The 144,179-nt window shown below is 40.1% G+C and overlaps 1 protein-coding gene and 1 non-coding gene across 2 annotated transcripts; one reads left to right on the top strand and one right to left on the bottom strand.

Annotated features, from left to right (window-relative positions):
- Positions 1–32,786: 32,786 nt before the first annotated feature.
- Adamts3 (ADAM metallopeptidase with thrombospondin type 1 motif 3) lies at positions 32,787–143,250 on the top strand. Its single transcript, XM_028888092.2, has 19 exons — positions 32,787–32,968; positions 93,134–93,333; positions 105,672–105,755; positions 107,631–107,787; positions 108,459–108,564; positions 108,954–109,097; positions 109,643–109,775; positions 111,091–111,204; positions 113,503–113,648; positions 114,788–114,963; positions 116,060–116,193; positions 118,535–118,658; positions 122,206–122,286; positions 123,518–123,681; positions 129,373–129,538; positions 133,259–133,391; positions 135,406–135,613; positions 137,009–137,126; positions 140,194–143,250. The coding sequence occupies exons 1-19, from the start codon at positions 32,818–32,820 to the stop codon at positions 140,751–140,753; spliced, it is 3,099 nt and encodes a 1,032-aa protein (XP_028743925.1). The 5' UTR covers positions 32,787–32,817; the 3' UTR covers positions 140,754–143,250.
- Positions 127,319–127,391, bottom strand: Trnav-uac. Its single transcript has one exon. It is a non-coding gene; the product is annotated as a tRNA-Val (tRNA).
- Positions 143,251–144,179: the final 929 nt, after the last annotated feature.

Raw genomic sequence — 144,179 nt, 5'->3', positions numbered from 1 at the left:
AAAAAAAAAAAAAACAGCTAATATTTACTGAAAATTGACTGTGTAATGCTCACTTTTAAAGCATCCAGGGTGCCTTATTTATTATCCCATTCAGCAGATGAGGAAGCCGAGGCAAAAAAAAAAAAACAAAAACAAAAACAATTTATTCTGCATAACACAGGTAACATGAGATGGAGCTGAAATTTGAATCCAGGGAACCTGGTGCCAGAATCCCTATTTATCACTGTTTCTAACAAAAGATTTTAAAATTAATTTACTTGATAGGACGATCATCTTTTAGAGACTAGTCAAAATATAAAGTGTCACGGTACCCGGTGAACCTCAGGATTGGCAATTGTTGATCATCTTTCCCTTTCACTGTGACAAAGTTGTTTTGCAGCAGGGACAAGAGAGAAGGTCTAGAGAGGGCACACCTAGGAAAAATGATTAAGTCCTATTAGATAAGCTTTAAGCATTAAAGCAGGGATGAGCAGGCTGCCTGGATTGAAACCTCAGCTCCATCCCGTGCCAGGCTCAGATCTTCAGATCTGACCCTAAGAAGCACTGAATGCTATTCATTCAGCAACCTAATTGTGAGGGCTAGTTTGCTGAGGCAGTTTCCAAAGGCTGGTCCACCTTGCCAATGCAATCAAGTCACCCAGCCAGGCAGTGGTAGCTTAAGCAGATGGGTGCATCTAGAAGCAAAACAGGTTGTTTATCGCCTAAGTATCTAGTTAACACTTGTCTGGAATACTGGGAACACTTTTCTTTATGAAAAAGAATAATAGTTTTATGAAACACTACCCTATGTTTTTTGACCGTCTCGCATATAATAGTGGTGACTGTTAAAATGCATTGCTGTATTTATTGTATTAATAAAGAATAAACATACATACTATATTGCACAATTCTGCTGTGATGTAGGTGGCAGACTGTAAAACTTGTACCTGGCTAATGCTTTTTAAGCTTTCAGTGTAATGCAATTCTTGTTCTTGTTATCACTTTCCATAATTATGCTTAAAAGATGCTGTTTAATTGTCTAGAATCTCCCACCATGCCTCATTTACACATGAGCACAATGGGTAAATTATATTTCCTTCATCTGCATACTTCATAGTTGACTTTTGAAAAGCCTTATTAAAAACATACTGGGACTTGGCTTTGGTTTTGTTCCTTCAAATTTTAGAAAAAGCTTTTGGACCACTTACTATAACAAACTCTTTTTTTCCTTCTAGTGTCCTTCTACTTCTGTGTCTGCAGTTACAAAGTTCTGGGTCTGAAACTGTTCTATTTACGTCACGAAGTCATGCTGGCCCTCTTTCTAAGTGTGCTGGCATCAGACCAGTGCTAGCTTTTCCACTCTGCTTCCACGCCTATCTTTTGAAATTTAGCTTTCACATATTTTCTTTGATTGCTAATCTATTACACTCAGGGTTTGCTACCATTTTGGAGTCTGCTAGTAATAAATGGCCTCAGATGTTACTGAGAAATCTGTCATTTTTTTTTTCTTTTTTTTCATGACCCCCTCCCACCCTGCCCCATCTGCTCTGAGTAGCTTGGACTCACTCTGGCCAGGCATTCACTTTGCACTAGGTATTTCTTGACTTCAGGAATTTGTAATTCCAGCCAGGATTGGGTCAGACTTGATCCTTTCCAGTTGTGGACACCTGGCCAACTTCTCTGGCTAGCAAGAAGCTTTGACCCTCCTAAAGGGTTGGAGATGATTCCAGGGCAGAGAATGTGATCCTTTCTTTTGCCTGTGTCCCACCTCTACAGGCAAGTAAGTGAGGCCCTGTGTGAGCCTGAGGATTTCTCTTGAGCACCTTGTCTGATTCATTCTCTTTCTCCCATTTATGCTATCCTTCCAGCTTTCACCTCCTCATTCACACCCTTATTTCCTTCTTTTTCTTTATCCCCTTCCTCCCATTTCTCCTCTTCCTCTCCCCTCTTTCTCTGGGGTAGCAATGGGTAGGACCACTTACAGACTGGTGCTAATCTATCTGCTTTCTCTGTTGGAACCATCACCAAGGGTTTTCCAGCCAGGAAGATGAGAGGGTGTGTTGGATGGCAGAGCCTGCCCCGCCTGGAGGGACCTGTCATGTCCACTGGAAGAAGCCTCATCGATTCTACATTTGCAACAGTAGATTATTTATCATGGATTATAGTTAACCATAGACATTCTTAAGTGGTATCATCACAGCAAGCCTTGTGAGTGTTTATGGTATTGGTACTAGTAAAAGCCCAGGGAATCATTCTCTGAGACCATCCATCGCTGCCTTTACAGGAGCATGGTAACATACTCGATGGATACTCATGTAGTGACTTCACTAAGGTTGTTGGTATCATTTTTCAGAAAAAATTTCCAAGGACCAGGGAAAGAATTCCAGGATGCTTTTCTGGGTAGACAGACTCCCATGGTAAAGATAACAGATGAGGTTTTGGGGGAGAGATAGATAGTAAAGCAACAAACAGCCAAGAACACCATACCATTGACAGAGGGCTAAGCAATGTCCACAAACCAGGCTGATTTGATAAGGAATGACTGAGTCCTATTTAGGATGTCTAGCAAGGAAGAGATGACACAGAGTTCAAGGGCTGAGGGTAAAGTGGCAGATGTGTGGAAAATCAGGAGAATTGGGAAGCAAAGTATTTCAGCTAGAGGAAACTACTGAGAAGACCAGTGAGTGTTGGAGGAAGTGTTAGAATATAAAATCAAATGCTAGACCTGGATTGGAAGGCAAGGAAGAATCTTTAACATAGTGGGGCCCTGGAGGATTTTCAAAAGATGTGTGGGATTGCATGACCTGCTTTGTAAGTAGAACCCACTTTGATCATAGAGACAAGAGGAGGGGGACACTCTAAGGAGGTCCTGGACTCCTAGGTGTGATGTGATAAGGCTTGATCTGTGGTAGGACTGAGGGAGATGGAAACAGAGTGTTTAGAATGTTCTAGAGTAGATTGGCAGGACTTGCTGATGAGCTCCACACTCCATGGAGTGACTGAAGGTAAGGAAACAGACCTTGTATCAACTCAGTTCTTCAAGAGATGCATCATACTCAACTTTAAGCTAAATGTATTCCAAGCTTAGTTCCTATGGGTGCAGATGTCGAAACTGCTTGCTTGTGCTCCCTGCCTGCTTGTGCTCCCTGCCTGCTGGTGCTCCCTGCCTGCTGGTGCTCCTCCAACCCAGGGCAAATGTGATACAAGTAAAGCAAGAGTAAAAACTATGGCTGTCTTAAGCAACTGATATGATCTTATCTTTGCAAACTTAAGCCTAAAATATACATCATGACATAAGGACAATGGCATCCCTTCCCTGAAGCTTAGAAAAAGCCTTGATGACCTTATATTCTGGAGCTTCCTCTAGGAGGCGGGGGTACAATCTCCCCTTTTCCTTCATGATTCCTACTCTTAGTTATTGATTGAATGTGGTGAAAATACTAAATGAGAAGTTCCAGATGTAATTAATAAATGGTCCATAATATTGACTGCAGTGTACTGTTAAAACCATTCTATTTTATTATTTGCCTTACTGTATCTAATTTACACATTAAACTTTATTTGTGAGTGTGTGTGTATTAGGACTCACACATGCTTATACAGTTAAGTACTTTCTGTAGTTTCATAGCATACCCTTGTGGGTAAATGATGGCCACAGTAAAGTGGATACAGGGCAGGTGAAAAAGGGAGAGAGACAAGAACAGAGGGGGCTCTACTGAAGTTTTCATATAATTATTTAGTATTAAAAAATAGGTCCGGAGTCTTTGGTGAAGAGTTGTGTCTAAGGAGCAATGTGATGTGTTTGGCAGACACTAAGGTCGGCTCTCCTAGTCCCCAGAGATAAGTGGGTACATTTTTCAGGTATGATCTGCATGGAGCGTTTTCTCTACCTCCCATCTAGAAGCAAAGGTAATTACAAGATTTGACACCTGCTGCTCTGGGTCACCAGTTTTGCCTTTCAACCCAATTATGCTTCATTATGATAAACAAGTTGCTGCAAAACATGTAGATGAAAAAGGAAGAGATGGTTCAGATGTGGTGGAGCCATCATGGACTCCTTAGGTTCTTATGTTTTCACCCTTACTTAGTTCTGAGCTCAAGAAAAACCTGAGAGCTATCACATACACATCATTAAAGTAACATTCTAATGTGCATAGAGAGAATGCCCCGAATCACATGTTGCTGTCATCACGTTAAAGCTTTCTAACCACACTTGCAGCTGGCTGAAGTTCTGTTCAGAGAGTCAAGTAAATTTAGATTGTGATTGTATCCAGCTGGGTAATCGATACTAAACCGCATAAAAATAGGTCAGAAGGGAGATGAGAGGAAGAACTGGGCTGTGATCGGACATAACAGGCTCCCCCCAGTTCCCTATAGCACCGTTTTCAGCCTGCTCCATTGTGTTCATGTTGCCCTTAGAAAAACAGCAAAGAAGAGTACTAGGAATTCTCAGATACTAGTATTCATTTGGTAGAGTCTGGCTGGGTCAAGAGCCCGAGTCTGAACTGCAGTCTGTTCTTGTGCTTAGACCCAGAACATTTGCATGTGTTGAGGAGAGCAGAGCTGGGAGTCAAGACTATGAGAGAAACAGAAGCTAACACTCGTGTTTGGAATGATTTTAGACGGAATTTACCTTCTTCACTATATTGTGTGAGCCATGCAAGGGCTCTTTCACTCATGAAAATGACTGTTTCTTTTCTTGGTATTTCAAAACATCAATTGTAGGTTTTAAGTTCGAGTTGGCAAATTTGCTAGGGAGAAGGGAGGAGGGTAAGGAGGGTATGGGCAAGTTTTCTACGTGTGTGATTCAGGCAAACTTGAAAAGGAATATACGGAATTTTAGATTAGCTAGTCCAGTCTAACCAAAAAACATAGCCTCAACCATAGATGTTTCAACCTTTACCTAGACGTGTAGTGACTTACTGAGTAGCATCGTGACGGCTGTCTTGTGAGTTTGTCTGGAACATACTATCTGAGAAACTACAGTTTTTTTGGCTTCACAGTCAATAATTAAGTGAAGGTACCATATCAGAGCCTCCTCCAGTACAAATTGCTCACTCCTTTATTGTTGTCCTGTGCGAGAGTTAGTACTTCTACCTCACACCAGTGTGACCACCCTGAATTAGGGGAGGGGTTCGACCCTTTTTTTCCTTCCTTCCTTGTTTTGTTCACTGTTCTACTCTGCAGTCAAAAAGGGACATGACATGCCTTGCCCAGCTCTATTGGCAAATCGGAAGCAGCATTGGATGCTCATGAAGATCTCACACCCTTTACCAGAGGTTGCTTGAAGGATGGAGAGGCAATGGAATTCTGGCAGTAGCTCTACAGCAGTGGTTCTCAACCTTCCTAATGCTGCAGCCCTTTAATACAGGTGGTCCCCAACCATAAAATTATTTCATTGTTACTTCATAACTATAATTTTGCTACTGTTAAGAATCATAACTATCTGATATGCAGGATATGTGATATTCAACCCCCAAAGGGGTTGCAGCTGCTGCTCTGCAGTGAACTTGGGTAGAGGACATTTTCAGAGGCTTTTCTTTGATTACAAAGATAAATGGGGAAATGTCCCTTCTGTCCCCTCCCATCCTTTGTTTTATCCCTCAGTGGGGTGGGGGGCATTCTGCTAGTAGCTGGCACCCAGACCAGCTATTGCTAGCTTAGAAACATTATGAGAGGCACAACTGGAATTCAGAGATTCAAGGTAGAAGAATTGAAAATCCTGGGGTCCTTGAGGTCAAGTTGAACTGCTGAATCAACCAAGTAGCTTCTACCACATCACTTCCCGGTTTAACATGACAAATCCTTTTCAGGTTCAAGTTCTTTTACTTTGCTCTTCTGTTACATGAGGCTCAAAGCTCTATGGTACATACATTTATGTATTTAATTTACCTGATTCTTCTGTCAATTGGTGATAGACTCCCAAAGCATTGCTCCTGGTGTCTTGCTGATAAAAGTGACGTTTCAATCTTGTTGGATCTTTTTTTACATTTCAATCTTTGAAAACAAATGCATTGAAAACTGTTGTTTTCTTTGTGTATTTGTTACTGAGCATGGTATACTTAAACAATGGTATAAAGCAGGTAGAGAAACTGCCACAGATTTTAACAACATTTTGTTGGCTGCACTGGTTTGCTGAGATACACTGCACTTAGTCTATGGTGCTGAACTCAGGAGAAGAATTTTTTTCTTCTGGGTCACCTCCCTTTATAATCTCCCAGATGTACAGTTCACAAATAAGAGAAATGCCCATTCCATGCTCACTGTCTGTACCCTGGTGGGGAGTCATTTGCTTCAGTCGAACAATGTCTTAGTTAGGGTTACTATTCCTGGGATGAAACACCATGGCCAAAAGCAACTTGGGAAAGAAAGGGTTGATTTCACTCACAGTTCCTTATAAAAGTTCAACATCAAAGGCAGTGAGGGCAGGAACTCAAGCAGAGCAGGAACCTGGAGGTAGGAGCTGGCACAGAGGCCAAAGAGGGGTGCTGCTAACTGGCTTGTTCCTCATGGTTTTCTCAGCCTGCTTTAATATAAAATCCAGGATCACCAGCCCAGGGATGGCACCACCCACAATGGCCTGAGCCATCCCACATCAATCACAAATTAAGAAAATGCTTTACAGGCTTGCCTACAGCCTGATCTTATGGAGACATTTTCTTAGTCGCGGCTTCCTTGTCTCAGATGACTCTAGTCTGTGTCAAGTTGACATAAAACTATCCAGCACAGGCAGTATTTGTTTTGAGTGCTTTATATATAATACAGATACTCTCCAGTTCATCTCCTTGAAATCTAGTAGTTTTTAGTATCTTCCCTAAGTGTTCAGCCACCACCCAAATCGACTTTGGAAGAGTTTCATCATTTCAGCAACCCTGTGCCCAGCAACATCACTTTCTTTTTTCTCTATCTTGTCCTGTTTCTTCTGTTGTAGGAAACCATCCAGCTGTTTTTGGTCTCTTGATTTGTTAAGTCTAGATGTTTTATAGAAATAGAATCACAAGGTGTGTGGCTGTTTGTGATGAGCTGCTTTCACTTAACCTGTTCTCAAGGTTGTTCTGTGTTGCATATGCAACAAATAGGTCTCCATTTCTTTTTATTCCAGGGTGTAACTGTATCCAGTCCTATCTATCAATCTATCTATCTATCTCTGTCTATCTATCTATCTATCTATCTATCTATCTATCTATCTATCTATCTGTCTGTCTGTCTGTCTATCCCTTCTTCATTGCTCTGTTGCTTGCTCAATGTTATGTGGAATTGTGTCCCTGAGCTTCCTTCTGTCTCAGTAACTTGTGGAGTCAGACTAGGTTCTCCTTTCATTGGATCTAACATTCAGGAATGTAAGACTGTTAGCTGACCGCTAAGTTCTTTAAAATGTACTTGTGCAGCACACACATGCACACATACACACACACACACACACACACACACACACACACACACACACGAAAAAAAGAAACCCAGCAATATGTCAGTGCAGATAAATCTTTCAATTTCAAAAGTTTGAGAAATACACATGTGAATACATTGCCTTTTAAACAGATGGTAATTATAAATCCAGTTTCAGATTTAAGTTGGAAAAAGTCCTTGAGGTGTTTGATGATTATCTTTAGACATCCTGAAAACCACTATGACAGCTGCCAACTTAGTGTTTATGATTTTACAAGTAGAGAGGAATACATTTTTATAATACTTAATTTACTATGACCTTTATACCTCCTTTGTTCACCATTGAGACTTCCAAGGTAGCTGCAAATAATTTAAATTTCTTTAGAAATCAGAGAGGGAACTGAGTGTGTGTGTGTGTGTGTGTGTGTGTGTGTGTGTGTGTGTAACTTACAAGTGAAGGGATAGGTAATGGGGTCTGGGAAAGGTGTAGTGCAGTCCGGTGGTGTTCTCTGGAGAACTCTGCTTGGTCTACCTCCAGCGTCCAGGAGCCAGGAACCAAGAGAGTTCCCCCATCCAGATCTTGGGTCTTCAGGGGTCCTCTCTGGGCTCTGCTTTGTAGGCATGACAGTTACTGAAGCCTCAAAGGGGGTGGAATTTCCAGGTCAAAGCTGGAACAGCTACCTACTACATGTGTGTGCATGCGCGTGTGCGCTTTTTAGAAAAGGAGTCAGCATTTGTTCCGGTTTTGCTCAGACACACACATAGGAACTTACACAGGGCACACTTTCTGTCACCGACTTCCACTGTCCCTAGTACCGAGCTGGAATTTACTCTTACTAGAAGATATGGTTAAATACAAGCACAATCCATGAGGTTGATGTTTGTTCTGATTCCATATATAGCTGCTGCTGTTCAAAGAAAGACTGTGAGGGTCATGGGTCCCCATTCTGCAACTCATTAGGCTTCAGCCTCTGTGTCAACTTGTGGCCCACAGGTCATTCTTGTATCATCACAAATGATCACAAATGACTGGTATCATTGTTCTCTGTTGTCATGATGTTGAGGAACTATTGGTGGAATAAGCAGTATTGGTTTAATGATGAATATGCATGAATGAGTTTCTTAGATTCTCATTCTTATTCATATTTATGTTTTCTGTGGATGTGTGTGTTTTCTTATTTCCTTCTCTTCTCTATCCCTCCCCTTCTCTCCCTCCCTCCCTCCTTTCCAATCCTTCCCTTCCACCCTTTCCCTTCTTCCTTCCTTCCCTCTTTTACTTTATTTAGTGCTTTTGGGATTCACATTCCCACAAATGAAAATGGTATCTGTGAAAATTATGTTAATTTATTTAAAGCATTTGTGCATGAGTGTCTAACCATGAAGAAGCTATGAACAAAGATTTAAATACTCTATCTTTTATGAAATATTGATTGAAAATAATTAGGAAATTTTGGAAATTATTTACAGTGGTGCCAAGTAAGATAAAAGTTACAGTCAATTGGATCACTGTTCAGCTGCTTAGACATTTTTATCATTAGGAAGGAAGCTTGATATTGAAGGAAGCATAATATTAGGAACTTACCTCCTAGCAGAGCAGTTGGTACATGATAGCTATGCAACAAGGTGGGGTTTTTGTTTGTTTGTTTTGAAGAGTGAATGAAGACACAATAATACAATGGCATTGAAAGGCAGTGAGGGATACAGAGGAACTGGCTGCTAGAGAGGGGACAGTCTTGGTGTGTTGACCTTTTATGACTGGGTTGTGGTGACTGAGGAGAATCAGTAGGCAGCGATATGTGGGGAAGCAAGTGATGGAGTGACTTCCCGTGGTTCCTGCTATCAAGACGAGTGAGTTACTTGGTATAGGAACTAAACAAGGGATGGTATCACTCCATTGGATAATTTCAGAAAAGGATGCATCTGAGTGCTGGTGCATCCCTCCCTTCACTCTCCTGCTCTTCTTCCTGCCCTCCCTTATTTTCTTTCTCTAACAAATAAATTTTGTATCGATTATTTAAAGAAATTCTATAAGTCATAAATGAAAGCATGAAAGGTCTAATTTTATAAATGGACAAAATATTGAAACTACTATTTCATAAAATAGATATACAAAATGTCAGTATAATCATGAAACATGTTCCAGTTATAAGATGGGATGCTGTTCATCAATGAGAAGTCACTCCTGATCTATAACACAGGGTGGGAGACTATCAAAACAAGGCCAGATAAAAAGTCTGCCTATGCTATGGTTTGATTTATATGAAGTATAAAATAGACTAAATAATCTATGATATCAGAAACTCAGGAAATAGTTGCCTGGTCAAGGAAGAAAGAAATTGATTTGGAGATGCTAAAAATACTTGTGTGTTCTCACACTGTCTTAAGTGTTGGCCACCCAAATATTTACAATTATGAAAATTCTCTTTTTTGAACATCTAAGATCTATGCATCCTTTTATTGAATGCTAATTTTATTTCAGTTAAAAGCACAAATGTCATTTTCTTAGAATCCTGGTTAAGGTTGAAATCTGAATTGGAAAATTTTCCTTCTTTTTGAGACTTCATGAAATTATTTTGTTCTTGATTGTTGATGAAGACTATGCTCGTGTTCTACTGATTTGCATCTATTCACCTTGTGTAACTTTTTGGCTGCGCTGTGCTGTATCTCATCTGTACTGTGAGAAGCAGACATATGTCCAAAAGGACATGTTTTAGTGTGCTCTCCTGGGGAGGTTGCTTGGGCTGATGCAGAAGGTGGGATTGGGCATCTGCTGGAGGCAGGTGCAGAAAGACGTGCCAAGCCAACTTGTTGGAAAAGTGACTTGGCAGGAACTCGGGGGTTTGGGACTTAGGGAACATCATCTGTAGAGCTAAAATGCTCAGATTGCATCTTTCACGAAACAAATCTATGGCATTTTCAAAGAGTGAAGTGACGTCCTTGAAGAATTTGACTGCCTTGGTGAAGAGTAAGCTAAAATTTTGAGAAACTGGTGTTATGTGGGTGTGGTGTCTCTGCTATAAATCAGCTACCCAAACTACCATTTAGGACTGAGACTTTATCAGACATTGCTGCATAATTATGAGATGCAGAACATTCTTTCTCATTTGCAATATGTTTGAAAAACTCCATGAAACTCAGCTTTTATCTGCTTGTTTGGGTTCCCTTTGCATTATTGTCCCATAAAGTAGCCTTTATCAATCAAAATTGAGAAGCTTGTAATATTTATAAAACTATTGCATTGAACAACATTTTGTACTGTTTGAACTAGAGAAAAGTGTTTCATATTAGTCTGTGTTCTGAAATTGCATTGGTATTACTTGACCTATTCCTTTCAAATTCACAAATGCCTTCTTTAGTGAGCTTGTAGACAATTGCGGAGTCAAAACAAGAACTGGGGAGATGGCTTAGTGGGTCAATCACCTCCTGTGCCAGTCTGAGCACTTGAGATTGATCTCAGCACTCACAAAAGAACCTAGATGGTGCATCACATGCCTGTCATCACAGAGCTGAAGAGATGGAAGCAGGAGACCCCATGGGGCTTGTCAATCAGACAGTCTAGCCAACAACACCTGACAGGGACAGTGGCCTACACAACACACACACACACACACACACACACACACACACACACACACACGTAAAAATATGACCAAAACAGGAAAACTGCAATATGAATGCCACATTTTTTTTCCTTGTAGGGAGTATTGCTTTTGGAAATATATTTTAAGGTTTCGGCAAACATCTTTGCAGAAAGTGATTTATTTAAACAATATTACTATGCCAAGGTAAAGATCATGCTGGTAACATAGCAACTGTAGGTACACATTTAATTTTGTGAGAAGGATGGTAAGAAAAATGTTTTGAACTTAAAATGTATGTCTGTTGCCAACTTAATAGTGTTGAGTATATTACACAAAAGAAGACCATTGGTTACAAGGGTGACTTCTTAATACATTTTAATCTAAATATGATATTTTTGATTCTAGAAATTATTAAAAGATCAGACCAGTCATTGTTGTTACACACAGATAGATTCACACGTATACACACACGCACCATTTAAGAAATAGTTCATCTCAAAGAAGGGGAAATTGTGGAAACAGATGACTGCGTTACTGGACTAATGACTTAGTCATACCTAGTTTCATTTGAAAGGAACTAAAGTGATGGGGAAACATGTGGTTTGGCATTTGCGTACCAGAAAGCAGAGTTAATATACTTTATTCAGTAAAGTTTTTGAATAATGTGTTATTTTGCAGGAAACTAAATAGTGTTAGTTGTTGCACAAGACAATGAATTACTGTAAGAGTAAGCCTTTGATTGTACTTTGTGAAAAAATACTTTATGAAGTTCTGTGTATTACTTTTCTTTTAAAAATAATATGCTTCAACAGCTACTTATTAAGTTACATTGGCTTAACCCCAAGGTCCCAAACCACAAAACATTAAATATAGCTTAATTTTGACTTTGCCCAATATAACATCAAGTCTTTACTTTGGGTGCTTAGATGTGTGCTGCTGAGGTCCTGTTGATTTCAAACCAGTCTGCTTCTGCTGAATATTCTGCAAGTGGAACACAGGCAAGAGTTAGGGCACCTTGAGCTTTTTGAAGGCATGATAATTATTAGTTGACATTTGGGCTTTTAATCAGCTGATCTTTTAAACATGATTCTAGCACTGTGATTCTTAAAGTGCAATGCAGAGAGGATGATGGGTTCTAGCGTTTTCCTGGAACTTTTGGCGTTCACAGCAGGATAGTCCCAGGCCAACCTGAGAGGTGGGCTATCCTGTGTCGCCAGGAAACCTTCAAATCTGTTTCCCTGAACAGTGTTTTTTCTCTTTCTACTGTTAGCATACCACAATTGTTAATATTGAGCTGTTACATATCACCACCTGTGGTTGGGAGACTAGAAAGGATTCTGACTTTCTTCACCTCTAGGTTGTTGTTAATGATGTTAATAGAGAAGCCACAGGTCTTTACAGAGTTGACCTCATACTGGTATTGTTCTTTTGTCATGGCCAGGAGGATTGGTTCATAGTGGGCCAGTGTGGATTCCTTTTGTGACCTTTGGAACTGGTGATATGGTTGAGCACACAGCCCCTGCACAGAATTTTCTGCATTAGCCTCTCAACGTGCACATTTATTTGAGAGTAAAATGTAATGCAAATTACAAAAAATCCTTTTCAATTAAGGGTGAAAAACAATCAAATGTATTCAACCTACAGCCCATGGGCCACATGCATCCTAGGGTAGCTAAGAATTGCAGCCCAACATACTTTTACATGATGACATGTCCATGTCACAATGTCTAAAGTTTGGATGCCACTGTATGATATAAAGCCCACGGATAGAAACTTGCTTTCTGGTCATTTTTGTGTTTCCTTAAATTGATGCAGAGTTTCTTTAAGAATATTTTAGGCAGTTGGTTGGCAACTCTTTGATGTGATGGTGGACTTGGCATAGATATTATTCATGCTGATTCTTAACCAAGAGATTGATTTTCTTTCTTTCTTTTCTTTCTTTCCTTCTTTCTTTCTTTCTTTCTTTCTTTCTTTCTGTCTTTCTTTTTTTTTTTTTTTTTTTTTTTTGGTTTTTCGAGACAGGGTTTCTCTGTATAGTTTTGCTCCTTTCCTGGAACTCACTCTGTAGCCCATGCTCAAACTCACAAACATCCACCTGCCTCTGCTTCCTGAGTGCTGGGATTAAAGGTGTGCGCCACCATTGCCTGGCTGAGACTGATTTTCTTTTCTGAAGGCTTGCCTTTCCTGATGAGATTTAGTGAAAAGTTTTAGCATCGCTTTATGAAGTTTTACAAAACACTTATGTTAGCATTTCAGATCTACTTTATGCCTATATTGGAGACTGTTTCATAATGTGAATAGTCCTGGAAAACTTAATATTAGATGAAGTTCATACATTTATTCTACATACTCTAGCATCTCTTTAGTATCATGTACTGTCTGGAAGAACTGCCAATTATAAGCTACTTTCTTCTGAGAAAGTATAACAACTTAGTGTAGTGTTTATATAAATACCTGTAGGACAAACAGAAAGCATAGAATATTCTGTCTGAATTGGCAAATGTGCCGTGTGTGTGTGTGTGTGTGTGTGTGTGTGTGTGTGTATTCAAAATGCAGTTGTTTTATAAGCACATGTTTGGCATAAAAAAATCTGTGGTTGGTATTTAAAATCAATAGAAAATATTTTAACAAAAATTTTTTTATTTAAAAAAAATCAAGAATACAATAAATATAACAGTCATTTTGAAATACAGTGATCCTCACTGTTAGTGGGTTCCACATTTTAAATTTGTTTGCTTGAGAAACTTTATCTGTAATCCCCATGATGAATAAATGCTCATGGACCTTTAATAGTCACACTAAGCCACAAAAATTTTAATTCACTTAATTATATATTTCCTATATCAGATTAAACAAAGTGATGACCTGCCTTTTTCTTTGCACTCTCCAGTGGGTAACAACTATCCTTCTAAAGCCCATTCAGTGAAAGCCACATTTTTTTTTTTCAGGTTTTTGGATTTTGTTGGTGATTGGCCTGTTTAAAAGGCCACTGTGTGTGGTGCTCAAGTGTTCTCTAGTGTCCTTAACTGAGAAAATAGGCACATTATAGAAGCTCCACCCAGGCTTAACTTACAGGATTAGGCATGGTCTTTAAAATACACAGCCTTTAAATTTGCAGACTTAAACCAAGGTCAGATATTGATGCACTGAAGCTGTTGTGACCTGAGTCTTGAGGAACCAAACCCTGTATTTCCTCCCAGGAGCAATGGTTCGACCTTTGCTTGTGTAGTTTTTGTGGCAACTTATAGGACAAAATTGCTACAAATAATAAATATTAGCAATAGATTTCTTTTAAACAAGTTTGCTTATCTGTATTCACATGAGGTTTCAAGCTAAAATAAAATAGAATACAAGGTGTTTTTCTCTTTGTTAGACATGAGAGCTCAGTATCTTTGTGTGGTAATCAATATGTATCAAGGACTATATTTAATGATTGATTTATTCTATCCCTACTTATTATAGCCCCATTTACCCAAGTTTGAGGAATATTATAGTAAATGGTCATCTTTAAGACATTAGTTTAAATCCCTAGAAGAAACCTACTGTTTGACCCACATCTTGATACCAAGAGGCGTATTTTGATACAAGTGTACAATAGTAACAGACTTTTGTTATGGAACAATCCCACATCCATGTAACATTTCATCTCCCTACAGCAAAGATACAGAAAAATGATTTGGGAAAAATAAAGGGTGTGGAACACACTCTACTCTGACAGTTGGTAATCAACAGATGTAGCTATTTCAAATAGCAGGTACTTCTGGTACATTTGATGTGCCAGGGCTAAGGCTTGCTTTGTAACGAAGTATAATTGTTTTGATAAATGTGAACTTTTTCTTTTGATAAATGTGAGCTTTTTACTCAGACTACTAGAATATTAGGCAAAGGAACAGAACCAGTACGAATGAACATATCACAACAGCAGATGTATTAAACTGGCCTACATGAGAGGGGCTGGGTAGTCCAACAGTGACTGTCTATACACCTGGCTGAGAAGCTGGTAGCTGCTCAGTCTATGAGGCTGGATTGCTTAATAGTCTTAGCAGGGTCTGGAAAGCTTGGAGGTTTCTTGGAGAGTCTTCAGTCCACATTGGAAGGCTGAAGAAGCTGGTTTCTGGTGGCAGTGGCGGATGGTGCATCAACAATGGTATAGATACACCCAAGCAGCAAGAAACAACGATGGGCAAGCAAACAGATTTTCCCTTAGTTGATTCTTAGTTGATTTCAGACCCAAACAAGTTAACTAACCGTCACAAATGCTCATCACAGTGGTTACAAATGTTTTATCTCAAAACAAGAATGTTAGCAGAAACTCAGTATATGAGATGGTGCTGCAGAGCAAGGGTGACCTAAGAAACAAACGGGAAGAGTGTTTAAAGGGTAATCCCAGCACTCAGGAGGCAGAGGCAGTCAGATCTCTGAGTTCGAGGTCAGCCTGGACTACAGAGTGAGTTGCAGGACAGCAAGGGCTACGCAGAGAAACCCCATCTTGAACACCCCCCCCCACACACACACAAATAAAAATAAAAATAAAAAACTTAAATCATTTATCCCAAGTGCTTGATAATGGAAAATAGCCTCTGCTGCTGAGTCCTGGCTGGAGAGAAGCTTGGTCTCTCTTGCATGCAGGGTGTGGCTCTTGATCAGGAGTTGATAGTAATGCTCAGGGTCAGCTTTGGTTAAAGCTTGACTGTTTCTTTCATAAGAAGATCTTCAGGAATCAGAGGCAGCATATTTGAGTACTGTAAACTGGGCCTGGAGTAGCCATTTGGCAGTCTTATAAACAGATATGAGTTTCATTGAAAGAACAAGAACTGAGAGCCTTCCAGCTTAGGTACATGCTGATCCAAAGGAGAACTGGTGTCTGAGGACTAATCTTAAGAATTCTTCTTCTTTTCTCTTAAAATATTCTGATTATTACAAAAGATTTTCTGAAGTACATGGGGGAGTTCTTCATACAGTGCACCACTTTTTTTGGTATGATTTCAATACTCTGGTTATGTAAAAAATATAAAAGGAAAAAACCTCAACCATTCCATCATTGATCAGCAGTACCTTTAGTAAAAGATGAGAAAAATGGGCTAACAAGATGTTCAAGATCACTTCTAGTCCTGAAGTTCTGTCATCTTTATTAGTTGCTTTTAGTACTTAAGTATTATCATTGCTTAAATTTTTAAAATCAGTTAGTTAATTTTCTTTTTATCTTTTCAAGTGCATGCATGCATAAAGTGTGTGTGTGTGTGTGTGTGTGTGTGTGTGTGTGTGTGTGTGTGTGTATACATACCATAGTGCACATGTGGAGGTCAGATGCCAACCTCATATAACATCTCTTTATTGTTTGATGTGTACATTAAGAGCTTCTGGGATTCTCTTGTTCAGCCACACACCTCCTTATAAGAGTGCTGGGATTACAGATGTAGCTACCATGCCTGGGAATTCAAATGCAGATATCGACACATGTGTGTAATGTTTTCTAGACAAACAGAACTGATAGAATGAATATGCATATTAAAAGAAGATTCATTAGATTAACTTAGATGGAATGATCTAAGTAGCCCAGACAATGGCTGTCTCACATGGGAGAGGTCAAGAACCTGGTAGCTGTTCATTCCAGCAGCTGTCTCAGTGGTCTCAGATGGAAATGCCTGAGGCTGTGCTTAACTCAGTGTGCTGTCCTAGGATGAAAAGCAACTGCATCCCTTTGGAATTTGTTAGAAATATTTAATCTCAGAGCTGGGGAGATAGCTCAATAGATAAGAACACTTGTTGTGAAAGCAAGAGAACCCAAGTTCAAGTCCCCAGTTTGTAGTCGGAAGTTTTCCTGATGTCCCACATGGTCTGCAGTCGGGACAAATCTCTCAACCACAATCCCGCACGCAGCCTTTTATAAAATAATCACACAGAGGCTTAATATTATTTATAACTGCTTGGCCATTAGCTCAGGCTTATTACTGACTAGCTCTTACACTTAAACTAACCCATAATTCTTATTTATGTTTAGCCACGTGGCTTGGTACCTTTTTTCAGTTCTGCCTTCACATCTGGCTTCCTCTGTGTCTGGCTGGCGACTCCTCACTCAGCCCTTCCTTTTCCCAGAGTTCTTGTCTACCTATACTTCCTGCCTGGCTACTGGACAATCATCATTTTATTAAACCAGTGTATAAAAGCATTACCCCCCAACACCAGTTCCCTTGGGAAAGCCAAGTCTGGCCTAGTGTGCCTTTGGGTAGATAGAGTGCTGGGGAGCAGAGACAGGTGGGTCCTAGATGTTCACTGCGTAGTCAGAGTAGCCAAAACAAAGAGTTGACTATTTAGTGAGCATTTGTCTCAAAAGATAATGTGGAGAGTGAGAGGGAAAGGTATAGATGTCACTGTTAGACTTCTCTGTGTGTGTGCCCAGCACATATACCACACACCCAATTGCTTAATTAAGAATAAATATGGAAACTTAGGCTATGAATCAGAATCAGTACCCAGACAAGAGCTCTGAGTGATTAATTTATATTTGAACACATAAGAAGAGCACTCACTGAGACAATATTGACCCTGTGTTGTGGGATTTCCCTGAACTGTGCAACAGCAGAAGGAAAAATAGCAAGCTGCATGAGAAGTTAGTTCATCGAATCTAGAATGGTTTCTTGTTTACAAATGGAATGTCCATGCTGTCACATATTTTACTTCTGATGTTGACTGTCATCCAGCTTATCTATCTAGGAGCAGTGACTACGGCCATGATATGTCTCCACAAGGACTATAGAGTTCAACCTTAGGCATAATAGTTACTCACCACAAATATCCACGATTCATGAAGGTTTGGAATGGGTAACAAGAGTGGCCATAGTACATATAGACATGTATAAAAATGTCATAATGAAGCTCACTTGATATATTCAATATATGCTAATCAAGTTTTACAATGGTTGTGTGCTTTGATACTCGCATGAATGTTATTCTAAATAGTTTCTGAAATAAAACCCTAGGTTATTTTTGAGTCTTCTTTATATTATTTTAATAGTTAGAATGTGTAAAGCTTTGTGTCTACTATGACAGTTGCTGATAGACGTCTTCCCACTACATAAAAATAGGATTATTAGCCCATCAGTGGTGGTGTACGCCATTAATCCCTGCACTCAGGACGCAGAGGCAGGCAGATCCCTGTGAGTTCTAGGCCAGCCTGGCTTACAAAGTGAGTTCCAGGACAGCCAGGGCAAACTTGTCTTGAAAAAAATATATGATTATTGATTTTTGAAACTATTAATTAAGACACCTTGACTCATTCTATAAACTTAAATCCCACAGAAATCAATGGGGTGTTTATTATGTATTTACCAGGTAGTTATTGCATATTTAAATATTACCTTCACTACAATTCATAGATTCCATTTATTCATGTTTCCTTTAAGTAGTCACCTTCAAATTTGTTTTTACATTTTTGGGGGTGGCAAGAATGCCACACGAGAGGCAGTCACTCTAACACTGAGTTATACCCTGGCCCCAAACTTAGGAGAATATACATCTAAAATTCATTTTGATTGGCATATGATTTTTAAGCCATTTTTCTCAAGCTGTAATTTTCAGACCACTGCTGCTTGCAGCATGTGAAGTGCTGGTTAAAATTGCAGATGTCTGATGCCCAGCCCAGCCCTTCTGAATCAGACTCTGGAGTTTGGAACATGGAAATGTCTCTGAGGTTGGAACCTAAATTCTTTGGCATGCTAACATTTGTGACCTACTTTAGGAGTTAATTATATTAGTCTTATAGTCATATTTCAGTTATTTATTATGGGAATAAGTGGATCTTAGGGTATTGGCAGGGGGCAGTTTTTCAAATGCATGCCTTTCCTAGGATCTTTAATACTGGAATATAATTTAAATAGCAGAGTAATTGAATTGGAAGGTATTTTTGCGATTACCTAGTCAAATCCTCATGATTTTTTTTCAGATTATGAAACAGCCAAAAGGGGTTTAAATGACTTTGGAAGTCATATTTTTGTAGAAAAGCTGTGTCCAGAACCCAGTTCCTTGGTCCACTGAGCTAAGGCTCCTGCACCCTCTCCAAATACACACATTGGGACACAGCCTCACTGTGGAGCCCTGGCTTATCTGGAACCCGTTATGTAGACCAAACTGATCTCAAACTCAGAGATCTACCTGCCTCTGCCTTCTAACTGCTAGGATTAACTTGTGTGCCACCACATCTGGCTTCTAAAACCTGGCAATTAGATATGCTTGTTGCAAGATATTAGGAAATGTTGATCATTCAATCACAATGGGCCTTGATGGCTTGTTGGATTGGCTATATTAATAATATATATATCACTTTAATAATCCAAATTAAGGCCTATTTTGGAGACTTTTATTTTTTTATGTCCTTAAAAACTGAGAGTTGAGGAAACTAGCTTTCATAAAAAACACATACCTTCTCCATGTGAAAGAGGTCATAATTTTCTTTGAGTATCTTGTATCCTAAATTTTGTCAGTGTTAAATACTTAGGAAAACCAGTTTACTAAAAATTTTCCATACTTTCAGAAATGAATATAAGATGAATCTGCTGCAGCCCTCTTCTTAATTCAGTTCCCTTCACACCCTTCTTCTGTCTCATGTCCCTCTGGAACCATACAGTCATGACAGGTGCTAGCGTGCCCCAGTGAGTGTAGTTTATTGGGACACTTAGTCACAAGACTGACTTTTAAAGGTCAAAATCTACTAAAAGATACTGCAGGACTTGCTTTTAAACTTCATTTCCTTCCACCAAAATTAAAAGCGATTTTCTGTGCTTCAACACCTTGAGGTTTTACTTTTCTTTATTATGTGTATTTCTTATATAACCTTAGATGAGGGGGGAGTATGGAGTTTTTCTGTGCAACAGAAGCAGGAAGCTCTCTTGAGTAGGTCATGTCTCTCCCTCCTGTGCTCATGCCTCTCTTTGTATGTATGATGACCTGAATTCTGAACATAGAGTTTAGTTGGCTGCCACCCCTACAACCACCATCACCTCCTCTTCCTCCCCCTCTTCTCTTTCCTATCTTAACTGTATTTTACAGCTTTAAGCTGTGGGTTGTTTCCCGTGACACATCTTACTGTGTGTAAGATGCTATGGTAGAGTCCTGGCTAATGTTCCTTAGGATCTCATTGGGCATGGGCTAGAGAAGGGCTTCTCAGCTGTAATGGCTGTCTGTGTTTGCCAGCAGCAGAGGCTTGGCGAGAGTGTCTGACAGAGAAGGTGGGACGGTAGCAGTCTTTCTCACTCTCTGCTCTCACCAAATAAGTTCTTTGTCTATTTTCCGTTCTGTTAGAATGGGAAGTGGTGGTAACACCTAGGGAGTGGCGCGTGTGAGGACAGAGTGGGAAAACACAACCGGCCGATCTAGGGCTCTTGGACTTGCCTCGGCTCACACCACACTGCCGGCCAGGATTCTGACCCACAGATCTCACACAGGACACAGTTGCACTGTTTTCAGCCCTTGCATTTGGGGCGATTTGTTACAGCAGCAGCCTGTTCTCGCACACCTAAATTAATGCTCAGGAAGGATCAAACGAGAAGGAAGCAGAGAGGACAACGGATTCAAAGCTGTGGTTTATATGCCTCTCTTTGTGCTTTCCAAAGAGGGAAGAGGCCTGCTTGATTAGCATTGGCTCCTTGCCATGACTAGTGAAGTTGTAGTTGGGTGTGTGCTTTCTTAACATAGGTGAAGCCTCCCTTGTCATAGAATCAAGCACTCAGCAACATCTTATATATTTTACAATTATTGGCCAATGTACATTAAGAAGTAAGAAAAAAACAACAACAGTATTTGTGGTTACAGACTCACTTTTCTGACCATTATAAGCTGATAATTTGTATCATCAACTTTTCAGGAACACTTACGTATCTTTGAAATGTTGGATGATGCTAAATATTGTTATGATATTTAATCTTCTACTTTATACATTTTTAGAAAATTAGCTTTCTCCTTTAAGGTAAACTAGTGACGTCTGATTTCCAGCTTGAGATACCAGCTATATATTTCAATTAATAAGTAACCACCCTACCAAGTAAGAGAGAACGTGCCGTTTACATACAGTCACATAACAAGACAATGAGAACAGGATGGGGGACTATCTGGTATAAAGATTAGAACCAACTAGAAGGGGTCAAGGAACCACAGAAGAGAGAGCAGAAGAGGGGGGAGGATTAGAAGAAAGGAAAGTGGTACATGTGTGCACAAAATGCCATAATGAAACCCATGCTAACAAATAATTAAAAAAAAAAGAGAGAGAGAAAGTCAAGAGGAAGGAAGAGAAGGGAATTGATATCTAAGAACAAGTCCTTCCCATGGGATTCATGTTACAAAGTAGGACTGCAAGGGGGATACAGATTTGCCTCTGAGTTTTCTCAGAGGTGATGTTAGTTACATAAAATACAGTGTTTACGAGGGAAAAGACAGTCAGTTTGTCAAGAGAAGAAAATTTCGTGTTACCAACATCTGGATGACCCTCCCGCTTCCTGTTCTCACATAGCAAACAGTAATGGGAGAGACTTGAGTACCCAACACATTGTTATTACAGTGACTGGCTTCCCAGGACTTTTAAAATGTAATATCCTTTCTCGTTGTTAGTGTGTGAATTCTGTGGCTGAGTGGAAACAGGCTAAGTGGGACTCAGTGTAACTATGGTGGGCAAGGTCGGTGGTGGAGAGGAGGGAAACTGAGCAATTAAACTGGCCATACAGACGGCCCTTCATTGCTTCAGAACTCTCCACAGACTTTCATTTCCAATGGCGTATATTTTGATGAGAATCAGTCGGAGGTTGTGCTCTCTAATTAAGAAACTGAAATGGTGATCTCTCATGTCACTGATCATTAGACACCTTCGTTTTAGCAATTAATTGCATCGTGGGTTGAGATGGAATCTTTTTTTTATTTTCTTAAGCCCTGTTCTTTCCCTTTGTAGAAGGGATTTGGCAAGTATACTTTCAATCTTGTAAATTTGAAAGGGACTTTCAAGATTTTTAGATGCTGCTAAATTAAGAACATCATCCTGAGATATTCTCTCTCTCTCTCTCTCTCTCTCTCTCTCTCTCTCTCTCTCTCTCTCTCTCTCTCTCTCTCTCAGTGTGTGTGTGTGTGTGTGTGTGTGTGTGTGTGTGTGTGTGTGTAGGTTAGGTGGGTGTGTGTATGTCAGTGCACACACGAGTGCCAGTGGAGCCCAGAAGAAATGTCAGGTCCCTTGGAGCTAGAGTTATAGGCATTGGGAACTGCTCAACATGGGTGCTGGAAAATGAACTTGGTTCTCTAGAAGAACAGCAAAAACTCTTAACTGTGGAGCCATCTCTTCGGTCTCTCAGGGCCCAAGAGAGCGTCTAGAAACATCACCTTTGGATGAAACACCCATGGAGTCCAGATAGAAACCTGCCACTGCATCAGATTTATAATTGTGCTCAGGTGACATTTTATCCTCTATTTCTTAGTGTCTAGGCATAAGTGACTGCCAGGCAGGGTGATGATGAGTTCCACAGAAACACACAGGAAAGGCTGAGACATCAAGATGAGTCCACAGCACCTCTATCTCTGGCAGGAAGGAAGGTTTTTCAGTGCCACAACCCAGGAGATATGTCAACTCCTCTAGTATCTGCTTACCAATCTGAGAGTGCCTACAAAGCCAACCCTCCTTAAGTGGGGACCCCCCCCCCCCCGCTCTGGGTTTACAGACAGCCTTCTAAGCAAGGCTACTCTCTACTTTCTATCCAGCTCAATTGCTGTCTGCATTGCATCTTTTTTTTTTAAAGGTTTACTTTATAAAGTTTTTTTTTTTCATTTTACACAACACCCACTTGTCCCCCCTCCCTCCCTTTCTCCCACTCTCCTCTTCCCCATCCAAACCCTACTCACTCTTCATAGGGGGTAAGTCCTCCCTTGGGTATTCAACACAGGCTGGCATACTAAGTTTGGGGCAGGCCCAAGCCCCTCCCCCCTGCATCAAGGCTGAGTAAGGCATGGCACTATAGGGAATGGGCTCTACAAAATGTCGGTTCATGTAACTCAGGATGAATCCTGGTCCAATTGCCAGGGGACTCACAAACAGATCTGTCACCCTCATTTCAAGGGGCCCACTGTGATCCCATGCAGGCTCCCCATCTTCTGTATGGATTGGGGGATGTCATTGAAATGTCTCTTGCATTCAGGAGACCTTTAGAAGTTTATCATCATACAATAATTTCTGTCCATTGTGCTGATAAAATGGGAACCAAATAAAGTGTTTGATTGTGCATTGCAATACCTGAAGAAGGAACCCAGGGAAAGAGTTAATCCCATGCTGTATCTTCATGTGGTTTTAGTGTGCTAAAATGCTGCTGTTGTACTCTAGTTCCAATGACAGCCGTGACAGGACATTGTATACGCCTTACCCTCCCCCCACCCCCCATACATCGTTAGCACACCTTCCCATAATCCATTTTAGGCATTCAGCTCCTATCTCTCTTTGTGTTACTGTACCCTAGTAGTTTACCACTGTATGCAATTTGGCACAAATGGTATTTAGTTTCAACTGCAGCCATATTGTATTTGGAACATACTTCATGAACTGCCTGGATGACCTCCATAATTCCACTCTCCTGCTTTAACAGAACAACAACAAAAAAAAAATGGCATTCATATGTCACAATTAAAACAGGAATTTCCCCTATGACAAGAGGATTTTAGAATTATCTGACACAGAATTTCTGAGGAGAGATTAGTACTTTTTGATAGAACTTTAATCACGGTCTTTTAGACTGATTTCCATCATAAATCAAACTAAGTACAAATTAATATTTCTTTGGTGACTAGCATTTATTATTGTGACCTATAAAGAATAGTGTGTTACATTTCTTGTATAACTTTATAGTTTATAAAATGCATTCATAGACATTATCTCATCTGAAACTCCCTGTACTCCACACCCTCCATTCACATTATAATTGGATGAGGAAACTATCTAATCTAGTATATTAGAGCTGGGTGTCAGGTATGGCTGCAAGGACTCCGCCTAGTGAGGAAGGCGTGCAGCCCTGGTGATGGCTGTTTCTATTCGAGGAGGCTCTCTGACTCAACTCTGGGTTCTTGGCAGCATGTGAAGTGAGTGATACATCTGGAAGAGTTGACCAGATGTGAAGGCGATAGCAGGCTTTTTAGCATCAATGATTGTGTTATAAATATTCCCCCCAAAGTGCTGGTGAGGTACCTATGTGAGAATTAAAACAAAATGAAACCTTTATTTAAAGCTAGATTAAATATAATACTATTTAAAAAAACTGATTTTTAAAACTACCTTGATAAACATGTCAAATATTTTCTGTTTTGCTGCATGGGACTGAGATGGCAAATATGGAGTTCTTTGGAAAAGAAGAACAATTTCTAAAACATTTTAGTATATAAGTAGAATTAATGGTGAATTAAAATGATTGTTTAAGTAGAATCCCCCAGGAGCATATATAATCTTATGCGTGGCATCTCAAAAATATCTAGGCTATAATCTGCATGTTTCTGTCAGAATTATCAGTATTATTAGTAATTAGAGTGTCATTCATGGTCTAGACTTTCAAAATGTTATCCACATTGGATTTTACTCTTGGATGTCTTAAGTATATCCTGTGCAAATGAAACCAGGGGGTTGAGGACAAGAGTATGAGTTAATTAATGTTAAGTTTTGACAACACACGGCCTTTGAGTTTCAAAAAATGTTTTTGAGTGCATGACTATGTAAATAAGTATGTTAGTGTGTAAATATAGCTTCAGTGCTTAATTATCAGCACTGATGATTTTTCCACTGTTAAGTATGCATGGGCAAGGTTTTTTTTTTTTTTCTTCTTCTGAAAATACAGGCACTTTTTAAATAGTCCCTCTAGTTTGGGTCACCACTGAAGGAGAAAAATCAATATCGTGTGGTGGGAAGATGTGCATCAGAACCCACCTACAATAGCTAAGAATATTCTAGACCTTAAAATACATGCAGTTTTATGACCCCCTGTCTCTGTAGCTCTTTGTAATGTCTTTCCAGCCCCTACCTCTCTAGTTAAACAGTCCATTTTGTCTAGTTCGGTTCTCAACAGGCTTCATTCTTTCCACACTGTAGCTACTTCTTTAGGGCTGGGACCCTATTTTCAGTTTTTCCTCCCCTCTGTTGCTAATCCTTTTTACCTTTCTTCCAAGATGGTTGGTTCTATTTGTGTTAATGTTTTCTCCCTCCACCCCCAAATATTAGTCACCTACTTTAAGTCAGGCTTTGTTCTGTACCCTGGGATGTGATAAACAGTAAATGTGGCAAAGTCTGTGTCCACTTGGAACTTGGTGTTTCAGACTTCCAAAGTTTGACAGTCATCTAGAAATCCTCTGGTGGGGAAAGGGGCTGGAGAGCCAATGGGGGCTAATTTAGCTCTGCTGAGGGTACTGCCGATGAGTTGAGAGCTCTTTTAGCTGGGCCAGGCAAAATAGTGGACAAAGAGAGAAATCCAGAAAGCCAGTCCATGCAGGGCCTGTGAGCCATTTCCAGAGTTTAGGCTTTAGGGATTTTTCTACAAGGTTCTATGGAAATTTTCTAACTTTTTTTTTTTTTGCCTTAAATGCATTTTCAAACTTTCCCTGTTTAGTTTTTCATCAGATTTAATTACTATGTGTGAGAAGATAGATCTGAAATGCAGTGTATCTGTGGTTATGGTTATATGTCTGAAAAACAGTCATGAATTCCTCCACTAAATGTTAGTAAGTACCACCAGTACCTCAGTGAACACAGTTAAAGCAAATTTTCCTACCTTTCAGTTAGCCCTACCAAATCCTCCTGCCTCCAGCATCCATGTGTTGGGATTTCAGGTCTGTATTGCAGTTCCCAGCTTGCTTTTTTGTTTCTGGGAATGAAAACATTAATTTCACAATCACTCAATTTCAAGATTTAGGAGTAATCTTAGATTATACCTTATTCTCATTTTTGTTTCTTCTCAACTTTTTGTCATTCAAAAAAAAAAAAAAAGGCTTATAGATGATTGAGTTAGAGCAAAGCACTGTGTGGGGTATGCGGGAATACATAGTGAATAAAAAACCTGAGGGTAACTAATGCCTGGTTAGTGAGAGATGGGAATAGATAGTGGTAAGTAGGACCAAGACGATCCACAAGGACTTAGACTGTATAGAATGTTCAAAGCGAACAGTAGAGCAGGGAAGGACATGCTGGCTGCCGGGTGGAAGAGCAGGTGGGTAGCTAGAACATGCTGCCTTGAGAGGTCACACTCAAGGACTTAAAAGCCGGAGCACATGTGGAATTCTCGGGGGGGGGGGGATTCAAAGTAAAGAACTAATAGCACGGCCCTAAAGAGAGATCATGCCCACCTGTGTGTTCAGGGATTGGCGGGGAGTCTTTGAGGTTGGAGTGGAGACCCTAAGGCAGAGTTAGAAGATAGGGCCTGTGAAAAGACAGTCATGAGAGTGGAAGGGCCAAGATCAAAGAAAGAACTGAAGGAGCTGTGGTTATTAATCTGAGAAGAAGAGACGTGCCGCCTCCAATACCCTTTCCTGTGCCTCTAGGTATACCAGTTCTCCCATCTTTTGAAAATTACCATGAACCTCTAAAACTTCTACAGCCCCTATAGTGGTTAGTTTTGCTTGTCTGAATGCTTGGATTGATACATGCTCAAGAGACTGGTGAGGAACACCTCTGGGTGTCTGTGAGGACAGTTTCAGTAGCTGTTGGATCATGAAGGTTTTTAACTTAATGAGTACTTTAATCCATTGGTGGTTTCAAAGTCTGACTAGACCACTGGCAGAGGGCAGAACTGTGGCAGGTGGGGTGTCCTTGGAAGAAGAAGGTAGAAGGCCATGTCCTTGGAGCTGTGTCTTGTTCTACCCACTTCCTGTTGCTTATTCTCTTCTGTGAGGCAAAGAGTCTCCTTCACCACATGCTCCCACCACCATGATGTCCCACCAAGCACAAAGGGATAGCAATTATGGACTGAATCCTCCAAAACTATCAGTCAAGACAAATATTCTCCTTTTAAGTTATTCTTGTGGGCATTTGATTATAGTACGTAAGTATAACTATGACATACACCTTCATTTCTACAGTTCATTCATAGAGTTGTTCATTACAAAACTGAATACGAAATTTTGTGTCAGGGCTTCAGAATAAGCATTCTTCATAATAGCCAGAACTTGGAAACAACCTAGATGCTTCTCAACTGAAGAATGAATAAAAAAAAATGTACATTTACACAATGGAGTATTACTCAGCTATTAAAAAAAAACAATGATATCATGAAATTTGTAGGCAAATGGATGGAACTAGGAAAATATCATTCTGAGTGAAGTAACCCAAATCCAGAAAGACAAACATAGTATGTACTCACTCATATGTGAATATTAGGTGTAAAGTAAAGGATAATCAGACTACAACCCACAACTCCAGAGAAGCTAGGAAACAAGGAGGACCCTAGGAGGGATGAATGGATTCCCCTGGGAAGGGGAAATGGAAGAGATCTCCTAGGTAAATTGGGAGTGGGTGGGAGGGAGAAAAAACATGAGGGATTGGGTGGGGTAGGTTGGGGACAGGACATAATGGGAGAGTAATGAAAGAGATGTCTTGTTGAGGGTGCATTTTAGGGTTAGGGAGAAAGCTGGTGCCAGGGAAATTCCCAGAAATCCATAGGGATGACCCCAGGTAAGGCTTCTAGCAATACTGGAGAGGGTGCCCAAACTGGCAATCTACTGTAATCAGGTTGGTGACTACCCTAACTGTCATCATGGAGCCTTCATCCAGTAACTGATGGAAGCAGATGCAGAGATCCACAACCAAGCACTGGGTCAAGCTCCAGGAGTCCTGTTGAAGAGAGGGATGGAGGGATTGTAAGAACAAGGGGGAGTCAAGATCATGATGGGGAAACCCATAGAGACAACTGACCTGGGCTCATGGACTCTGGACCAACAGCTAGAAAACCTGTATGGGACTGACCTAGGCCCTCTGCATGTGTGTGACAGTTGTGTGGCTTGGTCTATTTGTGGGGCTCCTCGCAGTGGGATCAGGACCTGTCCTGGTGCTTGAGCTGGCTTTGGGGAACCTATTCCCCATGTTGGGTTACCTTGTCCAGTCTTGATGCTTGGTCCTGCCTCAACTTGATGTGCCTTGCTTTGTTGACACCCATGGGAGACCCGCCCCTTTCAGGTGGAGAGAGACAGGAGGAGTGAATGAGGAGGAGGGTAGATGGGAGATGGGTGGTGGGGAAGGAGGGAACAGGAAGAGAGGAAGGAGGGGAAACTGTGGTCAGTATATAAAATAAATGAAAAAAAATAATTAATAATTTTAAAAAAGCCAACCTCATCCAACAACAACAAAAAAGGCTAAATAAGTAATTAAGATAGATGTGTCTGCGCTGGGAGCTGGCAACTTGTGGAGGAGGAAGAATAACAAATACTCACCTGCAGGTAAGCACAACCCTGATCATTTGTGATAAGAGCTGTCCGAGAGAAACACAGCAGAAGGACACGTTGCTGAGTCTGAGTGGTCAGCTTGAATGGGTCCCAAATTTCTGTGGGATGAAGGGATAAGAACATCACTTTTAAGAAGGTAGCATTTTTTTTTTTGATGAGACACAGAGAATATAAAATGGCAATGTATGCTTTCCAAGCATAACAGCATTTCCCCTGTGACTGGGTCCTGAAGAGTGTGGTTAAAAGTGGTTCCTTGAGGGAAGTATACCGGAAGTGTCCATGTGAAGCAGGACCCTGGGGCTGCGGCAGTGAGTGTCGTTTATGTGTAAGGGGAAGCAGTGGAAATGTAAGCTAAGGAGTGACATGAGTTCCTTTGAGGTTGCCACTTCTATCTGCTCATCAAAATCTGTCTCAGCTCTCTGGGCATGCAGCCAAGTTATGTTTTCTGAGCCTCTTTACAGTTGGCTGTGATCCATGTAACTCTATGCTTCCTGTCTGTGGAAGTAGAGAAACGGTAAATAGCGAGACCAGGGACAGGCTCCTGATGGTCTCTGATGTGGGGCTCCTTAGAGTTTTCCACTGCTGAGTGGGCAGACTTACAAAGTGTCAGAGCTACCATCAATCTAGACCCCAGTGTGACTCTGTGGTGTACACAGCCCTTCTAGAAGGCATGAACTGCCATAAGGAAAACCTGGTCTTTTGAGCCTTTCCATGGTTAGGCCATTCAGCATTTGTCCAAATGAACATGATTATTTTAGAAAGCACTTTTGCCTGCTGTGCTATGTGAAACTGAGATGCTGTAAATAATAGTAGTGGCTAAGATGAAAGATTATTGTGAGTGAGGTGTGCTGGGGTGATTTCCATAGAAATAGATAAAGATAATTTGGATGAAGAAGTCATTAGTCTCTGACACTACCTGGTGAGACAATCTCGCAGCAAACTCCATGATCCTCTAACTCTTGGAGTCATTTGTCCCCTCTTCAATTGAACCTTAGGTGCAGGAGTGTTTTGTAGATGTTTCCATTGGGATTGGGCTCCACAACTCTGCGTTTTGGTTGGCTGTGGCTTTGTATAATTGTTTCAGTGTGTTGTAAAGAGAAATCTCCTTAATGAAGGATGAGGTCTATATAATGTGTGTATGTGTATGCATATAACAAGTAATTAAAAAAATCATCCATGAATTTGAAAGTGAATTTCCCCTTTAAAGAAAAATTTAACTTTAGCATAGTAAAACTCAATATATAACAAAAAGAGTTGTCAAGTAAGAATTACAGTTACAATATCCAGTCCACTTGTATCTGACAAATTTAGAGAAAATATTCTATTATCTATCTTATCTTTGTGAGTCTACAGTTTTATATCTAATCTACTTTTTATCATAACTAAGGAAATCTCTAAGTCTAATTATTTAGTCTTTAACTCCATCACTTCTGACACAGGGGTCTATGGAGAGCACATCCAGACCACACCTAAACCTCAGATCCTGCCTCTTGCCTCACCACTGATACTGCCCCAACCTCACCTCAATGCACTTTGCTTTCTAAGGGAAATGTTCAGTTTGAAGTGTGGTTTTACCTGCGCTCTGCTGGGAACAAGTAGTATCATGGCACCTGGTATGTGAATGTTTGCCTACAATACTACAATACGTAGAGAAATGTTTTCAAAAATCCCATGAGCTAATTCTCATCATTGCCGTCCTTCTTGCTTTCAAGGGGCTCGAGTCACTGCCCAGTGCTTAGAGTCTTTATCTGCTTCCTTGCGTCTGTCACAGACTCATCTGGGAGAATCATTAGGATCTGTGAAAAGTCTCAAGAGAAGTAATTTCTGTGACTTAAATGAACTACAGAAGTGACAGTGAAGGTAGAATCTTTCTCTCTCCAATGAACTGTGTGAAGATAGAGATTCTTGACTTTTTTTTTTTTTTTTTTTTTTTTTTTTGGCTTTTCGAGACAGGGTTTCTCTGTGTAGCTTTGCGCCTTTCTTCGAACTCACTCTGTAGCCCAGGCTGGCTTTGAACTCACAGAGATCTGCCTGCCTCTGCCTCCCAAGTGCTGGGATTAAAGGCATGTGCCACCACTGCCCGGCTGAGATTCTTGACTCTTGAAGGTGCTGAGAATAAGTGCTCAGTGTTAAACAGGATGTTTGCACTACCCATTCTCAGACTCAGGGATCATCATAAAAGAAAGCACCAAAAGGAATATATGAACTAGAAAACAGGGAGATTGTATTTTTTTTTAGCTCTTTGGGGACCCGCCACCCAGTCCCAAGTAAATATACCAAGACTTACTCTTACTTATAAATGCCTGGCTTTAGCTTGGCTTTTTTGTAGCCAGCTTTCTTAACTTGAAATTATCCTATCTACCTTTTGCCTCTGAGCTTTTACCTTTATCTATTCTATATACCTTTCCTTCCTTCTTACTCCATGGTTGACTGTGTGGCTGGGTGGCTGGCCCCTGGTGTCCTCCTCTCCTCCTTTTCTCACTCATTTCTCTCATCTCATTCTCCAGATTTCTTCCATTTATTCTGTCTGCCTGCCAGCCCTGCCCATTTCTCTATTCTGCCTAGCTATTGGCCATTGAGCTTTTTATTGGAACAATCAGGTGTTTTAGACGGGCAAAGTAACACAGCTTTACAGAGTTAAGCAAATGCAACATAATAGAATGGATCATTAAAACAAATGTTCCACAGCATACACAAATGTAACACATCGTTAACCAACACATATTCCACAACAGGAGATGGGTTGTAAAATGTCTTCAAGGCATGTGCAGCCAAGGCTGTCTTGACCTCATAGCAGCTATGGCTACTTGGAGTGGGCCTGCACAACACTGAGGCTATCGACCTTTAGTCATCAACTGGGAGGGGCCCCCTCATCCCCACTTTTCCCTTCTGAATTGTTGGTTACTGATGGGTTCTGGAGGAAGTGTAGTCATTGTTTTCCATTGTGTGTTCACTAAAGAGCCCACAGTCTTCAATGGATGCATAGATGATAACTGGGCCTAGAAAGAAGGAAAAGAAAAAGAGACAAAAGAATGTGGGACTTATGGGGACGCAATACAGGAAGGAGAGAGACTAGAGAAAGTGATATTTTGTTGTTGTTTTGAAACAGGTTCTCTCTATGTAGCCCTCACTGTCCTAGAACTCACTGTGTAGACCAAGGTGGTCCCAAACTCACAAAGGTCTATCTGTCTATGCCTCCCCTGTGCTGGAATTAAAGACATACACCACCATGCCTAGCTAGGTGAGGAATTTTGTAATCAGAAGGTACTTTGAAATTGTCAAAAATGCAAATAAAAGTTGTAAAAAAAAAAAACCCTACAAAACTTGGTGACTTAATGGATTGGAGACAAATCAAAGACTAAGAAAAAGATGAACAATGGAACTTGAAATCACAAATTAAAATGCGTTTTTTATAGTTTAATGTGTGGAATTAATGCAGTTAACAATGCTTTCTGCCAACAGTAGATGGTGTTAATGACAAAATTGGACATTTTAGCCATGGATGTGTGTTCGTTCTCCAGATTAGCAAATATTAGAAGTATGGGATTTCTATCAAAGCTAGTTAAGAATAAAGATGGAGTATAGTATGGAACTCACATCTCTCATACTTTAATGTCCATGTGGGAGATGAAAATGGGTGGCCTAAGTAATATAGTATACTTCATAACAGATCCATAATAGTTGTTATAGGAAATCAGGGATTTTATTTTGAGTTCCTGTCTCATAAAATTCTTTTGCTGAGAAGATACCATATAGATATACAGTTTTATACCCTGATGAAATGGGTGTGTGATGTGATTTTATTCTTATGCTGCATAAACTTGGCATTTTCTACCTTATATGAATTTTTCATTCCTACTTTATGATATTTTTATTGTTTGTTTGTTTATTTGTTTGAGACAGGGTTTCTCTGTGAGTTTTGGTGCCTATCCTGGATCTCGCTCTGTAGACCAGGCTGGCCTCAAACTCACAGAGATCTGTCTGGCTTTGCCTCCCAAGTGCTGGGATTAAAGGTGTGTGCCACCACCGCCCAGCTGTATGATATTTTTAAAAGTTTTAGAGAGTGCGTGTGTGTGTGTGTGTGTGTGTGTGTGTGTGTGTGTGTGTGTGTGTGTGATCCTGAAGATCAGAAAAGGGCATTTGACCCCCTGGAACTGGAATTTCAAGGGGATGTGAACCACCATGTAGGGGTTGAGACCAACGTGAATGCTCTTAATTGCTGAGCCATTTTTCCAGACCTCATATGAATTTCTTACATTATATATGGATTACTGATATACAAGAATGACTAGTATGACTTAACTGCTTTAAATTTATAATCAGATGAAGAAAAAAAAGTAGCAAGATTTACATTCTTGCCATTTAAAAGGGTGTACTTGTGAGTTGAAAATGATACTTCTTTTTAAAATGAACACATTTATGCTTTCTTTAGGCTGGGATGATAAAAAGTGATACTGAAGAGTATTTCATTGAGCCCTTGGAAAGAGGTAAGCAGATGGAGGAAGCGAAAGGAAGAATTCACGTTGTCTACAAGAGATCAGCCCTGGAGCAGGCTCCCAGAGATGTGTCTGAAGACTCCTACTACAGGGGTAGGCATCTTAACAAGGTTTAATAATTAAACACAAATGTAAGGGATGATGAAAACAACCCTTACATCAGTCAAGAGAATTTGATTGGCATGTGCTCTTGCAAGATGTGGAAACTGAACAGAAATTTGTGTTATAATCATCACGTTTAGCTTTTCTTTTCTCATGTTGAGGCGTTCTATGCCAGTGAGTGATTACATGTCAGTACACTTTTCATGATTTATTTTAAAAGGTGTCCACTAAAATTATGGTCTTTTAGCCTATCTTAAAGTTTGCAATTATTTATTTTTTCCAGAAATATTTAAACTATGCACTATTTGTGTCATTGTAGAAGTTCATAAGTGAGATGTATTAATACAACAAAGTTATGTTTTAACACCAATCCGATAGCTGCTTCACTTTGAAGTCTATTTGGTACAACATAAATAAATAAATAAAAAAACCAACCAAATAAATAACTTTTCTTGTTTGGTGGGGAAATAAGTTAAATATTTCTATAGAATTTTATTTTTAAATAGATTGGAAATGTAAACGTTATGGTCCCTGAAGTTTTTCTGATTTTGTTGGTGTAATGAAACCTGAGCATAGCTACAGAAGACTTTAGCTCACATCTGCAAAGGGGAACAGACACTCCAAGCTGGACCTGACCACTCCCTTCCAAGCGGAATCCCATCACTCCTGCCCAAGATGAACCCCATTAATTCTTTTCAAGCTGAAATCCATCACTTCCTTCCAAGATGAGCCTGATCACTCCCTTCCAAGCTCTACCCCATCACTCCCTTCCAAGCTCTACCCCATCCCTTCAAGTTCCTTATGGATTTCTATAAATGTTAGTCCCTATGACTTTCACAGGAGTGAAATCGTACTTTATTTTTGAAATAAGAAAATTTCAAGAGCTGTTGTGGTTTATAGAATGGGAATGGGTTGGGTGTGGCTCTGACATGGGATACTTGCCTAAGCATTCACAAGGCCCTGAGTTTGTTTCCCAGCAAACACACAGACAGACAGACAGACAGACAGACACACACACACACACACACACACACACAGAGGAAAACAATATATTAATGACAATGGATAGATTATTTCTGGCAGTTGTTGAAAATATTAGTTTTGGCAGCGCCAGCACACCCAGTTTATGATAAAGGTGGTTTATACCAATGTACACAGTGGAGACTGACTTCCTTAATCATGACAAGAAGCTGGCCTTATAGTGAAAATAGACCATGGGCTAAAGTCACCCACTTAGGAGCGGCTTGCCGTGGCCACCGGAGGAGGTGAAGCAGTTTGTTTCCTCACTCTTAGTTAACTCAGAACGTGTACCAGGATACCTTAAGATAAACCTGAACATGAAATGAATGGGTTTTATTTTCATGTTTATGGTACTCTGATTTAGCTACTGGTGATTTCAGCTAATCTCATCTTAAGCATATCTAGTTGTTTACATCAGGAATTTAACTTTCTTCCCTAGGGCAAGAAGAGTTCAGATTCATAAATTTGAACACCACACTACAGATTTTCAATTCTCTTCTTGTCAAAGGACTAGAGGGGTCAATATTTTTATAGATGAAATATAGTCCACATATACATTAGGAATGTATTTTTATAAAATATTTCATCATATAGAACTGTACTGAGTTAAAAAGGTGTATTGATTTATAAATGAACACTAAAATGCTGTATAAAGTAGTACTTTTTCTGGATCAAGCTGAGGTTCCATCTTATGCGATGCATCAGTCTATAAGCGGCTACTTGTGACCTGCAAAGCTTCCCCATGGGGCCTGTAGAAACAGTTCATCATATTTTCTCCTGTCTCAGTGATTGCCTAGCTACTTCTTGAAGCCTTTTGTAGTTCAGCTGCTCAGACGTGCTATATGTCTGGCTTAGAATTGGTTGTAACTGTTCTAAACTAAAACAGATCAGAGCCCTGAACAGGAGTGATGGGTAACAGGAGAACAAATAATGAGACAGAGCCCTGGTGCCAAAGGAAAACAGAGATTGAAGTAAAATGGATAGAGTTTTGTGATAGAGTGGATCTTGGGGCTGGGAGAGGGAAGAGAGGCAAGAATCTAACATATCTCAGAGTTCTAATTTGAGACCAGAGAAATCTCTCTCCAGAATTAGAGCATATAAAATGTGAACAGAAAGAGGCTCCGTGTGGTTGACACATGGGGATGATATGAATGTAACTTTGGGGATCCACTGGAAACAGTGAGGACATTTTACAGTTTCCTTTGTGGGTGACTGTTGCGGGAGAAGCCAGCAGCTGTGTGTTCGTGTGTGCTGTCCTTTTCCTAAGCAACTCCCTCTCACTCCCTCATTGCCCATGTTTAAATCTGTATTGGGACAGTTTCTATTAAACTCCAACTTTGCTCTAAACATGCAATATATGTTCTTATAATTGCTTGATGGGGCAGTGTGGGAAGGATGAATAGAAATGACCAAGAGAGGCGAGGGTGTGGGTTGGCTTATGATGCTTAGGGCTGTCCCTGCTTGCCTTCTCCTCTTATTATCACTTTATCACTGAGCATCCGAAGGACACAATGTTGAGAATTGGGAACCCTTAAATGATATTGTCTGTCTACAACTTTAGATGAGGAGGGCATTGTGTTCTCAAAACAAAAACAAAATTAAAACTAGAATTGGAATGAAATAAAAATGTTACTATTTCTCTCAAAACCCCAAGGTTTCCTGTTTGAGAAGATGCAAACATGTATTTCCATTTCCTGTTTCCGAGAACATTTGTCTGAGTCATCAGAAGAAGCCATAGCTTTGAATCCATTGGTATATGGTACAACTCACCAACAACAAGACTCTCAGTTAACTCAGTCATCTTTTGTCTCGACTCTTAAGTTGGGGAAGTTCTGTTGTTTTTGAAATGCAAAAAACTGGAAGACTTATCCAGAAATACCATGAATTTGGTACACAAATCACAACCATGAAGCTTGACTTTTTTTTTTTTACTTTCTTTTTTATTTATTCTATGTGTCTTTTACATCATGTATCTTGGTCACATTCATTTCCCCATTCCTTTGCATCCACCTTCCATCCCTGCACACACACACACCCAAATAAAACCAAATTTAAGAGAAAAAATTAAAAATATCATCATGGGAGCTGCAGTGTGACTCATGCAGTAGACCCCTTTGTCCTTATACCTTTACTTGCAAAGTTCATTGCAAAGAGTCATTGGTCTGGTTCGAAGCCTCTGGTTTCTACTACACTATCAATGGTGGGCCTTGACTAGTACTCTTCTTGGGTATTGTTGCCGCGTGTTGTGGAGATCTGGCAGCTTAAGGTTTGTGGTTAGGTCCCTTCATGTGCTCTAGCAGATCATAGATGGGTAGATGTTGGGGCAGGCCAAGTCTTTTAACCCTGGTTCTGGGCCTGGGTAGCTGCAGGGTTGTTCTACCAGCCAGTTCTCCCCTGACCTCGCCACCAAGGTGAGCTCTCCACCATTGCCCTGGTATAATCCAACATTTCCCCTGCTAGGAGCTCTGCTTTTAAATAACTGCTTACAAAAGAGACCTCCAGGTCTGTGGAGCTGTCTCATGAAGGGCCAAATTCAGATTTCCACCACCCAAATGAAAACCAGGCATGGTGGTATGTGTCTATAACCCAATGCTGGTGAAGTGGAGACAGGCGGATCTTGAGCACTACCAACCAGCCTGCCCAGCCAAAATGGCCAGCTCCAGGTTTAGCGAAAAACCCTGTGTCAAAAATTAAGGTGGAGAGTAATAGAGGAAGATACCCAAAGTTGAGCTCTGGTACCACATGCACCGGTAGGTATCCCCCATCACAACCCTTAAACAAGCACCATTTGAGACCCCCCAGGACTTTAACATTGTCACTTTGAGTTTTGGTCAGTGCAGAGTTGGCGGTTTGGGCAAAGTATAAATCTTCCTGTCCCTGTTGGGGGGTGCGCCATCCTTCAGGTTAGCAATAAACAAGAGCTTGGCACACTTGTGATAGAGATGCTTTTCCATCTCATCATGACCTCTACGTCATCATGATGGGAGAGTTTGATTTGCTTCTCTCTGATCATTGCTACAGGAGTGGAGGATTGTCCATTTTTTTTTTTTGACATCTGTAGACTTTCTGTCTGAATCTGTTTATGACATTGCAATTAATAATGATATCGGAATTCAAAATTAACCTCCACTATTCAGTCATTTGTCTAAACTCAGATTTAAAATCCTCTCTCTCTCTCTCTCTCTCTCTCTCTCTCTCTCTCTCTCTCTCTCTCTCTCTCTCTCTCACCAGCCCTAAAGACTGCTCACACTGTCCTCATCAGAGATTTGCTCCAGGCAGTCTATGGGGAGTGGGGGGGATGCGTGCATGGCATCATTCAGCTTTTCATATTTTGTATTGAGTCTCTAGGCCCCTAGGCTTCTCTCCTCACATTACAAGCTATTCATTCACCAGTAGCTCTATGTTAAAGTAATTTTTGTAATTACTTCCTACCAGTGGGAAGCAAGGACTCGTAAGCCTTTATCTCCTAGCTTCCTTTCAGAGTTTTTCATTTTTCTACAGGAACCCAAGTGCTTGTGTCGCTGATGTGGTTGTCATGGTGCCCTGAAGGAGTGTCTTTGTCGCAGGTGGGAAACATGGAGTAGTCCGAAATGATTTAGGAGTTGCTCCTGGTTACTGGGGAGGGGAACTGCAGAACAAGCAGGAGTAATGGGAAGACTTAGCCTTGGTGATGCTAGGGACTGGGTAGATGCCGAGTCTTCTTTGAATTTAGACATGTGAATAGGTGCCCTAACCCTCTGCTTTGGGAGATCCTCATGATCTATGTGTGGATTAAAGAGAATCCTTGATGGGCTTTGTAAAAGGAAAATATGAAATGATAGAAATTAATTTTAGCAGATAATTTTATTAGTAAATGATGCATGGAAGGTGTTACTATATTATGAAGATACATCATTGAGCAAATATTCCTTTAGTGTTCGATTATAAATTTTCTCAGCTAGTGGTTTATAATCTAATCTGAGATCATTTGTTGAGCTACTTCTCTTGAACTCATATGGAAATACTAAGTATACATGTGGGATTTCTTTAGTGTATTTTAGTCTGTGTTCATAATAATTATAGAGAAAATGAATTCAGTATGGAGATTATCTTATTCCATGAAGTAATCAGAAAGTAGAGTCACTAGGGAAGAAATTTTAACATGCAAAACATAAACAATAATAATTGGTTTAAAATATTTAACTGCTCATCTGTGTGTATTAGCAATATACAGCATCTACAAACTTACATAGGAACTTATTCTGATGTCTGGTGTTCAGGAACTTAATCTATGTAGTCCTTGAAATGTTTTCCAAGTTTGGTCCCCACTTTCAAACTCCTGTTAAGTTTTTTCCCCATGTATCATGCTTTTATGTCTTTGTGCTGACTAATCCCCTTATGAGATAAGTGGCTGCTAAAACATATTTATTTATTTATTTATTTATTTATTTATTTATTTATTTATTTTTGAAATCTATTGTTTTCTTGGTGTCTCATACTGTCCGATATCTGTACTAATATATAATGCCATCAAACAGGCTTCTAGTAATAAGAAATTGGGATATTAGATTTAACATTAATCTCTTAAACTCTTAGGCTCTTGATTCCAGTTTTGAATGACATGTAGGCAAAACAAGCTTGGGGTTTTGATGGTGGTGTCTGTTGTCTTTCCTTACTGTGTGAGCTTGGCTGCAACTTCTCATCTAGTGGGCAGTCTTCATGGAAGTCACTGTCAGTATTAAAGGTTAGCTTCTCTATTATTGTCTAAGAGGTGTAGTGTTCAGTTAAGCAGGCTGGGAAAAAATATGTTAACATTCCTTTTTCTTTTGCAACTACCTAGCATTTGAAAAAGCATCGAGTGTAGCTCAAGTCGTGTTGCCACGATCTCTGTTCCCTGGACCACTTTCCATATCTTTAAAAAAAAGCATCTTTCCTTATATTCATAAAGAAGCATTCCAAAAGGCTGTTGTCAGTTCAGATGTAGACCAATAGGCATGTCTGGCACATATGAAGATTATTTTTATATATTTGCAATTTGAATCATGGATATTACACAAAATATAACAGTGACCATTTGGATCCTTATTTTTGATTAAAATTTCCATCTTTCATGAATTTTAAAAATCTTTCTTAGTTATTGTTCAGTTCACCTTGGTGTGCACACTTCTCTGAACTCCATTTCTTCCTGTTATAATTTTGTGATAGTTATGATAAAAAAAAATAGCTCAGGTAACTAAAGTTAACTTCATGTTTCACATCTGGGGAATTAAGTAAATAGGAAGTGAAGAAGTTAAGCAGTAACAATTATAAAATGGATGTTCTTTTTAATTAATAGAGTGATTACATTGGACATAATGTAACTGAGGGCTTCAAATTCCTGCTGCTTCGACTCCTGCCGTGATGCCTCTAAACTGTGAGCTGAAATAAACCCTTTCTCCCCTCAGTTGCTTTTGTTAGGAGACATTTTATCACCGTTTTGTCAGGAGAAGAAACCAAGACCGTCCCACATCCCTATATTTGCTTTTACTGTCTCTCCCTCTTGGGGCCCATCTAAGAAATCTTGCAAGACCATGAAGCCTTTCCCCTATACGTCCTCCTGTCAGTTACAGATTCGTGTCTGATGGTCATGTCTTTGGTCCTTTCTGTCAACCATGTAGGTCCTCTGTGGCTCATAGAAATTTTAGGATTGCCTTTATTATTTCTATTCTAAAATGCCACGTGGGCTTTGATAGGGATTGTATGAGGATCTGGTAGATTGTTTTCTGAGTGTGGATATTCTCACAGTATTTACTCTCTGAGTGAGTGAACGCAGATGGCTTTCCATTTGTTTCTGGTCTCTCTGATGCAACAGTTTATTACGTCATGGTTTTCTTTCTTTCCCCCTTTCCGTTTTCACTCAAGGCTTCTCAGCTACCACTCTGGGATGACTGGTAAGCAGGTCATCTTTGCACAAAGACGGGGAGAAATGATATTATATTTTCCAAGCTGTTCTCGTTGTACAAGCAGTGTACTTCTTAGCTCAGTACAGTAGCTCCATGCTTGCATAGTTGTAGAAAATATGTCTATCTAAGGGTTGTTGGGAGGGAATGTAGGGAGAGGACTGATTGGGTTAAAGTAAATGTTCACCCCCAAAGCTTAAGCACCTTTTAGCCTATGATTTTACTTATAGGGATCACAGATCCTATCTGATGTCTTTAGTCATTAAGAAACCCTTAGATGGTTCAGTTTCCCAATGTCTTTATGTTGGCGTTAAAAATTTAATCCTGCATAACTATTATTTTCTTTTCTAATTAACATATGGAAACACAGTTTTATTCCAAGCTCCATAGAATTTTACCACTTGAGAATTTCATCCAATTTGATCATATTTACCCTCCCCCAACTTTTCCCAGATCTGCATTTGTGGTTGAGCACACCACTGATATTTATTATCTATAGTTTGATCAGTTGTGAGTTTCTGCATTAATGAACATTCACTGCACAAAGAAAGTTCTCTGATGGCCGGGCAGTGGTGGTGCACACCTTTAATCTCAGCACTTGGGAAGCAGAGCCAGGAGGATCTTTGTGAGCTTGAGGCCAGCCTGATTTACAGATTGAGATCCAGGACAGGCACCAAAACTACACAGAGAAACCCTGTCTCGAAAAACAAACAAACAAAGAAAAAAGAAAGTTCTCTGATAAGGTCTGAGAGCTTTCCTCACAAATGTAGAGGGCTGTTTGATAGTAGGTCTATTTAACAGAATAATAGTAAGAGCCATAGAACTTTACAAGTAAGAGTTACTAAATTCATTTTCCTTATGATTCTAGAAGCATGATTTTTTATCAGTGATAGAAAAATGACTGAGTGATTTTATGCAAATCACAGAGCATATAGTAATATATCATTATGAGGTCATACACTTCAGAAGATTTTCTTTCTGTCTAGATGTATTTAAAGTGAGGGAAGTACCATGTCCAGGTTTCCTTTAGTATAAAGGAAGGTCATCTATTTTAGTATTCTTTGATTATTTGCAAAAACAGAGGAGAAATTAAGACCACTCATGGTGGCAGTTCTAACCTTAGGAACCCAGATCTAGTGACTAAAACTCATAGAGCATTTGGAATGTGAGCTATAGCAGAAAAGTTAATAAACTAATGGGGACTTGATACCACAGTGCTTAGTCCCTCGGAACTACCTTCATATTTCTAGTCATAAGTCCCTAAAATATGACCTAGATATAGAGTTATTTCAGAAACTTGCTTAATATAATACCATATTGTGTAATAACAGGATCACACACATTTTCTGATTAGTCCCTTTTCATACCACCCTCTGGACATTACTAGACATTTTTATGAAGGCTGTTTCATGGAGTCAGTTTGACTGTGTTAAACGTCTTGGCATGTGATTATCTGGGAATAGTCTCTTAAAACAGACTGAGGCATTTGAATCTTCTCTCTTGATTTAGTTTTAAACTTGTATTTTGTAGTGTAGTGTACTAAATAGCCTCAGGACCTTGGTAAAGTTACTTAACCTTCCAAAGTCCCAGGTTCCTCATTTGTAAGGCAGGAAAAAATAATAGTGCATATTTCAAAGCTTTTAAAAAAACACTGGAATAAAGAACTTTGGAATAAAGTACCAAACATGAAGCCACTTAAAGGAGGAACCATTTATTTTGGCTCATAGTATAAGAGGATGCTGTCTATCGCTGTCTATGTGACTGACTCCATGATGTAGGGGACTCTGGCAGAAGGATTGTGTGGCAACTGCTTTCTCTTATCTCAAGCAGACACAAGATAAGAAAGGGATTGGGCTATATAGACCTCAAAGCCAGTCACCCAAATAGTCACCTTCTCCAGCCAAGTGCTACCTCTCAATGGTTCCACAACTTAATGAAAAAGGGCCACTAGCTTGGGACCAAGTGTCCAAGCACATGAACTTGTGGGACATTTCACTTCCTCTCCTTTGTACTACGGTGGGCCCCTAGCTATCCTCCTATCCCTGAGCCTGTTTGTCTTGGCCCTATTTGAGGTGGGAAGTTGTTGTTTATTCATACCATGTGTGTATGAACACACACCAATGAATGCTATCATTTCTCCACTGCATGTAGAACATGCAAATTACATATTACATAACATACCCAAGTATAGGAATTGCGAAGAATAAAGGGAATTATATAAAGTCACATAGTTTCTCTGTATTCTGGTGAATGTTTTTATGCATGCTTATAGTGTAAGTAGTCTGCTTCGGAGACTGCTCCATAGGGATCATTGTGAACTATAATACTGTATGCCATCATCTAGACTAAAATTCCCTGTTGGATAAAATATAAGTGGTTTTTTTTTTTAATTCATGTCCCAAATGTTTCCTCCCTTAGTATTCTTTAGTGACTCTCATTTTCTACTTGCTATTCTTTGTTTGAGGTCTGCTAAACTGTCTCCTAATCATTCTTTTTACCAAGACTTATGTTCTCTCACTGTATCCATTAGGCTGCATATCTGTTCCTTTCAGAACAATAGAATGTATCCTTGTATTCCCTGGAAAACACTAGGCACTCTCTATGAAAAAGGAGCAACTATCTGCCTTAGATTTTATAGGATCTCACAAAGATGAAGACAGTGTCTCACAGCCAAGGACCTAAATTATATACCTGAATCTCTGGTTATGATATGAATTGTTCATTTTAATTTGTGGTCACCTTTTATTTTTCTTTTAAGATTTACTTATTTTTATGTGAATGGGTGATGTTGCCTGCATGTATGTCTGTGCACTATGTGTGTACAGTGCCTGAGGAGGCCAGAAGAGGGCGTCAGATATTCTGAAACTAGAGTTATAGATGATTTATAGATGCTCTGTGGGTGCTGGGAATGGAACCTGGGTTCTCTGCAAGAACAATAGATGCCCTTAACTGCTGAACTATCTCTTCAGGCCCTCACCTTTTATTTTACCTAACCATAATAGTCTTTGAAAACAATACTTTCCCTCAAGTTGCTTATTTAGAATAGTTTAAAGAAGGTCACTTTTTCATATGAAACATTGTATATAATTGAAGAATATACTATAAATCAGGTTATGAGAGAAAATTGTAATGTTTGGAGACAGTCAGATCTCTTAAGGAAAATCATGGCCCTACATAAACACTTTCCAACAGGGTTTGGACAGAAGTTTGCTTTTGTACTGAATTGTGTTCTATGAAGCAAGCTTTCATAGTGTCAGGAGGACTCTATCGTGTGTACATAGTTTCCTAAGATGTGCATAATCGAGTCCATCAACTCTTTTCTCAGAAAGTTTCCATAACTTCAAAAATATTTTCAGACTAGTCCAGGGTATAAAAATCATTGGAAACTAGCTGCCTTCAAATTATTGATGTTCTTGAATAATTCATTTTGCTTCTAAAAGCCATGTTTATACATATATTCAGGATTATGGGGTGGGAAGTTGCTGCTGTTCATATAATGACATATTTCCTACTAAATTCTTGAAATTTAAATAACAAGAATATTCATTGAATAGTGTACCTGTTCCTCATTAAAAAAAAAAAAGTACGATCTTTTGTTCCCACTTCAAGTTACTGATTCCCTAAACTCAGAGGCTATGTTTTAGTGAGAGTGAAACTTGTTCTGAGAGGATTCTTTTTAACACTTTAGAAGATAAAGAAAAACACACTGCCCCTTGCAATGAATAGGAGCCTGAGGTGTTTGAAAGTTTAGGAAGTTTGCACCAAAGCAATGGTAATGCCTGCGGCGGAGAGGTCTTCATTATCTCAGCTCACAGAGCTCTTCAGCAGCGATGACATCATTGTGGCTTCTCTCACCTCAGAATCCAGGCAGGAGACACTTAGCGTCTTTGTCAGACATGTGTAGAAAAGAAGGCACAAAGAAAGAGCTTCCCGCAGAGTCGGGGGAGGCTTCGCGACTCCTTCTTGGTCCTTTGTGAAAGCACATGACTGGACTTGTACAAGATTAACCCCCTCCACGTTTCTGCGAAAACATTAAATGGATGCAAAGCAGCTCCGCCACTTTCTTCCTCTCTGTGAACTCAGTATTCTGGTGGGCAGTGAATTATTTTGAATTCCCTCAGAGAGGCCATGGCAGTCAATGGGAGCTGTGAATGAGGGCCCTCTGAAGGGCTCGGTTGTGGGTTTTCACCGTTCTTTATAGCATTATTCCTCTGAAAGAGTCCCCTCTAAGAGTGGGGTCAGCCTAGAGACCTTTAGAGCTCGTGAAGTAATCCATCCTTTAATCTCTTCCTTCCTGTGGGAAAATCAGCACAGATAGAAAAGGTGGGAGGGGGTGAGCTCATATTTACACCCATATATTCTGCTTGACCATTTGTTTTCCAGTTTCTCCTCTTCTCTATATGATTGTGGTGTGCTTTCAACTTTGGTTTCTTCATAAAGAAACTCTGAAAAACAGTATTTTGTGGTGATACTTTTGTCCAGTTTCTGAAGACTTTTATCTGCTCTCTGGACTAGCATTTCATCAACCTTGCAGATGTTACATATGCAAGAAAATGGTACAGAGCAGTTTATTATTGCAGTGTGGTATCTCCTGTGCCAATTCCATTGCTTTCTTCTGACTTCATTTAGATATTCTCTGTGTGTGCAATGATTATGTGTTTTTCCATATAGTTCAAGATACTATATTGGAGGGCAACAAGATTTACTTAATGACAAAACCAATACTGAGCAGACTTTGGGGTTATTATAGTAATTAGGAGATGAGGTGGCGAGGGAAAGTTTGTTTGTTTGTTTGTTTGTTTACTATTTTTGAAACAGGGTCTCCCATTGCAGCTGAGGCTGGTCTTAACTCTCTTCCATCCTCTTGCCTCTGCTTCCTGAGTGCTATATTACAGGTGTGCACCACCACACCTGCCTGAGAAGACTTTCGTTTACTTTTTATTGTATGGTTTTCAAAATCCACACTTGCATTCACACATCACATTTATTTTTTTTAAAAAAACTTTAAAAACATATTAGTCTAAGAAAAGTAGTGGATGTTTTACTTCAGGTTCTTATGTGTTTTCAGTTTTGGACTGGCATCTGTAAAGATACATTCTCATAGCAGGTTCCAGGTGTAGTTTAAAAACTTGAGTTCACAGCCAGGCTGTAGCAGTGCACACCTTTAATCCCTGTACTCAGGAGGCAGAGGCAGGTGGAGCTCTGAAACCAGCCTGGTCTACAAAGCAAGTTCCAGGACAGCCAGGGCTGTCACACAGAGAAACCCTGTCTCGAAAAACACAAAAGAAAAACAAACAAATAAACAAACAAAAACCTTGAGTTCACAAAGGGGAAAAGGGAGGAAATACCAACTAATATTTTACTGGAAAATATGTGAATGACAGAACTAAAAGTTAGTTGCCTCTGGTTGCCTTTGAAACAGTATAAGGTATAAAGTAGACAGACAGACAGAAAGAGAGAAAAAAAGAAAGAAAGAAAGAAAGAAGAAAGAAAGAGAGAGGGAGAGAGAGAGAAAGAAAGAAAGAAAGAAGGAAAGAAAGAAAAGAAAGAAAGAGAAAGAAAAGAAAAGAAAGAGAGAGAGAAAAAAAGAGAGAGAAAGAAAGAAAGAAAAGAAAAAAGGAAGGAAGAAAAGAAAGGAAGGCAGGAAGGCAGGAAATTGGACAAAGAAATATGGTGGTCTTAGGAAAAGAGACCAGTGAAAGAATTGGATCCCTTTATCACTATGACCTCTTTTCTGTTCTTTCCCCATTTAGAACTAAACTACGTGATAGGAAGTAGTTCCTTCAACCTCCCCAGAACCTTACCACAGGACCTGCGTTAGGGGCAGGTAGACAAGGGAAACTATCAACAGACAGTGGAACTATGAATTTTTAGAGAAAATAATGCCAAGTGCAGTGCATTCTCTACTTTGGATTAAGGATGGACTTTTCTTTTAATACATAAAGCATAAGAAGCAGTCTGTGGTATGATAGAGTAGAAGTAGATGAGGCTCTACTTGGAGAAAATAGAAGTAGGCATGTGAGTGTCCCTTCATGGATCCCCTGGGCCACCCCACTGAGAAAGGTGTAAGGATGCTTGCTGTCATCTGTCAGTGTGCTGTGATATGGATGGAACATGGGATGCAGATGCCTGGAGACACAGCTGAAGCTTCCTGTCTCTCCTGTGACTTAGGAAATCTTGAGCCTAGCAGTTCAGAGGACCCAGTGCTGGCCTCTAGAAGTTCATGAGTAACAGTTTGGATTCATTTGCACTCAGCTAATAACTCTGAGAACCCAGAGCACACTTCTCTTTTGTGCTTGTAGCCACTAATCAGATGGAGATGTTAGGGCTGGGGATTTTTGTTTTCTTCTAGAGATGGAGTCTCATGTAACCTAGGCTGCCCCACCCCCCCATGCAGCTGAGGATGACCTTGAAGCTCTGATACTCTAGATTCTAGGTTCTAAGTGCTGGGATGACAGGCATTCACTACCCCAGCTGGTGAATATGGTGCTGGGAAGCTAGCTCAGGGCTCCATGCGCTCTACCAGCTGACCTACTCCCCCTGCCCAGCTCTGAAAGTTTTTGAAGCTTCTTTATATTCGTTATATTCTAGATAATGTATTTTCAAAGTGGAAGCATGAAGATACATTTGTGTGTGTGTGTGTGTGTGTGTGTGTGTGTGTGTGTGTGTGTGTGTGTGTGTGTGTGGTGGCCAGAGTTGGTTGTCATGTTTTAAAAGGCTCCTTCAAGTCATGAAGACTAGTACTGACATCATCTTGTTTGCCCCCATGAGCACATTATCTCAAACTGTTCCTCCCTTTCTCTGATTTAGTAAGGAAGGGCATGCTCAGCTGTCCTTTTCCCTCCAGCTGTGCACACGGCTTGTTGCTTTGCTGGTCTCCTTTGTAGGTCCCGATGTGATTTCCAATGGTGCAGCATGAGTTCCCTGTCCAAACTGCATCTGCAGAGCGCTGGTCCCTGATTTAAACATCCATTTCCCTCCGACCTCCCTGCCCAGTGTCTTCTTGTCCTGGTTCCGGGTGTGATCTGGAACCCTCCCAGCTGGCAGTCTTCCATCTCCTTCACCGTCTACACTGACATTTCATTCTCTGGAAGTTAAGCTTTCCTTTTAGTGCACACTCTGTGGAATGAAATGCTTTTCCCTCCATTCAGCCTTCCCTGCCCTGGTGCTGGGCTTCACTCTGGCCATCCTGCAGTGGGAAAGACAGTGCTAACACCTGACCAAAAGCCACTTGACATCTGAGAAGGGAGCAGTGTCGTGGGGTAGATTTTCATTCACTGATGGTACCATGACTGGACGCAGTATCGTAGATGTCTGACGAGCAGAGTCCACTGTGGGAAGAGTCTCCTGGCTTGGACTGGAACACCTGATGGCACAATTTTCTAAGTCAGGTGGCTCCTGGGGAGCGCATAGTGACTTTCTGTTGCCCAGGACATAAAAGGAGCTTTAGACATTTAGCCAGAGTTTATCACCCCCCACCCCCCCACCCCCCCACCCCCCCACCCCCCCACCCCCCCACCCCGTGTGTGTGTGTGTGTGTGTGTGTGTGTGTGTGTGTGTGTGTGTGTGTGTAAGAGAAAGAGAGAGAGAGAGAGAGATCACGACTGACTGTGCTATGCTTGCATGTGTGCCCGTTGTATGAGCACATGTGCCACAGCCTGTGTGTGAAAGTCGGAGGTCAACCTTGGGTGTTGATTGATCCTTATGTTCCATCTTGTTTGAGACAGGGTCTCTTGCTCATGTGTGAAGCTAGCTGGCCTGTGAGCTTCTGGAAATTCTCCCATCTCCACCTTCCATCTCACCATGGGTACAGAGGGATGACAGAGGTGCACTACAGCACTGATCTTTACACTTCTGAGGACTTGAACTAAGATCTTCACACAGACACTGATTTTTTGTTTTAATGATGAACTAAAATTCTGGAAAAGAAACCACACGATGCATTGAACTTTCTGCAAAACGTTAGAATTTCAGCAATTCCGGAAAGGTTGAAATGTTGCAAGTCCAAAACCTGACTGCAAGGTATCTTGGGCTAGCTTCCTCCCTTCCCTTGAGTAGTCACTAGCTGCTCATCTCCATGTGTGACCCAACCCTCTTTGTAGCTAGTAGGCAAGTCTTCTAGGAATGTATGAGCAGGCCCTTACCTTCCACCATCACGGAAGTAAGAATGTCGTTGGATAGCATCTGAGGCTATAGCAGAGATTTCCACACATTGTGATGCCTGCACCAATGCATTTCAAAGCCTGTTGATTTACGACTTTCTTTTTCAGTAGGTGGAGGTGCTGTGCACATGCCTGACCACCTGAGTTCAATTTCTGGATCCCAGATGGTAGCAGGAAAGAACCAGTAGCTAAGAGACGTCCTCTGATCCCCACAGACATACCACGGCATGTGCATCTGCAGACACAGGCTCATGCACACACACACGTACCAAAATCAAGTAAATAAGCAAATCAACAAATGTATATAGTGAAAATGCAGCAATATCGGAACATAGAATTTGGGGTGACCCAAATCTGTACACCTAAGCCATGAACGCTCATAGTTGGCTCCCTCACGAGCTATCTATGACCCACTTTGAGGTGAGGGCTATGCTTTTTGTTTTGCTGATGTTGTTTTACATTGTCATTGCCTACTAAGCCATGCCAAGGCTCTTTTTTTCTAACAACTGAGGAAAAAGGGTCACCATTGTGAAGTTAAGGAGGCTATGCAAAGTTTAAGAAGATTAAAAAAAACCCAACAATTGTTTTAATAGATTTCAGGTATCTCCCAGGCAGGTGTTTTTGAGACAGATTGGGAAGCTGGTGTGGGAGAAGCTCTCTTAGCCTGCTCTCCATCCACAGCAGAAGCATACCCCTTGCTCTGTAGAATAGCCTCTGCTTTGCCAACACATCATCAGAACAGGAAATTATTTTTAGGTAATGTTATATTCTCACAAAGTATAAGCTAATGGGACATAAAATGTGCAAAATAAGTAAAGTTCCAAATGCAAAATTTGGATAGAGTTTGCCTGAGTAAGTTTGTGTTCCACCTGAGTCAGCTTATATAATGTTCCTGGGCCTCGGTTTCTGTCCATTTTTCTGCTTTTCTTTCTTTTTTGTAGTACTAACGAGTGAACCCAGGGACTCAAAGATGCTACATGGGGCTCTGTACCACTGAGATACACCCTTGGCGCTCCAAATTAAGTGCGCAGCAACCATCTTTCTCCCTAGAGTCTGAGAATTAAATGAGATGAAATACTGAGAATAGCATTCACATTACTACCACCATAGGCACAAATAAATGCATCTACCAGCATTTTAAATACCAGCAGCTGTTTAGATCCTAGGAAACTTTCAAAGTTGGTTAGTATAGTTAATAAATTATAAATAAATAAATTTGCTGAATCCTATGCAGCTGAGACTTAACCTGACTGGGGCTATGAGTGAATTATGAAAGGACACACACAGAGAAACATGTATGGAAAAGCGAGGTCTGACAGCTGTGGAACCTGCATGGGACAGGACTAGGCCCTCTGCATATGGGAGACAGCTATGTAGCTGTCTGTTTGAGGGGCCCCTGGCGGTGGGACCAGGATCTATCCCTGGTGCATGAGCTGGCTTTCTGGAGCCCATTACCTATGGTGGGATGCGTTGCTTAACCTTGATGCAGTGGGGAGGGACTTGGTCTGGCCTCAGCTGAATGTACCAGGCTTGGCTGACTTCCCATGGGAACTCTTACCCTTTTGAAGGAGGGGATGGGGGGATGGGTCAGGGGAGGGCAGAAGGCTGTGGGTGAGCAGGAGGAGGGATGAGAGGGAGATTTATGGTTGGTATGTAAAATGAATAAAAATTTTCTTAAATTAAAAAAAAAAGAAAAGCTGAGGTCTGTTCGGTCATGCATACTCTGATAGAGTGACACCAACTATCAGACTATGGGGAACTTCAGTGTGTTTATTTTGTACAGCATGGGGGAGGAGTAGCTGATCTCTCTAGGAGGTCTCTGTATTTGAGCAGTCTTGGGCTGTGACATCTGGGAGGAGGATGCTGTAGTTGCGAGTGTTTGCACGTGCCATTTAATCATCCGTAAACACTTGCACATGTATACACTGTTAACATTCACACTCACACTATAGGAAAGCTTTGCCATCTCTATGAGCCTCACCCCAGGGGAAGGCCTTGCCAAGTTCTCCCAACAGAGGGAAAAACCTTGAATCTGGTTGTCTACAGGCTTTTTTTTTTTTAATAGGATTTATGACTGAAACTGGACAAAAACTGAATTAGTTTCTGTTGAGATTGGTTAGTCCTCTGGCCCTATCATGGCCCAAGTCAGTTGAGGGGCAGGGAGAGCACACTCTGCCTTTCAGGCTCACCTAAAGTGGTGGTCACAAGCTACTCATGTTCCTCATCCAAATGGAGGGCCATGCATTGAAGCCCCCTCTATCCATCGCTGACTGCTGTCAGTTGCTGAGCTTGGCTTATGTGTTTGCCACTTACCCTGGCTGCCATTGTTAGTCACTTACCTTGTGGGTGTTGCTGGCTCTGACCTTGGCCGGTGTCTTGCTGGCTCTTCAACTATGCTCTTCTTGTTCTGACATTTAGAAATTACTAGTTTGTGGTTTTATCAAGACTGCCCCCCCCCCACACACACACACTCCAATGGAGAGTAACTTGCTAGAGTTTTCCTGGTCTTGCCTGGCCCAGTCAGGACAAATCTCTCTCACCCACCAGTCCCACAGTCATTCAGACCCAACCAAGTAAACACAGAGACTTATATTGCTTACAAACTGTATAGCCACAGCAGGCTTCTTACTATCTAGTTCTTATATCTTAAATTAACCCATTTCTATTAATCTATAAGTTGCCACATGGCTCATGGCTTTCTGGTAACTTACATCTCGCTTGTCATGGCGGCGGCTGGCAGCATCTCTCTGCCTCAGCCTTCCACTTCCCAGAATTCTCTCTTCTTGTCCCACCTATCCTTCCTGTCTGGCTAGTGGCCAATCAGTGTTTTATTTATTAACCAATCAGAGCAACACATTTAACATACAGAACATCCCACAGCAGTAACTTCTGCCTCATAAGATTCTTACCCAAACCTCAAAACTAAAACTATGTAGTTGTGATAATTCTGTATAGCTCCTAGGACTTTCTACTTATTTAGACATCCTCTTAATTGTTTGTGTGAAGGCAGGATTGCTCTAGACCATTCTTTTGTAGGCTCGATTTTGTGAAACACCCTGAAAAGTATGAACATCAAAGATGTTTACGTGCGTGTGATGGACCAGAAGCACACGCCATCTTGTTCACCTTCATTCCTCCCCTTCCTCTGTCCCCTCCCCTTCTGCCCCTTCTGCCCCTTCTGCGTCCCACTTTCCATGATACACATACATTCACAGGTGCAGTTACAAAGGCATTCTCTTCTCTTCCTCTTCCACCTGTTTCTCTGAGGCAGAGAGTCTCCTCTTGAACATGGGGCTCATGACTTGGCTACCCTGGAATCCAGCAAGCCTCAATGACCACCCTACTACTACCCCATGAGCTGGGGTTGCAAATGGTGGTAGGGGATGCTGGTTGTTGGATGGGTGCTAGAATCTGAACTCCAGTCATCATGATTGTGGAACATGGATTCTTAACTACAGGGCCTTCTTTCCAGCCCCTCTTTCAGGATTAGATGACAGACCTTGGAAGAGTGGACCTCAAGATTTAGGTCTATGGTGCCCTTGAGCTTCATGATTGAGGAAGTCCTTCTTGCTTACCTGGCATGATCACAGCCCTAAGCACATGAGTGGGATAACCTGATGGAGCTTTGGCTACAGCCCTGCATGCCAGAGGAAGTCTTGACACTGTGGGGTCACCAGCTGTCACCTGGCATGATCAGTAGGCTGGGGACTATTGTGGCTGTGGGTAGTTAGTGTTTGCCACTTCACAAGTTAGTGTTTGCCACTTCAGCATTTGACAGAAAAAAATAATTCCTGTTTTTATCCCTATGCTAAGGAACAGGTTTTCTCATTCTTATTACAGGGAAGTCAGCCCTTCAGGGACCCCGATTTTATTTTTATTTTTGAGACAATATTGGATGTGACCCAGGCTGGCCTCAAACTTGCTATGTGATATAGGCTTTCCTTGAATTTCTGACCTTCCGGCTTCCACCTTACAAGTGGTGGGATTAGATTACAGGCTTGTGCCACCACGCCCAGCTCCAATAATCCTGATTTTCATTTAGGGTTTCTGTGACCCAGTCACCTTACATATCAGGCCTGGGTAACAGAGAAAGCTTCCTCCCTGCCACAGCTCCACAGGTTCCCTCCCCAGATCTGCTGTCTGGCCTGGAAGTAGTGCAGCTCACAGTCCAAGGCCCATTTCCAGGTCCTTCTTTATTCCCCGTACTGATTGCTTCTCATTTATTGTAACCTTGGATAAGAGCATGTTGGTTGTTGGTCCTTTGTACTTATCTCTGTCTCTTTCTCTCCCTCCCTCCCTCCCTCCTTTTGCTGATATTTACTGACAGACCTAGAACTCTCTCTGGTTTTGTTGTTCAAGAGGCTAAAGCTGAAGTAGTCATTGATGAACCAGGAAATAGATTTAGGGGAACTTTACAAACAAAACAAAATGCAGTTCTTCCCTCTTAGCACGTCACTTCTTTCCAGGAGTGTTTATAAAGTTGCATGGAAGAGTGCCACATGTAGGAGCATGTTGTTAGTCCCCATTGCATACAATGCTTTTAGAAAAATCCGTCTTATGTGGTCTAGCACATAAAAGTTAACAAAATTCCCTAGCTCTTTTCTTTTAAGAATGAACTCTCCTCTCTCTTTCCATCCACCCGTCCCTTTCTCACTCCCCTTTTTCCTCCTTATTCCTCTCATTTAAAACACAATTTGGAGTTCCATAACACCAGCTTCAAATGAGATCATCTTACTGGATGAAAGAGTTACTTAGAGTCTTGCCCCTAAGTGCCACTTGAACAGTGACTTGCCTGGGTGCCTTGTGCATTATCTCCATTTATTTCTGAGGTAGGAGTGAAAGTGTTTGGATGGATTAGAACTCTATCTTCTACTGCAGAAATACCAAATACTTCCCAGAGTGTGCATGGTGTTTTTTTCTTCTTTTCATTTAAAAGAATTGCCCACTTACTCAGTAGTGAACTATGTTTTTATTTATTTTCTCTCTCATTGACAAGACAGACAGGGATTGGCTACTATTAATCACATGGTAATTACCCAGATTCATGTTTTTGTACTTTGATGTTAGAAAATTACTTCTCTGGTGTCTGATGTTGCCAAATAACATTCCTTAGGAACTTGCAAAAATCCCACCTTTTTCATCTTTTGTTAATTATATACTGTAAGACAGAAAAAAGCAGCGTTTTTAAAGTCGATGCCTTTTAATCAACTAGGAAGTGACTGACCCTTTGTGTTTTGACTAACACCATTTATATTCCCTGAGGCAAGGATTCACATTGATGTGGATGGGGAATTCTGATAACACAGTATTTATATAGCAAGCTTGCCCAGAATTATAGCTGTTTTTTTCTTGCTAATTGGCCTTGTGTTTGTACACCCTGAGTGACGGGGGTTGGGGGTGTGTGTGAACACATGACTTGTTTGTGATAAGCCCAGTGTATAGCTCCCATCAGATGATCATCAAAGCCACAGCCTGTAGGTGGTGTAGTACTTGATGAAGGAAGTACATTCAGGGTGCAAAGCAAAGTTCTAATTAGTAATTGGTAATGTCAACTACCCTCGTATATTAGGGCTTTCCTTTGCCAAATGCTTTTAACAGCCAGAGATTAGTAGCTCTTGGGGACTGGGGTCATAATTCTTTTCCATAAAGACTGGGAAACAGAATTTTGTTTTCATTTCTTTTAATGCTTTTAAAAAAAAAAACAAAAAACAAAACAAAACCCTAACCAACCAAATTATAAACTACTGATAGGTTAGAGGTAAGAATGTGAAAAAAGATTAGCACACTTAAGGTAAGCATATGATATTATCTGTATAAATATCAAATAAGATAGAAGTAAAGAAAATCATTCAGTTTGAAATTTCTTAGTTAAAATGCATAAATTAAAAAAAAAGATCTATTTGTTTATGTATGTGTACGGTGTTTTTTTTTTTTTTTTTTGGGTTTTTCGAGACAGGGTTTCTCTTGTGTAGCTTTGCGCCTTTCCTGGAGCTCACTTGGTAGCCCAGGCTGGCCTCGAACTCACAGAGATCCGCCTGCCTCTGTCTCCCAAGTGCTGGGATTAAAAGCGTGGGCCACCACCACCCGGCCGGTTTTTTTTTTTTTTTTTTTTTTTACAGGTGTCTCTCTGTGTACTGTGTGTATGCCCGATACCTTTGGAGGCCAGAAAAGAGAATTGGATCCCCTGGAACTGGAGTTTCAGATCATTGTGAGCCAACCCTTGGGTGCTGGGAACTGAGCCCAGGACCTCTACAAGCACAGCTTGCTTTTAACTGCTAAGCAATCTCTCCAGCCCTCATTAAAAAATAAATAAATAAAAATAAAATGTAAAAATACAACCAAAAGCTCTTGAAAAGTAAGGAGCGGATTTTAAAAAGAGCCTTTATTTTTGGAAATTAAGTCCATGCTGGAGTTTTAGTCTAAACTTGCTTTTAAATCGGAGGCTCAGCAGGGAAGAGCTCTGTAAAGCTTCTCTAATCCACTATAGTGAACAGCTGCTTTCTGCTGCCCTTGAAAATCAGGTTTGTGAAGACCTTGCCTTGGATTCAGTGGTTCGGTGCATCTGCGGGGCAGGCTTTCAAGCACAACAGCTTGCAGGCACCCTGGCTGCTTCCTGAGAACATTGCTGGGGTGTCCTGGGTGTTCTTCCATCGCTCTCTTCTACATCATGGTCTTTTTCTGAGCCCCTTCCTTCCTGATCCCTTCCTCCTTGCCCACTTCCTCTTTCTTCTTCCAAGTCGTATTTTAGTTATGACATTGGAAGGACATCACACTGTACTAATCGTAGAATTAATCATTTTAAGAGTGTTGAAGAAGCTTGCAGTTCTTGCAAGCTTTTTGTCGCTTGCTTTGTCTTTGCAAAATGCTAATACGTTTCATGATTGGCATTTTAACTCTAGTATTGTTAGAGTGGCACAGATGGCCGGAATGTGCTTTAAAAAAATACAAATGTAAATATATAAACACATGCCCACACAGATGTATCCATACACATACACAAAAAATAAATTTAGATGGAAAAATAATTTTGGAGAAAAATGAAACATTACTTTGATTACTAATTTTAGGAAATAATTCATTTTGTTCAATGTTGCATCTTTGGAAGATTACCAAGGATAATATATATTGGTAATTGATCATATATATTAGGAATGCAGACTTGGTAGGAAGAGGAGGCAATACTAGCATGGAAATTTGTGAACTTGGTAGTATACCTTCCTAGTCAGTGCGGAACCATCTTGCTGCTGGCTAGAAATCAGAAATGGTACATCAAAAACATGAATCCCATGGAAGCAGACAATGAATAGAAAGGCATATTTATTCTATCTGTTGGGTACTAGAATTCTTAACAAGTTGTTTTTTTTTAAGTACATAAAAATTGCTTTACTGAATGAGGTTTAAGTGTAGGCAAAGTAAAATGACAGATTTTCATGGGCTGTTTGTCTTCCTGATAAATTTAAAATGCCTCGTTTTTTAAAATTTTGTAATTAAACATATTTTAATTATAAAGCTTCCGAATACAATTGGTTCTCTTGAGATGACTCTATCCAATATTTACTAGCCATGTACTCTTCTGCCATGTACTCTTTCTTTAAGCCATTTATTTCCATATTTTACTTTAAATTTATGTGTGTGTTTGCATGAGGTTTGACCTGAAGTGTTTAGATCTAATCTATTTATTTATTTTTATCTGTTTGCAAAAGTAGCCAGGTAATTTTATTCAAAGCCAAGCCTTAGTATAAGTTAGAAATATGCTTTGTAATTTTCTTTTTCTTTTTTGAAATTGAAATATGATTACATAATTTCTCCCTTCCCTTTCTCTCCCCCAAGCCTTGTCATGCATTCCTCCTACTTCCTCAAATTTATGGCTGCTGTTTCTTTAATCCACACAGAGAAACACACACACACACACACACACACACACACACACACACACACACACACACATATCCCGCTCAGTCCATATACTATTACTTGAATGTCTGTTTTCAGGGTTGACCATTTGTTACTCAATAGTCAAATGCTGTGCTCCTCCCTGGGGAAGAATATTTTTTCACACTCTTTGCATTCCTTAGTTGCCTATAGTTCTTTGTGTAGGGTTGAGGCCTTGCTCTATATTCCTCATCAGAATCCAGATATATTGACATTATATTTTGTGGTATGGTTCCATAGATCACTGGAAGTCCATTCATTTATTTATTTTGCTTCATTCACCTTCAGGTTCACTAGTTTTCTAAATGTCATTTCTATGTATTTATTTATTTATTTATTTATCTATCTATTTACATATTTATTTTTGAGGCAGGATTTCACTGTGTAGCCATGGCTGTCCTGAAACTCACTCCATTTAGTAGGCTGGCCTTGAACTTTAAGAAATCCAACTACCTCTGCCTCCTGAGTGCTGGGATTAAAGGCAAGTGCCACCACCACCCAGCCTAAATGTCATTTATAATCTATGCCCAATCTAGCCACTTGATTTTTGTAAAAAAAAAAAAAAAAAAAAAAAAAAAAATGACTCATTATACTTTAGGGATTTGTATTTTCTTTAATTTCCCTTTGTTTATTCATTATGAACAAATCCTTCACATCACTGAGCAATTGTGTAACTATAGGATTTTATTTCTAATATTGGGATCATCTCAAACTCAACTTTTGTTTCAATAGTGGATTATACCTTCCTATTTCCATTTATCTCTAATAGTTATGGATGACATCTTCAGTATTCTGAATGAAACTATAGAGACTTTTCAGTTTGGGGGAGTCCTGGGTAGTGTTAATTCTTCACCATTTTGCTTGTTGGTTTCAGGCTGAGAACTTGGCTGGAGTCAAGTCCTAAGCTGCAGCCTGTTCTTCTCTGACTTCTAGCTGGTCTGCTTTGAGCAGCACCTGAGGCACACAGCCAGAGATTCTCCAGGGATTTGGCTGACCTGCCATGACTTTGTGTACCGGGATCCCTGTATCTCCTGATGCACACTTGATCTATTCACTGCATCTCCTTCTGGCACACCACCTCTTTAAAAGTGCCAACATGCCCAAACTCAGTCCTTTGGTTCTTCTGACCAGTGCAAGTAAAGGTTCCTATTTGCATCTCAGCTACTCATGTAGACTGACCTCAGGGAGGAGAGCATGTAATCAGAAGACCACCTCGGGTACCACTCCTTTCTTCTGAGTGTTTAGGTCCTCCAGTTCCTCCTGAGTTGTTTGGTGCCTCCAGGAGGTAGTGGTTTTGACTGTTTTATGTCATGGTTAGTTGTGATCTATAACAGGGTTGGTTGGGTAGAAACTGCCCGGTGATACCAGAAGTGGACTGACTTATTGTTATTTGGGATTTGGCAGGTGCCACCTGCAATAAATAAAAGTAGCAGGGCAAACCTTGCATCTTGAACTGAAATGTCAATAAGGTCCTTGTTCACAAAATCCTCTGTAAAGCCATGAAATTTGGTCCAGGGGAGGAACTGTCTAGCAGGGGACCACTGAAATGAAAGTAAGACTACACTAAATTCTACTGTGAACCTCAGGGGTACAGTAAAGTGACCGCCTAGAAAGAAATATGGTACTTGGTAGTCATCTTCCTTGGAGGTTTTTTTGTATTCAAACCTATAAATCACACAGAATTTCCATTTCTGTTATTTGCTAGTGTAGATGTTCCAGTTCTTCTCGCCCTCATGCATTTAGTACTGGGATTAGTGGAAGTGAAATGAGAGATAAAAATGTGCGTGGGTAGACACAAATTATGAAACTGGAAAGTCTTTATACTTGAGTGGTGTGTGTGTGTGTGTGTGTGTGTGTGTGTGTGTGTGTGTGTGTGTGTATAACAAAGGGAAACTGGGGAGAGAAACTGTATTAGAGATAGAGCATGAATGAAATCAGTCAGTTGGTGAATTGTGGTGATATTGTGTTCCCCCAAATATTGTGCACCTTAATAAACTTATCTGGGGTCAGAGAACAGAACAGCCACTAGATACAGAGGCCAGAAAATGATGGCACACACACCTTTAATCCTAGCATTCCAAAGGCAGAGATCCATCTGGATCTCTGTGAGTTCAAAGCCACACTGCAAACATCCAGACATGGTGACTCATGCCTTTAATCCCAGGAAGTGATGGCAGGAAGCAGAAAGGTATATAAGGTGTGAAAACCAGGAACTAGAGCCTGGTTAAGCTTTTAGGCTTTTGAGCAGCAGTTCAGCTGAGATCCGTTAGGAGGACTCAGAAGCTTCCAGTCTGAGGAAACAGGATCAGCTGAGGAATTGGCGAGGTGAGGTGGCTGTGGCTTGTTCTGCTTCTCTGATCTTCCAGCATTCACCCCAATACCTGGCTTCAGGTTTGATTTTATGAATAAGACCTTTTAAGATTCGTGCTACATTGAATAACAGTCATGTAAAATACTACATTAGTTTGAACTTATTTTGTATTACTGTTCCTTTCTTTAATTGTGAAAGAACATTTTAGTTGTAAACCTCAAGAGATCTCTTACCCTCACCTTCTGCATTTACCAGGTCTTTATAAAATTATTGTTAATGAATTTAAAGAGTCTGTATAAGAAATTATGCATATAATACAAAAAAAAAAACCTTATAAGAACATTTAACAACTCCAAGGGTAGAGACAGCTTCCTGAGACACACATAGTAGAATGAGAGAAATGATCCTACAAATAGTGTTCTTACCTTTACAAGTTGTCATGGCACACATCTGCCCTTCTTCTCCCCTCCCCTCTCTCCTCCATGTGTCTCTGTCTGTCTGTCTTTCTCTGCCACACACACAAACATGCACACACAACACACAACACACACACACACACACACCATACACCCACAGTAAATTTAATTTTAAGTTAAGAAACAAAATGAATAAAGAAAAAGAAAGCCCATTTTATTTTCAAAGGAAAACTGTGTGTTAGATGAAACAAGAGGCACTGACTGATGTAGAAAACAACTGTACCTAGAAGTGCCAATCGTGATAACCAATCGTGATCACTGCCTTCCTTACACTCTTAGAAAACCTGCTGTCTGTTTGCAAAACCCATCTGCCTTTTAGAGTAGCCCCAGGTGGAGAGTGAGAAGGGGGATCCGAACCTCGAGTCCTTTGGGTGCTGCAAGTCTGTTCTCTACGTGATTCCACATGAGTGCAAGCATTCAGAAAGTTCCCTGTTAAGTGGGGGATGCTCTAGTAGCTTCCACTTCCTCTTTTCTCCCACAATGGCTCTTATGCCACCGTCAGGAAAAGTAAATCAGATAACTGTTTACATTCTAAACATTCAGGTTAGAATTCCATTCATAACCCTTGACTGGTAGAAAGACTAGAAGTCCTCGTGAATTATTTCTATACAGTTGCAAAATTCTCTGGACTTTATTTTCATCATCCTCCTTGGTACGGAATACATGTGAAAACCTGAGAGGTATCAGGCAGGGGAAATTAATGGTTATCCATTAAGTAAATGAAGCTGGTGAAGGTGGTGTTTCTAGTAATACTAATAAGGTAATATAGTTATGTTTAGAACTACATCATTGTGTTCATTAACTCCTTTGATATTTTCAATAATTTGTATTTTTGTTATAATTATCATCATCATTTTATATCTGGAAATTGAGCTGGATATATAACAGATTTTCCCAAATTCCAGAATAATTAATTGGTATATGAAGACTTGCATCTAATATTTATGTTTGGAAATTAATTGCTCATAAATCATTTCCCCAAGCTCTGTGATTGACTTGACCTCATTTTTTTTTATAAACTCATAAATGATGAGTGCTTCAAGAGACTTTGATGACTGATTTCCAAGTGACACTGATTTTCAAGCACAGATCTGCTCTATATAACATTAATTGAACTATTTCATTTACCTATGTATTTATCAAAGAGAATTTCTGTGCTTGAAAGTCTATTCCATAAAGTGGATGGAATTAGGACATTCCAGGCTCAGCTACTGGCGATACCTTGCTCTTATGGCCTCTGGCTAAGTGTTTTATTCAAATCCACCGAGTATTCATGGTACACAGTTTTATGACAGCTAGTATAATAATCTGGAGTCTAAACTGGCACCAGATTTGTCAACCTTTGTTTACATACCCTATATAACCAGTAAATGTGATGGGATATAGGAGATATTATCTTGAGTGGGTTTGACCTAAGTAAGAGCCTCATTGATAAGATGATAATTAAAGAGGTGTGCTTCTGTTAGCATAGAAGGAAGCAATCCGCATGTTGTGAACTGCTTGTGGGGACTTCATGGCAAGGAACCATGGAGAAGCTGCAGTAGCTGAGGGTCCTTGTCTGACAATTGTCAAGGAAATTGAGGCCTGAGTCATATACAGCCATAGGGGATGAATCCTGTCGGCAGCTGTGGATTTGGAAGAGGAGCTCAAGTTCATTTGGGAACTTATTTCTGAAAACTTGGGAAAAGCAATAATAGCAAATAGTCGACCTTGGTCAGATCCTGACCTTCAGAACTATGCATGAGCAAATGAGAGTTTCTACAATAAGGCCCCTAACTTGTCGTGGTTCTCAACAGATGCCTAAGACAGATGCCCCCATGCTGCTTCTTATAATTATTTTGACTGCAAATAGAATTTTAAGTCAAATGGATGTTGATGTCTGTGATCTGTGCTGCAGTTTGAAACCATGGGGAAGTCCATGATCTATGCTGCTGCCAGCTGCTATGGGCAGAGAAACTTCTTTTGCAGTGCCATTGATGACTGCGGACTCATAATTGAAAATGCAAGATATTAAAGGTTTCTGTGACACAACTCCCCCTCCCCTCAAAAAAACACAAACAGTCCAGACAGAAAGCCATTGAAGAGAGTCCTTAAAATTTGTGATAAAGATGCTGAAGTGTAGCTCTTCACAATTCGTGCCTTCTGGTGAGGGGGAAGGAGGGGACTCAAACTTGGTGGGGCTTTTTTTTTGTTTTTTTTTTGTTGTTGTTTTTTGTTTTTTGTCTGGGGAGAGGGCTCAATGGTGAGCAGTAGACCTGGGAGCAAGTCTGATCAGGGTACATTGCACGAAATTCCCAAGTAATTAATAAAAATATTATGTTGAGGAAAAAAAGAATTTCAAGTCAGGAGGATGATGGATTGGAAACATCATTCTCAGCTGTGTGGATGGAAGCCATTGCATTTTAGTGTTCTCTGTGTACAGAAGAACCTGGCTCCTCTGTGGAATTCTAGACTTACTACTTGGCACCACCAAGAATTAGAAATCTAAGTTTCTACTAATAAGAATTAAGAATAACATAAAAATAGTTAGTAGTACAGTAGATAGCGTGCTAACATTGGCTCATTGTATGATTGTAAAGACTCTTTAGGGAAGGACCAGCCTGGTGTGAGGAAACCAAGCAAACAGCTCCCCTTAAGCCTTCTTTAGTCAGAAGGTATGACCGTCTGTACTGGACTTCAGTAAAAATGTGATTGAAACATTATTGGCTTACTTGAGAAAAGAGGATGAATTTACTTAAAGGACCAATCAAGAAAGAGCTTGATGGAGGACAATAGGGTTGGATGCACTAAAATGTACAAAATACAGAGGGTGAGTCACCTTTCCCTACCGGACTTCAAGAAAGTACCCGAACTCATCAGACCTTAGCTCCAGGAGAATCTTCCTTGGATGCCAAGGGAATTGTGAAGTCTGTGTCCTGGCCAGCAGAGACATAATGGAAACATTGCTGTAGAACTAGAAGTGGGGCAGGAAGATGTCCCCAGCTTTCAGGAGTTGGCTGACATCATGGACTAGGTGCCAGGCATCAGTTTTCTTAGATTGGAGAGGCAGTGCTCGAAGGACAGCTAGAAGCAGTTGTCTGCTATATGCCAGACCCAGAGACAAACCCCTTTCTTGTGTGACTTTTTTTTCCCCTGGGAATAGAGCCTCTCCATTCTCTGTGGTCCTCAGATGCACACTGTGGCACCCAGCCCATGAGATCACTGATGTTTATTTACCTCATAAAACAGTGCCCTGTGTCTATGATGTGCTGCTTCGTGAAAACTTGATTTCAGCCTTTACAGAGCTTATTACAATCTATAGACTAACAGCTGAATAAAGGGATGATAGACGCAAAATGGACTCTGATAATACGCTTGTTTTACTAATACAATTTTAGCAAAATTAAATTATTTGGAAAATAAGTGGTCTGGGGTTAGTTGCTGTCAATTTAAGACAACAAGCATTACCTGAGAAGAGAGACTCACCTCAGTTAAGGAATTACCTCCATCAGACTGGCCTGGGGACATGCCTTTGAGGCATTTTCTTGATGAATGATGTGCATTGGGAGGGACTGGCCCACTGTGGGTGGTCCTGGGTTATATAAAGAAGCAGGTTGAGCAAGCCATGGAGAGCAAGCAGTGTTCCTCATGGGCTCTGTCTGCTTCAATTCCTGCCTTGAGTGTCTGTCCTGAGCCCCCTTGAAGATGCACTGTGACCTGTAAGTTGAAGTAAATTCTTTCTTCCCAGAAGTCATTTTTGGTCAGTGTTTTGTCACAGCAAGAGGGAAACAAACTAGAACAAGAGTCAGGTGTGGTGTCTATTTCTTTTGTCTAATTCTCAATACAGGGAACTTAGTCAGTGTTTCCCTTCTCCTTCCAACAGTTTCAATGAAGTATGTGTGGGTGGGTGGGTGGGTGGGTGGGCATCGTTTGTGTATGTGTATTCAAAATTGAACTTAGGGCCTTATGCATACAAGTCAAGCACTCAATCACGGAATCATAATTCCCTGCCTTTAATAATGTTGTATTGGTGAAATTATTAAGGCCACTCCGTGTAATTAAAAGGGAGGTTTATTTTGTGGGGTAACTTTCAAGTGAAGGGATAGGTAACAGGGTCTAGGAAAGATGTGGCACATTCCAGTGGTGTTCTCTGGAGAACTCTGCTTGGTCTAGCTCCAGTGTCCAGGGTCCAGGAACCAAGAGATCTGGCGCATCCAGATCTCAGGTCTTCAGCATCCTCTCTCAGCCCTGTCTTGTAGGCGTGACAGTTATCTAAGCCTCATTGGGGGTTGGAACTTCCAGGTCAAAGCTGGAACGGCTACCCACTACAATGTTTGTTGGTTTTTTTTTCCCTTCCTTCTCTTTAACCCAAGAACTTAAATGAGAAGTCACGGTCATAAAATCTATAATTGCAGGTATACGTCTGTCTTAGTTACTGCTCTACTGTTGTGAAGAGACACTGTAACCAAGGCAACTCTTAGAAAACAAAACATTTAATGGGGGCTGGCTTACTGTTTCAGAGGTTTAGTTTATTATCATTATGGCAGAAAGCATGGTAGCAGGCATGGTGCTGGAGACGTAGTTGAGAGCTACATCCTGATCCACAGGCAAAGAGAGTGACTCTGGGCATGGGCATGGGCTTTTGAAATCCCAAAGCAGTCCCCCAATGATACATACATACATCTTAATCCTTATAATCCTTTCAAATACTGCCACTCCCTGGTGATTAAGCATTCAAGTATATGAGCCTCTGGGGGCCCTTCTTATTCAAACCATCGCAACCTTTTATAAAAAGGAGTAGAATTCTATGTAATGGATAAAGTTTAAGTGTTCGTTATACAAGAAATCTTGTAATTATGATAAATAAGCCTTGCTCTTGGCTCAGTTCCTTTCAAATGGGTCATCTTGTGGAAATCCAAACTTCATTCCAGATAAAAGTAAAAGAACGGTACTCACACTCTGTACTCCCCCTTCTCCTGTTTACCATTTGTTTGTTGGGCTGGCTCCTTTTCCAAAAGGGCCTTCCATTACTTGATGGGTCGAAATGTTTGCTGATGTCATTGACTATTTATTCTTCTTACATTCACTCTTTGTGAAGGTACAAAAAACACTGTCAATTTAGGAACCAAAGATATCCAACAAATTCTGATTAAAAGTAAATTTGTGCACAATGTCAACATATACCTTATTTTGTATTCTCCCACTTAGTCTGTCCCACATAGCATATGTCATAATTCTATGTTCTTTTTCAGTATCTTATTTTACTTCCTAGTATTATGCACTGCTTTTGCCTTAGCAGTGAATCTCTCTGTTTTCTGTTGCCATCAAAAATCTGTAAAGTGGTGACCAAGCCTTCACCAAATTTAAGTGGGCCATGATTTGCTCAGTGCTTTTCCTATAGGTGGCTTGTCTCTGTACTTTATGGCTTTCCCGAGGCTGGTTAGTTTGTGTTCTTCAGTTTGTTTCCCTATCCAGGGAAGGTATTTCCTCAAACACTGTGCCTTTTTGTTCTGACCTTATTGGTTGACCTTTATATATATATATTCGTACTTCAAACAGAGAACCCACAAGTCTCCCTAGCACATTTTCTAATGAATGCGGGGTGGGGGAGCTAGCCATTTGATTGTACACTGAATTGAAACTATTCAACTTAACGGTACTGGGTTTGCTAAATACTTCATTCATTATGCCCAGTGTTCTGTGCTTGCTGTTGGGGGACATCACTATTTCCTATGGAAATGATGGGTTACTTTAGTAAGAACACTATTTATTCATGAGGGTTTCATGTGGGCTTTTATGGGTTTCATGTAGACTTTTCATAGAGATTTTTATGAATGAGATGGTCTTTGGACAGCAATTAGATCAAGAACTCTCCGCCGTCATGAATGAAATTAGTGCTCTTTACGTACAAGGACCAAAGCATACACACTCCCTTCACATAAGGACACTAGGTGCCATTCATGAGGAATGAGCCCTCAGTAGTCACAGCCTGCTAGAACTTGGATCTTATGTGGCCTTCAGTAGTATGAGCAAGGCATTTTTATATTTTATAAGTTGCTCTGAACATGGCATTTCATGTAACAGTACAAACAGTCCAGGGTGGTTATTTCTGACACTTGATTTCTGGGACAGTGCACACGTGCTCACACACATCATATGTTAGAACCTGGGGACTAGAAAGTCAAGTTGAGATTGCCAGGTTGTCTTCAGTGTTTGTCTTCATGCTTCTCTTTTTTTTTTTTCTGTATTGTATCTGTTTTTATAATGTTGTAGCTTGTCCTCCCCCCCATATAAACTGTGTGTTTTTCCTTTGTATAATCTGTATTTTCTTATATAAACTTAAGCCACACAATCTTATAATCAGAATTCTGGGTCCTCTTTCCTTTTTGGAGACACAAGATTGGGGTGATATTTTTTCTTCTTTGAAGGGAGAGAATTCTTGCACTCGAGTAAATTTTAATTTTCTTCTCACTATCAAAAGTTCAAAGTTTTCTCCATACCTTTTTCTTGCCTAATGATCTGATAGTCCTGCAGTGTGAGGGACATTTCTCATGTGGACACAAAACTTAACCCTGATTTTCATGTCCCAGACTGATGGGCCCACTGCTTGGTGTCTGTTCATTAGATGCTGGAAGAACACCCCTTCTTTGGGAACCTTTCCTGACCCAGCAAACTAGGTCAGGCCAACCATCTTGTACTCTGGGGATAGCATGGACTTCTCTTGCTCAGAAGTCATTACAGTTCACAACCATGTATCAGTGTAGTTACTCACTTAGGCTCTGCCTTTTCCATTCAGATCTAAGCTCTTGAAGGGCCAGGAGCCTCTGTTGTACTCATTTGCTTTCTTGAATCTGGTAGAGTGCTAGGCACATAGTAGGCTCTCAGGATGTGCTTGTTGAATTGAATGGACTGTACCCCCCAGGAATGCTTTAGCCACCTGTGGCCATTCCTTGTCAGATGTGCTGAACCAATTCGCTGCCTCACAGGGATAAAGTTGAGTCTATACTTAGGACTGCCAGAGGCCAGTTTACTGAGTCACAGTAGAGAGGAAGAGAGGCAGTGCCTTGCATGAAGTCTCAAGGGTGAGATAATTCTAGAAACAGTGCAGAGAAACTGGTAATAAAATGGGTAGCCAGGAGATGGGGATCAAGAAGAAACATAGAGGGAGGAAATATTTTAGGTCCAACAGCTCAGAACTAACAACAAGAAAGAACAATTGTCTCTTTCCTGTGGTCACTGGTGAGGTATGGGAGGCATTTCTGAAAGGGATCATGAAAAGTCCACACCAGAAAGCTTGGGTGTGGCTTCTGTGGTGCTGCAGAAATGCCTTCCTTCATCTGCGAGTATAATTGCTTGTGTCAGAGGCAAGAAGACTGAGGTCATTCTCCTTGCTAGAATTCAAGGTGTTGGGAGTGCTCGCTCCTTCGCTATCCATTTCTGTTGTCATTTTTTCGATGTCATAGTAACAAGTTCCACAGTTAAAAATAAATTCCTTTCACAGCGTTTTGAACCAAGGAACTATGCAAAAAATATAATCAGTCACCTCATTCTCTTGAAATATATAACTGAAATAGCAATAAATAATCCACCAGTGTGGACAGGATGGAAGAAACAGAAGTGGAAGAAAGTTTAGCGTAAGGAAAAAATATAAAAATCTATTTATGGAAGGGTTTATTTTCATATTGCCTGGTTAATAATTAGTGACATCTTTTACTTTCTTCTATTTATAACCCTCTTCTTCCTTTTGCCATATAAAACTGTTCATTTTTTTAATAATTCACATGTGTAATAGCTCTGCTGCAGTCCTGAATGAGATAATCCCTTGTGACTGGTTTTCTTTGCTTCTGAGTTAGCTGCTTAATTTTAAAAATGACTCTTGGTTTGTATGGTTCCAAACACAGCAAGAATATAATAATAGGGGATCCTGTACCAGCAGACATGGATCAATTTCCAAACATGCAGTATAGCACATAGATTGGCACTGGGTTTTTAATTAAATAAAAACATGTTTTTAATGTTAGAATGAAAAATATCACAGAACAACTTAGAAAGCATGTACTTTTCCTTTATATATGGTCAAGCAGCCACAAGCTTTGGGAAAGAAAATTTTTTGTTTTGGCTTTTTGAAACAAGATCTTGAATAATAAAACCTGTCTGGCTTGGAACTGGAACTATAGATCAAGTTGGCTTCAATTTTGAGCCATTCTCCTGCCTCTGCCTCCCAAGTACTGGTGTGACATGTGTGTAACCACATGCCTGACTAAACTTTGGCAGCTTTGTTTTTAGATTCTCAATTCCACACATGAGGCATGTCTTTATCCTAGCACACTACTCATTTTATTGGGCAGATAGTCAGCTGTCTGCATAAATTCCTCACATGGCTTCATGTTATTTTAGAGTGCCTTCTTCTTTTCCTCCTCCTCCTCCTCCTCCTCCTCCTCCTCCTCCTCCTCCTCCTTTAAAATTTGGTTTTCTCAGACAGAGTTCTGAGTTTTGGTTCCTATCCTGGATCTCACTCTGTAGACCAGGCTGGCCTCGAACTCACAGAGATCCTTCTGGCTCTGCCTCCTGAGTGCTGGGATTAAAGGCATGTGCCACCACTGCCTGGCTGAGTGCCTCCTCCTTAAACAAGACGTAGAACATCATTAATGGCCCTTATATTTCCTTCACCACTGTCTGAACCTTAAGCACAATAAAGAGAGTTTGGGATGCTCTGGGTGTTAGATAAGTGGGATCCTACCACACAGATCCTGACTAGCTTTGTTTACTTGAAGTTATCTTTATGAAATTCACACCTGTGTAGGGTTCATTTGTCCTATTTTCAACTTTGCATGCAGTGTGAGTATATACCACATTTCCATATCTACTTTCTTGTCAAAGATTGGGCTGTTCCCATTTTAGCTATTATTAATGGGGCTGCTACGAACAGTTTGGTTCTCATTTTGGGGTGCGCATGCATTTTTGTTGAGTCTAAGAATGAAAATCTGTGTCAGAAAAGCACAACAGACAACTAATGGCTTCAGGGAGAAGATGAGCCCCTTACTTGGTTATCCTATACACAGGGACCATCACTAAAGCCATAGACACAGAGACAACAAAAATGGACTCAGCAGGTTGCATTTTGTACATTTATGCACATAGAAAAACACATATGTGTAACAACAATAATCACAGTAAAATAGTCTATTAATGTGAAAGTGAGGGGGGCACACTGAAAGAGTTGGAGGGAAGAACAGGGAGGGGTAAAGTAATGTAATTATATCAATTTAAACGTATAATAAATAATCTGTGACAGGATTGAGCTTGAAGGGATGCTTCCAATGTTCAAGGTAGCTTTGCCAAAATATCTTATTGATGCTTCCAATGTTCAGAGTAGCTTTACTAAAATATTTCATTGCTCAAATGTCTTCTGAAACTTACTGACGCTTTACCTATTGTTGCTATTATTCAGTTAGGGATTGTGTAGTGATACTGTGGTTTTGGTTAGTATGTCTTCATTGACTGTTGAAGTTGAGCATCTTATTTGTTGGCTATTTGTGTAATGATTTCAGTGAGTTGCCTATTCTTGTCTTTCACTCAGGTTCCCAATGGAATGACTATTTTTGTTGCTGAATTGTAGAACAAGAATTCTTTGTCCACATATGGCTTTTTTTTTGCAGGTATCTGTATTCAAATATAATTTTTCACATGGTCTTTCATCTTGTTTTTTCAATGCCTCTAGGTAAACAGGCATTATAAAGGAAATTATCTGATTCTTTTTACATTTATACAATGGCCTTTTAAAATATTGTGCCTATCTTAGCTCATAAAGATAGCCCATATTTTCAATTAAATGTATGTCGGTGTTTCTTTCATTGTTTATATTTACAAATGATCATCTATTGACTTTTGGTGTTGATGGGAGATATCCAATTGATCCATGACCTTTTACTGAAATGGAATTCTTTTGCTGTTTCATGGTAGAGTCACCTTGCCTGTGATGGGGCCATCTGCATGTGCCTCCCTTCAGGGCTCTCTGCCAATCTTTGTATCAGTGTGGCCCTGTTTTAACTATTTGACTTTTGTGATAGATTTTGATGTGTATAGGTGTAACTAATTTGAATATATGCTACTTTTTGTAATTGTATGGATGTTCTGGATATTTCTTTTTCTGTGTAATTTTTTAATGGCCATTCTAGCTCTAAAAAACAACAAAAATGAAAAACACTAGAATTTTAATGGGATTGGATCAAATTTGCAAATTAGTTATGGAGAATTCTTATCTTGATAATAATGAAACTTCAAAACTATGAACATTGCTCATTTTTATTTATTTAGGCCTTTCTTATTTTTTGTCAATGGAGTTTATAAGTTTTTGTATATAACTATCACACATCTTTTGTAAGGTCTACTGGTGGCCATCTAGTTTTGATGTTATGAATTCTATCTTTAAAATATTGTTTCTAGTGCACATGACAAATTGGCTTTCTATCCATTTTCTACACTAAATTCATTTATTAATTATCATTAGCTGTCTAATATTACATTTTTGGGAAGATTTTTAATTGAAACTCCAAATGCCTGCTACAGTTTCCATCTGATGTCATTTTAGTAAGCAGCCTTTTAAAAGAAGTTTGTTGATTTGTTGCAAATTGTAAAACTTTGACAAATATTTTCACATAGTCTCTGAATTAAGAAACTTGCTTTCAGCTTTTTGTTTATCTGTAACAAGACTTTCTCTAATTAGATGTTGTAGATGTCTTCAGTATTTTATCAGTCTTTCCACAGCTCTTTATCTTCTGTAGTGAATGGCTTTTTTTTTTTTCATGTCTTTCTTCTTGAGATTAATAGAAATTGGTGGTCACCATTTTCTCTTTTCCTAACTTAGGCATCCAAACCATTACATTTTCTTTCTTTCTTTTTTTCATTTTTCATTATTAAGAAATTTTCTACTCACTCCACATGCTATCCACAGATCCCCCTCCTCCCTCCTCCCATCTCCCAGCTCTCTTTCCCAAGCCACCCCATATCCGCACATCCCCCAGATCGAGGTCTCCCATGGGGAGTCAGCAAAGCCCAGAACACTGAGCCTAGGCAGGTCCAAGCCCCTTCCTACTGCACCAAGGCTGTGCAAAGTGTCACACCACAGGCACCGGATTCCAGAAGCCTGCCTATGCACCAGGGACAGATCCCGATCTCCCTGCCTGGGTTCCCCCCAAACAGATTGAACCAAACAACTGTCTTCTGTATCCAGAGGGCCTAGTCCAGTCCCATGGGGGCTCCACAGCCAACAGTCCACAGTTCATGGGCTTCCACTAGTGTGGCCAGATGGAGAGATGGCTCAGAGGTTAAGTACATTTTCTCTCTAGACACACCCATATCTGCACTCCCAAAACTTAATGCACTATCATTCATGCCAAAACATTTTATACTTCTCGTCTTCTCCCTCCCCATTGCTCTTGTCCTTGGTTTCTTTCCTCGGTAAGTATGAAGTTATTAAAGCACACTGTAGTGGACAAACCCCTCACATGCCAAGCCCTTGGCTCTGTGGGCACTGCCAGTGCTTACAGGTATAAAACAGAGTTCAGTTTCTCAACATTTTTTATTAATTGGGAGGAAAACAAGTTCAGAATACAGTATAAAGAGTGTAATATAGGAATGTTTTTAGCCTTTGTTGGCCTGGAACTCACTAGGTAGTCCAGGAATGACTCAAACTCAAGAGGTCCACCTGCCTAAGACTCCAGAGCTCTGGGAGTAAAGGCCTGCATCACCAAGCATGCCTGGTGATATTATATTTAGAAGGCTTCCTGGAGGTGGCAAAATGACAACCATTCTTGAGGAATTGCATATCATTTCTCCCTCATTTATTTTGAAGAGCATGTATTAAATACAGTACATATATGAAATTTCAAAATAAATTCCATTTAGTAAAAGAAAGAAATTCAGAAAGATGAAATATAAAAAGGCAAATTCTCTGGACAGATATCCTTCTAATATTTTTCTGTTGATTTTGGAGTATTTCATATTTTTGAGTCCTTTGTTCATTTTGATCACAGAGAGTTAATGAATCCTAGGTTTCTTGACTTTTCAAGTTTGCTTATATTGTAGTATGGTGAGCAAATTCTCATGAAAATAATAGTTTTTAATGTTAAGCAAGCATCACCAATATTTAATGGGATATATTACAAATTCTTGAAGTATGTATCTTACCCTTTCAAGGTCATCACTATGACCTTCTCTAGCAAACTTTCTCTCCATTAATTACTTTATGGAAACTACTAATTTCACCAGATACCATAGGGACAACATTTACTTGTATTCTTGGAGAGTTCCTCCTCCAGATTTTGCATATGTTCCTCTTCTAGTTCTATGCTGTCCTCAGTTTTTTTCTTTTCATTTTTAGACTTTAAACAGTGTGCTTTGTTATCATGTTTCATATGAAGCTTCTATTTAAATTTTCCATTAATGCAATCTGTTTTCCCATGGACTTTATTAAACAGCATATTTTCTCTGCTACATCTACTTACCTATTTAGCACACAACTTTCTTTCTCTCTTATCCATGTCTGGACTTTCCAGATCATCCCTTTGATCTTTGAAAACAAAGCAAACATCAAACCAATTGGTTACTTAAAAGTGTATGTGTATGTGTGTTGCTGTTCATGTGTGCATGGGTGTGGATCCATCAGTGGGAAATCTACCAGTGGCTACATCCTCAATAGGAAAGGATTGTCCCTCTCGTAGCTTCTATCCATGGCCAATAGCATGTCAGTATGGGGCAGGACATGGAGATCTTCTGATCATCTACCTCATTGTGCTAGGATTTGGACCTACTTGATCTTGCAGAGGTCTTGTGCAAGTAACTATAGCTGCTATGAGTTTATGGTTGAGATAGCAGTATAATGCCCAGAAGACAGCATTTCACAGAACTCTGCCCCATCCTCCAGCTCCTCGATACCCTGTTTGTCTTCTCTTCTACTATGTTCTCTTTACTTTTCATCCACTTTTCTTCTTTGATTATATTAGGTTAACTCTGCTGCACTGGAGCACTCACTCAGAGAAAGGGTCTAAAGATCAGTCATTTCTTGGAGGATAAGACAGTGTACAGTTTAATATGGAACAGTATTAAGATCTATCATCCCTGCCAGTTAATATCACAGAATAACTCAATCACAGCGTTAAAACAATTACATATCTGAAAATGGCTAGCTTGTATTACAAATTATGGTAGTTATTTTGACTGTCTAGCTTAAACATTTCAATATCTCCCAGAGTAATTATGAAAATGCAGGTCCTGGAAGACCTCTTCCAACTTAATGTGATAAAGTATTTGATTAAGAACTCAGTGATTCAGGCACACAAAAATATTGGAGAGACAACTGTTTTTCTTGCATATTTTTCCTTTAATATTGGCTATCATGACAGCTGCTTTAACTGAAAAAATTATAATATGTACTGACTGACTCTCTAGCATGCATAAGTATCAGCATTGTTTATATGATTTAGTGTGAAGAGGAGGCCTTTAAGAGCACGATCTCATAGCTATCTTTGGCAAAATCCTGCACATATTCTATGTATTGGTAGTGAGGCTTGCATTATCCAGACATTGACCCCTGGAAGTAATTTCTTTGATTTGACTTATGATGGTTTTGTTATCAAATCACTTTTTTTTGAGGAGTGAAGCCATCTGTGTATGTATTATTAGCTATACTTGTATCAAACATTTTTCATCAATTTTGATGTATTAATATATAATGCTCTCTGCTACTTTTTAAGTTCTGAACTGCACCATAGTTGTTTGTGTGTCAAAGAAGTCTTTGGCATGTGGCAGAATTGATTTGTAATTTTTTTAAAAGGAAAACTAGCAGTTCATAAGATTTTCTAACTATAACTTCAGTATTTAACCCTATGAATCCTTATATTCTCATGCATATTAAGTTATAAAACTTGTCCTTTATTCCACAGGCTTCCTGTGTATAATCACTCTCTTGAAGTCTATCAATGTACTGTAGTTTGGCTTTTCATGAAGTTAATATATATAATACAAAAATTAAGTAATATGGTGTTCACTGTTTGGGCAACTCACATGGATGTATATTAGGTGTATCTTGTTTCATATAATAGCAAGTAGTTTCTCTTGTATTATGAAATTTTATGACAACTTATTCATCCAACACAATTTCCAGTTCTAGGTCTCATACATAGCATGGTATTCTTATCATGTATAAGAATAGGTTTATATATGGGCTTGGTTTTTTTTACACAGGAGTAAAGTTGATGTATCTTAAGAGGGATGTGTGTGTTTATTCAATATGTATGTAATATCAGTTATATTTCACCATCTTGTCCTTGTATATGTTCCTACACACAGAGTAAGATAATTATATGTATAGAAGATAACCATATGTATATATATATATATATATGTGTGTGTGTGTGTGTGTGTGTGTGTGTGTGTGTGTGTATGTGTGTGTGTGTATGGTTTTTCAAGACAGGGTTTATCTGTGTAGCCCTAGCTGTCCTGGAACTAGCTCTGTAGACCAGGCTGTCTTCAAATTTACAGAGATCTGCCTGCCTCTGCCTCCCAAGTGCTGAAATTAAAGTCATGTGCCACCACCACCTGACAGTAGATATATTTTATCTGGCTTCAATTTTATTTTTTCAGATGTATGCACTGAGGAACTACACATAAACCATACATACACATGCATGCACATGCACAGGTTTTTTAGAATGTTGTTTGAGGATTTTCGTTTATGTAGTATGACTTCATGAATATTGGATTACTGCTGCCTGAGGGGCCATCCTCCAGCAGCACAGAGCTTGAAAGGAATCCACAGAGTTAGCACATACTAGACTTTTCTATCTGAGGGGGTTAGGGTAAAAGATACTCACACTCTGTCTTGATGGTTTCCTTCTTTATTCTCTATTCTTCTGTGTTCTTTCTACTGTAAAATTTTTTACAGCTTATATACCCCCAACAAATTTTTCAAGCAATGTAGGAATTACAGTATGGTTACATCTATTTTTCAAGTGAATGATTATAATGAATACAGGTAAAAACATGTTTTTCATCTCCCTAACATGATTAAACATTTTATGTATTACAGGTGAAAAACAAATTATCTCAAGAACCTACATACATTCATACCCAAGCAATGTGTTATAGATTAACCATGTAGGCAAGCAAGATATTCTTCTCAGTCAGGTCTGTTACTGGCAGGCAGCGATTTGCAGTTACAAAGAAAGGGCCAATTACTTTATTACTTATCTTGAAAGGTAACCTTATAAGGAATCTTAAAGGAATCACAAACCTAAACTTTTATATATAAAAAAGAATCAGTCAGCCCTCCTTTAAAACTTTAGGGTACATACACACTCATCAATAGTTTATTATATCAGGAAATTGAGGGTAGGAATGGGTGGTACAAGGAATTAATCATCACCTTTTGTCATCAACCAATCCTAGCAAGAAAGGCACATCAGCTAATAATAATTGGGCTGCTTTGTTCTTGTTCCCTGGCCTTAATGAGTTTCCCTGGCCTAAGCTCATGTGTTCTAGCTGTGTAACACTTCTTTGTATATATTTTTATTTATCAAAACTCTGTATAAACTAATATTATTATCAATCAGGCAGTATAGCTTAGGACAGAATCATCTTCATGATAATCCACAGGTAAAAATGCCCAGTAGAATGGGTTGTTTTCATGAGATGAACACACTACATTACAGGCAGTGGGGATCTCCCCACACTCATTCATACCACGCCAGATACCAGCAAAAGATGGCAGCAGCAAACATATAAAGAACAGCAGAAGCAAAAGACATACTGGGGTCTTTGGTCCATTATCCAGAAAGTCAGGACACAAACTCAAGGCCTGGAACCTGGAGGTATGAGTAGATGCACAGTACATGGAGCATAATGCTGCTTCTTGGCTTGATCCTCCTGGCTTGCTCATTTTGTTTTCTTATAGCACCCATGACCACCAGCTCAGAGATGGCACCATCCACAGTGAACTGGCCCCTCCTACATCAATTATCAATCAAGAAAATGCATCATAGGCTTCCTCACAGGCTGACCTGGTGGGGACATTCTCTTAGTTGAGGTTATCTTTTCCTAAATGACTTCAGCTTGTGTCAAGTTGACACAAAACTACCTAACATAGGGTGTTAAAAATTCTAATGAGTAGGCAAATTGGCAGTGATAAATGAATGGTGATAAGTAACTGAGTTTGGTAAATTTTTATGCAAAATGTAAAATAATATCATGTGATTCAGGTTGAGCATCCTTTAATCCAAAGTGCTTGATACTAGGAATGTTTAAGACTTGGGGATATTTTAAGACTTTGGGATATTTACATAGGTTTTCCAGGACAAATGTCTCAAGCCCTAACATAAAAATCTAATATCCAAAATGTTGCAAAAAGCTTCAGGTTTTTTTTTTAATCTTCCAATTAGAGATACTAGACCTGTATAATTTTGTATGACTCTGTGTATTACAACATTAACATAGCTGTGTGCCCACCCTTGGATATGTAAATTGGTTTAGTTTCCCTTTTTATTAGCATATATTATACACAATAATCAATCTTCATTGTCATACATGCATATTATTTGTTTTGATCACGTTCACCTCATTACCCTTCTCTAGTCCTCTTTCCCACTCCTGCTGATACCTGTTCTCTTCATAATTAGTCCCCTTTCATGTCTCATTTGTTTAGTTATCCAGGGAGTTTAATTACAGTTACTTGCCATGAGCATGGGTGGGTGGGAGTTATTTGCAGGACCATGGGTAACTTAACAGTGGCCACACTACTCAAGAGAGTGTCTCCCCTTCTTGTAGCAGCTATTTTATATTGGATGACTAAAAGGGGGGCTCTTCCCAGGTAATGCTAATTCTCTCTCAGCCTGTAATTCTTTATCTGGGGGTTGGACCCTGTGAGACTTCCACATTAGCGTGTCTATTGATACAGAGAGGTGTAGCTCTCACCCCTCATCAAAGAAACTTCCCCTACAGCAATTGGAGACCATAAAGAAAACCTCAACCAGACACAATGTAGATATCAGTGGATCATGGGGACCCTTGTCACAATGGATACAGCTACAATACAACTACTGTGCCTAAGGCTCAGAGAACATCATGGAAGAGCTGTAGGATAATTGTAAGAGTGAGAGGACCAAGAAGACTGTTGTGAGATTGTGTTTCCTAGAAATGACTGCTAAACAAGATCTGAACAATTGCAATATCAATCGATCTTCATTTTTTATAAACCTACATAATTCACTTACTGATTATTTACCTATGTGCTTAACAGACATTTATTGATGACTTCCTATATATTAACATAATTATTTTATTTTTAATATTTTAGTTGAATTTCCCCTACCTTTCCTCCCTCTAGCCCTACATACATACATGCATGCATGCATACGTATGTAACAGTAGTAATCAAAGACATAGAGGCTTTCAACAACATTGCTTTCTAAGTACGTTTACCATTTAAAAACTGGATTCAGTTCTTAATTTTTTAAAAAATACCAATATATTCTACATTTCAGGAACATTTACTTTTGTCTCTTAGCCAAAATGCCATGGAATTAATATAGAAATTCAAACATAGATGTGATAATGGTATACAAATTTACAGTTAGTGAAATGGCTGAGTGAGTAAAAGCACTTGCTAGGCAAGCCTGAGGACCTGGGTTCAGATCCCCACAACCAACCCAAAAGGCTGAATGCACAGCATGAATACCTATAATCCCAACATTTCTACAGGGAAAAGGGAAATAGAGATTGTAGACTCCCCTGAGGTTTGCATGCTAAGTCCTCTGGCAAATGCATTGGGAAAACAGCATAGATGTCTTATCTCAAAGAAGGTGAAGGCAAGAACCAGCACCTGAGGTTGTCCTGTGACCTCTCCATGTGCACCATGGCATGCACACGTCTATATTCACATGCACAAATGTTCTCTCTCTCTCTCTCTCTCTCCCTCTCTCTTCCTCTCTCTCTCAAACACACACACACACACACACACACACACACACACACCTCATACAACACAGGCCCCTTATTTGAGGTTAACTATGCTGTAATACTCTACTGCACACGCCTAGTTTTGGTTTTGTTACGTAATGCTATGTGCTGTTGTAATTTTTAGCTGAAATGATTCTTTGTTCTAACAATATCTTGGCTCATGTCTGTTGAACTAAATGAAAAATGTAACAAATGAATTTTCTTTCTGTGGGGGGCTAAAGTTTTTACTTTATGAACTTTAGTTGTGAGTGTTTTGGGACTGATAAGAGATGAGGTGAAATAGAGAAAACTTTGAATTGTTCTTTAAAGATTCTTTGAGATATCATTTTTTTTTCAGACAAACAACTGTGTAGCCTAATGAAATCAAGTAATGGTGGTGAGGATGTTGGTGTTGGTGGTGGTGATGGTGATATTTTGTGGTGGTGATGATGATATGATGATAGTAGAGTTTGTTGAGGTAGTAGGGGTGGTGGTGATGATGGTGAGGATGATGGTGAGAGCAGAGTTTGTGGTGGTGATGGTGATGAGGGTGGTGGTTGAGGTGAAAATGATGATGGTGATAATGGTGATGAAAAACAGATTAACTGTTCTAAAGAAATAATAAAACTATTATGTGCAATAGGAGATAATACAGACTATGGGTATTTGGTTAAATTTTTGGCCAATTTCAAAATATTCCTAGTGAAAAAGGAAATCATTACTAGACGTTCTTGGAGTAACATATAAAGAAGATAATTTAAACAGTCAAGTCTAGGATGGTTATAGAAGGCAGAAAATTGGAAGAGACCCATTCTTAGCACCTGGGTATAATAGCGGATATAGAAATTCTGGTATGATGACAACTGTAAAAACAATACACCTAAAGAATTACCAGACTTTGGCCAGGCGGTGGTGGCACATGCCTTTAATCCTAGCACTCGGGAAGAAGAGCCAGGATGATCTCTGTGAGTTCAAGGCCAGCCTGGGCTACCAAGTGAGTTCCAGGAAAAGGCGCAAAGCTACACAGAGAAACCCTGTCTCGAAAAACCAAAACCAAAAAAAAAAAATTACCAGACTTTGGCATTGACATGACAAGTCAAATACCATACAAAAAAAAAAAATGATCTCAGGCTTTTTAGTACTTGGAAATATACAGGATTGTTAGAGGGGCTAATTCTGTGAGGTAAAGTAATTCTTTGAAAAGATCCTGGAAGGCACTGTGGGAGGCAGTGTCCTTTAATGTCCTCAGGGCACAGAGATCATGAACTTTGTTATTGAATGTCTTGTATAAGAGGCTTTCTAAAATGCAAAGAACCTTGGCTGGTTCCCAGCCAATGGGTGAAAAGAACAGAATCTTACAAGGAAGAACCATCCCAAAGTATCCCTCAAAAGCAGAGGGATGAACCATGGAGTTCAGTGACTGCATGAGTAAAGAGAATGTGTACAGATACATTGTCGGAAAAAAACAAAACAAAACAAAACAACCAAAATAGCCCAGGGAGGCAGAGGATCTCATATGAAGAAGGCAACTAAAATCTTGATTTAGCTTGGGTCTGCACAGAAGTAACTTCACAGACTGGGCCCCAAATTGAGAGGGGTGGGGTTGGGAGTGGAATGTGTTAAACTGTAGACCAGACAAAATATATGCTCTTCTAGGACTTGTCTAAGCAAGTGCTCATAGTGTATAAAAATGTGACTTGAGAGCATCTGCCATGTAGTAGATGTTCAGTGTATATTAAGTGGATGAATGAACTATTTATTACCTTTGTCTTGCACACATCCTATATTTTTTGGTGTATTTACTGAATGTGTGTTCATAGGTGATCTTAGTAAAAGAGATATAGAGACTAGGAAACTGCTAGCCAAGTTGCAGATATCCCTGAAGGATGCAGAAGGAGAAAATAGAGGTTCTCAGAAACTCTGTAAAAGTGAAGAATTATAAAAACAGAATTCCAAAGGTGGGAGGATCTTGCAACTAAGAAACCCAAACCTATTACTGCATGGATATGCATTTGAAGGCCAGTTTTGTTAAATAACTTACCATATATATGTCAAGGTCCCGTTCCAGGAAATTCAAACCACACTAGCTATTTTAAGCATGAAAGGATTTAATGTAAAGAATTAAATGCACATTAAATTTTTGGAAGGATTGCAGGAGTAGCTTCTAGTCTTTGGATCTAGGATGGCTGCCCAGAAGGGGAGAGCAGATTGGCCCACCCATGTGCTGTTATTGCTGCAAAAGTCAGAGAACAGGAGAAAAAGATGAAGTCTCCTGATGGTCCCTCAAGATGCTGTTCAAGGGTAATAAAGCACTGTTTCTGCTCCTCTCCCCCCTTTCAGGATCCACTCAGCTGGTACTTAACCTAGGACCCTGAGAAACTAGGCTTTCTCCAGGGACTAGTTCCCTGATGAGTTTATCCAGTCCTAGACACTCAGCCCTAAACACAGGTACATAAGAGCACAACGAAATGGGCCGAGTGGGAAGGGAGGGATAGAGAGGGTGTGTGTGTGTGTGTGTGTGTGTGTGTGTGTGTGTGTGTAGCAATACTAATTAAAAATAGGTTCTGAATTTGAGAGAGTTGTGTGAATACTGAAGGAGTTGGAGGAAGGGGAGAAGGCATGGGAATTATGTGAATGTAGTATTCATAGATAAAATTCTTGAAAAAATAAAGATTTTTGAAGTAAAAATTGTCACAAATCTTTTAAATTATAAAACCATGAGTTTAGATAGAAGAGGACCCACTTTCTTATTCCATGAAGGTTCATTCTGAGTTTCTTATTGCTCTTGTTGACTTTAAGAGAGGGCCCACAGTGAACCTTAATGTATGAAATTCTTGCCTCCGCCACTGTAGCAAATGTTAAAGGCTCACCTCAATTTTCTATCATCGGAATGTGATTTTTACAGGCCTGGTTCTTTAAAAAGTGCAGTGCCAAATATAGTCAGTAGATATTTCAAATATCCCATTCTTTGGACTAAGGTGTTTGTTATGGTTGACATTTCTTGAATGGCTTCCACGTTTGTGCTGTGTATCCCCTAAGCAGGCTGCTCCACCCCCAACTCTTGGAAGCAGGTTTTCTCCAAACACGTTTACAATACCTTTTGGCTCAGATAGTTTTTAATCAACCACAAAATTCCCGTCCGTTTATAAGAAAAGTGAATATAAATCTTTGAGGTTCACTGAGTGCCTCTCAGCCCTCACTTCTCTGCTTTCTGCACAATGCCGTCAGTGTCAACACATGGTCACAAATATTTTATGTCTGACCAAACCTGTTTTTTACTATGGGACTATTGCCAGGGCTTATGCTGAGCATTCCACTGTTACCTGGCTTCCACAGATCTGAATAGACTGTGTATGCAGTCACTAGGAAAATGTGGTTGTGAATTCTAAGTCATGTTACTGATACAGAGAAGGCCAGTACTCCTAAGCTACCAGACACTCAAGGCAAAGCCAAATCCAAGTGGCCTTCCAGTCCTGGCCAAGATGGAACCACATAGAGTAGCTCATCTTCCTGCTTGCAACAAACAGAAATGGACAAAGTACATGAAAAAAAGTGTACATGGTAGTGGATATCAAACAGTGAACCAGAATGACCTCCAAGAGATGAGGGTTGAAAAAAAAGGGGGCAGGGCATTCAGGAATACCTGGACTTACTGGCCTAAGGGTTTCTAGTCTGAGTCTCAGGGTATGAGAATACAGGCAAAGCCTGAACGATTTCTAGAACTGAGACGTCAGAGCTGAGAGTCACATGACTGAAGATGTGTGAAGAGGGATGGACACAAAGATACAATTCTACAGGTCTACACAGAGTCCTTGGTCTTCTGTAGCTGAGTTCTGATCGGTGCTTACATTTGTGGAAATAGGCAAAACTTAGAAAATCCCCCCCCTGCCTGGAGTAGAGGTACCAGTGTCACGTCTACAAGGAGCTGTTGCGGGTCAGACTGCAGCTTCTCAGGATCCCCACAGCACTGGAGGATGCCCAGAATGGGTGTGCCTCAGTAGCAGTCATTAACTCTAGATGGAGGCTACTTTGGCTCTGCCTAATAAATCTTACACATAACACCCAAAAAGAACAAACTGTTTTCATGTCATTTAACTGCATCCAAGGGGAAGCTCAAGAATATTTATAGGAAGACAAATATATCCAGCAGCCAAAAAGATAAAATTTACAATGTTGGCTTACTTAATCAAAAATTACCAAGTATGCAAAGAAGCAGAAAAATGCAACTCATAAATGATGACAAAAAGCAGTTTTTTGAAACCGGCCCAGAATTGACAGGAATGTTAAAATTAGCAGAAAAAAAAATTAAAAACCCTACTAAGCAAAATAGTTTCTCAAAGCTTGTAAGTTACCTTTTTTTAAAAATCTGCCTCCCCTTTTCCCCGTTCCCCTAAACCCTCTCTGTCTCTCTTGGCCTTTGCAGCTTTCCCCAATCACAAGTGGGACGTCCGCACTGCCGTACTGGAGCTCATTTCATAATCCGTTCAGTTCCCTTATGACTCCTTTGCTGTGGACTTCAGCTGTCACAACCTTAATGGCTTAAGGCGATACCCAGCATTTTTGGTTCTGTAGGTCAGAAGTCTGAGGTCCTAGACAAGTTCTATGTCTAGTACATCATAAAACCAAAATAAACTAGTCAATGAGCTATATCCCTAAACTTCTTTCTTACTTTTTACTTTGAGATGAGGTCTCATTAAATTGCTCAGGCTGGCTTTGAACTCACCCTCTAGCCTGGCCTAACTTGGACTTCCTGTTTCAACCTCCCTACTAGAGTAGCTGGAATGATAGCCCTGACTTGATCTATGATCTGGAGGCACTGGTTAATAATACTATTATAGGATTGTTCAGAATGTTGGCAGAATTCTGTTCTTTGTTCTTGTAGTCCTGGAATGTCTGGTTTTTGGCCAGTTATTGACAACTAAGGTGTGCCACTAGCCTTTCTCTGATCCTACAGGCTTCTTTTCAGAACTAGTAATAGCACTTCAAATCCTTCTCAGAGTTAGCTAGCATTCCTAACAGCTTCTGTAGCTGCCAGGCAGAAAAAGCTCTCTGCTCTCAGTGGCTCAGGTTGGAACAGCCCCTGCCTGGCCTATGTGTCTGTGTGCTGATCATTGATAGTCTATAGCATGGTCTTAGGAACAGAACATACTGTCATTTCCTGTGCCTTAAGACCTTCATAAAGCAGTTCTTGAAATTCACCTACCACATTATTGAATCTATTCTTATTTTATTTAGGTTTTGCAACTGCTTTCTGAAACGTCAGCAAGATAGATATTAATGTACTTACATATTACTCAGATTTTGTTACTTCAACAAAATACTCAAGGCAAGCCACTCATAAATGAAGTTTATTTAGACCACAACTTTGGTGTTTTAAGGCTACGGCATGCACATCAGCTGTTATGGTAAGGGCTCTTTCTGTGCATCATGTCATGGTGGATGACAGTTGTTGGGAACAAGAAATGACATCTTGATATAGGAATTCAGAGAATAGCTAGGTTCTTAGAGTCCTATCTCAGGACACAGCTCCTGTGAACTGGGCCCCACCTCTTCAAGATTTCAAAACTTCTTTTAATACCACAGTTAAGAACCAGGCTCCCAACACACAAACTTGTTGGACACAGACCATGTTCAGCCATAGTACTGAGTACATGTAAAAAGTTAGCAAGTATCTCAAGCAAATATAATGTAGATATTCGTGTGTACTATTTCATCACTTTGCGAGGTCTCTGCCTGTGCCCTCCCTTCTTTTGAAAACCTCATATAAAACTGCACTTCCTTGGCTTTGCTCCATTTGTTCTCTTCATACTATTTTATTCTTCTTATTACATATGTGTCATTAATCTTACCACTGCAGTATTGGCCCTATGAAGGAAGACAAGTTTGGCCCATTCCTGCTAGATTGATTATTTGTGTTTAGAAAAATGGCAGGGAAAATTCCAAGATTTTTTATGGTATTTGTCTCAAAGAATAAATAGAAATGCTAATACTTAATATTTTGGTTATGATTAGTTTTGTAAACTTGTGTTACTCATTCTCAATGACTTTGTAGAAAAATAATGACTCTTGCAGAATTTCTGGGAATATTTGAGATAAAATGACTTTTAACTTCCCAATAAGGAGACACAGAGGAGGTGACTGGTAGAAATGGTATGAGCTTTGAAACTGACAGCTGTGAAATGCAAGCCCATCTCTCTATACACTGGGGCTTTTTCAGAACTTCCTAGGTGTGCTGGATGGTCAGACTGTAAAAGTAAATTGGGTGTGATCCCCTCTTTCTCTGTCTTCACCGCTTGATTTAATGGAACTCAACTACAGAAGTCATAAATATGAAAGAACAGAATTTAGTGAAAACAAAGAGAAATGCTAGAGTGCTGTTAAGTATATAAAATATTAAAATATAAAGAATATAAACTGTACTGCCTTTGAAAAATAACCTTAAGATTTTAGTAACTATATTAGTATACAGTATATATTAAGAAAAGAAATGATTATTGATAACGAAGTCTTTAAAGTAAAATTAAGCCAAAAAAGATCAATTCATAAGGTAAAATAGAATATAGAGTCCCTTCCAAATGACTGTATAGCTAATAATAATTTTCTAAATAATAGTGGAAAAGACTCTTGATGGTTGTATAGTTTCAAGTGTCAGGAACTCACATCAAACTGTTTTAAGCAAAAGTCAAAGAAATAAATGAGGGAGAAGTACTTTATCATTTCATTAAACTGAACAGACGTAGGGGGGTCGAGTGAGGAAGAGTGAGGGTCACCTCCTCTGACTGTACCTCTGTGGCTGCATGAATTGCTTGGAGGAAGCTTCCTCACACCTAGAGTTGCTGGATTAGCAAATGACAGTGTGCTATTTTCATTTCATGCTGAATCTCAGAAAAATAATGAATGTATTTTTAGTATTAACAATATCCCCTATAATATTAGGGCAAAAAAAAAACAACCTTTTATTTATCTTCCATTTAACTTTACAGGGAATATTGTACTTTTTTTTCTGACAACCTTGCCCAGTTGTGGAGATTTCAGTTATTAAAAAATAGACAAAATTCTGGAGAAAGATGGAAAATGTTTTGGGGAATGTTGGGGAACTCAAGAGAGGGATTTAGGGGTGGATATGATGAAGATGCATTGTTTATATGTAAAAATTTTAAAATAGAAATGGCAGCAACCTGGCTGAATAAGGGACAGTGATAAAAATCTATTAGTACCACATGAGTGCAGGAATATGCCTTTCTGTAGACACCGAGAGGGTGAAGGAATGCAAAACTAAATCTAGGTAAATAGACCCCAGTACATGAAATTACACATAAAATGGACAAAAGCAAGCTGTAAATAAGAGACCCTGTAGAAGATGTAGGAGGAGCAGATTCCGAAAAGAAAATCTGGCAAAGATTCCTGTTAGGCGTCCATTACTCCATCCTCATTCTTGGGTATGGCACCTCCCATATCTAAGCATATGCTGCAGAGGAGCCTGGCCTTAGGCACAAGACTGATTTTTTTTTTCCTGCCTGAGACAGACTGAAGCATCTATTCTTGTCAACTAGGGATGGTTTTTAACTGTGTGTGGTTGGATTCTGGCCATTGAAATAGCTGAATGTACCAAAAGATTCTGATAAACTTTCTACTTACTCCTAGGAAAGACCCATAGGGAGGTTCAGACTGTAAGACACATAGGGCGGTCCAGTCTGTAAGATGCATAGGGAAGTCCAGTCTGTAAGACCCATAGGGAGGTCCAATCTGTAAGACCCATAGGGAGGTCCAGTCTGTAAGACCCATAGGGAGGTCCAGTCTGTAAGACCCATAGGGAGGTCCAGACTGTAAGACATATAGGGAGGTCCAGCCTGTAAGATGCATAGGGAGCTCCAGCCTGTAAGATGCATAGGGAGCTCCAGCCTGTAAGATGCATAGGGAGCTTCAGTCTGTGAGACATATAGGGAGTCCCAGTCTGTAAGATGCATAGAGAGGCCCAGTCTGTAAGGCATATAGGGAGGTCCGCTCTGTTGGAGCTGACTGATGGTAGAATTGATGAAGCTGTTTTAAAAGAAGGAAATTAACCTGAAGAGAGTTTGTATATCAACAGTAGCTGGATGGTCAAAGGTGGAAGGATCTGTGCCATTGCTAATCTACTGATGGAATTACTGTAGAATCCCCATTCTTCTGGACCTCTTTGTCATGCAACTAATAGAATCCGTTACTGCTTACAATGTTGCAAGTCAAGTGGGTCTTTAAAATGAATAATAACTGAGAACATTCTAACTGACATGCAAAGATTTTTATTAAAAGTCACTTTATGGTTTGGATATTGAAGTGACTTTTAAATTTTTGTTTGCTAAATGATTATCAAACTAAAGCATGCAAGCATTTTATATATATATATGTGTGTGTGTGTATATATATATATATATATATATATATATATATATATATATATATTACCTCAGAAGTAGAATTCTGTACTTAAAAATGCTGTACATCATCCCTTGAAGCAGTTACCAACAGTTAAACAAGTGCAAATATATACTGTTTACAGTCAGGACTTTGGAGGGAAAACATGGACAGTCAGATTCATTAAATGGAAATGGTATATTTTTTTAGAGCAGCAATTCTTTTTAAATTTTCTTTTTTTCATTTTTTAAATTTATTTATTAAATTAAATTTTACATATCAGCCACGGATTCCCTTGTTCTCTCCCCTCCCACCCACCCTCACCTTCCCTCCAGCCCACCCCCCATTCCCATCTCCTCCAGGGCAAAGACTCCCCCGAGGATTGAGTTCAACCTGGTAGATTCAGTCTAGGCAGGTCCAGTCCCCTTCTCCCAGGCTAAGCCAAGTGTCTCTGTATAAGCCCCAGGTTCCAAACTGCCAGTTCATGCACTGAGGATAGGACCCGGTCCCACTGTCTGGATGCCTCCCAAGCAGATCAAGCTAATCAACTGTCTTATTTATCTGGAGGGCCTGGTCCAGTTGGGGGCTCCTCAGCTATTGGTCCATAGTTCATGTGTTTACTTTCGTTTGTATATTTGTCCCTGTGCTTTTCAGAGCAGCAATTCTTTTGTGCAGCTTCAGAGTTCACATCATAATTTGGCCTACACATAGTTCTTTGGACTATCATTATGTAATTTACTTGCTGGTAAAGGCTTTTTACAGTAGTATTCTATTTCTTTGTACAATAGCACCCTCATACATTTGGAGGCCGGCACTATGCCTCATTAGGAATGAAACTTTAACTATGAAAAACAAGATGTTGGTAGAAAGATCACTATATGATAATCCGGATAGGGTGACATGATGAAGTTGGCCACCCTCTGTTTCTGGTGTGAATAGATGACATTTGTTGGATTTTACATCTATTTTTGGCTCTGATCTTAGGTTCTCCACCTACTCTTGGAAAACCAGCCTGTGGTATTCCAGTGACTTCATTTCCAGCACAGTATTCCATTCATGGAGAAGGCCAAATTTCTATATAGACCCACTCTGTGTTTCTTACTACTGCAAAACAATATGCTTCTTCCTTATTTTTCCATGTCAGTGCACCGTTAGGAAATGTCATGTGATTTGTTTGAGTTATTTGTTTACTTATTTAGTACATTTTTACCATTTACATTATCTCCATGAAATGCCACTTGCATTTATTCCCACAGATGCATGAAGAAGAAACCTAGGCAACAATTATATGGGGTCAGTGTTACGTGTGTTAGGATTAGACTCTGAGGCATAGGGGGTTTTGTTGTTTTTAATCCAATGAGGATGATGACCTAAACATGATAGAAGGGTCATCCCTCATTTATTAGTTCAACCTGGGGTTGCTCTGGAGCTTTTGTGGGACCCCACACTCACAGATCTCCCATGCTCCTCTATGTAACCAGTCTGCCATACTCCACACCTGCCTTCATCCCAAGGCTCCTCCGCCAGTTCCTGGTGTTAAGCTTCAGGAGCAGAAAGGAATGCTTAGTGGAGAACCAGGAATACACCTACAAAGTCAAATCACTTTCCTTTGCAGAACTTTGGGAAAGCCTTCCACAGAAGCTTGTATGGGTCTTGTGTGCAAGTGACCCATGTATAAGCAAGGTTTCTGTTTAGGTGTTCTTAATCATATCTTAAGTCTCCATGTACTCCTTAATCACACTATGTGGAATGACATTTAGTTGAGCTTATTTCTATCTTAGATAAAGTGGGCATTCTGCTCTTTGGAAGGAGAGACTAGATAATAAGCCCAGAATCTTGTCACCATCTCTCATCCAGGGCGATGTTTGCCTTGAGCCCTGAAGCTATCTGTATCTGATACAGAACTCAGTCAAAACATACACCTTTCAGACTTTGACTCGTTCTTCTTTCAGAGGATAGAACTTCTGAGATAAAAGACAAGTTGACTAACAACTACACTTTGATTTCCTGTGAATAAAATATGCCAGTTCCTTCTTGAAAATCATTTAAGACCAAGTGTTCAAAGCGAGTAGTAACATAAGTTATACCATATTTTAGTAAGTTCAAAATTGTGCTACAGCACTGAAGAATCTTCATTTAACATTAAAAAGAGCTGCACATGTTATGACTAAATTGATAAGTTATATGTCTCCTAAAAATTCACTCCAACAAATAATAAAGTTGTGCATTTGAAAAATAATATTACCATTAGCACACTAGTGGGTGAGTAAAAGGTTACAATAAAAATGTTTCCAGCCGGGCGGTGGTGGTGCACGCCTTTAATCCCAGCACTCGGGAGGCAGAGGCAGGCGGATCTCTGTGAGTTCAAGGCCAGCCTGGGCTACCAAGTGAGTTCCAGGAAAGGCACAAAGCTACACAGAGAAACCTGTCTCGAAAAACCAAAAAAAAAAAAATGTTTCCAATATATTAATTAGTATGTGTCAATAATTTCCAAGGTAAATTCCAAAAATCTACAGTTCTCCAAAAGGAAAAAATCACTCAAAGAATATATATCATTTGCTAGTCTGAAAAATCAACCATTGATGTTGTAAAGTTCCTTATTGTGGAACACTTTTGACCATTAAACTCATCATTAGGTTTTCCTGTTCAGGAGAGCCCCAACTGCCCTTACACTCACATTTCCTATATGAATACTACTTCCTACACCTCAACCCCTACTAAACTTAAGTGCAGGGATTCTATGTATATTAGCTACATCCAGCCTGACAAGCTGCTCTATCACATGATCAAGATGAGCATCAGGTTCTAAATATGAAATAGGTGGAGCATCATGCACTGTGGTACAAATCTTCTCACCTGCAACAATGGGAGCCATTACTCTTCTGTCCACTATACTAAAAAATAGACCGATTGTTATGTCAACTCGTGTGCACAATGTGTGTGTCCAGCCTTGCGCAGGCGGCCAAAGGTGCGGTGGGATCCTGATTGTATTGACTGTGTCATGTCCAGAAGTAGCAGCACTTCACGGCCTTTCGCCCCGTTTTCCAGCTCTTAAATTCTTCCCACCCACTCTTTCATAATGTTTCCGGAGCCTTCGAGTGGACGGTATAAATGTTTTCTTTAGAGCTAAGTGCTCAACCGTTACTGATTTTCAGCAACTTGAACAATCATATGTCTCCGAATTCACCGTTGTTCACTGCAAAGAGAAAAGCTTATGTGAGTAATGCTGGGCCTCATGTTTGTCTGAGTATAAACATAATTATTTCGAAGGCAGCTTGGTGCCGTGACAATTTAGCTGAACAATAGTACTAGGTTACCTCCCCCAGGGCCTGACCAGTGGGGTTTTTGACCGGGTTTACATTGGCAAGGCCTAAATTTCCTTTTATGGAGAAGGCTTTTTTTTTTTTTTTTTTTTTTTTGGTTTTTCGAGACAGGGTTTCTCTGTGTAGCTTTGCGCCTTTCCTGGAACTCACTTGGTAGCCCAGGCTGGCCTCGAACTCACAGAGATCGGCCTGCCACTGCCTCCCGAGTGCTAGAATTAAAGGTGTGCGCCACCACCGCCCAGCTTAGGAGAAGGCTTTTTATTCAAGCACAGAGCAAGTGGTTACTGCCATAACGATCATGACACTGTTCTACCAGTATGTACAACTTACCTGGCAGATTGGTATTATAGTTCACATGATTCATAGCTAGGTAAACTCACTGATGATTTTTCTCTACCAGAAACCAGAATAGCACTTTCTAGCACAGTGAAATCTAACCTTCAGAGAGGAGGCTTCCAGACCAGTTCCAACTTAATTTTCACACCAAGCAACCAATAATTCGGTGTCTGCAGCAATAGGATCTTATCCTTCAGTTCTGGTGGTCAATTAAAAAAACAATGGCAAGACTCTGTATGATTTGGGAGTCATTTGGGGTATCCCTGGTCAATAGCTCATGACGAGATACCACACACCTGGCACTGTGGTTTTTGTTTAATAACCCATAGCTTTTAGGGGGAGCTTTATCTAACCATACAAGGTGTCTCCTTTCTAATTATTTTTTCCCATAAATTATACTTTGTAGATTGTTTATAAGATAGTTGATTTCCATATGGGTCTTCTGTAACCCCTTCATTTTGATTAACCCTCCTCTTCACCTCCTTGTCTCCCATACACCTCCACCCCTCCTTGCTTGTACCTTTCCAACTCAGTTATCCTCAACTCTATGTTTATAACATCTGTACTTTATTATACCCTCACACCTATTGCATCCCCTTCCTAGTGGCCTCTTTCTAGATTTATGGCCTCACATAACCTTATTTCCTTGGGGCAGCACCTCTAATTGAACGTAGAGCTAGGCTGGAAGTCCAGTTTCCTTCTCTGTACTAATCTGCCATAGTCTCTTGTGACAGGATCTCTCTGAACCTGAAGCCATTCCATCAATCCTGAGCAATCCTCCTATCCCTTTTCACACATGTAGGAAGCCATGTTCAGTCTTTACCCATGGATGCTGAGCTTTGATTCGGGTCCTCACACTTGCATAACAAGCGTTCTTACCAGCCAAGCTGTTGTCCCTGCCCTAAGTATAAGGATTATTCCATTTCATAAATGAAGTGGCTGAGGGTCAAAGAGGTTGGTCATCTTACATAAAACTACAGTTGGATGGGTTGTTAAAAAGATTTGAACCTAAATTTGTCTGATTATAAAGTCCATGTATCTTAATCTTAGTATCCCAGGAAGTAGAAGCATATTGTAAGTTCAAGTGTGGAGAACACAGTCAGACAGTGAGACCCTGTCTTGGGGGAAAAAAGGAAAAAAAAAAAACTATGCTACTAATAATTTGGATGTTATATTCAAAAGAAACATACTAAGGCAAATTATTTATGAATGAATATACTTCACGGCCTCAGAGAATTATGATGTGTATAAGCGAAACTGCCTAAAGCTGTCCTAATGTTTGACACCCCCCACATGCAGACTTAAGGAAAATAAGATGGTACAGCACAGAGTAAAAGACAGACAAGAGTGCCCTTGGTTTTAAAGGTTCCTTTCTTTTTCTCCCATGTTCCCTTTTGTACCATAAATGTCTCTGCTCTTTCCATTTCTTTAAGGAGAAATGCAAAAGCCAGACTGGACGTGTCAGGGTGAATTGAACTGTCTCTCGGCAGTAAACCCTCACCCTTCTTCATTCATTCGTCAGCTTGATAATATAATGCTGTTGCTCACGTATTTCCACTGAACATTGCCTCTGGCAACCCTGCCAAACCAGACGTTTCTAGAACAGAGAGCTAATCCATCAGTAGTCCTGTCCGTACGCCCGCCATCACCTCTCACATTCTCAAATGTGCAGAGAGACTTGAGGGTGGATAGCAAAACTGTGTGCAGGTGCAGTTTCCAGACTCTTGAAAGAGCAGCTTTTGAAGGAAGCTTTCTGTTTGATGCGGATGATGGTGAGAATTATTTTTATAACATAGAGCCAATGAGTTCTCAGTGAGGAGAAAATCCCCAGCTAATGAATTAGGGACTGGGCTTGGGTTAAAGTGAAGTACAGTATAGCTTTTAAACCAAATAGTCATAAGCATAGCTTAAGCCAGTACATGCTGGGCAGGGATGGCCGTTTCTCTGTATTTGTGAGAGGCTGAAGAGCTGTGAGCAGGGTATGTACTTCCATGCCTCTAATCCCCATGTGGTTAGAACTTGGTCATCAGCCTTCTTGGCCAGTAGACATCCTTTCCTGCAACTTCACTAAAACCACAAAGGTGGGGAGGAAAATGCCTGTTCATTCATGTCAAGACTCTGATTCAGATGGCTCCCAGGCCTCCACACAGCATTCAATAAACCTCTATATAAAGCATGAGTCAGACTCAGTTCTGTCAAGCTTGTTTTAGACATCAAGGCATTTTATAGAATAAATTCCTTTCTGGGTTTTATGGACTTGAAATGGAAATGAACATACCTTCAGTTTTTTTTTAATGCCAGTATTTGAATGATATTAGTATTCAACTGATATTTCATGTTTTAATTCACCAAAGTTTTTCTTCACTATGGAGAATTTAGGTTATTAAGTGCAAACAGTATCTGCCTCATTCCTTCCCACACATGTGTCTATATATGAAATGTCCATTTAAGGAATTAAAGTACTTCTTTGATGCAAATAAAAGTAAATTGTGCTTATAATTGTATTTTTCTCTAACTAATTGTCATTTTCTGATTGATTCCTTACTTTGCTGTCTCACAAATTGAGACATACAGCAATGGATTTTTTAAATAAAATTTATAATTTTTTCAACACAACACAACTTTACATCATTAAAGAAATATTACACAGCATAAACAATTGTAACACATCTTTTTTTGTAAGATATCTTAAACTAATATTCCATAAAGGATATGGTCAGAAGCACTTGTCACTGATGTCTATCCTTTTCTCTCCAGCATTGTTTTGTGTCTACCCCCAGCCTCCTTGTTGCCCTGGTTGTCTGTTGTGTTTCCAGAGAACATCTGCTTGCTCAGGATTGATTCCTCCCTTGAGATCCTTGGGAGATCCTATTGACTAAATCTGCTTTGGGGTGAATTTTAGGGAATCATGATAATGCAAGTTTAGAGGATGCTGTAGGATCATGGGGTAAGACTTGTACCTGAAGACTGACCTGTTGTTAATGAATCTGTCAAACAGAGATATTGGAGAATACTCAGCCAGGCTGCTATGAGAATGAAACAATTGGCATAAGAATCGGGCATGTGTCTGGAACAACTGTGACAAGAAATAACCCCAACATTTTCACAACTGCTTGAACTGGACTGCTGTGTGAATATCAGCACTCAGCAGACAGCAAGAACAAGATAACTGGGCTCGTAGGGTGTCTCCCAAGGGCATTTCAAGTACATTAAGGCTCCTAGCCCTTCTGCTGTCCATCTGCAAGTCTATGGAGCATAGGGCTTCAAGTAGCAGACAACAGAGACCAAATGTCTACAGAGTGCAAGACTTCTCCATGAGAAAGCACTAAGTCCAGCTTCACCCACTCGTCTTTGTGTCCCTTTACAATCCTGGAAGTCTTACCCCAACAGTTTGAAGCTTGGACTTTGAGTGGACTGGATTAAGCTTTTTTTTTTTTTTTTTTAAATTTTATTTTATTTTACAATACTATTCAGTTCTACATATCAGCCACGGATTCCCTTGTTCTCCCCCCTCCCGCCCCTCTCCCCTTCCCCCAGCCCACCCTCCATTCCCACCTCCTCCAAGGCAAAGCCTCCCCCGAGGACTGAGATCAACCTGGTAGACTCAGTCCAGGCAGGTCCAGTCCCCAATACAGCAATGGATTTAACTGCTATTGAATGAGAGACCAGACAAATGTGCAGAACTATCTGGCTGTACCCATGCGTCTGCCCATTTTTTCCCTAGCCCCGTTCCCTAGACAACCATACCTCAACACAGTAAAGCAATGCATTAACCATGTCACTCTAACAACATGGCCAGGAATGGTTATCATAAAATGTATTTGTGTTGATATGGCAGAAGTTGATTTTTAAATTAAGGCTGTTGATAAGAGTGATTTAGGTTTATAGAGAATAAATTCTACACCCCATGATCATAGGATTGTAGATTAACCAGGGTTAACATAACACATAACATTTATTTAAAGGCTTTGTTGAATGATTCTATAACTGCTATATCCTGCTGCCTTTTCTCTGTCCTAGGATGCAGCAAGGAAAAGACTAACCACTCGTATCCTTGTGAATATTCAGTCTAGTTCAGTGGTTCATCTCCCAGGACAATAGTATAGCAATACTATTGTGTATTACTGTGAGTGTTGAGTATGTCAGGAGTCATTCTGAGCATACATATGTGCCTATTATTTTCCAAACAAAATGGAAGCAATATGTTAATGATTTGGATTATAGTGATGGCCCTGAAAAGAAATATTTCTAAGAAATTACTGGAAGGCCCATTGGGGAAACTGAAATGCCTGGGTTCCTTTTGTCTCTTAATAGAGTCGGATCGGGAAGGCCTTGATGATCTAGGTACAGTTTACAGCAACATTGGCCAGCAGCTGAATGAGACAATGAGGCGCCGCAGACACTCGGGAGAGAATGATTACAACATCGAGGTGCTTCTGGGAGTGGATGACTCTGTGGTCCGTTTCCATGGCAAAGAACATGTCCAAAACTACCTCCTCACCCTGATGAACATTGTGAGTAGTGACTCCTTTTTGAGGCTTTTGGCCATTTCAATGACATCTCCTGGTTAGTTAGTGTCCTCTGGGCACTGATAGAAGAACCTCACGCAAAAGCCTGTGCATAACAATGTTGTATCCAGACTCTGATCTATACTTCTAAAGTACAAGAATTCAGTCAAAGGAAACATGAAGTGAAAGTTCCTTTTTTGCCCAATCTACTGCTTTCTTTTGTGACCAAGTGATGTTCTTCTGTCAGCTTTTCTGCACATGAATCTACTGATACTTAATTATCATCCGCCACTCCATGGCCCCTCAGTCAGTACCCCACTGGCCTCTCAGGCTGTGGCCGGGTGGGGCTTCCAGTCCCATGGCCCAGGCTCTGCCTTAGCTGCAATATGTTAAATTAAGTCTCTATTGTTCTATTTATCAATAAGACTCAGGAGTCAAAGGCTGGAGTGAAAACCTGCTAGCTCAGAAAGGCTGAGTAGCAACTAGCTGACCTAGCTTTTTGGTCAGAGACACTGCAAGAGATGCATCTCTTCCCTTGCCCCAGAACCAAGAAGCTCAAACTCTAGTCCCTGCTCTTTCCTTCCTGTGCATCTTCTCAACCCAAAATGCTGGCTTCTCTATGGTCAATTCTGGTCAGTTAGCCACTGGCTCTACCCTCTGATTTAAGGTAAAACTTTATTGGGCAGTCTCCAGAGTGTCAGAATGCTATCAAAATATCCCACAACAACCAAGTAAAAATCATGTATTTTAGAAGCCATATTGAATGGAATTATATCATGGTTTTGATTTTCATTTTGTCTGAGGGACAGTTAATACTCTGAAGACTGTCAGTTTGCCTCAGTATGTGCTCTGGGTAGTTAAATAGTTCTTTCCAGCATTGCTCTATACCTGAGAGAATGGATGATTTTTCAAAGATGTATAAGAACTTTCAAACAAATACGCTATTTTTAAAATTCTAGATAAAAGGTAATATATTTACCAAGAACATAGCTACTAGCTCAGCAGTTGCTAATGGGCCCTTAAAGTAACATGTTCTTTATTTTTCTTTGAAGAGCCTTAATCACATTCAGAAAATGACATCATTTTAAAATTGATGTCCTTTGACCCTTTGGAACTGGCATAGAACAATTGTTGAGGAATAACCAATGATAATATAGCCAAGCCACCTATTCTGAGAGATAACTGAGGCAGTGCCCTCCTTTCATGCATTTTATCCCATGCCATTCTATAGTACATGGTCTATTGAACGGGGAGCTTTGTTGCCTAGCTCTCTTCCCTCTTTCTGCTTTCTGATGCTTGATTTTATTTCTTTGGGAAACTATACCAGTCACTTTTTTTCATGTATAGTGCATTTCATTCAATTGAAGATATATATTAGTGATGAAAATTCTAAATTTTATTAATAATTATTTTATGTTCACCAACACTTAAGCCTGCTAAATATATGTTTATTCATTGATATGCCAGTTTATAAAATTACACATATTCCACAACTTTGTGAGGTTCTGAAGGTGTGCTCTGCACCCAAGCTCAAGGCCAGTACAGTGGCATAAAGTGATGTTATCTGGCCTCATAACTCTTCCCTCAACTGCTGACTTGCAGAACTTTCTGGAAGAGGAGTAAGGGAGAGGGAAACAAGACTATTTTTGGTAGGTTGGATTGAATTGTGTGGCCCTTGAATGCTATGCCATGGAGCATGTACATATTCCACAACAGACCACAGAGCATGGGGCAGATCTTAGCACCAGAATTCTGATGGCTCCTTGGTGGGGGATTTGGACAGATAAGCAAGACTGCTGAATTCCAGGTGCTTGAGGAGATATTTGAGAAGGGATTTGAGAAGGGATGAACAGAAGCAGAAACACAAGAATGGGGAAAAAGTGAAAAATGTGGGAATTTAGTTTGGAATAAATATGTTTCCTGTTCCTATATTGTTAGGGCTGATGATTTAAGAATCTATTGATTGTAGGTGAACTATAATTCTATTATGTAAACTACACACATGGAAGAATCAGCAGTCATTATTAGTTCCGTTGGAAATATTTTGTGAATGTATTCAAATTTGGAATCATAAACAAATAACCTGCTATTATTATATTTTTGGTTGTGAGCCTAGCCTTTAATGGCTGAGCTATCCCTCCAGCCCAACCTGCTATGATTAAATAGTTTTTTAAATGGAATCCCAAGGTTGACGTGAGATTCTGTGACATTTAGTAGAAATATATCTATTATTACAATATGGAAATCCTCATCAATCTCCCAAAGGTTGCTGCTCTAGAGTCTGGGATTCCAAATTGAGAGAAATTTTGACTTGTTTCTAAAGTAGATTGAAAAAGTCTCAGAGATGCCTGTCTGAGATATGTTTCCTGTTGTAGCATTCACATAGCATGGAGAGGACACTTAGCAATGGTTAGAGGAACTTTTTGTTGTAAAATGTTCCACATGGAGAGTAGGTGCTATGGTCTGCTAATCTTAATGTAGGTAGGAAAAAATGTGGGAAGAAGGGAAAGAGCAAAAGCTTTGAATACGATGATTGATTATATAGTCAATTGACAATGATCTTAAATGAATGTGGAAATGGAAATTTTAATTTAGAATCATATGCTAAGGTATGAATTTTATATGGACATCTTTAAATTAAATGTTTGGTCCAGAAAGTAGCATTCTAGAGTTTGTTCTTTGCTTACCAAATTTTTAGTTCTCCTCGAAGTCACATAAAGCTTCCACAGTGTCTTGTCCACTGGGATATTGGTGCTTCTGTTCACAGAAGGTTAAGAAGAGGAAGCAAGAAAAGCATGCAAGATGATGAGATAAAAACAAACTCCTGTAAGGGTGAAAGCTGGGTTTGCAGGGAATGCTGCCTGGTATTGTAGAATAATGTCATTTCCTTTATTGGAACCTGTGAGATTTTTATCAAATTATCAAGAGGGAATCAATTAAAAGGATATAATAAGTATAGATTCCCATCCATTTGAAAGCTAGCGTTTCTCTCAGCCTCTCTAATCATAGCTGTGTTGTCTTGTGTCTGAGTCACTGCCATGTCTCTTTTCATGTTGTGTCTTACCTATTTGGGGACAGTGTTTCTAGGCATCACTTTTTTTTTTTAACAATATCCAGCCCACTTATATTTGGCAAATTCAAAGAAAATATTCTATTTATCCTATATTTGTGAGTTCAAGGTTTTATTTCTAATTTATCTTTTTATCATGACTAAGGAACACTATAACTATCTAGTCTTCAAGTGCATCAAAGTCCTCAGAAGGATATAATATTAAATAAGTAAACAGGAAATGCATTGTAAGCAACTCCCAAAATTCTGGAAATGACAGAGACAGCTGGCTGCCTGGATATTCATCCCAAGTTTCTCTGCAATGTTGGGGCATCCATCTTCAGCCTATAGGCTTAGAGTCTCTCAGGTGCTTCTCTCTATATGCTGTAGAATATTTGGAAGTCTTCTCTGTGAAAGAGGAACCTGAAGAACCATCTCGTCTTGCAAAGTAGAGTGGTCACCTTCCTATGGGTCCTGCACGTCCAGTTTATATAGCATCCTGTCATGCAATTGAAGCAAGGGCACTTTTCTGCCCAGTGTCTAACTTTTGCCACAAAGAAAGCAAACTCCATAATGAGTTTCTTCAACATCTAGGCATTACTTTCTCTTGGTTCACTTTCTTTGCCTCTTGAAGGCCTTCCTGCTTAATATTCACTTATGAAATAATAGAAGGAAAGCCATGCAAATAAATACCTATGAGCTTCAGGGACTGATAAAAAGGAACCTATCTACCTTGCTTTTTAGTGTAATAATCCAAAAAAAAAATGTGCACAATCATTAACAGTTGGTATGAAGATTTGAGTTACTTTTCACAGCTGTGATAAAACACTGTGGTCAGAAACAACTTGTGAAAGAGTTTATTTTGGCTGATGGTCCCAGAGGGAGAGTCCAAAATGGCAGCGAGAAATGGCAGCAAGCAACTGGAGCAGGAAGTTGAGTGATCACAGCGTCAGGTCAGCATAAACACAAAGCAGAAAGAGTGGACTGGAAGTGGGTCAAGCTAGGGGTTCTCAAAGACACCCAGATATGTACTTCCTCCAGCAAGTTCACACTAGGTCCCCAAACTTGAGCCTATGGGGGGAACAGTCTGATTCAAACTACCACAGCATGTTTATAGAAACTACTACCCAGACTATCGAGCTACTGTTATATGTATAGAAGTAAAGGTAAGCTTTCAGCATTTATTGAAACATGAATGCAACATCCCATGTCCTCAAGATGCTTCTAGTTCAAAAGCAAAACTAGGAACCCTAGACTTTTGGGTTTGGAATGACAGGCTGCTAATGCAACCTCTTTGCTGTAGCGATGAGAAGGTTTAATTAGTGTTGCTGTTGATACATTGGCTCCTGCAATACAATATGTAATAGAGATAAATGGCAATGGTTACAATCCTCTCTCATGCCTTTTTCTTTATCATCTGAAATAACATTTTTCATTTGTTTTTCTTATCTATATTCTGGTCTTTTGTAGAGACATTTTTACTCATTAAGACCAGGATCAACTAATAGGTCCTATGAGTCTTTCACAAGTTATTTCTTCCTTGTTATAAATTATTTTAATTCCTTGAGAGTAGTTTTCTAAGAGGCCATTCGTTGCCTGAATACAGTTGGTATATGTGTTTCAGCTTCATATGTGGAACATTCAAAACTGCCTGCCATATACACATATGAAATATTATTTTAAGAAGCCCAGGGCAGTGGTGCAGCCTGTAATCCCAGCACTTAAAACCAGAGAAAGATGTGTCCTGGGAGCTCATTGACTACCCAGTCTGGCCAATTGATAAGCTTCAGGTCCAGTGAGATGCCCTGTATTAAAGTAAGGTGGAAAGACAAAGAAGAGGAAACACTAACTTTTAACCTTCATATGAACATACACCTGTACACACACACACACACACACACACACACACAGGATGTCTCCAATACAAAAATGAAAGACAAAAGTACCCCTAAAACAACCGTGTACTCAAGAAATCCTAAATAAGAGAGCATTCATTCTTCTCTCTGTCAAAATTGGCTGTTCATGAATGAACAACTAAAAGATAACCCAATCAGCTTTCCTATTTATCATTTTTAAAGAAATCACATCCCCCGCCCAATACTCTGGTTCTTCCCATGCATAATGGATGACTAAGCATTAGCACATGAATATTATTGCTGGTTACTTAATGACAACTTCTGGCTCTTAACTAATGTTTATGAAAACATTGAACATCAATGCAAGGCAGATTTATCTGGGGGTATATGTATTCAGGATGCCTTAATGGGTCATGCAACAGTTTTCAGTTCTGGTCAGTATCTAATATCCATTTCTCCTGCTGAAATTTACAACAGCACAGTAGGCATGTATTTAGCCAACATGGGTATTCTCTCTTGAGACTCAATTATGTTAAATCCAAAGGAAACTATTAAAACCGAGCTCCTCCCCATGTCTTGCTAATTGCAGCAGGTAAAAATCAAATAATTTAAAATATGATTTTTTTTTTCATTTAGAAGATCCACCCACAGCCATTATGTAAATATGAATTGAAAAGGAGGGAGACGAGGTTTGGCCAATAACACCAGTGATCCATGAAGTGATCCATGAAGTGATCCATGATATGTTCATGAAGGATGTGCTATTTGAGCTAGACTTCAAAGAATAAGTTGGTGTTTCTATGCTATACAAGGGTGTGTCGGTATTGGAAGGTGAGGAGCCACCTTGTAACAGGGTACTGCAAAGTGCCAGCTCATGGTGACTTGGGAACCACTGTAGGTTTGTCTGTGTGCTGAGTTAAGGGGATGTTGTAGGGAGACAGGGTATGAGATACTGGGTAAGAAGCAGAGGCTAACTTCAGAAAAATGAATGGACCGTCCTAAGGCATGTGCATTGAGCTGTAAGGGTCTAAAAGATGACTAGTGATTTCTTTGATATGGGCTTTAGAAGCAAATTTTGGCTGCAGCGGGATGACTGGGAGGCTTTTCCTCTCCTTTGCTGCCTTACTCAAATTGTTTCCAAACTCACACCTGTTTTTGTCTCCCGTGAACTTGCCCCTCCCACTTTCTTCAATCTTGGGACTCAAACCTAGAGTCTCATGGATGCAAGCCCTCTATCAAGCCCTCATCCACAACTCTGTCCCTTTCTTCTCACATTTATCGTTTCCATGTTTTTAGCCTGTATATCCCCCATTAGAATACATGCCTGATCACAGCAGATTCAAACTCATTTACTACTCAGTTCCCCACTCTTAGGACATTTGGGCAATTGTCAAAATTTGCTAAGACTGTAGACAATTATAGTCTTACACAGCGTTACAGTTATTAGTAAGATTAGGTTGAAGTTGAGAGAAGAACTGACTTAGTCAAAGGACCCCCTGAGTACCAGGGACACTCCAGAGATGGAATGCAAGAAAGGTAAGGGTGTGTGTGTGTGTGTGTGTGTGTGTGTGTGTGTGTGTGTGTGTGTGTGTGTAACATTCACTGCATGAGAGACAATTGTGGAAAGTGATAATTTTTCATAGAACAATCCAGAAGTATTTCATTTCTAGCCGGAATTACCCTTGGCTGTCTTGCCATCCAAAAGTCTCTGTTTTATCTGCTTCCCTGAGAGAATGGTAATAATCATGCGTAACATTTTTTTCACATTTTTGAAAGCCAAGCACCATTTTAATCACTATTCACATGTGAACTCAAACATATTCCTTTCAATAACTCTGTGAACACAGTACTGTAGTAATTCACTTTGACAGATGAGGAAACTGAGGCACAGGTGGTGAAATGGCATACCCAGGGTCACTTAGCTAATTAGACAGGTAGGTGACAGAACCCATGTTCTTAACCATTCCACCACACTGCCTCTCAAGACCCAATTTACCTGAAAGAAAAATGAGTGTCTCTTAGTTGAAGCCAGACAAAGCTGTTCATCAGCTAGGCAGACAGAGAGGTCAGGCTGTCCTGCCAGGGGAATGCCCTGGAGAGATTGTCCTGACCGGGAACAAACCTGGAAGGAATTTTCTTTTCAAGGAAAGAGATACTTGATTGGATCTTTGCCTTTTTGCCCTCTTTATATCATTGGCAACCTGATCAAAGTCAAGACCATCTGAAAATTGAATTAATAGTCTGTTTACCCCCTCTTTCAGGTCATTTAATGAGGGCTCTGGGCTCAACCCTGAACTTCTCGTTGAACCTCCCTGACCAGAGCCCAATAGGTTGGCTCTATTGACGACATTTTGATCAGCATCACATGTGTCAAATGCATGACTTACAGCAACGTCCATGCTTAATGCTTTTCTTATGTCCGATACACTGACTACACACCCCATGCTTTTTTTCCTACTCATATTTTCTGCTAACTTCTTCTATTTTCTTTTTATTTTCCCCAATATTTTTAGTACATCATTGTATTGGTTACAAAGAAATTGTTTTTTGTAATAAATCTAGAATGCAGCCCCTCCTTTCTTTAAAATTCACGTGAAAGAAGATAACCAAAACAAATGAATGCTGAGTGACCTCTCCTGGTAAAATTCCATGGCATATTTGTAAACTCGGAGGTGTGAACCGCTATTATTCTAAAATGAAATCTGTTCTACAGTGTCTTGATTTGTGGGTTTGGAAGTGTGGTAAAATGTTTATATCTATTGACTGTAAAATCAAATTGTCCAGAATCGCATCCTTGCTTTGCTCTAGAACTGTGTGACATTGGGCAAATTACTTAACAACTCTCAGTTTCAATTTCCTTAGCTGTAAAGTGAAGATAATATCTCTGATAGTGTTTCAAGGATTACTTGAAGAAATACAGGTTAAAGTGTATAAAACAGTGTCTTGTGTCTGAGAAGGTGTACATGATGTTAAGTATTGTGAGTGGAGTTTGATGTGTTGCTTTTACTTTGGGAAATAAGCTTTCTTTGTCACTAAAAGTTATAAAATTCTTTTCTTTACAAAAGTTATTTTAGTCCCCTGTGACAGGCTGAAGTTGGGAATTGAGTATGATACACTCTTAGTTCTTTCTATACTGCTTTTATTGCATGGTCAAGAGAGGCAGCCCATGGTGGGGGTGAGTGGGTGGGGTGGCTGTCTTTGGGCCTCTTTATAAAATTATGATCAGAGGACATACAAACCCAAAATAAGAGTTTTCCAATATTTTGCTCTGCTTTTAAGAGTCAAATAAATAGTCGTTCAAAACAGGATTTTCCTTATGCTATTTTGAAATTTCTGTTTAATTTGGTGGGAGCTGTTTTATTTGTGGGTAAACATGGGAAGACCTAGGACAACCCAACTGGGATGTAGGTTCTCCAAGGTATAGGGAAGCAGCTAGCTTGTCCTTCTCCAATCCCAAGAGTGCACAGTGCCATCTGCTGGCAGATCTCTGAGAAAAACCACACTGTCATGATTCTTTCCCAGTAATTTTCTCCATGATTTTAAATTGCATCTTCCACTTGGTTGAAATGTAACAAATTCAAATTGTAGCATCTTGAAATTCCCTTAGAAGTATGATGATCCATTTGATTTTCTTCAGAAAAGGTGGACTTTTCACATGGATTTTCACAAAATTTCATCGTATACACGTGGATGGGTGTGAAAAGGATTTGACATTTTGCAGAGGATAGCTGTATGTCATTTTGCTTGATTGAACAAACTGTCTATGAGACTGGCAGGGCAATTATGATTACAACTCCACAACGAGAAACATGAGGCCCAGAGTGGTTAGCGAAGCACTCCAAAGTCCCCTGGCTTCTTTTGGAAAAGCTGGAACCAGAATCCAAGCCTTTGAACACGTGACCCCACAGAGCTGTTCTCACTCTGTCTGGTTGTTCTCGTCCTCTCTGTGCCTCAGTGTGAAAACACTCCACCTGTGGCACTGGTGGGCATGGGGAGCTGGAAAGCTGCTCTATTACTAAGCATGCCTTGAAGGTGAATCATATAAGGGAGTCAACCAACTTTCTTGATCCCCGAGAAGCATGTTGGGTAAGACCTAGAGCTTTGCACATTATAGACTGCTACTGTTGGTTCTTTTTTTTTTCTCACTAAAAGACAGTAGTGCTTTTGTGTTTTGATTATTTTTAACCTGTGATAATATAGTAGGAATTAAATGATGCTCTTCCTTAATTGATGGTTTTCAGCAAAGCAGTCTGCTACCCAATTACCCTGGCATGTTAGTGACTTTTGTTAAATTCTGTGCTTTTTTTCTGTTGAATGTTAATTTGACTCTTAAAACAGTGCCCTTTTACTCAGCTTGATTCTATTGCTGTTGGCATTAAGAATTTTTACCATTATACTTTAGTGGTACTGTTGATTTTTTAATTCATTGACTACAAATGAAATGTCCCAATGCAGGGTCGTCATACATATGTTCGATGTTCTACCTCACATGTCACAAGCTGCAGGCCACTGTTACCTCTTTTTCTTCACTTTGTGCCCCTAAGGCGGTGATTCTCAACCTTCCAAATGCTGCCACTCTTTAATACACAGTTCCTCGTGTTGTGGTGACTCCCAACCATAAAAATATTTCTGTTGCTACTTCATAACTGTAAGTTTGCTGCCAGGAATCATAGTGCAAATATCTGTGTTTTCCAATGGTTTTGGACAACCCCTGTGAAAGTCATTCCACCCCGAAGGGGTCGTGACCCACGGGTTGAGAACCACAGTTCTAAGGTTTTCCACTGTGTCTGCTTTCTGTAGCAGTCATGACTATGGCTCCTCCCCCTGTTGTGTCCTGTTTTCCAGAAAGTAATCCACTTTTTCTTCTGCACTTCAAGATTTGTACTTCATCACTCTCACTTAATTGTTAGCATTACTTTTACCTGTTCTCAAAGAAGACCCAAGGCATTTACACCTCATCTCCATTCAACTAAACATATTCTCCCTTTGTGCAGGAAGCCATGCCTCTAATTGGGAACAGCCGCCTTACAAGAAATCTTTTGGAATGTCTATGAGTCTCTGGAGGAGAGTATCCTCGATATATCTATCTGGCTTTAGACTTCTACTTTTATTGGAACCGTAACATTAAGATAATTAATCTACAAGAGGAGCGTGGGGAGATGCCACCTCCAGTTAGGCAGTATGGAGTGTGTTGTAACAGAAGAAATCGGCTCATGACAAAATAGGCCGTATATATCAATGCTTTTGTCTAACATTCAGCTTTCTGTATGTTGGATTGGCAATAACCCTTTTGATAGGAATGAGTGCTTTTAGTTTTATTTTCTGTAGGTGTGGTGCACACATTTATTATTTCTTTCCTATCACAGCTTTTAAGCCTTTATGGATTTTTCTTCCCATAAATGGCCCTTCCCTCATTTTGGGTCCTAAGTCTGAGCAATTTGCCAGAATGAGTTAAATCTTTAATTCTTTTCGCAAGACTATGAGATAGTATTTTTTTTTTTACATTGCTCATTTGATTGGAGCTCAGAGAAATGAAGAATTGCTAGGCATCAAGGGATTGAACCATGATGATCTGGGACAATTAATGTCTGGTGTCTTTAATCACTACATCTCCCCCAGTCATTCTTTATATGACACATTTACTGGGCTCTTTGCTCTCTGTTATTTTTTAAATACTGTTGTGTTTGTTGACTACCTCTCTTCTATGTCAGTACACAGTGAGTTTAATATGTTGAGTGTCCTTTAGCCTAGAGTGAGACAACCTGGCCATGCGTCACCTGTCTATACTTCTGGGCAATGCAAGGGTTCATTGCTGTTTTTTTCTTTTTTTTAGCTTATCTTCCACAGCTGTCTAGCTGGATCTTTCTAATCTATGCACATACATGTGTACATATATATGTTTACAAATACATGAATATATACGTGCATTTTTTCACTTAAAGGGGCCCTAAAACTTTTCTCATTAGATTATGCTCTGTTTTATTTAGCATGTTCTAGCTTAGACTGACATTTCACATCCATCTTTGGTAGCTTTGTAAATGCTATGTACAATTTGACTATGTAGCATGCCATCTATCAGTCTTCACTTAAGGTCTACAATGTTGAAGTTGTTCCATGCAGTCATGCTAGAATCTTGAGACATCTAAATAGAGATTTCTTGCCTGTTTCTTGGTTAATGTGGCAAGTCAGAGTTTCCTTATGGGTGAGTCTCATTCTATGATGGCTGAATTTTCTGTATTTCCAGACCTTCCTTCTATAGCATTATACTTTTCTCTGCAGCTTTTAGACTTGCTGTTCTCGCCGTCCAAACCTCCTGGATCTCAAGTGCAATTGTGGTTAGCTTTCATCCCTCTTTTAGTTTCTGTTAGAAGTTTGGACCCTTGTCCTGGGGAATAGCTAGTAACTAGAATCTAGCCGGGTAACTCTGCCTTTGGCATTCCTGCTCGAGTTCGCCAAGTTGGACAGACTTTCTTCACACCCACTTTGCAGTAGCTTAATCAGAAGATATAATTACAGTGCACTTTAGATTCCTGTCTGCCAGGAATGCACTGTGTGGTTTAGCGTGTTGCTTACGGTCTACAGGCTTCATCTTCCTCCTTTGCATGAAACAGAGTTGACCTAATATTGCTTTCATTCCAATAGCTGTACTACTAAAGCACACAAAATTGCTTGGAGAAATTCTAGCCTAACTTTCAAAATGAAATAATGAGATGAAAATCAATTGAGTTTGCCAGAGATGAATCCAGGACTGACATCTCTGATGTGTACTTGTACTGTCACCTTGATGCTGTATATTCTGAAGGACATCTATCCTACAATAATCCTAAACAATCATTGCCCCACCTGGGAGACAGTGCGAAAGCCATCTCCTTGCTGACCCACAGATAGACCACCACAGCTTCTACACAGAAGTTCTTCAACCAAGATAGTACATTTGCCAGTCACCTGGACATGCCTGCTGATGTCTGTCTTCTTCCAGTGTGGTGTGGCCACTCACAGGAGGGTAGAATATCACTAGAGTCATGTTCTTGTATTTGCATTGAATGTTGTGTTATGTGTAGACATGTGAGAATGTGAGCCTGCACACATGCATGCATGCAGGTGCGTGTAAGTGCAGGCACACACGCACACAGACACAGGCACACAGACACAGACACACACACACACTCACACCCCACAATTCATTTAATAAACCACTTCTTAACATGTCTATGTTCATTTTTCTCTGTAGTTTATAAAAATCAGTAATCCGTGTATCTAAGGATTGCTCCAAAACAAAAGATAAATTACTTCATTTTGGGGATCGGTTTAAACTAAATTTGAAAACAATGTAAGTTGACCAATCAGACAGACAGGCATGGCTGATCTCTTGAATGTTACATGTCCCTTGAAATCCTCTGCATTGCCTTTACTATAGCAACTGTCTGCTTTGTCTCCAGGTAAATGAAATCTACCACGACGAGTCCCTTGGAGTGCATATAAATGTGGTCCTGGTGCGAATGATTATGCTCGGTTACGCAAAGGTAAAATATCTTAAAATGTGTGGCTTGTGAACATTAGAGACTTAGTTAACCAGTAGAAGACTGAGTTGTAAAACTACCCTCAATCTTATATAAACTCATAGTTATACCAAGAATCTTCTAAAATGGGAAGAGATCTCTAAATTAGAGCAACTTTTTGTTAGAGACAGGTCTTTATACAGTCCAGGTTGGCCTCAAACTTCCCGTGAGGTCAAAGATGACTTTGAACTCCTGATCCTCTTAACTCTACTTCCTAAGTGTTGGGACCCTAGGCATGCACTAACATGTCCAGTGTATACACTGCTGGGATTGAACCAAAAATCTCTTGCACACTAGACCAGCACTCTACCAACTGAGCTACAACCGACCCCTAGTTAACAACATTTTAGGTGTGAGAATGAGTAAGTGAACATGAGTGGATGCCATTAAGAGAGAGGAAAATCTCCTTAGCCTATTACCATCAGGTTGATGACCTGTATAACCATTCGCTGTGTCTGTGTGTAGTGTCCATTTATATGGCAGTTACTCCCAGAGCACTTGGAATACACCAGTGAAGAAAAGAGAATTATCTTTTGTTTGATTTATTTAAAACAGTGTTTCAAATGGATATATTTAAAAGTGAGGCACCCTGAATATTATTTAATCCTTCTGAAAATAGAAAGTTGGATCAAAATGTATACAGTAGCCATTCTTGCCATAGAATTAAAAACCTATGTCTATTGATACTGGATGTGTCTGTGTCCTTGGAAAGAATCAAATTCCTTTGAGAAGCCTGAATAACTTGGCAATTTTTATGTTTATAAAACTATGCCTCCCATAGTTAATCCTCCTGATTAGGAAATGCTAGTGAGATTGTGCCCGTGGGAAACCGTAAGCCTCCATGTGATTGCATTTCTTCATGTATTTCTTCATCCACATATCCTCATCTACAGATATGCTGTCCCTGATCTTTACCTTCTCTTAAAACCTAACATACTCTGTGTTGCTACAGAGGAGCAAGCCAATCCCAGCTGGAAGTCTTAATAGCCTTCAGTTGGTTATTAAATCATTTGTTTGGCATACTGTATGAATAGCATATAACAGACCAAGCAAAGTTTATTACAAATGTAAACACTGATAATAGCATTTGCTGAAATTCAACAAAATGCTGGACCCTTTAGCCAATTAGGAATTCATTTGTGATTCCAAATTCAATTTCTCTTTCTGTTAGAAACATTATGGAAGGGAGAACCCCCTGTGTTCTTAAAGGATGGGCTCTTTCACCCCTCAACTTTTTAACTCCATACTGCAGTGTGAACTTAACATATATAAACCCACTGACGTTATCAGATAAGAGACCAAACCCTATCATTTCATGAGGTTAAAATGCTATTTTTCTCTATGGTGAAGCTAATTTAATTTGACTGTACCCCATACACTAAAGTTTGACCAGTCTTGCCAAATCTTGAAAGAACTTATTTTCCTCCTACATGTGATTATTTCTGGACCAAAAGAATACACAAAAATCTTAGCTAAGAGCTTTGACTTTTGTATCTCTGGAAAAAGTCTCTTGCAAGAATCTTTCCCAGTATTTTTGTCTTTAATGTGCGAAATCTAAAATTTGAACAGAATCAGTAAATATTGTAGGCTTCTAAAATTCTCCTCCAAATGATTAGTACCTAGTCACTTCACAGTGGTAAACCCTGACTCAAACATTGTTATGCATGTGTCTATGGACTTTCACACAGGTAGTACAGAACCTCCTCAGTGGGTCCTTATGGGCTTTAGAATTTCTAAATCAAAGTTGATTCCCAGAATAATATTTCTGAATCCTTGTTGAAATATTATTCCCAAATCCAAATCATAAAAAAGCGTGTTCACCATATTCTTTCCTTTTAGTCTATCAGCCTCATAGAAAGGGGGAACCCATCCAGGAGTCTGGAGAATGTGTGTCGCTGGGCTTGCCAACAACAAAAACCTGATCCCAACCACGCTGAACACCACGATCATGCCATTTTCTTAACCAGGCAAGACTTTGGGCCTGCTGGAATGCAAGGTATTACTGTTGCTACGTAGAAGAAAAAAAAATTACGGGCCTGGGTTTTCGAAAGAAATCCCAAGTCGAGCAGGTTGTGCAGATGTTTGTATGTCCCCACCACTTCCCACCAGCCACGAGCCAAGCATACATTTCCCCCCTCTGTTTCTTCCAACGACTTTCTGCAGAATCCACAATGTTAAATGCCACTTACACACCATCATAAATTATGCTTGCCTTTAAAATAACGATTGGACGTTTGGGGCATGGTAGGGATGCTGTAACATGCAGTGTGATTTCCACTCACTGTTCAGAATGAGAATGGCTCCTGCCAGCAATCTTTCTTCCAAAGTCAGCTTACATTTATCGAATAAACGCTGATGTAGACAGACTGTGGAGAAGGACTGATGGTTTTCTTTTCCACATTGGTATGATTTCTGGCTCTCTCCATTAGAGCCAAGATATGACAGGCCGTTTACTAAAACAGAAAGACAAGGCTGAGATGGAATGGTAGCCCCCGGGCAGTCCCTTCCCTCTTTCCCAGGAGAACGCGGCTTACTGATAACAAGGTTGCCCCTGTTTACAGGAACACAGCTTTTTTTTTTTTTTTTTTCTAAGCAAAGACCCAGTACTAATTATAATGAGGTTTTTACATTTAAAATGGAAATAAAAGTGATTGTCATTGTCAACAGGATACGCTCCAGTCACAGGCATGTGCCACCCAGTGAGAAGTTGTACCCTGAATCATGAAGATGGTTTCTCATCTGCCTTTGTAGTAGCCCATGAAACTGGCCATGTGTAAGTTACTGCTGACAGCTAGATAGAAAAACAAAGTTGTGTTTTTTTCCCTTTGCTTTTCCACTGTTGTTCACACTTGATGTAACAATGCATGCCAGTGTGAGTTCTCAGCCTTTGCCAAGAGTGAGGAGCTGAAAACAGTGAAGCGTCATGTGCTGAAACTCAATGAGTGGCCCTGTCTGGCCACGCAATCCCATGCCTTTCATGGCTATAGAATGAGAACGGCATTTCATTAGGTACCGCTCTCAATTTCAGGGTCTGTGGAGTCTCCCAGGAAGCCGTGTTGACTTTTAAAAATATGTCTTTCCCAGCATGTGTTGCGAGAAAAGACAGGAAGTCCGAGCCGTGGCCCTGCGATTATTACCCACGAGGTCTCCTTTGTGTTCTAGGTTGGGAATGGAGCATGACGGGCAAGGGAACAGATGTGGGGATGAGACTGCCATGGGCAGTGTCATGGCGCCCCTGGTGCAAGCCGCCTTCCACCGCTACCACTGGTCCAGATGCAGTGGCCAGGAACTGAAGAGATACATCCAGTATGTGCCTCGCTGCATGTCATGCCCTGCTGCATAGGCTACACACATGACATCAGAGGTGTTGACCCAAAAGATTCTATAATGTCATACGATGGTAGAAGCCATGAGCCTTGAACTCAAGCGTAGTTCTAGCCGGGGTGGGGTTTCCCTGGGGTAGATGCCTTGTGACTAGTGGTCAGACTCGGGCAGAGGATGGAGACAGGGTGCTTGCATGGGTCCTGCTTTTAATCCTGTCTATACCCTGAAGTCCTGCTGCGCCAGTGTTAGGACCTGCCCTGCCACAGTTCACATGGGTTCACGTAGTGACATGAGTAAGGCCACCACAGCATTCCTGTATCCCGGAGTTGTGCTTGATTAACTCCCCCAGAATTAGTAAAGATAAAAGATGAGTTAAATAAAACCCCAAAACCTTAACACCATGTTTCTGGGAACCTGCCCTGTGACCTGACAAAACCCCACAGTATCTGAGCTAAGAGTCTTGTTCCCTTTAAGACCTGATGTCGTTGACGAGAATTTAAATGTACTTAATGTTCTCCTCCCTGCAGTTCCTATGACTGTCTCCTTGACGACCCCTTTGAACACGATTGGCCCAAACTCCCAGAACTTCCTGGAATCAATTATTCCATGGATGAGCAATGCCGTTTTGATTTTGGTGTTGGCTACAAAATGTGTACTGCGGTATGTGATGTGCTGTCAAGTTACATGTCTTACCTGAACATCTATTTGTGCAGCTCCGTTCCGGTGGGCTCTGCACACTCACTGGTACAAGTGTGAAAATATCTACAGTCATCTTGTATTTGCTCGGATGACTGAGCTAAATTAGATGCCTTAGGCACATAGCCTTAACTAATCCTCATGAGAGACAAGAGGGGAAATAGGGAGATCATAGGCTTTCATTATTTTAATTATTTCTTTTAGTTTTTGAGGTTACAATATAATTATGTTATTGCCTCCTCCCCTTTTCACCCTCCAGAGCCTCTCAAATACCTCTCCTTACTTTTTCAAGTTCATAGCTTTTTAAATTAAAAGCTATCATTACAGATATATATGTGTGTGTATATACATATATACACAGAGCAGATACACACACACATACACACACACACACACACACACACACACACACACACACACACACACACACTACAAAAGTAGGGGGAGAAGGATTGTAAGGCTTTTACTTCTAGGGTGAAAAAGCCAAGATTGCAGAGGTTCTGAACCCACTCACGCCATCTCTTCACAGCTGGCAAATAGGGAGCTGGAGGGCCCAACAGAGGTGCTCCAGCTCAGAGTGTCGTGTCCCATTCCTCTTCTGGTGTTTCTTCCCTTCAGAGATGACATTGAGCTTTTCTATGGCCTGTTGGCCAGTATTCCGTATCTCTGTGGCTATAGAAAATGATTATCCCGATAAATCAACTCAAATGGAAGAATGTGAAGTATGTGTGTGGCAGTGCACACCTATAATCACAGCACTTAGGAGGCTGAGGCAGGAGGATCATGAGTTTGAAGCCAGATTCAGCTACTTAGTGTAGGCAGGTCCAGCCTGGGCTCTGAAATGAATCTCTGCTTTGGGTGGTTTTAGTTTGTTTTTACTTTCCAGTAGTTAGACACTATGACATGCATGTCAGAGTAGGTCAGGTCTGACACTAAATCCATGAACTTGAGTACCATATGTGACATCTCTGACTTAGTTTCCTTGTGTCTGAAGTGTGGACAATGATAGTATTTATCACTTTAAGTTTACGTGGGGATGAAATGTGACGATATAATCAATGCACTTAGCACAGTACAGGCCTATTACACCTGTCACGGATGCGTCAGCACGCCACCAAGGCAGTGTTTATTTCTTGACATGTTATCACTTTGACAATCAACTTGAAATGAAAATACCCCCCTCAAAATAAACTGTGACATGAAGAAAGTGTGTATAAAGTATGGTTGGCAAATGTGCCATTCTCTGAAAGTTCTGATGACTTGCTTCTTTTTCTTGCAGTTCCGAACTTTTGACCCGTGCAAACAGCTGTGGTGCAGCCATCCTGATAACCCATATTTCTGTAAGACTAAGAAGGGCCCTCCCCTCGATGGGACTGAATGCGCTCCTGGGAAGGTGAGTGTGTCTGCTTGCGATTAGGCTTCATCACGTGCTGCGCAGGAACCTTTCCAAGTCTAGCAAATGACGCTCACTGCTGGCCTGTTTGCCTCATGGAGAACAGTGCCTGTGATTTCCTACTAGTAAGGCTCTAAGATAGGATACTACCTCCTGTGGATGCTACCACAACTTGCCACGAAGTTGATGCTTCAAAACACTAGGAGTTTGTTCTGTCGTAGCTGTGGAGGGCATGAGTCAGTTATACTGAGGTGAAGTTTGATGTGGACTGGGCTGTGCTCCCTCCAAGGAGTGGAGTGGCAATGAGTTCCTCCCCTCTCCCAGCTTCTGGCCACCCTCCTCCCACATCATGGCCACACTCCTCTGACCTCTAACACAGTGGGTGTCTATATTCCCTCTGCCCTTTTCTTGCAAGGATTGAGTCTTTTGGTGATGTTTTGAGCCTACCTGGATACCTCAGGATCATCTCCTGAACTTGAAATCCTTAACTTAATCATCTTTGCAAAGAATCACTTACTAAATAAGGCCACCTCCACAGGCCCAGACATTAGCAGCTTTGCACACTGGGAGGACTAGAGCATTTGGCTAACTGTGGCCAAGAGGAAAGGCAATGGGGACAGCAGATCTCTGGCCCCTGCTAGTGGTGTCTGATTTACTTGCTGGCATGGCATCCCTTGTGAAAGTTGCCCAGAAATAAAGACATGAATTTATACGGAAGATTTGGCCTCGCTCCTGGGGGAAAGATGCCCAAAGGTTTTAAATCTCAGATTGTGTAGTTGGGGCTGAATGCTTTGAAACTGGCTGGATGCCAAGGTGTGCTTCTCTTAAGGGCAGAGAGCCCAAAACAAAGGCATGCTAAGAACGCAAGTTGAGGAGCCTTGACTAGTCTAGAAATAATATATTGGAGATAGGACCAAATGCTGATAGAAAAGATTAATGTAACTTTTACCTTTTTAAAAGGTTGATTTCAAACATACATGAACTGTTCTTATATGAAATATGCATACTAATAAAAACCTGTCATTACAAGCACTTACATTTTGTCTGACACCATGACAACTACCCTTTACATAGTGTCTTGCTTTTGGAAGATTTAGGAAGTTTTCAACTAAAATTAAGAGCAATAATTAGTAGAATTATTTTGGTTTATTAAAAAGTTATGGTACAGTAGATTTTAACATCCAACTTCCATACATACAATTGTATCATGTTATACTTAAATGTATAAAGTTTTTTTTAACTTTTTTGTCCATAGTCTATAAAAAAGGAATTGAAATTTTTGGAAAGAAAATAATCTATTCCCTTTGCAAACCTCTACATGCTAAGTGCTGAGCAGTGTTATCACAGAATCTTTGTGGCATCGTGGCTGTATTAACCCCACTTAATTCTTGGACACATGTTGGCCCCTAAACAATTCATGAATTTTTATATATCTTGATTTTGCTTATCTAAAAGGTAAAAACTCATCATTTAACCTACCTATTTCTCAGACTCATAAATTAACATTTTATATAGTTTCACCTAACTTTAGTTAACTATTCTATAAGTTGAGACACATTTGCATGCCATTGTTTTCGAAGGGGGCGTGGTAGCATCCAAAAACTCTAGGGTGAGCCAAGCAGTGAGAAGTGAAGCAGGAGAATGGAGTCTGCTGGGCAGTCACTTGTATCATTTCAAAACTTACCTGAGTAAATGTTACTTTCCATAAAAAAGATTTATTTTTATTAATGTATGTGTATATGACATGTATGTACATGTGAGTGGATGCCCAGTGTCTGCATGGTACCCACAGAGGCCAGAAGAGGGTATCTGATCCCCTGGACTTGGAGTTATAGATGGTTGAGAGCTATCCAATGTGGATGCTCGAACATGACTCAGACCCTCTGCAGGAGAGCAGTGAGTGCTCTTAACCAGTGAGCTATCTCTCCAGCCCCAAATCTATCACTTTAATTTTTGTTTGTTTGTTTTTCAAGACAGGGTTTCTCTGTGTAGTTTTGGTGCCTGTCATGGATGTAGACTAGGCCTGACTCGAACTCACAGAGATCTGCCTGGCTCTGTCTCCTGAGTGCTGGGATTAAAGTCTTGTGCCGCTCGGCTGCCTATCACTTTAATTTTATTCTAAAAATTATAAATCTAAGTTATCCTTTTGATAGGTACCTTTGTGCAGCAAATGCCTATGGATACTTTAAATCAGTATTTAACTTGAGGGAGAATAAAAAGTTGAAGACCTTCAAATACGTGTTTCTTGAGCAACACCTTTCATAATGACTTTCATAATTTTTTTTTCATTTTCCCAAGTGGTGTTATAAAGGGCACTGCATGTGGAAGAATGCTAATCAACAAAAACAAGATGGCAACTGGGGGTCATGGACCAAATTTGGTTCCTGTTCCAGGACATGTGGCACTGGAGTTCGATTTAGAACACGCCAGTGCAATAATCCCACGTGAGTATTACCCTGAACTTCCTGTTGCTTTCTGATAGACAAGAAAGTGATTCTGTGTTCTGCTATGAGTGTTTTTCCTTCTTTCATCCTGTTTACAAAACAGAGGATATGAAAAAGTATTGCTCACCATTCATAAGACAGTCTCTCTTGGATTAATGTTGCCAAAGTGAAGAGTAGTTAGTGATGTAGAAGAAACATTCAAATGAAGAGGAGAGATGTTTTGGAGAACTTAATGTTTGGAACTATTAGGGAGTTGAGAGAGTAGAGACTCTGTGTCCTGTAAGTTGTGAAGCGTACATAAAGAAGCAACGGGCACTGAGTAAAAGGAGTACGAACAACTTCAACTAAATTCCAGAAGGTAGGTCCAGCTGCTCTCATGTAGTCATACAGAAAGATGGTGGCCAACCAGCAGGGACTCTGAGAAGAAAAGACATCCATTCATTCAATCAGACAAAATTCATATGAGCCAAGAAAAAGTAATGGAATTATTTAGCTTTGACACGCTAACTTGTCCATCTGGGGTTTAACCTGTGAGCAGCCTTTTCTCTGTTTTGGTAGAAGGATAGCTCTGAGTGTGACTTTTATAAAGACTACTGATGGTTGCACACTGCCTTCACAAGAGGAGAGGATGTCAGTGTTAGAAGTAACAATACACTCAAAAGCATGACAGTAGGAGTTACAGGTTCACCACAAGCCATGGAGTTTTCTGAGAGCTGTAAATATGCCACCTCATTGAATCCTTACCACTTCCTTGTTTGGGCAACCATTCCATTTTGCATTTGACATGGAGGAAGCAGAGACACGGGACGATATGCTCAGCATTTCTTTGAGTTGCACCTGCATGTTTTATATAAGGTAGAAAATACTTTCTTGAGTTACGTGCATGCTTTCCATCTGTGTATACTTCTGTCACGAATGAAACATACCACTTGAGAACTGCGTTAGCTTGTGTTTGGGGGTCTTTACCCCTTGGCAGAGAGAGAAGGGTGCTTTCAGAGAGACTCTAGACGTTGGGAGTACGGCATCATTCAGCCTGTGCTGGCAGCTCAGACGTGCTGGCTGTTGGCCAGCAGCACTGCGTCTGTGAGCCTGAGCTGCTGGGCTACCGCCAGACAGCCTTTGAAATGTCTTTCCCCTAGGCCCATCAATGGTGGTCAGGATTGCCCTGGTGTTAATTTTGAGTACCAGCTTTGTAATACAGAAGAATGCCAAAAGCACTTTGAGGACTTCAGGGCCCAGCAGTGCCAACAGCGTAATTCCCACTTTGAATACCAGAATACCAAACACCACTGGCTGCCGCACGAACATCCTGACTGTGAGTAGATACCGTTCTTTTTCCTGCTGCGTGGATGGTCACTTAGCGTTGAAGCTTTGCTGACACCAGGCCCTTGCACTCTTGAGTCCAGTGGGGCAACATACAAAGAGGGGTACTTAGAGAAGCAAGTCATTCCGGGTCCCCAAGAGTCAGGCTAAAGAATGCCTTTCTCCTGAGAGGTGGGGATTGTGACAGACGTGGTATCTGGCAAATGGCCCTGTCACCGCTGCCATGGGAAATGACAGTGAATCACCTCATTCAACTGAAATCCTCAACTAAGAAATAACCACAGCAGGGGGAAATCATCCATTTACAGCTAAGTCAAGATGAAAACAAAACAAAACCCAAAACCAAGATGGCCATTTATTAAAACAAAGACTATGTAGCCTTTTCTAAACTTGTTATTAAAAATAATCTTGGAAATTTTCATCTAATGCTTGACTTCTTCCCATTAAATTCTGGGTCAGATAGGCTCAAACTGAAATCTCTTATCATATCTGTTAGACTGATCAATGTGTGTATACTACTGAATTCTATTGAGTGCTGTTCTAAAGGAAAGGTAAGCATGGATAGGTTGAACACTTTAGACTAAATGCATTCTCTTCTAATTTACATTAGTGAAGTGGCTCACTCATGTTATCAGTTAAGTAGATCCTACAAAGGCACACATATTGGCTGGGTGGGTGACAGGGGGAAAGAAAAGACCAAAGTGGTTGGTGTTCAGAATGTTACTGAAGTAAAATTGGCTTTGATTTAAAGCTTACTAAAAAGCTAATGTAGGTGACATCAAGGTTTGCCACCATAACCTACCTGGGATAGTCTCAGTTTATACCTGACTGATGTTCCTCTATTAATAGAACCCCTTATTATCTCAACAATGGCCCAGGTTAGATGACATGAAATAATTCATCATCCACATGAAAACAAATATGCACGGTGGCATATCCGCACTTCTCATCTACTCCCTATTTTATTAATACAGTATTTCATTTGCTTTTCAGGCAGCTATATTGAAATGTTTTATCTTAAAATAAACCTTGCTGGTCAAATATCCTATTGTATGAAAATAACTAATATAAGCCTGCCTTTTATGCAGCCAAGAAAAGATGCCACCTTTACTGCCAGTCCAAAGAGACTGGGGATGTTGCCTACATGAAGCAGCTGGTGCACGATGGAACTCGATGTTCCTACAAAGATCCATACAGCATATGTGTGCGAGGAGAATGTGTGGTGAGTTCCGACTGCTGCCTCCATAGCATCCCACAGTCCTCTGCAGTTCTACCTTTACTGTCGCTCATAGCCATGTTTGAGATTAGCATGTATGGATGAGGTTTCCAGGTCAGCACCAGCTTGATTTTGAGGTATTCTATGATTCATGTATGTGGTGTCTTCAGTAACAAGGTCTTCCCATCAAGTTCTGAAGGGTAACCAAGAGAAATGGCAACAACGTATAATGTTTGGAGAGGTCTATGGGACTATACTGACTCTCCTCCAAAAGAGGCAGCCCATACCTGAAACTGGGCTTTTTATTTGTTAGTCTGTGATGTCTAAGAGTGGCATTGATCCCCCATTATAAAATAACTCCATGATATATGTATGTGTGTTACATTTTAGTTTTGAATAAAAGTCTAATTCTAAGTTTGTTTAAATGATTAATACAGACTTTTCCAAAATGGTTCAAAACTTAAATACTGAATTTTATGCAAGAGCCAAAGTTGTGGGGAACAAAATAATTTCCTGTCTCATCTAGTCTTTTCCTAATGCAGTTTATTTTTTGTTCATATTCAGCTGTTACTGTGAAATTATTCATGTTAGCTGGACCACTGTTCCTAACATCATCCATTTCCTTTTCACTTAGCAAAACTAAAGTATGCTATTGTGTTACTCTAACAGAATACCATACAGTGGGTAATTTATAGAACCAAAGAAAGCAAAGCTCATGCTAAATGAATTTAGGTGTTTGGGTTTGTGGTTCTGGAGCTGGAAAGCCCAAGGTGTGATGATGGTATCCATTTGGCATCTTCCTGTTGAGTCATCCCTGCTAGAAGTTAGAAGGGAAAGAGAGACTAGAAACTTAGCAGAGGAAGGAGCTGTCACTCTTATGACACCCCTGTTCTCTTGATAACTATCCCATTCTAAGACATGAAAATTTCTTTCATGAAAGCAAAGGCCTCATCATGACCTAATCACGGCAGCTTTTTTTTTTTTTTTTTTTTAATTTCATCTCATTGTTTTGAACTAGCATTTCACTCTAGAGTCCAGGCTGGTTCCAAACTTGCTGTGATCCTCCTGCTTCAGCCCTCCCAGTGCTGAGAGGAAACATATGGAAGCCCACCCCTGGCTTCCCCACATTTTAGTAGGTCCTGTGTCTCAACAATTTTGAATTGGTGATTAAGTTTCCAACATGACCTGCTTGAGAATAGATATAAATGATGGAGTGTTACTGTCTTCATTTTTAACCCCTGCAGGATTTAGTACTAAATGTATGTCTGTTCCCCTAACCCATTTCATATCCAACTTGTAAGTGCAACGGTTAGTTACTTGAGGGTCTTCCCCAGGCCAGAGAGCCTTCAGTAATTACCTATTGACTGGAAAAATGTAAACCCAGCCTATCTTCAGGGCCTTGTATTGGTGAAATTATTAAGGCCACTCCACGTAGTTAAAAGGATATTTATTGAATGTCATAACTCACAAATTAAGGGATAGGTAGGTCGCAGGGTCTGGGGAAGGTGTATCGCAGTCCAGCAGTGTTCTCTGGAGCTCTGCTTGGTTCACCAGCATCTCAGCACCGAGATAGCGCTCCCCATCCAGTTCTAGGGTCTCCAGGCACCTCTCCTGGCCCCGCCTCATAGGCGTGACAGTTGCCAGAGTCTCAATGGGGGTTGGAACTTCCAGATCCAAGCTGGAATGGCTACCCACTACAGCCTTGCACAGCTTGTTCCATGCGGAGCTTCCACAGTTCTTCCTAGCATGCAATACCCACCTTCTACCAGCTTTCACCTACATATAAATCTTGATCTCTAAATCGCCATCAATGTAAAATTTCATAACTGTTTGAAGGTTTTCCAATTCTAAAATGCTTTCTCATTCTATTCCTTCAAGCCCCTGTGAGAGTCTCTGGCACTTTGGGGAACTTTATTTTGCATCCCAAATTACTTTTCAAAGAAAACACTATTTTGCAACTCCCCACATTACTGTATGCCTTTATGCATATGAGAGCACCATGCTATTGATTTGTAGATTTTTCTCCTCAGAGTCAACTTACTTCTTTGCTCATAGATCTTGCCTGATGGATAGGACAATAATGTTGGGAAAATAATCCTGGGAAAATACTTCATTAGAACAAAGGCATTTATCATTTATTGCCTAGACTATGATTCATTTTGTTATTTGACATCACACTAGTCCTTCAAAAACCTGGGGCTTGAGAAATCATGACTGGAGTGAAAGTCTGGCACAAGCTCTCTGGCTGTATGCCATCACCAAATAAGGGGTGCATCACCATCATGTGGGATGTTGTTTGCTACTTGGCACATTAAAGTTAGCCATGTTTAACATCTTCTCTCCCCAGAAAGTGGGCTGCGACAAAGAAATTGGTTCCAACAAGGTTGAGGATAAGTGTGGGGTCTGTGGAGGGGACAATTCCCACTGTCGGACTGTGAAGGGGACATTTACCAGAACACCCAGGAAACTTGGTAAGATGAGTGTTCCCGTGAACTAATACCTTTTTATGTGATTTGTCATTTTGCAACATCTTGTGGAATTTCAGGGTTTTTTTCAATAGTATCACAGAAATTAACAGATAGTTTTAAAAAAAATAGTTTAAACAAAAAAAGACTATGAATTCATACTTCACAGCCTTCCTGAAGAAAATAGCTACTAAAATGAGATAAGGGATACTGTATTGATTTTGATGCTTAGGGGGAAAAAAACCTATACTATGTTATTTTGAATTTAATCAGATGGACTAAAGGTTAATTTTGAATATATGTGGCACATATCTTATTATCTGGAGATGTAAACTGTTATGAAACTTTAAATATAACTCTTTAACAATGTTATCATTTTCACTTCTTTTTATTTTAAGGGTGAGCAATTTTATCTTTGTATGCTTATTGTGGAGCTAGCATCCTTATACAGTGTAACCTTTAACAGCTTTTTTAAACAAATGAATTGTATGAAAAATGTGAAGAAAAAATAAGAGAGACAACAAAAAATTAATCTGAGGTATAATTGCTCATATACATGACCTATTGTGCTCATTATATGTTTAGCTCAGGTTAAATAGTATATCAAAGCTCCAACATATGGAAAGGAAAGCTATCCCCATGCAATAGGTAATATACATGAATATTTATAGTTTCATAATTTATATAAGGATTTCTATGCAATACATACAAACATTTATACAGCATAACAAATATCCATATATTTTATGAGGATTTATTGGGAAATGATTTCAGGAAATTTAGCAGCTAAAGGTAAACATGACATGAAGTTGTCATGAAGATCCTCCTAAACCTCCTCTGGCACTATCAGAATAATGTCTGATGGGATGCGAGAAGGCACAGAGAAATTTGGTTTGGGGCTGGAAGTTGCCTCACAGGTTAAGAGCACTGGCTGCTCTTCCAGAGGCTCTGGGTCCTGTTCCCAGCACTCACATGGTGGCTCAGAACCATCTGTAGCTCCAGTCCCCTCTTCTCACCTCTCCAGACACTAGGCACACAAGTGGTGCACAGACATGCATGGAGGCAACACACTCATACATTCAAAATGATAAAATAAATCTTCAAAAAAGAATTTGGTTTACTTTAATTGATTATAACTTATAGAAGAACACATAAAAATGTTATCTTGGTCTTCATCCAAATGAATTAATCTTTATTGTCCATTTTTATTTTTATTTATTTGGTTTTTTCAAGACAGGGTTTCTCTGTATAGTTTTGGTGCCTGTCCTGAATCTCGCTCTGTAGACCAGGCTGGCCTCAAAATCACAGTGATCCGTCTGGCTCTGCCTCCTGAATGCTGAGATTAAACGCATGCATCAAATTATACCCTGGCTACCTGACTCTGGTGAATTCTATCAGATTGGCTATGATCCCTGATCCTTACTGTCTTTGCTATTCTTTTAGGATGAATTATCAGGGTTTCTAATTTGAGATTTATTTGAGAGCAAATAATGCTACTTCCAGCTGGCTGTTTGCATTATTTTAACACAGCAAACAGAACTAAAGTACAAATGTTACACTTTTGTTACAATCAAATATAATTTTCTCTGCATTTCCATGAGAGGCTGGAATGTTCTTGCTTTACTGAAGTTACATTTATTTTTCTATTTGGGGGTGTAAAATAATTGGTTTTATTATTAGGATGAATTAATGTAAGGAAACTTTTCTGCATTTTGTGTACTATAAGGATATGATATTGTTTTCAGACCATCTCAAAAAATTATGCTAAACAAGAATCAAAGTCAAAAGAACATGTGAAGTGTCCCTTCAGTCACTTAGATTCAGGGTGGTCAAAGACAATCTAGCCTCCATTTCCCTTCATGAATGTCCTCATAGTCATGCAATAGACTAATTAACCTTTTCCAACAGGCAAACATTTAAGCAAGAGATGCCATAAGGAACTCAAGTTTCTGGAAAATGAAATCTGCAAGTATTCAACTTCCAATCTCCTCCATCATTTTGCATTCATGCCCAGTCTTACTTTCATTGACTATTAACAGTCTATCAGTGTTTGCTAACACTGTAAAGGCATTTTGACTTGAAAAATTTAAAGTTTTAGAACATGTTCTATATCTTACCCAATAAAATCTGTATGGCTTATGGGGTAGTCAATGAAACAGCAAGACTTTGGTAAACATGAAACCTCCACTAATTAACGACATTCTATTTAAGGGAAGACGAGAGGCGCGTTCATTTTACCCAAAGGAGCTCGTAATATTTCTCTTGCTGAAACAAGAGAAACTAAAAATGTACTGGGTAAGTTGTAGCATGCTGCAGAAAGATGGGCATCCATAAGTGACCTCACACTGATGTGCACTCCTGGGCATCTTAAGCATGTCGCTTTTAGCTGTTGCTTACTCAGGCAAACAGTACAGCTCCTGTGTTGAACTGTACCATAGGGTAAGGTGCTGAAAACCCTGATCCTAAATGACAACTATGTTTACTTAGGACCCTAATAAACATTATATAAGAGTTGGGTAAGTCTATGTATTATAAATATTAATTATACATATACAAATAACAATTTTTTTTCTGATTCTGTCAGTAACTATATATTTCTATCTGGATTTCATTTGGCATAAATACTGGATTATATGAATTAGATGCTCCATAATATGCTTAAAGCTTAGGTTGCATAATTTCCTATATTTGTTTTTATTTGAGACCGTGTCTTCCTGTATAACTGATTTCAAACTCAATATCCTCCTGTTTTACCTTCACAAATGCTAGGTTCTAGGCAGGCATCACTTTACCTGGATCTGACTCATTCATTGTTATCAGCCATGAAATATAACACATATACCTCTCAATTTGTTCTATTGTTGATTTATAGTCATGGACAAAGTTGTAAGTGATCCTTGATATAATTTTAGGGCTTATGGTAATATTAAGATTTTTCCTATAAGAATGTAAACTTCTAATAGTCAATTTTAGGCTATTAATTTATTTTTTAGTTAGTTAAGGCTATCAATTTACAATTCCTGGCTTAGAAAACTGAAGCTGGAGCATTTGTAAAAGCAGTACATGAAAGATAAAAACTGAATGCAAGGTGTATATTAAGTATTTTTATAAGTGGGATTCTAAATATTAAAGCATTTCAATATATGGAAGCTTAGCCATTTATAGTGTCATAGGCTTTTATAACAATATGTAGGCAGAAGGAATATCTCACATTCACCACCTAACAACTTCTACTAAAACTACCACTTAAAGGGGTAGTTATAAAAATTAGAATAATACAGGGCGACTTGGGAAGGCATAACTGTTTGCCTGAATTGTTGATGGGACTCATAGGTCAACACTGCCTATGAGTTTTCCTCCTCCTCCTCGGTGGAACTTTTTCCCCCTTGTGCAAGCTGTCTCAAGGCTGTAGAGTTCATTTCTGAGATGCACACCTTTCAGTTTATGGATGCCCTCTTCTGCGTGCAGGAGCCGTAGGGATGCAGTGCTGGACTAACCATAGTGTTACCTTTGTTCTCTCTGCTTCCTCCAATATTCACCACACATGCAAAAGGGTACCTTAAGATGTTTGATATTCCCCCTGGGGCTAGACATGTGCTAATCCAAGAAGACGAGGCTTCTCCTCATGTTCTTGGTAAGTGTTTCTGTCCGTCAGCGCTGCTTTTCCATGCACATAAACACGAAATGTCAAAGACACTCCACAGGGGAATATGTATGTGTATATGTATGTATGTGTAGTATACATACTATACACGCAAGAATGAGGATTATACATAAATCCATTAATTAGATACTATGTGAAGCTTAATCATTTCTCCCAACTAGCCTTACATTAAAATAAATATTTAAAACTGAAACTTCAATTTTTGGTAGAAAAGGGATTAGTTTATAACTCCTGAGAAAATTTTACAAGTTTTTATTTATTAATCACATTTTGCTCTGAGTTAGGAAATGATAAAAATATGACATACCATTAAGGGAAGGCAATAGAAAAATTAAAATTTCTTTTATTTATATTTTATGTATGAGTGCTCTGCATGTACAGCTCCATGAAACAAGAGGGCATCAGATCCCATTACAGATGGTTGTGAGTCACCATGTGGGTGCTGGGAATTGAACTCAGGGCCTCTGGAAGAGCAGCCAGTGCTCTTAACCTCTGAGCCATCTCTCTAGCCCCCAAACTTCTCATTTTTATGTTGGAAATGGCTGATGAATAATTTTATATATTTTGCATAATTTTTTTGTAGATTTCAAACTCTTTGTAAATCTGCCACAAGAGAATTTTGCTATTCCAGTGTTAATTTTTCCTAATACCTGGAAGCTGTTTTCCCATGAGAGAAGTATCATACATTATAATAACAACAGATCTATAATGAATTAAGAACTCTTATTAGTTGCTGAGTCATCTGGGGATTTTACTGTCATCAGGAAAGTCATTGGCCTGGAAATCATTTCGGCTCTTCAGGGTGGCTATCAATGTATTGCAAATATTTAAAGAGATAGTTTGTATTAACAAAGTATCCATTATATCCAAAGGGTCCCAGCTTCCAAGGAAATGTATAGGATAAGTGAGTTAGAATCTGCTAATCTCTTTGACAATGTTTCCAAATGGGAATATTTGCAAACATTATTTTTTTACCTGTTTAACCATTTGTATCTATTTAACTGGGTTAGGAATGCTTCTCAAAGGCTTAGCCTAATGGAAGGAATGGGGGAACCATTAGAACTAACATTCGTTTTGACTGCTTGATACTAATAAGGCAGAAACATCAATGATTTTTATTAATAAAATGGGGGAATTGCTATGGCTCATCAACACTGCCATATGATAAATGTGTGTCCACCACTCATTTCCCTTTGTTTAGCTATTAAGAACCAAGCCACAGGTCACTACATTTTAAATGGGAAAGGGGAGGAAGCCAAGTCGCGGACCTTCATAGATCTTGGTGTCGAGTGGGATTACAACATTGAAGATGACATTGAAACTCTCCACACGGATGGGCCCCTACATGACCCTGTTATTGTTCTGGTACGTGCCGTGCAACATGTATGTAGCCGGTTTTGTTTATAATTTTATAACTTAACTTACCTGAAAACATGCTTAGTTAAAATATACAGATGAACATTTCCTTGCTTCTTTTTTGCAATTCTATTTATGTCTCCCTGTTCTGTGTGCAACATTCTCATACAGTTTAGTAAGTATATTTTACTTGAATAATTTATATTTAGTCACAAACTAACTTTTTTTTTTGGTTTTCCGAGACAGGGTTTCTCTGTGTAGCTTTGCGCCTTTCCTGGGACTCACTTGGTAGTCCAGGCTGGCCTCCAACTCACAGAGATCCGCCTGCCTCTGCCTCCCGAGTGCTGGGATTAAAGGCATGTGCCACCACCGCCCAGCCCAACAAACTAACTATTTTTGATGTCCCCTTTAATCCATGATTATTTACCTTCTGTATGGAGAACTTCCTTTGGCAGTTTTTGTGGTATGAGCATATTATCAATGAAATTTCTCAGCAGCTTTCAAGTTATCCAAATGCCAATATTTCCCCCTCGTTCTTGAAAGATACCTGTAAGAAGTGTTAAATTAGGGTATTACCAGTTTTGTAGTTTTGATTTAGAGATGTCTTTATACTTACTCACTGTATAAGCATGTTATTTACAATATACAATGAATCTATAATCATTAAAAATCTGTATCAGCAGTTTTTTTTTTTTTCAAACCAAAAAAGCAGGTGATGTAATCTTTTTACCAGAATTCTATCAGGAAAGCTACTGGCATGAAAGTCTTATAATTATTTAGTTAACTATCAGGGTTTGGACAATGTTGAAGAGATATACCATAAAGAAGTCATTATGTTATATGCTATACTGACAGATTATGTTAATTATTAGAGAAGTAATTATTGTTTTTAAGGAACTAGAGGGAATTGAGGGATTATCAATGACAAAGATCTGGCCACCTGCAGCAGAAGCAGACATGAGCTTATTTGATGGATGTTTGTAATGCAATGACAGCCCCCAGGAGGAGTCTGCCTACCTAGGAGACTCAACTCAGCAGCCCCTGGGAGTCTTCTCTGAGAACTCTGGGAAGTAGCAAAGGGTTCCTTATAGCCATGGATCATGTGCAGACCTAGCCGATAGTGGGTGCTTTTTCATAATATACATGTAAATGGTACAGGCAGCTTCTATATGATACTGAACAGAATTGAAACGGCCTAATAAAGCACACAAAATTATAGAAAGATAAGATGGAAACAAATGAGCAATAATGTTCAAACTTCATAAAGAGATAATTAGCATCCAGAACTTCTGAAAGTTGTGTTTGAGCTACTTTAAAAACAAATAGAAATGTGAAGACTGTCTAAAGTGTCAGAGCTCCAAAGTAAGGCTTTGAAGCTCTCAGGTCACAGCCTCCTCTGGGAAAGTGTGCAAGTAAGGGGTTAATAAACAGCAGGTGTGCTTTCCTCGTTGACAGAACCTTTGTCTACTAGACTTCATTATCATTTTCTCATTTCCATGAGAACTCTGAATATGGTGTGCCAGTTTTATGTAGCTATTTTTTTGAGGATTTTATATTACTATTTTAATTAATGTGAGAACTTTAGGTTTCATTGTGATTTTAGATGTCACTCTGCTTTGCTCATATTCACCACCCCGCCTTACCCAACTTTGCTTCTTCTTAGAGCTGGTCCCTTTCTACTCTAGTCTGACTTCTGTTTTCATGTCACAGATAGACACCTGTTTTAAGTCTAAACTCACAATGTCTGACTTACTTTACCCCCCAAGTACACAACTGCCTTGGTCTCCTTCCCTCCAGAAGCCTTTATTCTATCAGATACCCCTCTACTTTCCTATCATTTATACATATAGTAATTTTCCTACATGTGAGACATGAGACCCTTGTGTCTTTCTGAGTCTGGCTTATTTCCCTTAGCATGCTCACCACTTCTATGCATTTTGCTGCAAAGGTCATAAGTTCATTCTTAATGGCTTGGCTAAAACCCCAATTTCATATGTACCACAGTTCCTTTATGTGGTCATCTGCGGATGGACCGCTAAGTTGGTTTCATATTGTGACTAATGCTGCAATAAACATGGTGGGTACCTCTGTCTAGATTCTTTCCAGTATATACACAAGTGTGGTATAGCTCGGTCATATAGTAGCTCTAGTCATATAGTGGCTGCTCTAGCTTACATGGTGACCAGTGGTATAGAAAGTTCCTCTTTTCCCACATCCCCACCAGTATTTGTTATCCCTTTTATCTTGATGACAGCCATTCTGAATGGAATAGGTGGACTCTCAATGTAGCCACCTCTTTTCATGACTGATTCTGGCAGCTATCTCCCATCCCTAGACTGGAGCAGGTTGTCCAGGCTGCTTGACATGGGATTTCTCATTGTTACCATGCCCAGGGTACCTCAGTCTTAAACAATAGGTTCCCACTGAAGATGATTCCATGTGTTGGGAAATGAACTGCTTTCCACAAGTGACCTTTCACACTGGAGGAGTCCCTTTACCACCAGAATCCTCAGTTAGGAATGTGGGCTTGCCTCTTTATTCCAGGACACTCAGTTTAGCTTTTGGATATACTTCTAACTCTCCTTCTTTGCCAGGAAGCTGTGGCTAGAGCTGCGTGCCTTTGTTCCTGTGTGGCATGGACTTTGTCATTCTGACTCTGCTCCTTCACCCCAACACACAGAGGTCACTTTGAATTTGTCATCTTCCCTGGGAAGTGAAGGGTTTTCTCTTTATGCTCATTGTTTACCAGTTTTACCATGGTAGACTCAGTGAGCTTTGTATTGATCGTACTTGGAGTTCACTAAGAATTTGACTCTCTAACTAGTAAAATGTTTTATACTACATTTGAGTAAATTCCTCATTGTATCTTTAAGACCTCAACTCCATCTGTGTTCATGGGATTCATTTCCAAACCACTTTAACCTTTTGAAATATTTTAAGAATATAAATAATTTGCACTGGCCTGTTTTAAGTTTGACCTTCCAGTCTACCCTATATCCTAGCCAGGATTTTCTTCATGTCAACTGGTGTACTTTCTTTCCTAGCATTTCCATGTGGTGGTGTTTTGTGTTTCCTTCTATGTTTACCGAAATATCCAGCATGTCCTTTGAATCCTCGATCTCCAAGCTGTCTGCTTCTTCTGGAAGCTTCTGTTTTCCCCCCAGTGGGTCACAGTCACCTGTCTCACTTTACATAATACACCTGTATGAATGGTTCCTTGGCTTTGGTCCTGAGGCTGTTAAGTCTTGGATCGTTTGAAGCCTCTTGTTCTTCTTCATTAGGACCGGTCTGTTTCTACTCGACCTTATTCTTACAACATGAAGTGTTACTGAGCCCTCCTCACTCTGCTGGAAAAGGTCCCCCTGACTCTCCCAGCCCTAGCTGTGCTTGAGTCTCTTTGTCTTACTGTCTTGCAGTGGCTTCTTCTTCTTCTTTTCTTCTTCTTCTTTCTTTTTCTTTTTCTTTTTTTTTTTTTTTGGTTTTTCAAGACAGGGTTACTCTGTGTAGCTTTGTGCCTTTCCTGGAGCTCTCTCTGTAAACCAGGCTGGCCTCAAACTCACAAAGATCCTCTTGCCTCTGCCTCCCAAGTGCTGGGATTAAAGGCGTGTGCCACCACTGCCCAGCTAAAGTAGAGTCCCACACCACGTGGTTCCACTGGGGCTCAAACCCAGGACCTTCTGCATGTAAAGCAGACGTGATAACTGCTACACTATGGAACTGGGTTCAGTGGCTTCTTGAGAGCACACAGCATCTCCCACTGACAATGCCCAGACATTGGTCAAGACCTGAGAGCTGTGGGGCCACCCTTCCATGCAGCTTTCTCTTCTTCGGGCCCTGAACGTCCCAAGCTCTCTGACCTTGATATGCTCTGCATAGCAATGCTTCAAGGCTTGGCTCATGTTCAACTTCTATGCAAAGGTCTAGATTCTGGCCCCATTGGGACCTCGGAACAGGGCATGTGCTTTTGTTTCAGGGAACACTGTCATCTGCCATGGTATCCATTACATTCCACCAGAAATGCTCTCTCAAGTTTTGTGGAGGTTACAGCTCCATGTCGGGATGGAACTCGATTGTTCTCATGGCAGAATGCAGAAAGCATCTGCTTGGTTTGAAATGTGTTGTTAGATGCCTTCTTAAAAAGTTATACTAATCTAAATCAAATTTCTAAATTTATATTCTGCCAAATGAAATTTTTCCACTTGGCTTTTGTTTTCTTCTTTATGGATATTGTCTTTGAGATGTCCTTTCAGGTCTGCTGTCCACCGTCAGTCTTGAATTTAAGGGTTCACTTTGTGTTTCATAGGACTTGTCAGGTACACATGATTAGAAACATTTCCCAATACCCAGCTTGTCTTTTCCGTCTCTCATCTTTACTAAAGTTGTACTCATAAGGCTTTTTCTTAATGGATTAATATCTAGGTATTATGTAAGAACCTTTTGCTCAATGTAACATCAAAACATTTCTCTTATTTTCCAAAGGTTTTACATTTTCGTTTAGGCTTATGAATCATTTATAATCAATTTTGTATAAACTGAAGTTATTTTTGCACATATTAGTCAATATTAGCTATCTGTTACTACATGGCAAACTCAAACATAGTACGTAGGTAAACAAAGGCATATCCCTTAGTATCTGTGGATGGTACCTCTGGAAGCAGGTTACCTGACCACTTGTGGCACCGTGACTCCCATGAGGTAGCTGGCAGCTGGGCCATCAGCACCTCGAGGCTTGTCAAGCGGGGCTGCTGTTGAAAGGCCTCAGGCTATGATGCCAGGCTTCCTGCGCAGCGGCTGGCAGGCCCTTTCCCCTCACCACTTGAGTCACTGCTGAAGCTGATTCAACATTCACGGTACCTGGCACAGAATTCCCCTAGAGGGAGCAGAGAAACTGAGGCAGCACAACAAAGGCAGAAGTCAGAAGCTTTGCAAACTCAGTCTTGGACATGTCGGGACTACAGCAATGACCAAAAGAAGAAAAATGTACTGATTTAGAAAGGGGGAGAATGGCACCCAAGCATATGATTAATGGACAAAGGACAAGCAAATCCTAAATTAGGGAAATCTATACCTAAAATGGTCTTTTCTTCATCCAGTTAGTAGAGGGAATATTATGTGTAGTGATAAATGGAGTATTTAAAAGTCTTTGGTGTTCTGAGGAAAATCAGCAGTCTCCAGGAAGGTACATAAATTCTACTGTATATACATATTCATTGATCAGTACTGTTTATGCTCACACAGATACACATGATACTACTGTTTTGAGGGAATAGCCACAAATAATAAAAGTTACTTTGGTTTTCTCTTGTTCTATAGAGTTATGAATGGTTTTTAATTTTCTGTATCTTTTTCCAAAATGTTTTATTTTCTGGTGGGAACATTGCTATTATAATAAAGCATTTTATTATAAAGAACTTTAAAATAATGGAAGAGATTGTTTAATTTAAGTAACCTATAGAAAATAGCAGTTATTTTGATAATACCAACCTTTACTCCAACCTTTACTATTTATATTAATATATTCAAAGTTTTTCTTTAATATTGCATACTACCACTTGAGTTGAAGGAAAAGAAAATTCTAAGAACTACCTTAAACATTTTCCAGTTTTCAAAACATCAATAATTCTGAAATGCTTAAATGTATAGTTAAGTCTCTAGTTGTTTATAAATTAATTGCGTATCTCTCACATTTATACGTATTAGATCATACCTCAGGAGAATGACACCCGCTCTAGCCTGACATATAAGTACATCATTCATGAAGACTCTGTCCCCACAATCAACAGCAACAATGTCATCCAGGAGGAGCTGGACACCTTCGAGTGGGCACTGAAGAGCTGGTCTCAGTGCTCCAAACCCTGTGGTGGAGGTAACAACCACATACATTTTCAAAGCAGTTGATCACTGTGTATTGCTCTATGTAATAATGTGTTCAATTATGGCACTTCATATACACCTATATAGTGCATTTTGATCTCTCCTCTCTCTCTCTCTCTCTCTCTCTCTCTCTCTCTCTCTCTCTCTCTCTCTCTCCCTCCCTCCCTCCCTCTCTCTCTCCCTCTCTCCCTCTCTCCCTCTCTCCCTCTCTCACACCACACACACACACACACACACACACACACACACACACACACACACGCACACACACCCCTCACCCTCTCCTGTCCCACTCCTACGCCTGCTGCTCACTTTCCTCATCCATCTGATTCTCCTACTTTTATGTCTTTTTTTTTCACAGTAAATTTTATGTCAACATGTATGTCAATCATACAAAAAGCCAATCTTGCTTTTACTCTAATATCTGTCTCTAATTTGAAGCTGCAGTTGGAGAAATATCAATCAAACTCTAAATACAAAGCCATTGTTAGTTATTTCTCAGAGTTTGCAAAGGATGTGATGCCACTTAAAACAAGGGCAGACCATAATATCCCCGTGCTCTTTCCTCCCAGGTTCTTTATGTCTTGTGTTCAACACAGTAGCACCTTAATCACTTTTCCCAAAATCTAAAGCTGCGTCCAATCCAGTTTCCTCTGGTTGCTGCCTCTCCTCTCCATTTTGCCCTCCAGGTGTATGCTCACTTTTCTGTTTCAGCAGTGACCTACCGCTGACTATAGATCTGGTGATGCTGTATTTTAGAGGCTAGCCGCCATACGGAATACTTCATATCTCCATGTGTCGATATCCACAATGGCTCTGTGGTATCAGTACTATCTTTATCTCTATTCTGATGGTGAAATTGAAACACAGGGACAGGAAGTAGTTTTCCAAAAACAGGATTCAGACCAGGTTCGCTGATCAACAGGCTGCCTTGCTGTGTGGCATGGCTTTTCTCATTTCCCCAGAACAGATCCATGAGATGGACCCAGTTTCATCAGTTCCTCCCATCATCTACTTATCTAGTTCTGCACAACAGATACTCTAGCACTAAGCAGGCAATGACAGAATAGTTACAGTAATCACTACATAATTAAATACTGAATAAAGAGAAAAATATTCATGGTAGGTAATTCCGGGTAAATCCATTTTTCATTACACTTTCAGACCATTTCTGGTATTTCTGGACAGAAACTTTTAAGAATGGCACTTCTTTCCTCATTGCAAGATAATTTGAGCCCCCTTCTTTGTGTGCTTGATATCTACATGGTCCTCAGGGTTATCAGTGACGATTTAATATGCAGGGCGTCTGTCCTGCCTCACCAGGCCTCCCTCACTGTTTTGAAAGAGCAGATTATTGCATTTCCTCTGCTGACTTTGACTTGCTTCTCTATTTACATGATAATGATTTTAAGTTAATGGGTGGATAGAATTATATCGTTCTCCCAATTAAAATCCTTCAGTCGGCTGACATGTGGCCTTGAAGACAGAAAGCCATTCAAGTAGTGTTCTTGTGGAAAGTTAATAAGCTGAGTCTCATCATTAGGGACCATTAAACAATGCATATTGTAATGGCATTGTACAAAATGTCTGGCAAATATGTTTCAAGAGTAGTAAATGCCATAAAGATGCAGTTTGGGAAATTATTCCTGCTGGTGGAAGCTGAGGAGACTTGGAAATTAAACGAAGCACACAGTCCCTGGCTGGAAAGAAACATGACAAGGACAATGGCATATTGCACAAACCCTAAATGGTCTTAGAATAAAAACCTGGAGCCAGCTGTTGGTAAGTGCTGAAAGATCAGAAGCCACAGCCACTTCTCACCTCACCAACTCCTCAGCCAGCAGGGGAAGATCCCGTCTCCATGGATCCTTAGATTGAATGTCTCTGAGTCCTCAGCCAAAAGGGCCTAATTCCTGTCTCCTCCCACCTTATATTCCTTTCTCTGCCCAGCCATATCACTTCATGTCTCAACCTTCCTAGTGCTGGGATTAAAGGCCTGTGATCCCAAGTGCTGGAATTAAAGGTGTGTGCTACCACTGCCTGGCTGTTTCTCTTTTAAACTGGATTAATCTCTGTGAGTAGATTAATCTCTGTAGTCCAGGGTGGCTTTGAACTCACAGAGATCCAGACGGTTGTCTGCCTCCCGAGTGCTAGGATTAAAGGTGTGTGTGCCACCACTGGCTGACTTCTGTGGCTAGCTCTGTCCTCTGATCTTCAGGCAAGCTTTTTATTTCTTAGATTACAAGCAACATATCGCCACAATGGCAGGTTTTGAATATTGTCTACACATTATATTTAAAAAATTATTTTGTAGTAATGTGAACTGTTTAGGAGTGAAGGATCCAGAGGTCTGTAACTTGGGAAAAAAAAATGCATGTATGGCAAACTAATTTGGACAGTAAATGTGATGATTAATCTAAGTTCATATAGATTCTTGGCTTTTTTACAACTTTTACAGAGGTTATAAATGTTTCAATTTGTAAAGGGTTTTGTTGTCTGTGGGTTTGTTGTTGTTTTTACACCAGAGGCTAATGTTTGCATTTATTTTTAAAAGCTTAGTTGCTACAAAAGCTAATAAGCAAGAATAATTTTCCATACGGAAATTTTATCCATGAATAAGACTTAAATTTATTCTAACATTGAAAGCTAAGAACAACTGGAAAAATACAAAGCAAACCTGCTTTCTCCTTTTTGAATATACTGTACTTAGGATGGCAGACATACACTGAAGGAGACAGAAAAACGTCCATGTAGTCCACAAATCAGCATTAAGAATGACATGCAATTCATGATTTCCATTCAACTAATTTTTTAATTGAACCACTAAACAAAGAGTTCAGCTTGGGTTGGTTTCTACTTGAGAGGAAGACATCTGCTTCCCACACTGATCCTCTTTTTGTACTAGACACAATGTGTGTGCTCTGCCCTTTCCCCAACAGCTATTTAAGGTGACTTTGCACACTGACAGCAAACACCATTTTTCTTCTAACAGTGCCATGGCCTTCAATAATCAGTTTTTTAAAAACTAGTTTGTTTTACATATATCAGAATAATGAATGTTGGGAGACCTTCTTTGGTCAACCACTCCCTATGACCTTCAGGCCCAAATGCTTATCTGGGGCCCATGGCTTTGTAGATCTGATGCTTTCTTACCCCCTTCCTCTTCATACATGTCATGTTCTCCACCCACCGGAGGCACCTAACCTGACCCATGTTCTTTCTTGCATGTGACATGGATGGCATGCAATTTCCTTTATCCAACACAGTTTGAGCTGCATCGTTCTGCTCAAGAAGGTATTGGTCTATAAGACTTCCCCTGTCCCTTGCCATCAGCTAAGCTAGGGGCTTCTTCTGTGTGTTCCTTTCTGGCCCTGTGGAAAGTTCATCACTGAGCTGTGTCAAGGCCTGTGCTCAGCTTTGATCCCCACAGTGGCTTTCTTACCCATCTCTCACACCTCACTGTGGACATTCCCTCTTCACTGGCAAGTACACAGGCACTGCTTTACAAGTTTCCACATTTATTAAATGTTAAGTCCGGAGAAAATGGGCTGTTTCGTTTTACATTCATTTTCAGTCTCTTTCAAATGGGAACACTTATGATAGTACCGGGCACAGTATGTGTACTCGGATATTCGCTAAAGGAATGTATGAACCAGTATTCAAATACATTAACATCAGTAAGTGGCTAAACCAACCTTACTTTCTGTTCCAGGTTTCCAGTATACAAAATATGGATGCCGAAGGAAAAGCGACAGTAAAATGGTTCATCGCAGCTTCTGTGAGGTCAATAAAAAGCCAAAACCCATTAGACGCATGTGCAACATTCAGGAGTGTACACACCCGCTGTAAGCACTAAATCATACCACCCTGCTGCCATAGTCGGAGTGGGAATGTCTTTAAAGTGTTATTTTATTCAAAGCTGTTACATTTACCTGTTTAAGTAGTCAGTCTTATATATAAGGAGTGTATAAAGCTGTGGTTCCTGGACTTTCCCTACATTCCTACTCATGAAATACAAATATATATTTTAGCTATTCTATTTCTTTTGATATTTGATAGCTACTTGCTTTTATCTAAGTACTACCTTCTACCCGTTGACTTTTGGGGAAAGTGACAGGTTATATATTAAATATTGAGTTTCTTCCAAAGATGGAGCATTCTTTGACAGCCCCAACAGACCACACTTAACTTTTTCTTTCTTGGTTCTAACAATATGGACTTAATTTATTGATAGTGATATCTGGGGCTGATTGCCACATGTATTTCAACAGGTGAGTCATATTGCAAGAGCAGAATATAGCTTCCTTTCTTGTGAAACTGTTTGTCTTGAAAACCATTCATGTCCAAATATTACACACTCAGGTACCCTGTTACTTAGTTACAGAGTTCTGTCCCAGCCTGACCCACATTCACCTTTCCCTTGGAGTCCCCTGGTTTCCTGACTTGGTTACATTGTCTCTTGGTTCAGTCATCCATTCCAAGAGGTACTAGTTTTTTCAGGAACTTGAAAAAAAGAAAACAGAAATAAAAAAACAGAAAAAAAATAACAGAAAACATTTTATATAGAAGATTTAAATTTAGACACTTGGGAAAAGCATCTAAGAGGTTCAAGTATATGGTTATGGAAAATGCATTGCCACCTGCTCTCACCTTTGACCTCTTGGAGATATACATGTAAGGACATAATTCTATATTTTCCCCTAGAATCTCAAAATCTCTGTCCCATTGTTGGTTAGACTCCAGCATTGTTGGAAAATATTTTGATTCTTGATTCTATAGGACATAATTTTGCTTGTCTTTCTAAATTCTTAGAGCCTTGTTCTCCGCAGAAAGAAACTTCCCAGTGATGAAAGGGACCAGCATGAGCATCTTTTCTAGAGTGCTGTGTACTTGTAGACTTAATTTAATGGCAAATAATCACATTTATGATGCACAAGTATATTTTGATAGTGTTAAAATCGAGGTAATTGATATCTACTTATACTAAATACTTGGCTTTTCTATGTGATATGCACTTGTAAAAATCTTCACAGTTTTGAAATACATACCACACTGTTGTTAGCTACACAAATTATGCTTCTCAGTAGATCAACAAAACAGTTTCTCTAAAGGCAGCTGAGTCCTCCTTTGTCATCTCCATATTCTCTTCTGTCCCCACATCAATGAGCTCTGCTTTCTTAGATGCCTTACATATGTGTTTCTTATCTTGTGCATTCTTTGAGTTTTCTTTCAGTATTTCCCTCTTCTGTCTGGTTAGTCAGTATGCCTACACTTGAGGCACACAGTTTATTTATTCCTTCTATAACCATGAAGTCCTAACATACAACCATGTCGACACTTTAGTACTCTTTGCAGTTTAAGACTGATCTAGTCTAAGTGAGATGTGGCATTTAGAAATCAGGATTTATGCTCATCTTTGAAGGCCTCAGGTGTGTCTAATTAGAGAGATGTCTTATGAGAGAGTTGAAATCATAGCTGACTCTCAGCGTTAAGGCCTTGACAGTGACATTAGAACTTGGGAATGCTCCATAGGAAGCTGTTTTGAAAATTACTCTCAGAAAACTTTATTAGGTGCATTCAAGGAGGTACTTTCTACCAAGGCCTGCATGTATGACTTTTCTCTCAGTCTCACTAAGGTCCAATAATAGTGAAAGAAACAGTGAGTAAGCTTGATATTTCATGAATGAGAGCGTAAAAGACAAATCCTTTTGTTGTTCAAAAGCAAAGTGTTGGGCCCATTGTCAGAAAGTTGTTCCCCCATAAGTAAGGTGCATTCATTCAGAAGAGGGATGTGCCCAAGCATTGCACTGTGGGCATGCTCACAGTGTATATACCTCACTGCTCCTCTTGCTCCCACAGCTGGGCAGCAGAAGAATGGGAACACTGTAGCAAGAGCTGCGGCACCTCGGGCTACCAGCTCCGCACTGTGCGCTGCCTCCAGCCGCTCCATGATGGTACCAACCGCTCTGTGCACAGCAAGTACTGCCTGGGGGAGCGTCCTGAGAGCCGCCGGCCCTGTAACAGAGTCCCCTGCCCAGCCCAGTGGAAAACAGGGCCCTGGAATGAAGTGAGTCATTCGTTAGTATGCAGCATGTGAATGGAGAAACTGTCATATTTTCTAATCACGTTAGAGGGGCTAGGAAAAATTAACACTTTAAGACAGCATTTGCCGTTAAGAATGGGTGGCAGGAACAAATCACGTTTAGGTATTTTGTGACATGGAGGCATCTGAGAAGCCCTGCATCTTCTGAGGTTATCACTGACTTCCCTCTTCCTACATAAGCTCTAATCTACCACAGAATGCAAGGCCCTGCTAAGTTAGTAACCCCCCCCCTACACACACACACACACACACACACACACACACACACACACACACACTCCTCTCTATCTTCATTCTAGTTGACAAAGTAAATTTTCTGTGTTCCAAATCATGCTTTTTCACACCTATTCCTTTCATGTGGCTTGTTCTTCCCTGTTTGTGGTCTAGCAATATCTCCCACTCCACCAAAGCTCATCACCATAGTCCAAACTTCTCCCTACCTGTGGTCCCTTCTGGCAGGTCCTTCTCTGCCTTTAAAGGACAGGTACCAGATTAGTTCTAGACTGCTGCTGAGGAAAGAGCATTATGATTCCTGTTTTAGTCTGTTCTTACCCTCAATCCAATGACAGAATGCCTTGCTTCCCCAATACATAGCCATAGCCTGGGGTCCCACAGTATTTGGTGACTGGCTGACTTATTGTTTTATTGTCCATGTTACCACTGTTCTTGATATTTCTAAGCATTCAAAATAAGAGGGCTTATAGAAAGTTGGAGCATCAAAAAGCAGGTACAGGAGAAAGTGGAGATGGTGCCCAACATGCAAGGAATGGGCAAGGACCAGTAGCCACATGTGATAAGATGGAAAATTACTGTCCATTCCCCCATTCTCTAGACCCAGAACTAAGCTTCTCCTGGCCCTGCCTAACTCAACAGTACAGAAGTTTCTCAGCTTAGTTTGGGAATAGTTTTTGGTAAATTCTGCTCTCTATAAAGAAAATAAAGGGGGGCTGGAGAGATGGCTCAGAGATTAAGAGCACTGACTGCTCTTCCAGACGTCCTGAGTTCAATTCCCAGCAACCACATGGTGGCTCACAACCATCTGTAATGAGATCTGGTGCCCTCTTCTGGCCTGCAGTCATATATGCTGTATACATAATAAATAAATAAATCAAAAAAAAAAAAAAAAGAAAGAAAGAAAATAAAGGAGTTGGGGGCTGCATATCAGGACCTGGCAAGGGAGCCAGTGTATGAACCCAGGGTTACCTGGCCTCAGGACCTTTGTGCAGCACCTTCTCCATAGAGTGGGAACTCCAGAGTTGCTAAGTGATGTGTGTGTGTTTCGGGGGAGATCCCTGTAAGCATGCATGTGCCTGGTCTCGGGAGAATCAACGTCTGTAATTTCAGCCTTTGTCTCTGTAGTGTTCAGTGACCTGCGGAGAAGGAACAGAGGTGAGACAGGTTCTCTGCAGGACTGGAGAGCACTGTGACGGTGAAAAGCCCGAGTCCATCAGACCCTGCCAGCTGCCTCCCTGTAATGGTAAGTGCATCACTAATCAATCTTAACCATTTTGATGTTACTGAACCTTCGAAAACAGCGTTTCCTTTTAGGATAAGCTTTGGAATTTGCATTCACTTACCAAGAAATAGTCAAATGAAAACACCTTTGAAAATAATCGTCTGAGAATCTTGTCTGAAATAAGGCCAGCATCCCTGAATTACCAAAAGCAGTACACTGGTGATATTGGGTGTGGCTGTGTCAGACATATGCATCTCCTTACAGTGTGAGTTTCTCCTGGGGACTACTTATTTTTATCTATTCTTTACCTTTATGATGATGTGGAACTGTGGTTAGAATTATTACAGCAGGCTTTGAGATGCTTTACAAAAATTATTTAGATATATTGAACTCAACCTTAATGCCCTTCCTAATAATTGCCTATACACATAAAGAGTGATTTCAAAATAGACATCTTGTACATGTGCTAAAATCAAGCATTTGTCTGAGTGACTAACTAGTCGTGTTTTGAAAGTGCAATATATTTAAATATTATATTTAAAATATAAACTGGGGAGCTGACTCAGTTGACAAGCACGATGACCTGAGTTCCGGCCCCTGCACTCATGAATGGTGGCGGCACACACTTGTAATCACAGCTCTGGGGAAGCAGAGACCCTATTTCAGGTAGATAGCAATAAGAAAGACACCTGACATCTATTCTATTTCTTGACCAATGTACCTCTATTTCTCTCTACCCCCATTACCTTAGTACACACTCTGGTAAGCCCCAAGACTAAAAAGATTTTCCCTCTGCATCTACACCCCTAAATAATATGAAAATCTGATAGAATTTATAAGAAAATTAGCAAAGTACTATTTCTCCAAATAATTTTGTATTTTGGACATTTTAGGCTTCCAGTCTTTAAACATTGAAAACAATTGTCATTTGAAATGGCAAGAACCACCATGGCCATGGGGGGGAGACATAGGACTTATCTATCTAGCTGTTTCTTTTGGAGAGTGTTTTCAATGTAGAAACTGGTATGGAAGGGATGAAAAAGCAAACGGCACCCAATTAGAAGCTTTAAAACTTACTGTCGCTGTAATAATTTGCCATCTGTAGTTATACCTGTTGCGACTGAACACTTTCCAGGTAGACCCATTGACTTTACTAGCTAGGAGGGCAGGCCCTGTTTGTGTGAATGGCTGCCTGTCAGCACAGATTCACTTGCTCCTTTTCAGTGGCAGTGGGTGGAGGTCTTGTAAAGTCAACGTGCTGAGGGGACAGCATAACTGTGGTAGTTAGTGTGTCCATGTTCCCTTCCAGAGCTGTACTGCTCTGAGTTCTAGGTCTAAAGCCAACTTTGAGAGTTCAGGCATCTCAGGGTTCTATGCTATTTCAGTCAAACCAATAAGGGGCATCCTCTTTCTCAATCTACTGTACCAATCCGATGACTTTTGGGGTCTGGTATAAAGCTCTTTGTCCAGAGTCCTTAGGACCTGGCAGTCGTGTGAGAAGGCTGGAACATTTACTTTAACAACTGATTTTGTTGTTTGATTATATTTGGTTATAATTCTCATTTGCCTTTAAGGCCTTCCTGTCTGTGCCTAGAAAAAATTACCATGAAGCTGGTTTGTCCTCAGTGTCTTTCTGTCCTCCATATAGAAGCAGATTCTGGCCTTAGTGAGACTTGGCCTATCAGTCACGCTCTGCAGTGGCGAAGTACTCGCTTTTAGATGAGTCTCTCATCTGAGGCCTTCTTTAATGCACAGAGGATGGTTCTGAACCCCGCCCCCTATCAGAAACAGGCTAATGGGGTTAGTGTGATGGAGAAAAAGAATGTAAGTGAAAAGGCTCTCTCAGCCAGAGTCTACAGCCCTAGTCACATCGTCGGAAGCAGTTTGTCTATTTTTAGATAAGCATACAGAAAACGCCATTTACACATGAAGAATTAAAAATCCCACAAATCCTCAGTCACTAATAACCTCATCTAGCTTCTGACCTCAGCAAGCGTAAAGTATTCTAATTCCGTATACCACAGTAGGCCCGTCGGCGTCATGACAATATGATTCTTGCCACAATTTGGGATGTGGACACGGAATGGTGAGTGAAGCAAGCCTGCCATCAACTGACCCTCTTAAAGAGAACGATCAACAGGGTCATCTCAGTTTTAGAGTTATGTGACAGATTCCTTACCTTACAGTATGTTCTTACATACTGTATAATAGAACATGCTGTGGCTTTAAGTGACAATGGTCCATAGGTACCATAATTCTTTGCTTTTTTAAACAGGCACACATTTGTATCTACAAATATCCTGGTTCTTATGTATAAACATAAAATGCTGTCAGTTCCATGAAATTAAATGTAAACATGTGACTTACCTAGAATAAAGTTGGCATATTTTAGAGAGACGTTTTGTTTTAAAATGAGAGCCTAAGAATGTCCAGTAGTAGACATGAAACTTGCTTTCAAGCCAGAGAATTCTATTTTAATCAAAGTGGTCATTGCTTCCTTTGGTAAAACTTTTTAAAGACTTAATCAGTTACACTAAGGGTGTTTAATATTCATTTTAATTGTGAATTGAAAACTATTGTAGAAGCAACTTATTAGAAAGGCAAGCTTCAATGCTACACAACTAAAAATGGTGCTCCCCTTATCTTCAGAATGAACCCAGTTTTCCCTGTCAACAATCTCATCCATGTCTCAGTTCTGTCTAAAGCTGTCAGTGACCTGACAACTTCTGTTGGAGACAGCACAATGATGATCATGCCAAGTACTAGGCAGACATGGAGCTGCTTTGTTCAGCCAGGTGGGGTGGAACATGCTTATAATCACAACCCTGTGAAGGCTAACCCGGGCAATGCAGTATGGAGGCTAACCCAGGTGATGCAGTGAGGTCCCACTTTTAAAAGAGCAAAAGTGAAAACCAACTACTTATTGCAGTGAATTCATCCTGTTGTTTAAATTTGTAATTCAAAGGCTCATGTATTGATTTCATATATCACTGGAATGTATTTATAGTTGTCAATAATTGTCATTTCTTTGAACCTTTTACGTGTAAACATGTGTTGGTTTTTTTTTTTTTTTCTTACTCTTTTTCAGATGAGCCATGCTTGGGCGACAAGTCCATATTCTGTCAAATGGAGGTGCTCGCACGATACTGCTCCATACCAGGGTATAACAAGTTGTGCTGTGAGTCATGTAGCAAGCGCAGTGGGACTCTGCCACCACCATACCTTCAAGAAGCTGCTGAAATCCATAGTGATGCTATCTTTGGCCCTAGTGACCTCCCTAGGTCTCTAGTGATGCCGACACCCTTTCTCCCTTACTACTCAGGGACCCGTGCTGAGAAGAAATCCTTGAGTAGCATCTCTTCCGTGGCAAACGCAAATGCATATGCTGCTTTCAGAGCCAGCAGCCAACCTAGTGCTAACCTCCCCCAGAAGGAAATGCAGCAGGCCGGAAGAAAGACGATGGTGTCAGTACCACCCTCCTCATCTGTAAAGACTGATCACTTCCATTCTGCCTCACCCGGGGCTGCTGCCCCCTCCCCGGCTATCAGTGATTCAATAGGTGCTTCTACCCAGGCAAGAACCCCAAAGAAAGATGGAAGGAATATTAGCAAGAGACATCCTGTCAGGTCAGCCACCTCAAAGAGATGAGAAAGCGGACCTATGGGGCTAGAGGTCAAAGGGATACCTGGGCAGCCTCCCTCCCTGCATGGTGCATACAGCTTGTTAAAAAGCAGGACTCTCCACACAAGGTTTACTCATGTCCTCTGTCAATGGAAGGACAGGAAGTGCTGGTTCACTTTTTAGTTGCTTCCATCCATCTCCTGTTCTGCATCGACCTGTTTACCAGAATCCATTGGAAGAAAGTGCCAAAGACTGTTTTCAGAAGGAAAGAGCCTGGTTGCAGTGGCCCCGGCCTAGCATCCCAGCATCTGGGAAACCCAGGCAAAAGAATAGCTGCCAATCCTGGGCCAGCCTGGAATGCCTCTCTAAAAAACAGAAAAGAAATGGAAAATGGTTAAACGTGTTGCTTGCTCTCTAAGGAAGAAAAGAGCCTGGAGCCGATTGTGCATATCAGCTGATTTTTTGTTTTTGTTTCTGTTTTTTTTTTTTTGTTTTGTTTTTAAAAAGCTACAGTAAAAATAATACAAACAGATGCCAGTGGTTTACGCTTCAAGAAATTTTGGAAATAATTCTTAGACTTGTATTCCTATTTATCTATATTAGAAATACTGTATGAGCAAATTTGCAACTGTTGTGTAAATACTGTACATTGCAGAAATCAGTATTATTTTAAAAAGATGTTCTCAAATGATTGTTTACTATCTTACATTCCTGGATGTTCTAGGGTGCCTGTCATTGAGTATTGCCTTATGTGACATTCCATGAGTTGATTTCAGAGCAGAATGTTATGAAGAAGTTGGGATTGCAGCTACTGACAATAGAAAGAGGATTTGCCATGTGTAATCAGGTGCACAGGTGACTCATTGTATCTACTGCCTTCCATTCTTACAACAAAAGGAACAGGACTGGTGTCTCCATGTGCTTGTGCACACAGCATGCAGTGGACAAGCTTATATAAGACAAACCCCAACCTTCTTGCCATCCTATCAAAGGGCATCATTGAGACAGTGCACATCTCTGAGACAGTGCACATCTCAACGATGCCCGGTTCTTGCGCTAACAGTTATACTTGATGTACTGTGATCATCACAAATGTGTTGTGTGTATTCTTTCCTAGCTGAGAAAAGCATCATCAGGCTAGAACTGCCACCTGAGTACATGAGTGCTTTGAAAGCCGGCTCAAGGAAGTGTCTTTGGTATGGTTGAGATATTTATTTTCTGCATGGTTCATATCTAAATGTTCACAGCCACAATGCATCTGACTGCCGTGCCATGCTGGTATTTCTGTCAGTGACCAACACGCTCACACAAAGCCAGAAATGCTCCCTCCATGGAGTGGATGTACAGTACTTGTATATAGGATACAGATCTGAAAATATTTATTTTAAGAGTTGATTTTTTTTCTTGATAGTCTTTTTATGTCTTTAATATTTACACTAATATCAATGACATTTTAGTAAACTAGAGAGACATAATTAGAGGTGTGTGCTGTGTTCTCTGCAGAAAGGACAAATGTAAAACCAAGCACACAGACAACTCAAAGAACCCAAATTGAACAGATTCTTACTTTAAAAAAAAAATTTAGCAGGACTTGATTAAATCCAGTGCCCCCCACATGCTAAGTAAGCACTCTATCACTGAGCTGTAGCCCTAACACAAGAGCTCCCTAAGTTGCATGGGCAGGCCTTGAACTTATGATCTGCCTGCCATCACTTCTCAAGAAACTAGGATTACAAGCAACACCTATGTTAGGCATTTGCATTTTTTAAAGGATACAGCATTTATTTGTTCCCCTTCAAGGATGCATAAAATAGTCAAGAATTCAGCTAGCTGTTTAATGAAATAGTGAATAAGAAACATTTCAAAAGCCAGGCAAGATGATGCACATCTGTCATCCCAGCATTCAGAAGCTGAGGCAGGAGGCTTGCTGTGAGTGTGCAGCCTGGGCTATGTAGCAAGACCCTGTCTCAAATAAAACATATTTTAAGTATATAATGAGTACTTCCGGAATTGCACTTAGAGACAAAAGGGTTATGAGCATGCTTTTGAAGTCATTTTCGAAACATATCTAGAAATTTGCAGACTGAAGCAGAGCTGCGTTAACCTTTGAAAGCACACACTGAACAAGGCCTTTTGCATTGTAACCATCATAAATTAACAGTCTAAGCTATGACTCAATACCTCGAAAGATTTGCTGCTACTCCATGCAAGAATTTTAAATGTCAAGTTAGGTGACTTCCTGATAGCTAACAATCCCTGAGCCTTACAAAGATCTTGCTCTTTCTTGAAAACTTCACCAGAACAAAATTCTCTCTAGTTTACTTGGGTGTACACACATCCTGTCCACAGGGAATCTGAAGACAGTCACACACATACACCTCCCATAAGATGTACATATTCCTTCCACTTTTTACCTATGCGCTTTCTTTTCTACTAAGCTGAAAGTTCCTTTTTATCAAGGTGTACACTACTGATGCTGTTTGTTGTATTGGGAACACATAGCAATAAAAAACGTGAAAGAGGAGGCGTGGCCTGACCTTGATTTCCTTGCTAGTTTCCCAGGTGCTTATGGGAATGGATCTTCTCCTCCTACCAAATAAAACAATAACTTATTCTGCCATCCAGGATCTTCAGTGACAGTATGTCTCTTGTTTCCATCTCAACATGAACCACAGATCTAGAGATGTAAGAAGCCATAGGAGATTGTGCTGACATCTGTCCCATAGAACAATGTAAGAGAACAGAAAGGCTGATGATTTTATATTAGTAAAGAAAGGATATGTATCTCATAAGGAGATATGTGTTCTGTGCAGAAAGAACAAATGTAATTTTATATATCTATATATATAATGTGAAATCTCAGAGTAGCTAAGATGCCCAGCAGCTTTGGACCATGATCACCTGAGGGCTGGAAGTGATGTCCCACTGGACTCAGGACAGCAAGGAGGAACAGAACACCACAGTGAGTGGATGGCCTTTCATTACGTCAAGAGTAGACACTGGAGTACCAACGCCAGTTTGAAGTGCAAAGCAGACTGACTGGGGTTTAACCTCTACCTGCTGCCTCCTACCCGAGTTTCAGTTTCTTCAGCAACAGTATGGACAGCAGAACTCTGATATTACAATGAAACCACGTATGTAGTCAGCACAGGGCCCAGCACATAGCACCTCCTAATAGAAACCAAACCCTTGTCCATATCATCCCCTCAACTCCATTGTACAAATGAAGCCCAGTGGTCCTCTGGTGTCTGTGGCTACTTTGGAATCAGAATTGCTCGGTCTCACTTCCGGTAAATAAGATGGGTTGGCAAAACTAAAGACAAACAACTTTAAAGGTTGATATAATGAACTTAGTTAAAATGCTCTCTGGTCAATGATTTTGAAGATTTTTAGCTTTTCCTCTCCACTTGCCCTTTCTAAACAATGGACACGCTAAGCAGCCAGCTAGTATGA

The sequence above is a fragment of the Peromyscus leucopus genome, chromosome 10 (genome assembly GCF_004664715.2).
Source record: "Peromyscus leucopus breed LL Stock chromosome 10, UCI_PerLeu_2.1, whole genome shotgun sequence".
NCBI classification, from domain to species: domain Eukaryota; kingdom Metazoa; phylum Chordata; class Mammalia; order Rodentia; family Cricetidae; genus Peromyscus; species Peromyscus leucopus.
The sequence above is the reverse complement of the archived record's forward strand: the minus strand, read 5'-3'. Positions and strand labels throughout refer to the sequence as shown.

Bases quoted from the DNA above. Each gene is read 5' to 3' on its own strand.
- Adamts3 (XM_028888092.2), top strand. From the start codon at position 32,818: ATGATAAAAAGTGATACTGAAGAGTATTTCATTGAGCCCTTGGAAAGA. The intron at 108,565-108,953 runs GTAAGTTACTGC...TTTGTGTTCTAG, and splicing joins GCCCATGAAACTGGCCATGT to GTTGGGAATGGAGCATGACG. The intron at 109,098-109,642 runs GTATGTGCCTCG...TCCTCCCTGCAG, and splicing joins GAACTGAAGAGATACATCCA to TTCCTATGACTGTCTCCTTG.